At 39.0% G+C, this 111,526-nt stretch overlaps 1 protein-coding gene across 1 annotated transcript; it reads left to right on the top strand.

Moving 5' to 3' along the window:
• Positions 1 to 5,285: 5,285 nt before the first annotated feature.
• Positions 5,286 to 99,809, top strand: LOC149300974 (rab effector Noc2-like). Its single transcript, XM_089484500.1, has 10 exons — positions 5,286 to 5,362; positions 7,023 to 7,166; positions 8,656 to 8,785; positions 19,044 to 19,130; positions 34,935 to 35,106; positions 60,594 to 60,707; positions 62,132 to 62,323; positions 63,279 to 63,332; positions 98,329 to 98,499; positions 99,679 to 99,809. Exons 1-10 carry the CDS (start codon positions 5,286 to 5,288, stop codon positions 99,807 to 99,809), a joined length of 1,272 nt encoding a protein of 423 aa, XP_089340626.1.
• The last annotated feature ends 11,717 nt before the right edge of the window (positions 99,810 to 111,526 follow it).

Raw genomic sequence — 111,526 nt, 5'->3', positions numbered from 1 at the left:
TTGCCCTCTCATTCGCCTTTCCAATTTTTCAATGCTGCTGGTGGTGGTGGTGGTGGTGGTGGTGCCAGCATCTCTTCTCTGCCAGTTCGCTTCCTGGCTAGAGTCATGCCCAAAATGTCCCTAATTGTAAGGGCAGTTTCTCCCCCCTGGCTGCCTCTGTCTGCGGTGTGGCAACGCCTGCTACCTCCGCCGGAGTGGCCAGCTTACGCTAGGGCCTTGTGTCTGAGCTCTGGAAGTCTGCTGCCAAACGTCTAAGACTGACAGTGTTTGGGTGCTTTGCCCTGGGGTGAAACAGGTGAGTGGGTCGCCAATTGCCCACTCATTCGCCTTTTCAATGCTGCTGCTGGTGGTGGTGCCAGCATCTCTTCTCTGCCAGTTCGCTTCCTGGCTAGAGTCATGCCCAAAATGTCCCTAATGGTAAGGGCAGTTTCTCCCCCCTGGCTGCCTCTGTTTGCGGTGTGGCAACGCCTGCTACCTCCGCCGGAGTGGCCAGCTTACGCTAGGGCCTTGTGTCTGAGCTCTGGAAGTCTGCTGCCAAACGTCTAAGACTGACAGTGTTTGGGTGCTTTGCCCTGGGGTGAAACAGGTGAGCGGGTCGCCAATTGCCCACTCATTTGCCTTTCCCATTTCCTTTTCCATTTCATTATTTTCCTTCTGATACACAACCAACCAAACATAACACACACAATAACACATATAACACATATAACACACAGTGACATCACACATAACACACATACACACACACTTACAATGCACAAAACACAAGGACCTTTTCCTTGTTATTTGCCCTGGCCTTCACTCACTAATAGCATTACATTAACACTATAACTCACACTTCACCCTATAACATTTTTCCATCCACATACCTGCCAACAGACCCAACTTTTTCAGGGACAGTCCTGCTTTTTTCCAGTCCTGTCCCATCTAATTTAGCTAAACTAGGTATGCAAAATGCAAATACACATAGGTAGTTATAGCTCGGTAGGTAACGCTACTATAAACATTTAATAAATATAATCAAGTACTAAATAATAAATCTAACTTTAAAATACATTTAAATAAACCCCTATTTTTTTTTAAAAAAAAACATTAAAATTTAATTATTATTATTTAGACATAATCCATCTTTAACCAAACCAGTGCACTGCTACTAATCTTAAACATAACCGTACATTAACCCTAAGCTATTTTTTAGTTCTTGTCCAACATTTTTCCATCAGCATACCTGCCAACACACCCAAGATTTTGGTGGACAGTCCTGCTATTTTCCAGTCCTGTCCAATAAGTAAGTTGGGTTGTTGCAAAGTATGCCATTGTAAATAGGTAGCAAATGTTAGGCATGTAAAGTGGTCCAAAATCAATTTAAAAATGTAAAATATTCCCTATTCTTTTATTAAACATCTATGGACAGTACACCTCGGTATGTGTGTGCAACTCTATTGGTCGTTTCGGCAGGGGGCTCGCCTGCCATCAACGAATGAAGTGCATTCTGCAGTTCTGCAATTCACTCGTTGATGCCAGACCAGCCCCCTGCCGAAACGACCAATAGAGCTGCACACACGTACCTTCACGGCAGCTGCTGCTGCTGTGATGTGTTATTAACCCCGTATTAACCCCTGCTAGGCAACCAGGAGGAAAACGAAGATTAAACGAGCACGAAGAATGTCCGCGAATATTCGCCCGAAGAGAAGACAGGAACGGGCGAATATTCGCGGAATACGAAGATTTTTTTTTCCCCGAAGACGAGCACGAAGACGAACACGAAGAGCCCCCTGGTGCCCAAGTCTAGTATTTATGTGATATCTCTGTAGGAATGCATGTGGTTGTGCAAATTGTTATTATTTGTACTGTTTATAAATTTGACAAGACTGTGGAATATTATGTCCCTATATAAAACAATAATAATCTGTCTGTATGTTCATTCATGTTTGTGCATTATGCCTTTTGTATTTCTATATATCGGTGTAAGACAGAAGCAGACATGTATGTAAAGATTTATTTGTATACTGCCTTGCCTGATGACTGCTTGGTTATGTGTTGTTAGCTGTCATGTAGTTGCGTGGGGAAAAGAATACTTACTTTACATGATGCCCCTTGCTGTCTTCTTGAATAGGATTCCTGGTGATGATACTGTTTGGAGCTTTCTAGTCCCAGGTTGAGTTTTGGTTTGAGTTTCTATGAGTGAATAAAACATTAAGAGAACTGCAGAAAGGCAGTAATTGTGCTACATTGAGCAGCCAATGGCTTCCTAATGCACAATGTGTCAATATACACCCCTCACAGTCTTGTAAATATTTTATTATATCTTTTCATGTCACAACACTGAAGAAATGACACTCTGCTACAACGTAAAGTAGTGAGTGTAAAGCCTGTATAACAGTGTAAATTTGCTGTCCCCTTAAAATTACTCAACACACATTAATGTCTAAAAACTTGGCAACAAAAGTGAGTACACTCCTAAGTAGGAATGTCGAAATTGAGCCCAATTAGCCATTTCCCCTCCCTGGTGTCATGTGATATGTTAGTGTTACAAGGTCTCAGGTGTGAATGGGGAGCAGGTGTGTTAAAATTGGTGTTATCGCTCTCATACTGGTCACTGGAAGTTCAACATGGAACCTCATGGCAAAGAAACCTCTGAGGATCTGAAAAAAAGAATTGGTGCTCTACATAAAGATGGCCTACGCTATAAGAAGATTGCCAAGACCCTGAAACTGAGCTGCAGCATGGTGGGCAAGACCATACAGTGGTTTTACAGGACAGGTTCGACCAAAGAAGTTGAGTATCCAGAGGTTGTCTTTGGGAAAGAGACATATGAGTGTTGCCAGCATTGCTGCAGAGGTTGAAGGGTTGGGGGGTCAGCCTGTTAGTTCTCAGACCATAAGCCGCACACTGCGTCAAATTGGTCTGCCGGCACTGGGGAGCTACAGTTCATTGAGGGAACCCTGAATGCCAATGTGTACTGTGACATATTGAAGCAGAGCATGATCCCCTCCCTTTGGAGACTGGGCCACAGGGCAGTATTCCAACATGATAACGACCCCACACACACCTCCAAGACGACCACTGCCTTGCTAAAGAAACTGAGGGTAAAGTTGATGGACTGGCCAAGCATGTCTACAGACCAAAAACCTATTGAGCATCTGTGGGGCATCCTCAAATGCAAGGTGTGGGAGTGCAAGGTCTCTAACATCCACCAGGAGTGGAAGAGGACTCCAGTGGCAACATGTGAAGCTCTGATGAACTCCATGCCCAAGATGGTTAAGGCAGTGCTGGAAAATAATGGTGGCCACACAAAATATTGACACTTTGGGCCCAATTTGGGCATTTCCACTTAGGGGTGTACTGTCAGGCTCCATTCAGGCTGTGGAGCTGCATATCTCTGTCCTATATCCCTGCCTTGCCTCAGTTCCCATGTTTAGTTGCAATCCATTCCTGGATTTCCATATGTTCTGTCCTGAACCTCTGATTCCTTGATTCCAGTCTTGCTCTTTGTTTCAGCTCTGTTTCCTTTATAAGGTGTGCCCCACCCATTTGTTATGTTTGTCTCAGTCTGCAGTCTAAAGGTATGTCCTTGGTTTTGTGTTTAGATTCAATGTTTGGTTTCAGCTTATTAGTGATTCAGTAAGCAGGGTTTAGCATTAGGACCCACCGAATATTGGAGTACTTTGGCGTAGTGGTGGGCTAAGCATACTTTGGCCATATGATGTGACGGAATCTCCAATTGTTATCACATAGTCCTAGGCTAGTTCCTGTGTTCATGTTTGTCTGTCTCTTATGTACCTTTGCCCTCCTTCCCTGAATCATCTGAGGATTTCAGTTCCTCTCTCCTCTCCCCATGTCCCAGTTAAGATGTCCTATCCTTGCTTAAAGTAGAAGCGCCCGAGGATTCCGGCTCCTCACTCCTTCCCCTGTGTTCCTTGCCTTGTTCCCTGTCCTTTGTTGTGCCCTGTATCATATATGTCTTGTCTGGTTATGGTCCTTGCTCGGTCTCCCTGTTACTTGCTCTGTCCTCCTTGCTTGCTACGTTTCTGTTGATACTCTGCTTAGCTTCCATTCTCCCAGCCTGCAGCATCCTGCACATGATTCTAGCGCTATGTCTCATGTCTGCTCCAGGGTGCCTGCAGGATATCTCCACGTTCTGCTCTGTTCTGGACAACATCAGCTGCTCTGTCAGGTTGCTGGTATGTGGCTGCACAACTCTAGATGCCCACTCGGGTGAGTGCAGTCGCCCTGCACCAGGCCCTGTCCTGTGACTCCGCTACTGCACAGTAACTCCTGAACATGATCTTTGGGTCATTACAGTCGTCTGTATGGACGCGGTTCCTGATATATAGTCGTCTGTATGGACCCGGTCCCTGACATGTACTCACTTTTGTTGCCAAGGTGTTAGACATTAATGGCTGTGTGTTGAGTTATTTTGAGGGGACAGCAAATTTACACTGTTATACAGGCTGTACACTCACTACTTTACATTGTAGCAGAGTGTCATTTCTTCAGTGTTGTCACGTGAAAAGATATAATAAAATATTTACAAAAATGTGAGGGGTGTACTCACTTTTGGGAGATACGGTATGTATAATTATTCTGAAGGGGACCCTTGTAACAGTTGCCTCAGGGCTTCAAAGAGTTGAAGTAGGGGCTACTACATAGTGCTGTGTCCAGGGAGAAAATACTGTTTTGAGTGTGGTGCTGGATAGTGTTGTGGGCTGGAGGTAGGTTGCCAGAGAGTGCTGTGGGGTGGGGGAGAGGGCTAGAGAGTAAGAGATGATAGAAAGGAAGGGGGGCTGGGGGCAGACAGAAGAAATAGAAAATGTGTGTCATTTTAATTACATGCTTATACTCTAATTATAAATAAGTCATTTCTTCACTGGTGCAGTCCAACAATGTTATTACATTCACAATAGTTTTGCATACCCTGACTTCACCATTATTCTTGTAGGCCCTCTATTAAAGTAAAAGTACATTAGTCCTAAATCTAACAAGAAAATCATTATTCATATGTTGTTTATTCTATTATCCATGGAAAATCCTATGTAGTATGAATTATCTCTTAAACCTTTTGCAATTCTGGCATTTTTGTGCTTTATTCTGACCCTCTTGATATTATTTCTATCAATTTAGCAATTTGCATTTCGTATATTTTTGAAAGTGTTTTATATATATATATATAACATTTTGTGCAATAATGTATTTTTCTAGGTTTATTTTAATAAATTGGAAATGGTAAAAACATCTTTCTTGATTTTTTTTTTTTTTGATTTTTTATTTTTTTACAGGTCATCATGACTGATACAATTTTTGGCACTGGAACTGATAAGTGGGTATGTCCAAATGATCGTCAGCTAGCCCTCAGAGCTAAGTATGTTTACATTGTTTACTTATTTACTTTTTACTTATTATTATTGTTTTGTTCCCATATCTAGTACATTCATTTTCTATGTGTACTTCGTCATATCAATGTTTTACTTATAAACTGTAAAGTTTAAAACATTTCCTGCTAATAGTGTTTAGATATCTGCATAACTAATTAGTCCTAAAAAGCTGCATGTTGATCACATTCAATTTTTCCGAATACCAATATGTCTTATGTCCCTGAAAAGTCCTGTAAAAATAAAAGGTGCGAAATATGTTTAAAATATGGATACTTCTCCTGGCATTTAGATTACAGCAGATTCTCCCCCAGCTGATCCATCCTGACCAGACAGGGTTTGTCCCCAGATAGAAGGCTCCCAATAGCACTGTCGGGGCTTTGAACACCATTTATGTTGATACAAATAATACACAATGTCACACACCTTATTTGTGTTGTTTCCCTGTCCACAAATAATAAAACAATGCACAGCAAACTTCCAAAAAAGTGCGCTCTGTGTTAAATGTAATAAAAATCAAACAGAACCTGGTGTATACAAATGGTTCAGTCAATCTTGAGGCAAATGTCTTAAAGAAAAAAACATAAACACAACCAATAATGCAATACAGTCCAAATCAGTATTCCCTCTCCAGGTGTTGAATACACTCACAAAAGAGAAGGTAGTGAAAAGCTCTTCAGAAATTATGCCCCGAATCTACAGGTGCCTCCAGACTTATGACGGCGGATGCTCAGTGGAAGAAAGAGAACAATATCCTCCATATAGAAATCTTTTATTTTGGCATCAGTGTTAAAATGAATGTATAAAAACTATAAATAGTTACTTAGGCCTAGTGTCTGCATTCTGCTTATCTCATTTGAGTCATAAGTGTTTGCTAGTTGGCTTACCCATCTGCTAGCTCCATCTACAAACCTTAAAGATGGATCACCCTGGAACAATCCAGGGCTTCATTGACCCCATGCTCTGGGATTTGGCTTTGGCAAAAGTTCCTAGGGAGACTGTTTAGGTGGCACCTAGTGGTTGAGGCCACAATGTGGGTCTGGCTGTCCAGAGGTGTGGGATATGTAATGTCTTCCTTGCTGTCTCCACTGTTATCCCTGTCTGACTTTCTCAAGGACTGGTGCTGGGGTTCCTTAGGGTTCCCTTGTTAGGATCTCCTCCCTGATGGAGGAGGGCTGTGAAATCACTGTATCGTGTGTTTAAATAGTTCTATATTTATATACATTTACACTATGTTTAAGTACAGTGTTTAAATAGTTTGATGGGGAGTCTATATATATGTCCATTCACAATATTCTGGATATACCCTTTGGTCGCTCATGTACTCTTTGTAATACAGTATAATGGGGTACAGTATGTATTAAAATGTGCACCTATACACAAACTCACAAAGTAGTGCTTTTTATTAATGTATTTAAAATCAATTGTTCCATGCCATTGTATATAAATAATTACTATAACCCATCAGATTTGTTTAAAGTTTAGCATCTGTATATGCATGAAAAAATTATCTATTTTCTATACTCAGATTCCTAGATGTGACTGTTGACCTATATGAACACTTATGATGTTGAATACTTATTGAATAAATATAATGGAGGCAAAATGTGATATGAAATATTCTTAAACAGACTTTTTCTTCTCTTATAGGTTACAGACAGGATGGTCAGTACATACTTTTCAAACAGACAAGCAAAGGAAAAATCAGTCTCTTGACAAAAATGAAGTGGATACAATTCTACAGGTTATTAGAAGGGCTGAAAAAGTGGACTGTCTGGAGCAGCAGAGAATTGGGTACTTGAGTTTAAGCTTTCAGTAACTGGGAAAGTTACTATGTCCACTATCTGTATTGTAACTGTGGGTAAGCTGACTTTAAGAGTCAGAACAGGGGTCCTTAACAATCTTGTGTCTAAACCCCCCTTTAGAAAAGTGTTGAATCCTAAGGACCACTTTCCTTTAAATTTTTCGTACTATGTAAATCATATAGTTAGTATTGCTTGCATATTCCTATGGAGCTCTCAAATTTTGTGGAATTTATGGATTTATGTCAGAACTGAAACCAGGCAAATATTAGCCCATAAAATTCCTATGCTTCTTCTAAACATATGCAGCTTCAGTGTTATCAGTAAAACCTTTCCAAGACAACTACTAGCATTGTGTCTGATACTGAATTGAATATTGACTTCAATATGTTTCTTTATGAGCCTATTGTCATGTTTGAAATTGGCTACAATTATATTACGTTCGCAAAGATTGTTGTAGATAAAAAAGCTGTATAAAAATATATTTAAAATATTTAAAAGTTAATGAGTCCAGACTTCAAAGAGCCTAACTGATCTTGAACAGAGATGCATATATACTGGACCCATTAACAATTAACCATTTCTAGGTAAGCCCCAAGTTTGGGGTGATGAAAAATATTTTTTTTCTGTTTTGTTATTTGTGTACACTATATGACCAAAAGCAAATGGACGCCTCTCCTAGTTATGGAATGGAGTTGTTTTAGCTGCACCCATTGCTAATAGGTGTATACAATCAAGCACATGGACATGCCATTTCCAAAGACACCCATCGGCAGTAGAATAGGTCATACTAATGAGTAAAGTGATTTTGGGAAATATCTGCCTTGCTAGAGCTCCCACACAAAATTTTGTGGAAGGACTTTCCAGAATAGTGGAGACTCGTATAGCCACAGGGGCATCTCCATATTAATGGAGTTTTATTTTTTTTTTACCAAGCTCATATTTTGCAATAAAAACGGTTAAGTCTGTGTCCCATATTCTTGTGAGGTGGCTGTTAATTATGCTGCTTTATCTGTTGAAAATCACCCTCTCTCCTTGAAAGAAAAGAACAGAATAAATTACATTGTAGCTCTTCTGTTGTTATTAAGATGTATTTTGTGCCATCTCCTGGTATAAAAGTATATTATTACTGGTTGCTGGGGTACTGAAAGCATACTACATAATTTAATGTCTTTCCACCTAGTTGTTTTATGAATAGTAATAATAAGAATAAAAGACAAATTATATTTTAATTAACCAAAGCCAAAGTCTACTGTTATGAAATAAATTAAAATATTCTTAGAATAAAATTGAAATGATCATGAAATGATCATTTGCCTAAATATAAAATGATACTAGGTTTTTTTAAAAATATTTCAAAAGTGTGTCAGTGTGTGACATGTACAGATGTATAGACCATGAGCAGAAATAAGGTACTTGTCTAGTGGTTAATTTATAGTTTGGAGATTCACAACCTGAACATTGATTTTCATTTGACTCAGGCGTCTCGTGGAAAGATTGGAAAACATGAAGAAGAATGTCATGGGGAATGGGATGTCACAGTGTCTCTTGTGCGGGGAGATGCTTGGACTGTTGGGCTCTACCTCTGTGTTCTGCCAGGACTGTAAAAAGGTAAACTCTTCCCTAGGATTATTTCTGCTGTTTCTTCTACTAACCAGTAAGAAATATTGGATGTTTACAAATGTTATATGGTGAAATCTTTATAAAGTGTGTCTTACTCATGAGAATACATAAAATGCAAAAATAATTTTTTACTTGGGACACTGTTTATTCTTACCTGTGTAAGTACATGTTAGGGAGTAGGAAAAAAAGGGAGGATGAGTGGCTGCAAAAAGAATAATGGGTAAAATAGAGGAGGTAAAAAAGGGGCTGTGAAAACATGCACATGAACAATTTTCCTAGTGGAAAAAGTATGTACCACATTAACAATATATATAATATGATGTAACAAGCTGAATATTTTAGCTGCAGAATTTCAAGCTCCATCATAATAGCCAAGGTTTTAACTGGAAAATTGCTAATCAGATATTCACCCTACCTGATGAGCTTGAAGGAGTCAAGTGGTCATGTAGACATTTAAATCCACATGGCAGTTACATTTCTTGACTTTCGAATTCTGGACACATATAAGTGTAAATATGTTTATGATATTAACATATATTATGCTTCTTTTACCTCTAACTTGCTTGAACGGATTGTGTACAATCGCCTTACTAACCTCTTCTCCTCTAATTCCCTCCTTGACCCTCTACAGTCTGCTTTCAAACCCTTTCACTCTACTGAAACGGCTTCAGCAAAAGTCTCCAGTGACTTGCTCTCTGCCAAAGCAAAAGGTCACTTCTCCATTCTAATACTCTTGGATCTCTCTGCTGCTTCTACAGGCATTCGAGATACAGCTCTCCCCTGGATCTCCTCATACCTGTCTAATCATTCCTTCTCTGTCAGCTTCTCTGGCAAGACATCATCACCCCTTCAATCCTTGGCCCTCTGCTGTTCTCGCTTTATACTTCATCTCTTGGCAAATTAATCAAATTATTTGACCTCCAGTATCATCTATATGCGGATCTACCTGTCTTCTCTTGATCTCTCTCCATCTCTCATGTCCCGTATTACCAACCGCGTGTCTGCTATTTCTTCATGGATGTCACAACGCTACCTGAAACTTAATCTGTCTAAAACTGAACTCATTATCTTCCCCCCTTCCATCTCCACTCCACTACATGAATTCTCTATCACCATTAACAACACGACTATCTCTCCTACTAACCAGGCCCGATGCCTTGGGGTCATCTTTGACTCAAACCTCTCCTTAATCCCTCACATTCAGTCCCTCACCAGATAAAAACATCTCTTGCATCCGCCCATTCCTCCCCCAAGAATCCACAAAAACTCTGGTTCATTTACTTATCTAGTGGTTTAGGTTGCAGTGGCGTAACTACATGGGTTGTACCGTTCACAACTTTGACAGGGCCGTGACTCTAGGCGGCCCAGGGTGAGCCCTCCTTCCACTTGTTTCTGTCATACCGGTTCAAAATAGTCTAGAAAGGGCCCTTCCAACCTGGAACGCACTGGTCCAGGTCGGAAGGGCCCTTTCTAAACTATTTTGAACCGGCACGGAGAGAAGGAACTTATCAGGGTCACGTGACCCCACAGTGAAACCAAGTGAAACCACACTGTGCCAGCAGCCAGAGAGAAAACAGCTGGGGAGGTGAGAGGTAAACATGTTGCATAGGAGGCGGGGTATGTATGTTTGTATATATGTATAAGTGTGTGAGCATGGATGTGTAAGTGGGTAGACATGGAGTGTATGAGCATGAGTAAGTGTGTGTAATTTGTTTAAATATGTGTGCCAGAGTGTATGTTGGGAGGTGGAGCCAAGGGGCAAAGAAGACAAGTTGTTTGGGGGCAATGATGGCACAGACAAGCTGTTCAAGATGTTAATTTATGGATTGACAGATTTGGTTTGGATCTAGGAGCGGGTCATATCTCCCCTCTCCCTTCTGATGCTCCACTTTGAATTTGTTCTCTTCTAAATATAATAAAGATTTATATAAATATATGTAATAAATAATAAAAAAAATTAATAAATTGAACAATACATTAAATATTTAGCAAATATATAATCAATTTAATAAAGGATTGATAAATCAGTGAAAACATTAATCCATTTAATAAACTGATAAATTAATAAATTTAATTGTTGGTAAATCAAAAAAATTATTGTTAAATTTTACATTGTCAAATAAATTGATAAATAACTGTAAAAAAGTCAATTCAGTGTTTACTAAATGAAGATGATACATATGTTAAGACATTATTAAACATAAACTTGTCAATTAACTTGTCACCTGTTTTGTGCTGTGTCCTTCCCGCTTGCACATTTCACGTGACCCAGCGTCAAGGAGTCTTCTGCTCCTTCTATCCGTGGAGTCTGAGGTTTGACACACAAACTCACACACACTCATGATAATACCATACAGTAACAAACACACACACGCTAACATTGTATGCTCACAAATGCCTTATAGTAACACTCTAGCACCATACTCTCATGCACACACATGCTAACACCATACAGTAATACACACACGCTAATGATCTATGCTGACATATACACACAAATGCAATACAGTAACACACACACACCACCAAATGCTCATACGTGTTAACACGACACTGCACACACTATCCAACAACATACACTAACACACTCTTTCTCTCATATATATATATATATATATATATAACACTAACTTTAGTACCACACACACATGCTGTGACTCTAGCGCTCTTAAATATATACACACTGACTGGCACTATAAATATATTCACACATGTAGACATACTCCCCCTTTCTTACTCTTCTTACCTTGAGCCTACTATTTTACAGCGCTGTGGAATATGATGGTGCTACAAAAAAAAAAAAAAATAATAATAACCTGTATCCACCTCAGCTTGCACTTCATTGTGTTATGTGACCGCACTGGCCGTCTAGCGGGACCTGCTTCAGCATGCCCCTGCAGCCAAGCCTTAGGGCACAGAATCCCTGATGGCAGCCCTGGCCGATGCTCCCACTTTGTCCTGCAAAACCATAAATACCAGGAAGTGATTTCTCATTGCCATGGTTACCTGGCGCTTGGGATTTGTCAAACCCTGCGTTAATGGATGAAATGGTATTTCAGCTAGGAAATCATTCAGAAAATTGTACTTGTGTATTTTAATGTGGTATTTGATGTCACGAAAGATCAGCTTCTAGGACTTGTTCATCGTTAAAGGGATAATACAAATCTACATTGTCCTGTGTTGCTGGTTGTATATTTACTGAAAGCATAATTGTGTTAGTGTTTAGACTACTAAGGCATACCAAGGCCTTAATGCTCTTTTTAATATGAAATGATATCATGATCATGATATCATTTGATTTTAAGTATGGTTGAGCTGTAGCATAGGTTTTTGTTTTCTATTACAGCTGGAGCATTTCATCAAGAGTCGGATGCAGTTATTAAAACGGCATGCATGATTATGGTTATAGCTGTAAAATATTGTACACAATAGTAGCTGGATTCTTTGAAACATCAACCCCATACATTTTATTGTAACCTTTTTATTGCCACTGGGGGGAGTAGTAAGATAAAATATAAAGGCATGTATTTAATGTTAAAACCTGTACAGCTGACATCTTTATCATTCACATGTTGCTGTCGATACATTCCCCTGATTATTTCAGGAAATAAAAGTGCTGTTCCACTTACTCTTCTAACTTTGTAACTAAATGTAGCATCAGATACATCATTCCTAGTTCTACCACGCATAATGTTTATTTACTTACATATTCAAGAGTACAATTAATATCTTGTCTAAATGAAACAACAGTTTATATTTTTGTTTGATCACAGATTGTGACAGGGAATAGAATCCACACCGTTGGCAGAGAGGCACTATTATCAAGGACCTACATGTAGTTGTGCTGCACTCCTTTCAACCCATGTTGTTAGTGGATAACAGCAGGGGCTTCTTAAGGTTTTTAGGGGCCCTAATTGAAGGAAAAAATAAAGAGGGCTCATCACCAGCATTAGTGACTAATTTGACTATTCACAAACCAAAGCACTTAAAACATCTGCTCAACTGTGTATAAACTGTATATAAATATACATAAATGATATATGTACATAAAATATTTGCATATACATTTAAAACCCCTATACATCATTAATCATATTTATGTTACAAAATACCCATGTGAGTAGTGAGTTAAAAAAGGTATCACCACATACTCTGCAATACTCTGTTTTTTTGACATCGTGTCTACTGGACTAATACGGCTTAACCCATTTACAGATATACCGTAAATGTAATTTGCTCGATTATAAGACGCTATAAATGCTCTGAAAAATACCCCTGTCTTATAATCGGGTTCGTCTCATAATCAGACCTCAAATAGGTCTGACTATGAGACGACTAAGATCCAGATCCCCCGCAGCTGCAGGGGACCTGGATCCTCCTGTCCCCCCCCTCCGCCCCACTTACCGGTACTTCTGAGTCCCCGGTGTGTAGCTGGGGCAGCGTGTAGATGTCTACGCGATTTGCGTAGACAACTTCCGCTGCAGCAGGAAGGAGGTGTGGCTAGCAGCAGGGGTTGTCTGCGTCCATCGCGCAGACCTTCCCTGGCTGTCAGAGATCAGAGTTCCCCGCACCGGTGCCGGTGCCGCGAACTCTGATCTCTGACAGTCGGGGAAGGTCTACGCAATGGACGCAGACAACCCCCGCTGCTAGCCACGCCTCCTTCCGGCTGCAGTGTAAGTGTGTGGGATCTACACGCTGCCCCGGCTACATGACAGGGAAGTCAGAAGCACCGGTAAGTTGGGGGGGGCCGGGGAGTGTTAAATGGGGGGCATAAGGCATTTCTGGAGGCAGAGTGCTCTGTGAAATGCCTTTTAACCCCCTTAATGCCACTCTGCCTCCAGAAATGCCTTTTTAACCCTCTATACGCCACTCTGCCTCCTGAATGCCTTAAACCTCCCTATATGCCACTCTTCCCCATAATATGCCTTTTAACCCTCTAAATGCCAGAGTGGCATATAGGGGTATAAGGCATTTCTGGAGGCAGAGTGGCACATAGGGGGTCAAAAGGCATATCATGGGGCACAGTGGCATATAGGGTTAAAAGGCATATCATGGGGCACAGTGGCATTTAGAGGGTTAAAAGGCATATCATGGGGCACAGTGGCATATAGGGGGTATAAGGCATTTCTGGGGCAGATGTGCATAACTGGGGGGCAGGTTGGAAAATAGAAGGAAATAAAACCAAAAATTTTTCTCAATCATAGCTTTTATTAAAAAAAAATAGTTTTAGATGAATTAACGTTTACTGGTAAAACTTTTTTCCTAGAGGGTCGTCTTATATTCAGGCTTTTTCTTTTTTTCCTAAATTAATATTCAGATTTGGGGGGTCGTCTTATAATCAGGGTCGTCTTATAATCGAGCAAATACGGTATATATATATATACACACACGCACACACTATATGGACAAAAGTATTAGAACACCTGAACGTTACATCAACAAGGACTTTTATGACATTGCATTCTAAATACATAGACATTAATATGAGGTTGGTCTTTGCATATTATTGCCCATTCATTTAGTAGAGCATTTGTGAGGTTAGGCGCTGATGTTGGACGAGAAGGCCTGGCTCGCAATCTCCGTTTCAGTTCATCTCAAAGGGGTTCAATGCATGGATTTTAATTGGAAAATATTTTCTTTAAATATGATTGCAACTTTTAAAAAAAAAATATTTTGATATCCTTGAGGGTGGAATGCAATGGATATGGTGTAGGTGGCTTCCTGCATTAGTCCTCCGTACTTGTTTTGAGGAACACATTGTTAATTGAGCTTCATGTATTTCTTGCAATTTACTTGCAGATTGGCCTAATGATAGATCCGAGACCAAGCAGTGTGAATGACAGTGAAAAAGATAAATGTCAGTAATAAATCTTTATGACATTCTGTCCTGGTGCAATTCCCCCAGAGCTAAAACAAACACAATTTTTCTTAAATATGGCAAGTCCATTTAACTCTGTCAGTGCATTGGGGCAGACACCATAGTGGAGTACAATAAGGTTACAAGAATATACCACGGCAGTTGTAAAACTGCAAGTGCTCGTTACAATATAAATGTATTTGGTGACTGCAAGGAATTTCTTATCATGAAAATCCAGCTATATATTGTAACATAGTTTTGGAGGAAACTGGAGCAATCATCACAGCAAACAATGGAATATTACTGCTAATATGTATAGCACCACTTGCGCATATGACCTCTAGCTGAAAGAGCACCACACACTCACCCGATCTGCTTCTCTACATCAGTGTAGCCCAACAAGAAAACTACACAAGCTGCTCAGCATGCATCAAACCTTAGTGTGCATGATATTTTAGTGAGTGGTAAAATCCAACTGCTCAATATTAAATACAAATGATGTTAAAAATATCCAAATATGTGTTCCTAAAGACAAAGGCTACTATAGTGTAGAGTATGAAATAATTCCTGTAAGACTCTTATTGTTTACCCCTAGCCGTGGGTTGTAATGAACAAAGTGCAATATCTATGATTAAAGAGAAATCCCATGAGGGTTATAGAGACATATATTGTATCATCACAGGATAGTGACTTTTGCTTCATATTGTTGCAGTGATAACTGAGGGGTTTAGGGGAAACTGCCAAATCTTAATTTCATGGGCTGTATACATGATTGTCCACTGAAGGGATCAAGAAGGGGCACTTATTCTCCTCTGAAAGTCCCTAAGAGGGCAACCCTTGGCAGGGGCAAGCATAGAGGACAGCATTATAGGATCTGCCCACAATCTGTGCAAGTTATTCTGGGTTCTCTGGGTGGTATGCAAATGTCATGGATATAGTTATGCCCCATTTTGTAGCAGCCAAGGGTCATTAGATTATGTCTAATATTCTTTTTTGAAGTTTATTGAGGTACCATCATGTCAAGAAAACTCACACTGGTTTACAAATACTTTTGGATAACAGGTGTAGCATATTATCATGCCGAGTACAAACGGTATTGACATTACAACTTTTTCCTAGGTTGGATATTGGTATATTTATAGCTATGAAGAAGAACAAAGAGGAAAGAGAAGGAAAATAAGAGAAAGAGAGAACTAGTCTCCAAGAGCATGAGTGTGCCAGGGCATGTGATGGGTCAGCAGGAATAATCCAGGGAGAGTTAGCCCCTAGTGATGGTTGTAAAAGACATTCCATGTGTCCCAAACACAATTGAAGACTTGAAGTGTGACTTATACAGTATATTTGTAAGTCCTTGTAGTAGTGAGGAAGAATAGAACATCATGTATAGTTGGGGGTAGATTATCTCAATTTTTTACTGTAGGTAATGCTTCACCTTAACTTGGATCAGTGTTTAAGTTGTGGGCAAATTTGTACTCAATTTTTATTTTAAGTCAACAAACCTTTAGTAAAGCTGTGTGGTAGTAAAGGACCATTTTTGTATGTCCTGACTGATGACACAAATGCTACATGATCAATGCAAAGTGTTCTAAATGCGTCCTGCATTTTGCCAGGAATAATATGAAAATAATGAACCTTCATGCAAGAAAATTAATGATCTAGGTCAAATAATATTATAGTAAAGATTATCCTATTTAGAATTAATGTCCTGTTCGAAATCTTGAAAAATAAATTTTAAGACGAGCATCTTAAGAAATCATGCAGAATTGCGTGGCCCTTTGCCATCAGTCATCTGGCACCAGTTGAGAAGGCTTGTGTGCCCATGGAGTCGACAGGTCACAAAGCTAGGGCATGGTGAATGTGTACAGAAGACCCAGTGATGCTACCTTGCCAAAGATAAGAAGAGGCGGGTGGAAAAATCAAGTGGACATTCTGCAAGTAAGACAGACAGGGCAGAGATTGGCGAAGCCAACTCTTTGCTTCATTCAATCTGATGTATTACTCTTTCCTTAGGATCACAGCAGACTGGATTTTGGGAATTTTATATATATATTTTTTAATCAAAACCTAAACCAAAACACAATAATTAAATATTATGCCTTGCTGAATAATATAACTTATCAATAAAGAATATTTCTTAACACGTGATATGTGTTCAATTTGAAATGTGAACAACAAATAAAAATATATATAGTACTCCCCCAATGTTGTACTGCAGCACCCAGCTTAAGTATTCCTCCAAATACTCCAAGAACAAATATAATCTGAAGAAGGGGCACATGTACATAGGGAGAGAAAACAAAATTCCACAATAGTGTAGTATGATTAGGAAAAGCAGACTATTATTATTTTTTATTATTATTATTATCTTTTATATAGCGCCAACAGTTTACGCAGCGCTTAATACAATACATAAATTCAAGGGATATGACAAGACAAGAATTGACAGACTAAGACAAACCGATACATTCAGTGGAGAGAGCCCTGCTCGCAAGCTTACAATCTAGAGACTAGAGATACTACTGATTGCCCTCACAAAAGTAGATGGATATCAGGCTCTTCAAATATTGTAAAACGTTTTCTTTAATGATTTCTTGAAATCTATAAAAGTAAAAGCAGCAATGGTGCAGTATATTCCAACTTCATACACTTAAAATACTAAATCCACTTACAAGACATGGTGGCATAACTAGAGAGTCATGCAAACAAGCCCAGTACAAGTAAGGAAGAATAAAAGATGATGTAACGTCCTCTGGAAAGTAGTCTTTTCAAATAAAAAGTCTCTCAACACGTTTCGCCGGTTTGTCCAGCTTCTTCAGGAGAGTGTGATGAATAAAAGCGGATCCAGTTCCAACAAAATATAAAAAAAAGTTTATCTTTATGAGCAAGTGCTACAATTAGCTCTGTATCTTCCCAAAAGTCCTGGCATGGAAAGAGTTAAATATCATTTGAAAAACCCATGGGGTGTCAAGTTTAAAAATGTATAGATTGATAGGATAAATTGAATTGGCACTGGCTGCCAGAGAGGAGGATGTACTGCAGGGGACCTGGATCCTCGTCTCTGGCATCTGGTGAGTAATATATATATATACATATAATATATATTATACTCGCTTATCTGAGATAACCCTGCAGTAGATATATTAAAATACTTTTTTTTCCCCCTCAAAAGTATCTGGATCATACCTGGTACACAGGGGTTTAATATAGTCCTTTATAACTCCATAATTGCTCATTCACATTAACTTGTCTATACCCAATCCACAAAAGCACAAATGCAATTTTATGGGTGCGCGTAACTTAGCAGCTCAATGGATATTATGAGGAGGGGACATGGTCTCATTCTAGTAAATTACCATACCTTAAACAGTGTAACAGAACGGTGCGTAAAGTAAGTAAGCATGCTGTATCCTTGGCCAACCACTGCGTCTACCATCCTCAACATTGCCAATTTCTTTGTTCTTCTCCAAAACAGCTTGGGCAGAACATCTGAAAACCCTTGTCTGCATTGAAATTTTTGCTCGGGAGAGACCTTGCTGATTCATTATAACTACTTTGCATCTTGTTGCTGTGCTCAGTCTTGTCATGGTGCATGACTTTGACATTAAACTGTTTTCAGCAACCTCACCTTGTTAGTGAGTTTGGGTCTTCCTCACCCAGTTTAATTCCTCGTACACACCTGTTTATGATACTGATTGTTTTTCAACCTACATATTAAATTAAAGATCATTAACACCTGATTGGTATGATTGTTTAATCATTCGCCTAACTAACTTCTGACTTTGTGCAAGTGTACCTATAAATAATTCTATATTGAAGACAAATGGTGTTTACTCACTTTTTATTTTCTTTAGTGATAATAATAAACTATTAGCATGTTTTTTTTAAAAAGAATTCTCACACCTGCATAAATCTTTTCCACAGTACTGTATATCTATCTGTTTATCCTAAGTCATTATGCATGGTTCTTGTTAGCTATGGTCAACATGCCTTCCATATATCTATATATATATATCTATATATATAAATATCCATATCTAGATATAGATATATAGATATCTGTATATACATACATAGATATGTATGATTCTAATCATGGGCTTTGAAAGAAAAGTAAAATGTAACCTCAATTACCAAAAAAACTCAAATCCTAAAAGGCATAGCTTTAAACATATTTGTGAGTGAAACAGTTAATGCACTTTTAGCCATTATCTTAGAGCAATAGTCAAACCTTTACATTGCAATTACAGTACATCCTGCAGATTCCTTAAAATGAAGGTACAAAATGTGCCAATCATCCATTCCTATTTGAAAAGTGCTAAAAGCCGTGTTTAAAAATAGATGCTGGAGCCAAAAGTGCACTAATACGCATCTTTCTTTTTTTGTTCTCAGAAAGTCTGCACCAAATGTGGAATTGAAACCAACACGAACCAGAAGCGCCCTACATGGCTATGTAAAATCTGCAGTGAACAAAGAGAGGTAAAAGAAAATCCAGTGCTATGTATGTACATATACAATTGCAGTTAGTAAGCTGTTGTACCTTAAATGGAATTATTTGTAGTCAACTGCTTTCTTATTGTGTTTCCCTTTTGCTGTTTTATGAAAGCTATTTATCTAGCAAAGTCTTACATGCAATATATTATCACTATATTTTATTTTAAGAATTTGGGCATCCTAAAAGATACTATATATATATATATATATATATATATATATATATATATATATATATATATATATATATATATATAATTTCATTTTGTAAACACATTTCTTAGAGAGTCTTAGCGTGTGAAACAATTGCTTTGTAGACAGAGCTTTGTATTTGCTAAAACTGTTACGTTAAGACCACCTGACTCTTGAACAGTTAATTTTTTTTTTTTATACTATGCGTAGCTACACCCCATTGCTGATCAAGGAGCAATGTGTCCATTATATCTTCCAGTATGTTGAATAGCAGGATTCTAGTGGAGAAAGAAGCATTCATGAACAATCTAGCTTGTTAACTATATACAGTAATTTTAGCAATATCTCATTGCCCCCATAAAAGCCAAACACCTTTCCTTTTGTCATGTAATAAATGAGGAACTCCTAATCTCACACCATCAGGTGTTCAGTAATAATTTTTGAAAAATGTGTTCATCCCTGTCAGTGTATTGTTATCAGTGGAACCTCCAGGACTTTGGGGCAGAGAATCTCCTTCAGAATTCCAAATGTAACCAGTCAATGGAATTTAAAGAAACTATTTATTTTTATTTTAAATGAATAAAATGTGTTTTGGCATTTATATCCTGATTTGTATTTGAAAAATATAGTGGGAATGCATTGTGCCAGCTGGCACATACTTTACCATTGAACAGCACAGTCTGATCAGACTTCAGGCTTGGCGGTTTGATGGAGACTCCATGATGATGTAATCCATAACCTGCCATTTGCCAGAATTGTAATCCTAAGGGAGAAATGCAATAGGAAGGATCCATGTAAACTCACATTTGTTGAGTAGTTGCTGTTTAGAAAATATTAAAATATAAAATGAACTATGAACTTAATTGCAGTTTCAGTCTACAATAACTTTTTAATAATAATTTTTTATTTAAATTATGATAATAATATTAAGCAAATTTATATTTTCTTTTAAACTACCGTATTTGCTCGATTATAAGACGAGGTTGTTTTCAGAGCAAATGCTCTGAAAAATACCCCTCGTCTTATAATCGGGGTCGTCTTATAATCAGACCTCAAATCTGTCTGACTATGAGACGACTAAGTTCCAGATCCCCCGCAGCTGCAGGGGACCTGGATCCTCCTGCCCCCCCCCCCCCCGCCCCACTTACCGGTGCTTCTGAGTCCCCGGTGTGTAGCCGGGGCAGCGTGTAGATGTCTACGCGATTCGCGTAGACAACTTACGCTGCAGCCGGAAGGAGGTGTGGCTAGCAGCGGGGGTTGTCTGCGTCCATCGCACAGACCTTCCCCGGCTGTCAGAGAGGGAACTCTGATCTCTGACAGCCGGGGAAGGTCTGCGCGATGGACGCAGACAACCCCCGCTGCTAGCCACACCTCCTTCCGGCTGCAGCGAATCGCGTAGACATCTACACACTGCACTGCCCCGGCTGCATGACAGGGGAGTCAGAAGCACCGGTAAGGTGGGGGGGGGGGTGGAGTGTTAAATGGGGGGCATAAGGCATTTCTGGAGGCAGAGTGTGCTATGAAATGCCTTTTAACCCCCTTAATGCCACTCTGCCTCCAGAAATGCCTTTTTAACTCTCTATATGCCACTCTGCTTCCTGAAATGCCTTAAACCTCCCTATATGCCACTCTGCCCCATAATATGCCTTTAACCCCCTTAATGCCAGAGTGACATATAGGGGTATAAGGCATTTCTGGAGGCAGAGTGGCACATAGGGGGTCAAAAGGCATATCATGGGGCACAGTGGCATATAGGGTTAAAAGGCATATCATGGGGCACAGTGGCATATAGGGGGTATAAGGCATTTCTGGGGCAGATGTGCATAACTGGGGGAGCAGGTTTGAAAATAGAAGGAAATAAAACCAAAATATTTTTCTCAATCATAGCTTTTATTAAAACAATAGTTTACATGAATTAACATTTACTGGTAAAACTTTTTTCCTATAGGGTCGTCTTATATTCAGGCTTTTTCTTTTTTTCCTAAATTAATATTCAGATTTGGGGGGTCGTCTTATAATCAGGGTCGTCTTATAATCGCGCAAATACGGTATATCCCACCTTGGAAATTGAGGTTGTTTTTATACAGCTGATTTAAGCTTTCTGACTGAAATTAGATTATACATGTTTTACTATATCAATTGTTTATATATTTTTCCCATATGTCTTATGCTTTATCTTGTACAATGTTTCATGGCATGGAAGCTGTGTAATTTTAGTTATAATATACGGCCAAAGCAAGCAGAGAAAGTGTATATTTAGTTTAATTGCAGATGTGGAGCGTGGCTCCGTTCACAACAACATGTAATTTTGATGCCCGCGGAGTTAATATACAAGGTTATCAAGCCACATGCTATTTCTCATCAATGCCTTCAGCATTGTATACTATTGCTAACAGAGAACATTCATTGCATCTCTTCTTTTAGCAGTGCCACATTTATACCCTTCCATATCAGGATGTATAGGTTAAGATACAATACAGTATGTCATCTTTCATCTTTTTTGGAAGTAGTTACTAAATATTGTTCCAATTTCTAGTTTTTAATCGTGCTGGGTCATCCCGCCAGTTAAACTGTGATTATGCAGGAGGTTTAACTAGTAGTACCCATGACTGCCTTAACTTTGTATAGCTGGCACTAGTAGTATGGGTAAAAACAGGCAAAGTTGAGTTAAAAGGGGCACATGAGTCACCACCTCTGGTGTCTCAGGTAAAAGTTTATTCTTGTTTAGAGGAACATCTATTCTGTAAAAACATGTAATACGTTGTGGGGGGGGAAAACTTTCTTACAATGTGTTACTTTAAGATTGACACAGGCGTATATCAACAATATATTCACATATGTGTCCTTTTTTATTGGTCTGTAGAAATTAAGATGATTCATTGCAAACATTATTCAATATACTGTAGCTAAATCAGGCTTTTTATGTTATAAGCAGTCCTAGGAAGAGCTACCATAAGACAAGGGACATAGCCTACTTAGTTATTGTGTGCATATTGATCAGATCATGTAGAGTTGTCTAGCTACAGTGAAGGGAAAAAAATTGATCTCCTGCTGATTTTGTACGTTTGCCCACTGACAAAAACATGATCAGTCTATAATTTTAATGGTAGGTTTATTTGAACAGTGAGAGACAGAATAACAACAAAAAATCCAGAATAACACATTTCAAATAAATTATAAATTGAGATCAGAAGCACCAAGACCAAAGAGCTGTCCAAGGATGTCAGGGACAAGATTGTAGACCTACACAAGGCTGGAATGGGCTACAGAACCATCGCCAAGCAGCTTGGTGAGAAGGTGACAACAGTTTGTGCGATTATTCACAAATGGAAGATCTCAATCTCACTCGGTCTGGGGCTCCATGCAAGATTTCACCTCGTGGAGTTTCAATGATCATGAGAGAGGTGAAGAATCAGCCCAGAACTACACGGGAGGATCCTGTCAATGATCTCAAGGCAGCTGCGACCTTAGTCACCAAGAAAACAATTGGAAACACACTATGCCGTGAAGGACTGAAATTCTGCAGCGCCTGCAAGGTCCCCATGCTCAAGAAAGCACATGTACAGGCCTGTCTGAAGTTTGCTAATGGACATCTGAATGATTCAGAGGAGAACTGGGTGAAAGTGTTGTGGTCAGATAAGACCAAAATTGAGCTATTTGGCATCAACTCAACTCGCCGAGTTTGGAGGAGGATGAATGCTGCCTATGACCCCAAGAACACCATCCCCACCGTCAAACGTGGAGGTGGAAACATTATGCTTTGGTGGTGTTTTACTGCTAAAGGGACAGGACAAACTTCATTGCATCAAAGGGATGGATGGTGCCATGTATTGTCAAATCTTGGGTGAGAACCTCCTTCCCTTAGCCAGGCCATTACAAATGGGTCATGGATGGGTATTCCAGCATGACAATGACACAATGCAGATCTATCAAAAGTTCTATTTGGAAATAGAATTTAAGGTGTGATTAAAAAACCTTCAACACTTTGGTGATGTAAATGTATGACATTTTATACACCGATCAGCCATAACATTATGACCACCTGCCTAATATTGTGTAGGTCCTCTTTTTGCAGCCAAAACAGCCCTCTCTTGTAGAGGCATGTATTCCACTAGACCTCTGAAGGTGTGCTGTGGTATCTGGCACAAAGACACTAGTAGCAGATCCTTTCAGTACTATAAATTGCGAGGTGTGGCCTCCATGGATTGGACAATTGGATTAAGATTTGGAGGCCAAGTAAACACCACAAACTCATTATTGTGTTCCTCAAACTATTCCTGAACCAATTTTTTGTGGCAAGGCACATTATCCTGCTGAAAGAGGCCAATGCTATCAGGGAATACCATGTCCATGAAAGGGTGTACATAGTCTGCAACAATGCTTAGGTAGGTGGTACATGAATGGCAGGACCCAAAGCTTCCCAGCAGAACATTGCCCAAAGCAACACACATGCACACACATGCACCCGGGCACCCTGACAGGTCTGCAGTTATCCAGCCCCATGCGCAACAAACTGTAATGCATTGTGTGTTCTGACACCTTTCTGTCAGAACCAACATTGACTTTTTCAGCAATTTGAGCTACAGTAGCCCGTCTGTTGTCTTCGTCCCCCATGTGCATCAATGAGCCTTGGCTGCCCATGACCCTGTCTCCAGTTCATCGCTTTTCCTTCCTTGGACCACTTTTGGTGAGTACTGATCGCTGCACACCGGGAACACCCCACAAGAGCTGCGGTTTTGGAGATGCTTTGACCCAGTTGTCTAGCCATCACAATTTAGTCAAAATCGCTCAGATCCTTATGCTTGCCCATTTTTCCTGCTTCTAACACATCAACTTTGAGGATGAAATGTTCACTTGCTGCCTAATATATCCCACCCACTGACAGGTACCATAATAACAAGATGTTATTATTCACTTCACCTGTCAGTGATCATAATGTTATGGCTGATTTGTGTATATGCCATTGGTTATTTCATTTAGTTAAAGATAAGCCCTATCATATGTATTTGAAAACAGTATTGTCAGGGCTCGGGTAAGAGCCCAGATGCAGAGCATACCAGGGTATCTGTTTGTACCCCACGTTGCACAGTGACGGGTAGGAAGGTACAGACAGGCAAAAAGAAACACACTGAAGGCTGGATATTATTATGATATGGTCTGTTTTGGAGAAAGCTGGCAAGACAGGTAAGTAGGAAACAGGATTGTTCTTGACAGGCCACACGGCTGGATGCTTCTTGGACAAGGTGCTGGATACACGGCTGGAAAGCCCCTGGACACGGCACCCGGCTGGAAAGCCCTCAGATAGGGCACATGGTTGGAAAGCCCTTGGACAGGGCGCATGCTTTCCTCCATTAATATCAGTTGTCCAAGCCTTTGGTGCTACCTCAAGTCTACTTGTTTTTTTACCTGCCCCTCATGCCTTGTTACCTATTGTATCACTTTGTATGCTTTGTAATGGTTGTTAGTCACTGTTGTTGCTATATAAATAAATTATAATTATGCAAACCACAACCACATTTGAAAATGTTTACTTTTCACTCAGCAGTTGATGCGTACCTTTTTTCTGCTACGTATCTGAAATATATGGATATCTTAACCATGTAGGTTGGTGTGGCAGAGGATTTTGCTGGAAGTACAGTTCCAGTAAACAGCTTTGATATTGGGCTATTACCATGGGCTGTGTTTGCTGATCGTTTTTATGTTCATGCACTGACAGATTCCTTGATGTTGACTTTTTTGTTGATACTGGTTGGGCAGACTTTCATAACAAAACACTGCTTTACGTATAGAATTGTGTTTTATGAGAAAAAGGATACGTTCCTTTTTTTAAACTTGTGAGAATGCATATTAAATAATAAAAATACATGACTAACTTTCTAATGACAAATATACCAAAAAGAGGAAACAAAGGCTTTGTTTTGTTTTAAATTACTTCCAAGTATCAAATAACATTTGTGGAAAATCTTGAGGAGCTCAAGACAGGACCGCGTTCTTTTTTTAAGACTGATAAACATCAGGATCAGTTGTTCAGGAATACATTTTACAGTAATTTGTTTGCTCAGATGGCGTTTACATATTAGTACATCTCACGCAATGATCTGACTTTAATCATTGTGAAAAATATGCACCAATGCGCAAAATGAGACTGGGAGTATACGTTTTGTGTTTACCTATTTAGCTCTCCTATTATTTATAAGAATATCTGATCTAATAGTAAGGGATGCTCATGAATGCCAGGGCCAACATAGTAAGGGATGCTCATGAATGCCAGGGTTAAATAAATATGTTGTGTAACTGGATGGGCCAGGGTGTGTACGTTTGGCTTTTGAGAAGAGTAAAGGGGGCCTTGGTTGGCCCTGTGCGATCTTCTACTGCCTCAATATCTTATGTCCGTTCTTTATCCAGTGAAATAAAGGTGTGCTACATCTCCCAATTGCCCCTTTTGTACAGTAAATGTCTGGACATAAAATGTTTCATAGATATTAAACAGTACTATTAGAATGTACTTTGTTAATCCAATTTTGACAAGAACAGAATAAATGCAGTGCTATGCAAAATCAAAGTGAAATAATTACATTCACATGGCCTTTGGTATCTCCTCTATTCAACACTGAATGAGTATAGAATTAGATGTTTAGAAAATACATTTAAATATAGATGAACGCTAGGAATTCATTTGTATGGTGATGTACAGCTAATGGTGTGACCATAATGTATTACGACTGAACAGTGCTGCACATGTTAGTGCAGGTTATTAATGTGCCTACAGATGGATATAATAGATGTCAATTTAACAGGGTAAACTGTGCACTGACATCTGCTAAAATGCTATGGAAAATACACAACAGGCGGTATTAGCATGAAGGTGACCATGCTGAAACCGTGAGAGAGGATTAATGACAGTGTTCGTAATTGGCAAACACTAAAAGAGTTTGCATAGAGAAACATCATCCTTTCTTTCTGTGGCAGGACATATAGTATTAGGTTATTTGAACATCTTGAAACATTGCAATTTATAGTATTAATTCCTCAAAACTATTGATGTCATATTAGTGGTCATATTGTTTCACCTTATGAATCATTTAGTATTATAATGGATATGTATTAGCTGGCAGTAACCAATATACACGTTTCCATTTATAATCATCAAAGCAACCATTAGACAACTGATATCTTCCTTTTGCTTCTAGTACCACCTAGACACTGACAACACTCGAATCTACATTTTATCTCTCAACCCTTCTCCCTGTTCTCTACTTCGCCTCCTGGAATTGTATCATGAATGACATCTCATTACCTGAAGTTTCACAACTATACGACTGAGCTTATTGTTATACTGCCAACACCTCTGTCCACAATTCCTGACATATCTATCATTGTTGACAAATTCACTATCCACTCAACAAACCAAATTTGCTGCCTTGGTGTCACAATTCATTCTGATCTCTCCTTCATCCCTCACATCCAGTCACTCACCAAATTTTGTAACCTTTACCTAAGAAACATCTCTTGAATCTGTCCTTTCTTCACACAAGAAACAACCAAAACACTACTCTATTCCCTTGTGTTATCCCGTCTAAATTTTGCAACCCTCTACTGACTGGTCTCCCCCTCTCCTGCCTTTCACACTCCAATCCATCCTGAATACTGCGGCTAGTCATTTTTTTTCCTCATCTGCTGCCCTACTGTGCCAATCATGCCATTGGCTCTCTATACCCTCCCAGAATCAAAGTCAAACTCCTGACCCTATTTGGATATAAGGGTGGTGCAGAGCCTTTTACAACTCTGCACCAACCTTATATCCAAATACACCTCTAACCGCCCTCTTACCATGACTTGCATCTCTCTTTTAACATTATTATTACCTCTTCCCACTTACGTATTTAGGATTTCACAAATGCTGTACCACTTCTCTGGAATTCCCTACACCATTCTGTCAGGCATTTTTAGTTGTACTCTAATTTCAAATGTTGTCTAAAACCCCACCTTTTCTGAGAAGCGTAAACCTTTACACGTAACATTTCTCAACCAGCATCCTAATCACCTGCAGGGTCAGCAGACTTCTACGTGTAGGTAGTGTGTACCGTGCTCTAACACCCAACCATCACTATAACCCCATCAAATAAAAACCAGGAGACTGAACTGTATTAAAACAGGCCACACCTCGCTTTATTGAAAAACACTATTACAGAAGATTAATATAAATACATAGATATACAACAAAAACAACCAAATACATAAATAACAAATAACCGATAAACAAATATACATACAAAATCATGAAACCCTTCAAACATGTCCAACACAGAACTTAACCCCGTCCTTGCCGGCTACTCACCACCGAATAGTCCAAAGCACCGGTACTCGCCTGATCCAAACAACCACAACAGCTAACTTCCGTTGTCCCAAACCAATGCTAACCACCAGCCGACCATAAGCTCGGTGGGCACGTCCATAAAGACATCAGAGGTCTGGGCCCAACTTGCTTTCCTTGACACCAGTATCCAAACTCTGTAGCTTACAAAACCATACTGTCAAGGGCACACTACCCGCCTGCTGTGACAAAAGAGGCACTGACCGTGGTCACCCAAAGGGCACCCTATATCCCCTAAGGATTCCCACCCCTCACATTTACATACCCCAATCACAGAGCACTCACCCACACTCATACATGCTCCCTGTCCATTCAGCTATTTATTTCTTCAATCTTAATCCAAACAGTCCTCTTCTACTATTTCTACTAGTTTTTGTTAATGTGTGTCATATCATTTTAAAGTGTAATTTATTTTCACCACATCTTATTTTAACAGCAATACAGAATCTGCTGGCGTGATATATATATATATAAAAAAAATGTAATGTAAGTGGTATCAGAAAGGACTGTCAGCTAGAAGCTGGCCCCATTGGTCACTAACAAATGAATCCTATATTTGCATGCCTGTCCAAGTATGACTACCTATCACACATCCTACCTATACAAATATCATCCTAAACTTGTTTACTATCACAATCCTAACAATATAGGTAGTACCCTTAGTGCAAGCCAATAAGATTCCCCCTGTGCGTATGCTCAGAAGTCAGAGAGAGAACACTCCTGCCACTGAGTGGCTGCTTCAAGTGGTTCGAGATGTCGAATCTTCTTTCTTGGGGGGGGGAAGGTAAAAATGAAACTTTATCATCCACTTTGAAAGGCCCATTTTTGTAGAAAACCTTCCTGCTGAGTGATAAATAACTAAACTAGGGCTTGTGATTATAATGGAGTTACACAGTTTCAGAAAAGAACTTGAAATGTTCAAGTTATACAAGCGTTTTGTTTATCTTAAGTAATTTCCTAACAACTAGCAACTGTGAAGAGACAAAAAACCATGCTGATATCTCAATAGTCCTACTTTCTGCACCTGCAAATGTTATTCAGGAAGAATAGTAAACGTAATTCTATAAATACATATTATTATAAACATTATTTAAAATACAGAAAAGTAAATCCAAAGTTTATGTAAAAAACCAAAACATTAAACGTACAGCTGTCTATAATGGAATCACTTACTGTAAAAGAGTGATAAGTCCAACATTATGGATTGAGTTGGCAGTGTCTTTCATTTTATAGGGTCTACTATACTTTATGTGAGCATAAAGGCACATTATTTCACTCTTGCAATTAAAAAACAATTGTTAACAAATGCAATATAGTAATCCACTTTCCAGTTTTCCAAATATGAAATATTTTTTCTTGATTACTTATTTGTCTGAGTAATTGCACAACTCACAGAACATTGGTATGATTGGGATACAGAATATGCCTTTGAAACAGAAGTAACCTCTAGGCAGACAGGATATTGCTCTGACACCTCATTGTGAAAAATTGTATTATTTCTTATTTTGTGTTACTATATAGCAGCAGTGATGGATGACCTGCTTAACACAAGTATTATTAAGTATGTGGAATCATAATGTCAAGCCAGATTTGTATCATTTCTGTATAACAAGCATATCGTCCAATATTGCTATTTGCTTTGAAAAAAACTGACCTCTGGTCAATCACCAGTGGTTTATACCCTGCTTGAATATGGATTAATTGTGCATCTAAATGGCTACTCAATTGCCAGTCATAGGAGGTGACATTTAAACCGTTGCTCATTGCACAGAAAATATTGCATGAATTATATGATTTTTTTCATAGCCTGGGGAAACCCTACCCAGGAATCATTCTGTTGTATAAAATAATTTAGTTTTCACATGAACGGATCAGTATGATTGCCCAGGAAAGATACACAACCCTCATGGGTGTCAAGTGTGATAAATAGGAATGCTTTGCAAAGGATGTATAGGGCAATGTTTGGTATTTAAAAAAATGAAGTTTTTTTTTTTTTTAATACAGTATACATTATTCTGTTAATGGATGTTTGGAATTTAATTCCAATTTATATGTAAATGCTATTCAATCTAGATGGCAGAAATTATGTATGGGTTTGTGGGGTGATGTCCATGGTAGCAACTCATTGATTAATGTATAGTGCTATAAAATGCAGGGCATAAACCCAGAGACCTAGCCTTATTTATTAGTAACTATATTTGTTAATTAGCCCTCACTGAGATTATAAAACACAAGTACATTGGACATGTATACAGTTTTTTTTTTTGTTTACCTTTGCATTTGAACAGCATGCACAGATATACTAGTTTATCTTCTTCTTGGAAATAATCAGCTGGACCATATAGCACAAATACACAGATTACCATCACATAAATAGTTTGGTATACTCTTGCAAAAGCCAAACCAATCTTGATTAAAACACATAATTTACTGCAGCAACCGATTTAAGAAAGATTACAATGCACATCACTAAATCTTATTAACAGTATCTCAAACCACAACATTAAATTCTCTTGGGCTGGTCACAAGTGTTATCTAACTGTATATATTTTTTGGGTTTATACCGTTAAAACTAGCTTTTTTTTTAACCTTTTTTTATACCCTCAAGTATTACACATTGCCAGTTTCTTTTCTCAATGGAAATTTGTGTAGGATCTTAAACTGTGTTTATGATACCAAGAAAGGTTAACAGTCTCTTATTTTACGAACATCCCACTCGGTATATATTTAACTCCACATTTGTATGGATTATGCAGCGTATAATGTCATTGTGCAGACTGTTTACATGCACTCAGTCATTCTTAACCCCTTAATGACAAAGCCCGTACATGTACGGGGTCAAAATGCATTGTTTTCAATGGGTTTAGGGATCGCCCATTGTCCTTAAGGGGTTAAAGGATTTTTTAATGCAGTTGCAACACAAAATGTAACACTTTTAGAACTAAATGCAGCACTGAAAAATACATATATCACAGTCAATGTTATTTTGGGTGTTGCTCTAATCTGAATGTTTTGTCCATTTGCTATTTATGACAATAGGTACTATTCATTTTTTATGACAGTGTGACCATCCAAAGAAAGACCTAGCTAGGCTGTGGCTGATGCATAGCTGTTGAAGCTTGTGTTTTGGAAGAACAAGCAAGTGCGCACTAATCTCGTGCTATTGTCCATGTGTTATGTATACACTAGCATTTCAAGGCCTTTTGGTTGGGTTTGTCCCCACCGGATTGAAAGTGTCCAGTCTGCTTCTGCTTTTATTTAAAACAGAACAATATTCGAAATAAGTAAGCCCATCCTGCTTTTTGAGGATCTAATTGTTGAGTTTGTTTTCCTTTTCTTTATTTTTCCTGATCGAATCCTCAACATCTGGCCCTTAAAATGTATCATGTTATTAAGTCAGTTCAGTTGTTAAGCATACTGGAGTGTCTTACCAAATGAGCCAACTGTATAGTTCTCCTTAGCGAAAACTAAACTCTAGGACAATTTCATTAAGCAACTTCTGCCATTGCATTTGTATAAACTATTCACTACTCTACTACTACTCGCACAGCAGCTGTTACACTACATATGCTGATTATTAACCCCTTCGTGACAAAGGCTGATTTTACTTTTTGTACCCTTCGTGACAATGGCCGTTTTAACATTTCTGCGCTGCTCGTGTTTAGTTGTAATTTTCTTCTTTCCCGTTAACTGAACCCACACACATTAGATATTGTTTTTTTCAGGACAAGAAGGGCTTTCTTTAGATGACATTGTTTTGATTGTATCATATTATTTACTATTAAAAAAAGTATAAAATATGGTGAAAAATTTAGAAAAAAATGACTGTTTATAACTTTTAGTTGAAAAATCTTTTACTCATCTATAAAAGGTAATAAAAAAACCTGCTAAATAGATTCTACTATTTGTCCTGAGTTTAGAAATACCCAATGTTTTTATGATTTTTTGCTTTTTTCTACACATTATGGGGCAAAAAGTACAGGTAGCGTTTTGCTATTTCAAAGCCTTTTTTTCCAAATCTGGTAATTCTTCCCCCCATGTGCCATTTCGGGTATCTTTGAAGCCGGCCAATGCAATTTACCCCATCAAGTCATATATTTTTGAAAACTAGACAGCCCATGGTATTCCAAGTGCTAGTATTTTAACCCTTTCCAAGCACTAATTCTACCATCAGCCTTTGTCAAACTTTATGGTAGTCATTTTTTTTGCATTTGTTTTTTCACACACATTTTACTTTAGGTATGAATAAACAGGTTCTGGTATATGTCACTATCATAAAACAACCCAATATGTGTTTAGCAACATCTCCTGAGTACAGCGATACCTCACATGAATGATTTTGCCTAGCTGTTTGGGGGCAAAAGGGCCACATTTGGGGCATGCACATTTTTCAATGTTGAACTTTGGCATTTCGGGATCCACTGCCCATGCCCTATTTGGTACATCTTTGAGCCGGGCCATTTCAGTGTGCCCAACAAAACCATATATTTTTGAAAACTAGACACCCCAGGGTATTTTAAATGCTGGTATTTTAACTCTTTGCATGCACACATTTTACCACCAGCATTTTTTCAAAGTTTGCAGTAGTATTTTTGTGTGTGTATTTTTCCCACACACACCTACTTTATGTATGAATTTACAGCTCCTGGTATATGCCGCTGTCACACGACACCCCAATATGTGTTCAGCAACATCTCCTGAGTACAGTGATAACCCACATGCATGGGTTTGTCATTTTTGGGGGGAACTAAAAGGCCACATTTGGTACGTGTGCATTTTTCTAATTGGAAATTAGATGTGTGGCCATCCTTCCCCCCCGTGTTAATTGGGACATTGTTGAATCCGGCCAATTCAATTTACCCCATCAAATCATACATTTTTTGTGTAGACACCCCATGGGCATTTAATATGCCAGTATTTTAACTCTTTCCATGCAAGAATTGTTTTAAGCTAATGTGCTAATTTTAGGACTTGCTCACAAAAATATATTTTTTATATATATATTTTAATTTTTTTTTGCCTTTTTTAAAACATTTTTAACATTTTTTTTCAACTTGAAGGTTCCCCTGATAGTGACATCAGAGGGAAATTATTTTTACATTTTGCTGTTTTTTTACTATTTTTTTTCTAATGATTATTAATTTAATTTATTTTTTTCTAATCACACTGTGATTAGAAAGCTGGGCTCCATTGACTTGCATGGTTGAATGCAGTACCTGTATTCAACCTGCAAGTGGAGCCAGAGTTCTCTAGAGGGTCAGGAGACCGTCTAGCGAACTTTTTCGTCTTTATTATTTTTTTTCCCGGGCCGCCGCCATCTTGCTGATGGCGAAGATCACCGGCAGCTGCGGCTGTGACCGCTCTCCGCAGCGGTCACAGTCCATCAAGAGGTAAGTGCTTGGTGTCGCTGGATGCCTCCTGATCGAGGCATTCTAGCGACACCATTTAAGTTTAGGAGGTGATCGTTGATCGCCTCCTAAACGCTTTTAAAACGGGCGTCCGCCGCCATACATTGACATGGCCCCTGATTCCGATCATGGTGTTGCTGAATGCTTCGAGGTCGAGGCATTACAGCAACGCCGTTTGGGTAAAAAAAATCGATCACGGATCGATTTTTTTTTTTTACCCGTTATAACAAATGACAGTCCTGGCACGTCATTTGTCGTTAACGACATGTTTTTCCGTGACGTGCCCGGACCGGCAATTGTCATCAAGGGGTTAAGGAGAAAACATTTGTGTGTGGATGCTTGGTAACAATGTTCTCTAGCATAAGACCTTTGATACAATTGTCTTTTATCAAAAATGTGACGTTTGATCTAGTAAAATGATTGCTTAGTTTCTGTTTCACTGCTTTCTATGAAATGTCATTTTTCTTTGTTATAACGGTGTATAATTTAATTGTCACTAGCAGTGTTCCCTCTAAGCTGTGCGCTCGTAGCATTTTTAAAGAGCGCACACATCCAAAAATTGTGCGCACAACAGTTTTTCCCAATAAAAAAAAATAAATATTTTTTTTTTTATACTTTATGCGGCGTGGATATTGTGCGCACATAATTTTGGCTCTGGGAAAATTTTTGCACAAGAGAAATTTTCTGCGCACGCCACCTAAGAAAAATTAGATGGAACATTGGTCACTAGAATCTATTGGGAAAAGGGGGGGGGCTACGGCCACTCAAAACACCACTGTGTTCGATACAGAGCAGTCTTTTACACCATAGGACAAATTAAAATGAAAGTGTGTGTAAATAGTACAGAATTTGCAAAAACAGCCTAAGTGAAGCAATCCTGTTTTCTCTTGGCTGGCTTCCTGGATGGTTCAAGATTTGATTGTATCGGTCCCAGTGCAGGCTAAAAACCTGCACAAACAGTTCTAGTTATGTTTGTCGCTGCTGACAGCTTGTCTGAAATTCGTAATTATAGGTAACGTTGTTTTGCAATCAGGTGTGTGTTTTTGTACCTTGTCTGTGTTTCATTATGACTAGGGGCTGTGTTACTGAGCTCACCATATGACCACTTATAAACTGTATGTATTATCTCTATTACAAATACACAAAGATATATTTTTAGGAGTGAAACGTTTTTTGTTTTAGTAGCTTATCTTCGACTTTTCTAAATGGTCCTGTTTTGCTGTTATGTTGTTTAACCATCCATCAAATGGAAGCTTTGCTTTTTATGTTCAGCCATTGTATTCACATATTAAACAATTTTCTTTAAATAAAATAACACCTAACAAAACTCCAAGCCTCCCTTTTTTTTCATTAAATTAAACTGTTTGGTTTAATTTTGGTTGGTTAAGTTGGCTAAGTCTCTAATGAAGGCCTTGGGCAATTTTGAAGGCCTTGGGCAATTTTGAAGTCCACTGTTACCTTTCGAAGAAGTACCTGTGTATCAGCTTATCGCTACGTTCTGTTAAAAGATGAAAACACATAATAAACACTTGGCATAGATACTGAAGTTATACTAAGTAAATTACCCCTTAAGGACAATGGGCGGTACCTAAACCCATTGAAAACAATGCATTTTGAGCCCATACATGTACGGGCTTTGTCATTAAGGGGTTAAGACGTTTTATGGGAACCTCCATATTATGGTGTCCAGAATCTGAAAGTGTGGATGTCCTTTCTTCTTTAAATGTGACACAAGAAAGTTATTTTTTATAAAAGTATTGTGTAATAACACACATTTTGGGAGGTTTTGCTATTTATGTCATTCATTTTTTACAGGTTTGGAAGAGATCGGGAGCCTGGTTTTACAAAGGCCTGCCCAAATACATCTTACCATTGAAAGTATCAAGTAAACCAAAAGATTTCCATGTGAAAACTTCTTCCGAGCCATCAGCACAAGATGGAAGGAACAGTGCAAGTAGCAGAACTTACACCTGGGCTAAAGGGAGAGGTTAGTAAAATCAGACCATCCAAATGACTTAAATCATTGGTAAGTTGCAGTAAGTCACATGATTTAAATAAGCAGTAAAAGTAAATTATAAAAATAATAATGGGTAATATGTATGATTACAAACTGGAACTTAAGCCTGCATCATAGTATTTTACATTTTCCCAGAATCACACACATAACAAAATCTTGAGATTTATAATGAATACAATACATACGTTGCAATATAATTATAGCTAAATTTGCGACTGCCTTTTGGTGTTACATGATAAAAGCCCACATATACAGACATTGATATGTAAACTTGTTTATATGACCTTATAACAGACAGGCTCATTTTTGTACAATGTTCTTGTAGGCAGCATGCAAACTGAAAGGGTGTTTTATTGTAGATCAATTTTTTGGGTAGCAATTAAAGAGGAACTATTGCATTCTAGGTTTTGTTGAATCAATGTACTTATGCCTATATACAACATAGTAATTTCTGTTCACTAAATTGCTGATAAAGAAAAACTATCTGTTTGTTGCATGTAGGGGTTGCCATCTTGCTGCTGCATCGCATTATAATACTGCTGTAATATATCTGTGATATTTGAGCTATACAGAGTAATTATAAAGGTGTTTGTTAAAACAATACAGAAAATGGATTTTGCCATAGTATCCCAAGAGAAAATGGTGTTCAAAGGTGATATGTTTGATTGGACCAACATAGAAAAGAATGTGAAGTGGCATAAGCTTTTGAGCTCCCAAAAGCCTATGTCGTTTTTATATTTTTATTTGTTATCTTAATAAAAGAAGCATGTTAGAACGTTCTACCTTGCTTGATGGTAAGATTTCAATGAATCTTCATGGTTAATAGAGGAAAAAAAACCTAGGAAAGGTTTTGAACTATTGTGAAAGCAGGAAAGTATAAATCTGAATAGTTTTAAAAGTGAAACAATATATAAACAAAATAATAGTACAATTGATGAATTTCAGTATATTAATTGAGGGTTTTATCTCCAACGTGACAGTTTTTACTTAAACTATCTGTAATTAAAACAAAGCCACTATTCATATCTGTACTTAGAATTTCTAAGCATAGTTTTTTGTACATATGAGATATGAAAGGCATAATGGAAAGGATTTATGTCTATTTTTGAAAAAGGAAAATACCCAAAGCTACCCTAGTGATATTTAATGAAAAGTGCTACATTTCATCAACTCAAAACATTCTTTTAGAGTTTTTTTGGTAAGGACAACTCTATGATTGTGGAAGGGGACTACTGATTCAGTTATATTTATCATGGATTACATTGATATGTTACATGAATTCAAAATTATTTTATAGTTTCAAAATTGTAATGGTTTGGAACTTTTGGATTTGGTGCTTCACGCTCCTTATAGTTTCAGGGTTCTGCAATTATGGGCTCAGTGAGATACAGAATAGAGAAAAACGTCTTTGAAGGAAAACAAAGATTCAGCCTGATGAGAATTAGGCGTTTTTGTTAGCCAGCATTATTATTATTTTTTGTAATTATTATTTCCCACTGACCGCTATGCTGACAGCTGTTTTATGTCAGAAATTAATTGAGATACCTCTGGTCTAGCACGGTAAATATCTCTTTCGTTTAATGTGAATCATCTGCCAGTAGGAAACTAGACATATGAGAAATTGCTGAAAATCTAATACTAAAAATAATAATTCATTGATCTTTTTGGTTGGTGGGAGCAAATAATTTTAGATCAAATCTTTTTTTTTTCCTTTTCTATTTTATGTGCCCTTATTGGGCTGTTAATGCATTGTGCATTTAACAACATTTGCGGCTGTTTTATAGTGGCTCTTACTCAAATGTACATTGTTTCCTTGGGCTTTTGATGAATGAGGATACATTTGGTGGGATCTATAGGGCTGTAGGCCATCGACAATACTAAATATCTTTCCCAACCAGCTTATGATAGGAATAAATACTGAAGGGTTATTTTTCTTTTGCAAGGTGTTAGTCAACACAACAACCAAAAACTGTTCAGTATTTATAATAATTAGTGTCAGGTACTGACATGTCCCCATGGAGAACTGAAAGTGGTTGTTAATCTGGAATAGATCTCCCTGGGGTAATAGAAAGAACAGAAGGAAAGATCTAGATATTTCCTAATTTTAAAAAACATACTTTTAATGCCGATGACACTTTTCCCAAATCCTACATTTTTACAGTTACAGCAACCTGCAAGAGGAGATCAGAGATGGGTAATGTGTTTTTGTTGAAATATCTTAAGATAACTACTTAACACTGGTAAAAAAAAAAACCTACTCTTCTCTTTAACTTGCCACCAACACATGCTTTTTGAGCATAGGTTTTCCAGCATATGGCAGTAGCAAATTAATTTTCATGAACAATGTTTGTTGCACTGTATTGTCTTCCAATAAAGTTAATGTTTCCAATACATATAATGTACTTTGGCACTTTCATGCATATAATAGCAATGTTTTTATGGCAACCTATTCTGCAGAATCTCCCATATACATTTGGCAATTCCCCACTTCCTCCTCAACTGTCCATTAACTTATTTTCCTGTTTTAATTATTGAACCATGTAGCAAACACGAGATTTTCTTGACAAATGTGTTTGATTACATTTGTAAGAGCCTTTTCAGCTTACCACTTGCCATACCTTTGTACTAATCCCCCCCAAATTTTTATCCTTCCTCAATCAGTGCTCTCTCCCTATCCAACAGGTAGGCACGTGTGTGTTCCTGTTAAGACAGTGCTTGTCAACAGGACAGTCTGGGGCCAAAAGTAGGCCCAGGCATTGAAAACAGACCGACCTACGTGTTGGCAACACCTGAAACTCTGATGAGTGCATTTCTTTCACTTATTCAGGACTTTGAGGCATATTTTTTCCCCTTCGTCATTTACTTTTGCTCACGGTTGGAAAGTTAATTTTGGTCATAGAAACATTATATTTGTTGGCATATAAGAGCCATTTGGCCCATCCAGTCATGCATATAAGCAAATTTCTATAGAATAAACAGCCTAAGAAATATGTCTATTTAGCTTCCATTGCTTTACACAATTCATCTTAGCATACACGAAACTCTGTTTTACATTAATTATCATTACAATGCTCATGCTACCATATCTTAATATAGAAGTTTTTTTCATGGTTCACTGCTTTTAAAAGCATTTTATCTTTTATTTAAAATGTGTATTGTTTAGGGGGGAATATAAAAACCTGTTTCTAGATACTATTTCATTCTGTGGTATAGTTATTGATGATGCACCATGTGCAAAGTATTGAGGCCTAGCTATTCCTGTAAATGAATACAAAATGTTGTCTCCGCAGAATTTCCTCCGTATGCATTACGTCCTACACCTAGCTAAATGTCATACAGGAGATGTTTTTGAGCCAAACACGTCTTATTGCACTTGACATTCTTACCTCTGTGCCGGCTTGTAATGTTGAGCGCCGGAAGATGACGTCATTTCCGGTCAGGGGAGGGCTGGCAGCCTAAGGCCTGGGGGGCAAGTCTAGTCAAGTGGGCCATTGCGCCACCAAAGCGGCTGCGAGCGACATTGATAGCAGTCACTCCACTGGCGCCTAATGAAATTAAAGCAGCCGGCGTGCACGCACCGCACCGCCCAATAGCCGTGCCTCAGCTCTTTATCCCACCCCTTTTAAGACGTGGGACGAAGAGCTGAGGAATGGCCATTGGGTCTGACTGCTGCATGATACAGGGCCGTACCTAGAGTATTTGGCACCTGTGGCAGATCTTGTATGTGGCACCCCCCCACACACACACTTTAAAACTGCATATTTTCTATGGTTAGGCAAACATTGACAGGGATACAGCAAAATTGTTATCATTATAAAATGAGGCACACATTGACGGTGGTACAGCATAACTGTTATCATTATATACTTAGGGATTATGCTGTACCACCGTCAATGTGTGCCTATACTTTGAGCCAGACACTGGCAATACTGCAGTACAACCCCTATCACTATATACTAAGCCAAACATTGATGTGGTGTAGGCCTAACACTTCAGTGACTGGCTTAGTATATAGTAGGGATGCACCGAAATGAAAATTCTGGACCGAAACTGAAAATTCAGCATTCATTTGCCCAAAACCAAAAAAAAAAACATTTAAAATACTTTATTAAAAGTAGCACACCAAAATTAGACAAAAAAAAAAATCAACAATATTAATATATATATAAACATATATATACATATAATTAACAGCAATCACAATCCTATCATGCCCAGGTTCTAGCATGTACTGGCTGACTTAGCATGATAGGCTTGTGATTGCTGTTTGCAACCATATATATCTATTAATACTGTTATTGAATTATTGGATAAAAAAATAACAGCAATCACACTCCTATCATGCCTAGACAGCCTCCCTATGCCATGCTATCCCCCCACACTTCCATGCAATCTGAAACCCTCATTCACAAACATTCATCATAAACTAAAGCATAACACCCATCACTCTCACACACTTACTAATATTTTCCTACCTTTCCTCTGGCACTGTCACTTTTCCTCCTCCTCTGCATTCTTTCTCTTCTTCTTCCTCCTCCTCTGTGTCCTGTCCTTCCGGTGCGCGGAAGACGGTGGACGTGGCTTCAGTGTTGTGCGCCGGGATTTTACATCAAGTCCCGACGCACAGCCACAGTTGCCGCGCGCATCATTTTTGGAGGCACGGTGGCCAGTCCCGGTGGCAGCCGCTTAGTTTTTAACTTTGCGGCTGCCATGAATGTTCGCGATTGCCCCCTGCCCCGCCCCTGTTTCCAGCGCTCAGCATTACAAGCCGGCACCGAGACCGAGCAGAGAGACTCACCGCAGGACTGCTGAAAGGTAAGTACGGGGGGGGGAGGGTAGATAATGGGGTGGGGGGCGGCAGGGAGAGGAAGGGTAGATAAGGGGGGCGGCATTTTAAGCAAGAAATCAAGCAGAAAACCCAGGTAAACTTTAGAAATGTTAATGGTTATCAGTCTTTGTTAATTAGCAATCGCTGGCTTTTCCTGAACGTCAAACTCTGACAGACCAATGTCTGACATTTTGCTTTTAATTACCAATGCTAATTACAATTGATTAGATGCATTTGTTACCTCAAGTGGCATTACATTAGGAATGACTTGATTATCTAGAATAATTAAAGGAATTAAATATTTAAGGTGAAGTGCTTTACCTGCCTTCTAGCCAATGTTTACTAACATCTGTTGTCTTTATTACCCAGGAGTCTTGAATGGTCCTTTTTCATTGCAAAGGCTCAAAGCTTAATTTGTGTTTAGTATAACATGTCTTTATTATACACAAGATGGCCTTACCTTATGCTGCTGCATTGGGCCCTGGGGGGCCAGCAACATAACTTGTACCTGTTCTAGTTGTTAAAACATGCTAAGTAGTAGTCTTAGTTAACCCTGTTACATCCAAGGGTTTCAAAAAAAATAAAAAATTCCATCCACAAAAATTGTCAAATAATTTTGAAGTGTTTGTTCACTGCTAAATCCCAATTTTGATGTTTACTGCAACCACCAAATACATTATAGGCTGTTTTCTAGAAAGAAATAGCTTTCTTTAGACACCATATGTTGGCCAATCATTTAATATGAAAAAATAAAGCATTAATGTACGTTGTTTTCCCCATTCCCCATTTTTCTTTAATAAATTGTGCACACCTAGTGCAGCAAACAAAAATACTCCTAAAATGTATTCACTTTTACCTGCCAGAAAATTACTGAATGAGTGGCAATCTTTGACTATGCTCATGGGAAAAAGTTTAATTTTTCAAACTTTTGTCGATAAGCAATGGTGGACTGGTATATATTGTCCCCAGGGTCCATTGACAATGCCAGGAAAACAAAAACATGCATATTCACACTAAACACTCTGGCTGTGCCTGGTATGCATAGTGACAGCTGTCTTCTTAGTTTTCCCCATTAACCAATACAAAGCCACACTACCAGAAAGCTAAAGCTGTGCAGAGTTGTGAGTTTTTTTATACACTTAGAATAATATATTTAACACCAAATGTGCACATTGTCAGAATCTGAATTAATGGACAATGCCTCATGCAATTTACAATAAAGCAAGATATTCAAGGGTCAGGTTCTTTAGTGCATGGAAATACTGTGTCAAGTGGTTCTTGCCGGCTGTCAAAATTCTGTGTTTCTATGTTGCTAGGGCCGCCTCTGATCTCCACAACTAAGCCCTTTTGTATATTACAATGAGATTTTATATTATTGTGAAAATAGATATAGGCTTTTGAGCAAGGTCAAGTGATTTCCCCATAAGCAAATGTTCTTAAAAATAAATTAAATACACTGTAACTACATTATGCCAACATGTCAGAATTAGATGTGTGTATACATAATACATAAAATAAACAGAATTGTGGTTATTTGAAAGGACATTCTAGCCATCATACTTTAATGCATCTAGTAGCTGAGGTCCTTCTACATTTTAATGTGCCCTTTTTGCAAATATGTGGGGAGATTATGCAGAATCTTCCCATATTTGTCCTTCTCACTGGTATTTTCAGTACAAGAAATGTGGTCGAATGAACACATCTCCTTACGTATGATATTCTTCCCGCCAGTGAGCTCCAGCATTGGCTTAGTGATTCAGTCTATTCAGATCCGCATGGGCATGGGCAGAAAGCAGTCTCATACATTTTAATGTGAGCATTTTCTTGCCACTAATTTGCTGCTTTAAGCTGCCAGTTAGTGGCAGAGAACAACTTTAGCAGCAAAGCTGCAGCTTCTATCTCAGAGAAGAGCCCTAAATAAGACAACTATACATCACCGGCTTTTACTAGCAGAATATGTTTAAGTAAGTCATATGTTTAAACTGTTCATTATATACCGTAATACCAATTTGAATTGGTATGTTGTATAAAAGAATAGGGGTCAGCATGCAGTGCAAGGGATAGCAGGCAATATTAACTAAAGTTGGCCGATAGGTGCTAAGCGGTGCTAACAGAAGCAAGAAATCATAAACTGCTCTTTACAGAGTTAGCTGTCACTTTGAGTGCTTTGTTCTTAGGTTGTAATGATCTATTATTCCCATTTGTAATGAAATTTCATTTTGTGGTAACAAATAGATAACACTCCTCTTAGAGCTAGATTTGTTAAGAAGGATTAGAAATGTGATTTCTGGCGCTTGCAGGTAGATTTTGAAATTGCAATACCCAGGCTTGATGACCCAAATGAATCATGAAAGCAATAAAACACAAGGCTCCCAAAAATGAGCTGATGTGAGGGAGAAAATTGTTTGACATTCTTTGCATTATGATGAAAGCTGTCACTACAAGTTAGTATCTGCCTGCTGATGAGGTCAATTCCAGTAGCCCACAGGCTAAAAGATCATTGAGACAACATAAGAAAAAAATCGATCTACATGATAGAGAGGCTCCACAGCTTGTTGATATGTTTTTTCTAAATAACGTGATGTGAAAAATCTATAGCAATGTAAGGATGTCCATTAATTTGCTGCTAATAAGAATACTAGCAAAAAAAAACATTAAAAAGTTATGCTTGCAGCCTTTTACATCATCCCATTGTTATGATCACAGCCATTACTCATATATTAATATGTAGGATTGTGTTCTTATTTTAAATAAATAAATAAATAAATATAAAATCAAAAGCATTCTAGAGCTATCATACTAACTCATCTTAAGCTGACATTATGACCAGATTTATCTAGACAATATGTTATGATAGATACCCATATATCTAGAAATGTATACACTACATTTATATTTGTCCACATACCCAGTGGCAACTAGGCAAAGGCCAAGGTCATGGGCGTAGGAACCCCTAAGCAGAGCCGGCCTTAGGTGTTCTGGCGCCCTGTGCGGACTACTCCTCTGGCGCCCCCCCATCCCCCAAAAAATCTCCCCCCTCTGCCCTTCTCACTGCCCCTCCCCCTGCCCCTTATCACTATATCTACCCCCTATCCTTACTTACCTTGTTGCCGGAGTCCTGCGGTGGGAGCGGGAGGCATCCGTCTTCCCGCTCTGCCGCGGTGCACGCTTCACAGCTGGGCGCCAGTATAATTCTGGCGCTCAGCACGAAACGCTGGCACTGCGACAAAGTCAAGGAGAGTGAGGGGCTGAAAACTTCACGAGCAACCCTGCTCGGTGCCCCTGCCCGGGACATAAATGAAAAAAACTTTTTTTTGTGTTTAACTTTATTTAACATCCTCCATGTTAAATAAAGTTAAAAAAAAACTTTATTTAACATGGAGGATGTTAAATAAAGTTACAAAAAAAACAAATGTTATAATTTAAGTCCCGGACGGCTCCCCTGTTGCCATGGCGCCCTGTCGCACACCCCTAAGGCCGGCCCTGCCCCTAAGAATCCGCTCAGGATTGAAGGTATAGATAAAAAAAACAGAATCAGACATACAAATCCACAGGTATGCAATAACAATGTATGGAAACAATGTTTGCAGAGTCCCCTGTCGTCCGCTAGGGGCAGCCTTTCCCAGTTTCTGCAGCGAGGATCCACTTCCTGACCACCCTAAAAGCTACAGTTATCACAGGCCATCCCCATATGGATCCCGCAGAATTGGCAAGGATGTTCGCCAGACAGGACAGACAAGATCAAGTCCTAGCCGTCCATGCATTCCAACTTCTTTTTTTATTTCCAAGGAAGATGGATTACAGATGATTAAACAAAGATAACCATTAAGAACAGGTATCCACTTCCCCTCATAACCGAACTTTATGATCAACTTAAAGGTGCTACCGTATTCACTAAACTTGACCTACGAGGGGCATATAATTTGATTCGTATCCAAGGAGGGGACAAATGGAAGACCACTTTCAATACAAGGTACTGGCATTATGAATACCTTGTAATGCCTTTTGTTCCAGAATTTCTTGAATGATATTTTTCGAGACATGCTGTTATCACATGTTATGGTCTATCTCGACCATTTATTCTTTATTCTAAGAATCTGGTAGAGCATCGGCAACACGTTAGTCAAGTATTACAAAGGTTAAGAGAACATTTACTTTTTGCCAAAGTTGAAAAGTGTGAATTTGAAAGTGACAAAGTGAAGTTTTTGGGTATATCATATCAGTGTCACACACTGTGTAAGCAGGTTAGCGAGGGGCCTCAGTGCAGGGATAGTGTTGTCTGTTTGTATGCTGCGATTCATGGTACAAGGTAGACAGGCACACAGCAGACAGAAGAGCAGGACTGGAACTGGCAAGGCTGATGCTGAAATAGAAGCCCACCGGCAGGGCACACAACTGGAAGCTCACTGGCAGAGCACATGACTGGACACGCTGCTGGAAGCCCTCAGGCAGAGCACACGACAGTAAGCCCACTGGCAGGGCTTAAGGCAGGAGCAATACAGGATCAGGTACAAAAGGAAGCCAGGAACAGGGCCAGGGCCAGGGCAAAACGGTCCTATTATTATAATGACAAGGCCCAGTTTGCAGGAAGCTACAGCCCTTTATACTGCAGGGCAGCAGGTAACGAGGCCAGGTGGCAACAGTGGGAGGAGAGCAGAAACATAGGAAGAGCGGCCACTAGAGGCTGAACTAGGAACAGTTCAAAAACCTGAATGCAAAATACAGGAGCCAGGAAACCAGGGCAGAATGTCACAATCAGCTGGTCAATTAGAGATGGACCCTGACAAATTAGCAGCTATCAAGGACTGGGAGGAACCTTCTGATATCAAGGGTATACAACGTTTCTTAGGTTTCGACAATTATTATCGCCGCTTCATTCGGAACTTCTCCCAGATCATGTCCCCGATAATTGCACTCACTCGGAAGGGGCTAACCCAAAGTCTTGGACCCCTGAAGTTAAAATTGGCTTTTACCACTGCACCCATTTTACATCGACCATATTCTAGAAAGAAACAAGGAAAACTGCAACATTTTATTAGATGAAAATGATATGGTCCTGAGGAGAGTTCTTGGGTTCTGGCTTCCGATGTCCCTGCTCCAGCCAAAATTCGCTCCTTCCATATAAAATTTCCGCAGATCTCCCCTTCTCCTTTTCTCTCCCTTCCCGCCTTTCCACCCCTTCCCACCCCTTCCCATCTTCCCTCTGCTTCATAAAAAACATTCCCAAATACCGTATCGCGACCACACTTTTGCATCTCCGACTTCGGTCGACTCATTCTACAACTCACCCTCTGTGTCTCCTTTATTGGGACAAAGCATACTGACAATTTATATTCATATTATTGTACCTTTGTTATGACATTTGTGCTCTGAGTACGATGCCCTACAGTGTTGTATTTGCCACAAAATAAAAAGATTTAAACAAAAAAAAATTTCCGCAGAAACCAGCTCCTGATTGCCAAGATGGCTCTCATAAAAAGGGAGGTACTGTTACCGTTTGCGGAGCTCCAGTGCTCCCTTGGGCAGGGGAGCCGATACGCAGTCCACTGCCAAGAGTCTCCGTTTCCCATGGGTTGCAGAGTCTCCATTTCCCATGGGTTGCAGAGTCCCCTGTCGTCTGCTAGGGGCAGCCTTTCCCAGTTTCTGCACCAGGGATCCACTTCCTGACCAGCCTGAAAGCTACAGCGAGCCTCCCGTTTCGCGGCTCTGCCGCGGTGCACGCAGCTTCACGTCATATATGACGTCATATTCCGGTGCTCAGCATGAAGGGCCGGCACCGAGACAGACGCCTCGCTCTCCCACCACTGCAGTCAGTGCAGCGCTGAGGTGGCTGCAGCAGAGGAGATAGAGGGGCGCTGAGCGGTTCCTGAAAACTTTTTCATGAGCGACTGCTCGGCCCCCCTCTCTTTCTCCTCCGCCTTGGGATTTCTTAATTATCAATCCCCCCCTCATGATTTCCTGGGGGGAACTGTCCCCCGGTTCCTATGCCCATGGCCAAGGTGCAAGGTCCAAGGGGACAGTAGCCACTCTGGCACACAGCAGGCTTCCTGTAAGACAGTGCCGAGATATGACACTTTATGAAGTGATACTTCAGTTAATTAGAAATTAATGCCATTAAGTATTTTCCGTGTTCTGTCACTATCCCAAGCAGGATAAACATTATCATCACTGACAATTTCAACTCAGGTATGAAGCACATTTATCATGAATATACTGCTATTGTTCATTTACCCTTGATTGTATACACAAGCAGCACGCAAAGCAGGCATTTCCTCTTGTGCCTATGAGACACATAGAAATCATTGCTGACTCCAATTAGCTTTTGTTGAAGTGATTAGCCTAGGGGTTTTTTTTTTGTTTTTTTTTTAAACATATAGAGACTTTGTCTCCTCACAACAGCTGTGCCCAGGTACACTTGATGGCGGTCCTGCAGACAGTAATACAATAATGTATTACTTAGAACAGATTGTGTTCATTATTGTAATTTGAATAAAGATCATATCATATTTTAAGACACATGTATACATAGATGCATAAATTCCAAAGGGTTCACGTACTTTACCTTGCCACATTATTACATACAGGGGTGAGCCTAGAGTTAGTGGTGCCTGGTTGCAGTATTTCTTTTGCACCCCTCGCCCATAAGGAAAGCACATGCACATACTAGCATGCAAACTTGCTTTAACATCCAGTCCGTCTAACTCCATACACTTACACATACATACACATACTATCTCAATCCTTCTCTTTCTTGCACCACAAACCCTGGGTTCATCCCTGACCCTTTAACACCATACACTGAGACACACACTTATGTCAATACCATACACTAACACACTCACATGCACACATGCTGACACCAAATACTAACACTCATACTCATGCTAACACTTAACACATACCCTTTGCTCACACATGCCTCATGGTAAACACTCACCTACTCACACATGCTACCACCAAACACTAACAAACTCATTTTAACAGTATACACTAACGTACACACCCCCCCACCATATGCTGACACACGGTCATTCTAACACCATACAGTGACACACGTACACACATGCTAAAACTATATGCTCACACACACACATGCATACTGTACTACCATATGGTAACACGCCTATCCATCATCAGGGCTTGGCCATTTGAGCTGCAGCCCTACTACCTCAGGGCATTATGTGACCCAGCTGTGCATCTCAGTTACCAGACACTTGTATATAATTAAAGTAAGTAAACAAACTAGTACTGTAAGTGCAATATTTAGAATGCAATATTAAAATGTAAACACAAGGCTTCAGATTGTGCTTACTCTTTTTTATTGATACAGTTTCTTGCAGCCATGACATCTAATACAGATATTTTTTTAAATGAGTGATATATATCACCTTTTGTAAGTCATAAATGCATATACGCATGTAATTTAAACAGTATGCATGCTTTATTAGAACAAAAAATAATTAAAACTGAACAAAGAGCTAACTTCATGAGGCTTACTGCAAACCAGTTGGGTGACATGTCTTAAAATAGTTAATTTCATCTTGTCTGTGTCACAAAAGAAAAGTTAACAATACTATAGAAGTAGCTGTTAGCAATGAATTCTATGAGGTCAGTTCTTTCTTTTGTTCATTCACTTCTTGATAAAATAAACTATTAACATGTCTTTTTTTAAAAAGTATTCTTACTTTACAGCAGTAGTGTACCTGGGGGTACACTGGTGGGCCGGGGCCTTCCAAGCAGATATATATGCAGCCCGACGGCCGCCTAGCTTGGGCACGCAGTTTATCATTGTGGAGCTTACATACACACTGTGCGCGGAAACTGTTGTTTCCCGCCCAGGTTCCTTCTTCCCATGGGCAGGAAAGAGTTTCCTCACACAGTGTGCGGGTGCCACAGCGGTAAGCTGCTACCCGCATTAGGCGGTCGTCGGGCCACAAAGACATCTGCTCAGCCCCAGAGAGAGAATGAATTTATGAGTGAATGTTTAGGGGCAGAAATGGGACAAGAAGGCTGTTTAGGGGCAGAGATGGCACAGGCAGGCTGTTTAGGGGGGCAGAGGTGACACAGGCAGGCTGCTAAAAAAAAGGCTGTAAAAGAACCAGAAAGCCAGGGTAGATTAGTAATAATTAGTTGCACTATAGAGAATTGCTTACTCCACCAATATATACCAACATAACAAATAAGCCTTCATATTAGCTTGGGAGGTATTAGCTATATTGGCATCACTTAAATTAATAAGATGACCCCCCAACATTTGAATATTAATTAAGGAGAAAAGGCCTGAATATAAGACTACCCTCTGCCCCCAGATATGCCTTATATACCCCTATATGCCCTCTAACCCCCTATATTCCACTCTGCCTCCTTGATATTCCTTTTAACCCCCTATATGCCACTCTGCCTCCCTGATATACCTTTTAACCACCTATATTCCACTCTGCCTCTCTGATATGCTTTTTAACCCCTATATGCCACTCTGCCTCCTTGATATTCCTTTTAACCCCCTATATGCCACTCTGCCTCCTGATATTATTTTTAACCCCTATATGCCTCTCTACCTCCAGAAAGCCCTTATACCCCCCCCCCCCACAACTTACCAGTGTTTCTCTAGACCAGTGCTTCAGATTGCTTGGTGTGTAGTGGGGCAGCCGGTGAAGGTCTGCCCAATGCGCACAGAGATCCTCCGTTGCTGCTGCCGGCATTTCCGCCGGGCTTCTATGAATGAGCACCGGATGGTCATGTGATGCCGGCGCTCCGTCACAGAACCCCCGGCAGAAGTGCTGGCAGCCGGAGAAGAGGATCTTCAAGCTCAGCTTGACAAAGGCCCTGTTTGGCCAAAACATTGCTTTTTTTTTGCTTTCTCTTTATAAAGTATCCTAAAGATTGAAAGCTGTTTGGAGTGCTGGGATTCCTTTGTTTGTGTGCTTCAAGAGGGTTTATGCTGTCCCTTTTTTCCTGCTAGCACCCAGCTTCCTGGGAGTTGAGTGCAGAACCATTTTTCTTTTTTCTTCACAATTTATTGATTCAAGCCTTCTGTCTTTTACTCAAAAATCACTGTAACCTTATATTAGACTTTGGCATGTATATTACCTCACCTGACTTCATCTTAGGCTGCTTTCATCTCATAATTGGAACCCCAAGAGATTGTATGCTCTTATTAACGTTAAAAGGTATTGTAATTTATTGGTTAAACCCAGAATCACACTTATGAAGAATACGCTACAACAGAATTAGCAATTTATTTGTCCAATAAAGAACATGGTGCTGAAGAATTGTACTGCACATGGGATCCATTTATTAAACTACTCAATAAAAAAAGTAAGTAAGAATATTTTTGAGCTTTAGATTTACATGACAACGTTTGATCCAAATTAGTGAGCCAGAGCGGTTGGCTGAGCTTGAGGTATAATGGTCTCTTAGATACTCCTTATGGAGAGGCATTTATATGACTGTGGCTGGCACCCGAAAGATTTACAACTTCCTGTAACAGGAAATATAATTTTTTTTTGTTTCGGTTATGGTTTATGTTGATGTTATTACAATTAGGAATTGTTAAATTAATAACAGTGAAAGCTGTGAGTTTGCATTGGAGAAAAAGGTCTTCCTGGCTCAATCAAAGTCCAGATTTAAGGCCTGTAGTACATATTCACTTTGGTAGAGGTTGGTGGTAAAAAAGCTGCAGAAAAGACTGAAAAGTGTTAGAATGCTATGCTGAAAGACCATCAAGTGGAAGTGAAAGTTAAGTATGGAGCACACCGGGTATTTGCCAGATGGCTAGTCTGAGCTTGGCCTTTTCTCATAAGGGCCTTAATATATTTGCATATTAAATAATTATGCAGCAAGCCAAGGATCGAAAGTGTGAATTCGGGTAAAGGAAAATTATAGCGAAAAGCTTTGACCATCATTTGACTGGTGTGTCAGAAGGATCAAGTAAAATTTTTGTATTCATATTTTTTGCTGGAAACACTTAAATGTTGTGTACACAAAAGCAGGTGCTGATGAATTGTTGGCAAGGAAACTGAAAAAAGTTTTCTTTATTTAACCTATAGAGAAAATGGTAAAATGATAGATCTGCTAACATTTATTTGACAAATGTTAATGTTTTTTCAGTCAAATAGCACTTTTTCTTAATGAGGTGGACCTATGGGGTAAACACTAAACTTTTAAGAGGCACATCTGGCCTGTAGGCTTCCCTTAGGACATTAATACTCTCTTACAACTTGATTCTCTAACATTATTCTGTCTTATTTTTATTCCACACATCTGTCTTCTTGACTATTCTCTTTTTAGCCTCGCTCTATATACTAATCTTAAATCTGCCTTCTTGTTTATTGTGTCTCCAGTCACTCCTGGCATTCAGTTTCTTATTTTTATTATTCTGTTTTACAGTAACCTCTATATTTGCTTCCCTGGCTGTCACACATGATTGTTGGCTTGTGAAGAGCCTTAAAACTCTTAGCCAAGTTCTATGTTAAATGTTATAGAAGACCACATATCAGATTCTGCTTTGAACATTTCACTCCCATTTGGGATACAGTCTGGATGTATTGGTTAAACTCTGAGCATCCTCTAAGTAATCCGTATGTAATGATGTTTGGCTCTCTGAATACACTTTTATGGTAGAGGCAGGCTTCATTGTACATCACATTATGACATTGCTATATTTGCTATAAGTACATTTTGTAAATGTTTGCAAGAATAAGCAGCAGTAGTGTTATCTTGGGTTATTGTGCTCTAATGCTTCAGTGGTTAGTTTTGCATTTATTACCTAATGTCCCATTAAAGAAGAACTGTGAATGCTTAAATATACATTCTTAAAAAGCAGCCAATCAGTGGCAGTAACGCACTATGGAAATCAGTGGGAACACTTGCCGTTCAGGCACTGGTGGTAAGTTTTATCACATCTGAATACATCTAATTTACATGAAATAGTTGGGGAGGGGCAAATGCATATGAGGGGACTCTGCAGAAGTGAACACCACATTGTGACATTCATCTATCATATGCATTAACTTCTTGACGATGATTGAAATGCCTGGCATGTCATGGGGTTAAACGAGTGTAGAAAGCAATCAACAATTGCTTTCTTCACTCATCTGGCATCATTGGCAACACCAAAAAAAATTCAAGGGCCGTGTTAGACCACTCCTAGGAGAGATCATATTCACCATATTGAATGTCTTTATGCCTTTCCAATATGGCTGCACCCAGCAGTTAAAAAAAGCGGCTAGAGCTCAGCCAGTGTCCCATGAGGTCCCAGAGTCCTCCCTCACTCGGGGCATCAAGATGGAAGGGTACCTCGACGTCCAGCAGTGGTCTCCTGTAGAACAACAGCTGCCAGAGCAAGAAGGTGAGTCTCCTTCATCTAAGCAGCTCAGCCGTCACTATGCATTCAAGGGGCCACATCGTATTTTTTGGTGGGAGATTTTTATGATTTTTGAGACACTATTTAAGGCTCTATCTCACACCCACTCCTTGCTCAGTTGTCTACTGTGTCACTGCAACTGAGCGTTCTTGTTTGTCTGCTACCAGCCTGTCCCTGACTCCTGCACCAGTACCCATCCCTATTGCCTTTCCTGGCTAATTTCATTACCAGTTCTGACCTTGGAATGCTGTGTCGACTTAGTGTATTAACCCTTGGTACCCTGATTGGATTGGGGACAGAATGACCTGTTTTGTACTAATTGCCCTATAGCTTGCAAAAAGAGAAACAACAAAAAAACATTGGGTATTTCTAAACTCAGAACAAATATTGGAATCTAGTAACATAGTAACATAGTTCATAAGGTTGAAAAAAGACCAAAGTCCATCAAGTTCAACCTATATACATATTGTGTCCCTACTGTGTTGATCCAGAGGAAGGCAAAAAAACCCTTATGAAGCAGATGCCAATTGCCCCATACCAGGGGGAAAATTCCTTCCCGACTCAAAATATGGCAATCAGAATAAATCCCTGGATCAACGTTCTGTCCCTATTAATCTAATATCCATAACTTGTAATATTATTGCTTTCAAGAAACACGTCAAGGCTCCTTTTGAACTCTTTTATTGAGTTTACCATTACCACTTCCTCTGGCAGAGAGTTCCATAATCTCACCGCTCTTACTGTAAAGAACCCCCGTCTGTGCTGGTGTAGAAACCTTCTATCCTCCAGCCGTAGAGGATGTCCCCTTGTTATAGATACAGTCCTGGGTATAAATAGGTCCTGGGAGTGATCTCTGTACTGCCCCCTTATATATTTATACATAGTTATTATGTCCCCCCTAAGCCGTTTTTTTACCAAACTAAATAACCCTAATTCTGATAATCTTTCTGGGTACTGTAGTCCTCCCATTCCCCTTATTACTCTGGTTGCCCGTCTTTGAACCCTCTCCAGCTCCACTATATCTTTCTTGTACACTGGTGCCCAGTACTGTACACAGTATTCCATGTGTGGTCTCACTAGTGACTTGTACAGTGGTAGAATTATTTCCTTGTCGTGGGCATCTATGCCCCTTTTGATGCACCCCATGATTTTATTTGCCTTAGCAGCAGCTGCCTGACACTGGTCGCTACAGGTAAATTTACTGTTAACTAAAACTCCTAAGTCCTTTTCCATGTCAGTTGTCCCCAGTGTTTTCCCATTAAATACATATTCCCAGCCTGGATTTTTCTTCCCCATGTGCATAACCTTACATTTATCTGTATTGAACCTCATCTGCCACATCCCAGCCCAAGCCTCCAACCTATGCAGATCCATTTGTAATCCTGCTCTGTCCTCTATTGTGTTAACCACGTTACAGAGCTTAGTATCGTCTGCAAAGATTGATACTTTACTATACAATCCCTCTACAAGGTCATTAATAAATATATTAAAAAGGATAGGACCCAAAACTGACCCCTGTGGTACCCCACTAGCAACAGTCACCCACTCAGTATGTACCATTAATAACCACCCTCTGTTTCCTATCACTGAGCCAGTTACTTACCCACATACACACATTCTCCCCCAGCCCAAGCATTCTCATTTTATGTAACAGCCTTTTATGTGGCACCGTATCAAATGCTTTGGAAAAATCAAGATATACGACATCCAGCGATTCACCCCGATCCAGTCTTGAGCTCACCTGCTCATAAAAGCTGATCAGGTTAGTTTGACAGGACCGATCCCTTGTAAACCCATGCTGATATGGAGTCATACACTTATTTTCATTGAGATACTCAAAAATAGCATCTCCTAGGAAACCCTCAAACAGTTTACACACAACAGAAGTTAAACTAACAGGCCTATAATTCCCCGGGTCACTTTTTGTCCCCTTTTTGAATATTGGCTATGCGCCAGTCCTGGGGAACAGACCCTGTCACTATAGAGTCCATGAATATTAGAAATAGGGGTCTGTCTATTACATTACTTAACTCCCTTAGAACGCGGGGATGAATGCCATCTGGATCTGGTGATTTGTCTATTTTGATTTTTTTTAGGCGGCACTGCACTTCTTCCTGGGTTAGACAGGCGACATATACTGGGGCATTTATCTCATCCTGCTGTATATTACCTGGCATTTCATTTTCCTCTGTGAATACAGCAGAGAAGAATATATTTAATAGATTAGCTTTTTCCTGATCCCCGTCTATAACTTCTCCCTCAACGCTTTCATTTTTAACCTTTTTACTGTTTATATAGTTAAAGAACATTTTGGGGTTTGTTTTACTCTCTTTGGCAATGAGTCTCCACTTTTGCTGCTTTTATCTGATTTTTACATATTTTATTTTTTTCCCGATAGCTTTTTAGTGCTTCCTCACTGCCTTCCTGTTTTAGTAGCTTAAATGCCTTTTTTGCCATTTATTGCCCCCTTTACATTTTTATTTATCCACATTGGTTTTCTCTTGTTCCTGACTCTTTTATTCCCATACGGTATGTACCTTTCACAGTGAGAATTTAAGATATTCTTAAAAATCTCCCATTGAGTGTCTGTACTCTTGTTTTTGAGGACATTTTCCCAATTTACAGTGTTAAGGGCTTCTCTTAGTTGATGAAACTTTTCCTTCCTAAAGTTCATAGTTCTTGTGGCTCCTCTAAGAGTTCCCTTATTGAAGGACAATACTTATAGTCAGAAACCGGTTTCCTTTATGAGATTCACAGGCCTCTGTTTCCCAGTTTATGTCGGGATAGTTAAAGTCCCCCATAATAACCACCTCATTGTGATTTGCTGCCTTGTTTATTTGCTTTAATAATTGATCTTCTGCTGCTTCCATTATATTTGGTGGCTTATAGCAAACCCCGATCAGTATTTTATTATTTTTCTTTCCATATATTTCTACCCATAATGACTCCACATTATCATTTCCCTCACATATATTCTCCCGCAGTGTGGCCTTTAGGCTGGACTTTACATAAAGGCAAACTCCTCCCCCTTTTAGTTTTTTTCGATCCTTCCTGAATAGACTATAACCCTGTATGTTAACCGCCCAGTCAAAGCTATCATCCAACCATGTCTCTGTTATACCCACTATGTCATAATTTTCTTCAGATATTATTAACTCCAGTTCGTCAGTTTTATTGGTCAGACTTCTGGCATTAGTAAGCATACAATTTAGAGGTGTATGTTTTTTTTCCCTATGAAGCCTATCCCTATTGACTATTCTAACCCCTCCCTCCGCTCCACCCCAGGTACATTTATAAGCCCCAGCTCTCTATCTACACTATCTTCCCCTTCTATATTGTAGTCCCCCCCCCTTTACCTAGTTTAAACACTCCTCCACCCTTCTGGCCATCTTCTCCCCGAGCACAGCTGCACCCTCCCCATTGAGGTGCAGCCCGTCCCTACCGTAGAGCCTGTATCTGACAGAGAAGTCGGCCCAGTTCTCCATGAACCCAAACCCCTCCTTCCTACACCAGCTTCTAAGCCACTTGTTTAGCTCCCTAATCTCCCGCTGCCTCTCTGGTGTGGCACGTGGTACAGGTAATATTTCAGAAAATACTACCTTGGAGGTCCTTGCCTTAAGCTTGCTACCTAAGTCCCTGAAATCATTTTTAAGGACACTCCGCCTACCTCTCACTTTGTCATTGGTGCCAATGTGCACCATGACTGCTGGGTCTTCTCCAGCCCCTCCCAGTAATCTGTCAACCCGATCCGCGATGTGCCGAACTCGAGCGCCAGGCAGACAACACACTGTTCGGCGATCCCGGTCTTTGTGACAGATCGCCCTGTCTGTCCCCCTAATAATTGAGTCTCCCACTACCAGCACCTGTCTGGCCTGCCTTGCGCTCCTCCTTCCCTCCTTACTGGAGCAGACACCCCTCGGGTGGTCAGAGGCAGTGACTTGCTGCAGTACTGCTAACTCTGAACTAACATCCCCCTCATCTGCCAACCGGGCAAACTTGTTGGGGTGTGCTAGATCAGGACTAGCCTCCCTGGCGCTTTTCCCCCTACCCCGCCTTCTAACTGTAACCCAGCTAGCTGCCTGACTGTCCTGTACCTCCATCCCGCTATCCTCCCCCACCTCTACCCCCGAGAGAGCTTGCTCAGTGAGCAGCAGACTCCTCTCCAAGTTGTCAATAGATCTCAGTGTTGCCAGTTGCTCCTCTAGACTCAGGATTTGTGCTTCCAAATGAGCAACCCGCACACATCTCGCACAGCAATATGCACCCTCGAAGCGCTGATCAAGGATTGCATACATTGAGCAAGATGTACACCTGACCGCATTGTCAAACATGGAGGACATCTTGGCAATGGGGATAGCTCAAATAACTGGCAAAAACAGACAGTAAGGTGAAATATATATAAATATATGGAATCACAAGGATTTATACTTTACCCTCCTTCTTGCTTTTTAACTCCTTCTTTGCTTGTAACTCCTCACTTAGAGATGTCACTTAGGAGATTCACCCCAGCTCAGGATTCGCTTGTGTGTCCAAGCTATATGTAACTGCAAAAGCCAAGCAGTCTGTTGCATTTAACAATTTCACACTAATAGACACGGTGTAACACCATACACTAACACACTCACTCACCTTATTCATAGCTCCAGAACAGCTCACACGCACGCTGATGCCATGCTCCCACCTCAGGGTTGCATGACGTCACTTTACATGCTAAGTGCCTGGGTCCACCATACTCGCCTTAGTGCTCCACTGTCAAAACTTTTTTACAGAAATACTTATTTGAGTACATGAAATAGGCATTCTTCAAAAATGAATTAAAGTCCGAAGTAGAAGCTGCCCTAAACCCCCATGGTCCGATACTTGTTTCAACCAGCCAATCAGTGGTGGGAAAGCACTCCCATTGGAAGCGCTTACCACACATGCGCATGAGGGTCAAAACCTGCCCCCGATAGCAGTTGTGCTGTACCATATCTGTTCAGTAAATGTTATTTGCTTAAACTTATTTAATTTATTTATAGATTAACTTATTTTTTTAGATTGCTAGTTTTTTTCCAGTTGACATACGGTTTACAAATTTGTGAAATAAATAATAAATAATAAATAAATAGCTCTTCTTCCTGAAGCACACTACATTTAAACCAACAGTTGAAATAGCATCCTCTATCTAAGGTACAAAACTAAAGCAGTTGAACAGAAAGAAAATGAAGGACTCAACATGGAATGCAATGAAATATTTATTAGTGTCCTGGGACATATAACCACACATGGCATTAATCACCTGTCCATCAAGAGTACTGAATAAACTTACAACACAGCAGAATGCATATTTTTTTATTTAGTATCTTTTTATAGATATATATTTTTTATATATATTTTTTTTACAGAGCAGACAGCAAAAATGGAGAAAGCATAATAAAATATTCTCATTCCTGACATTTGGGATATGTTACATTACATATTACATTACATTTTAGTACATCTGTATACCTCTTTCTGGCCTTTATCCGTATGCACTTGGTGTATGTATTATGAAGACTCAGGATGGCATTATGTTTTAGGTTATTAATAACATATTTCAATGAGAATTTCTTCAGCTGTGCTACATAAAGTGGCATGCAAATATTCCTGAGTTCTCCTACTAAAAAAGCTATATGCAGCCTGTGTGGCAAGAAACCTCTCATTAATTCTCCATAATTCCTGCCTCATTGATGAATATGATGAATACTTTTCAGAATGCATGCAGATGTCCGCCTCGACATGTCTAATTGTCAGAAGTGTCACTGCAAATTAGGGATTGTTGGCATCTATGACTGAATGGATATGTGGTTAAATCTAGATCAAACACTTTGCCGTAACACATTTTTGGCAGCAATGGTATTTCGTTTTTAAGTTAATTTACTTCTGTAATATTAATTTATTATTTTAGTATATTTACTGAGGACTGATACAATTGTTTTAGTATTTTTCCATATGTTGATTCCACTTGAGGTATAGGTGGTGTTTCAGTTTCTTTTCGTGTAGCTTAGTAATAATGTTGCATCCACTTCAAAAGTAAAATGAGTATAAGTTATATGCCAATATATAAAATTATTGTACCATATAAAATTTATTTCCATATGCTATATAAATTGTAGGACAGTAAGAATTGGCAAACGAAAAAAAAAAAGCTGTGTTAATGTTCTGTTAACTTGTTTTCACACCATTGTACAAAGAAATTCAACATATGTTAAACTAAAATTTGCTGGGCAGTAGTCGTCGTAAAAGGTTGAATTTTATCCTGCTAAGGTAAGGTGACTGAGTAAGGAAAGAAAAAAAAAATCAACTAATAATGTTTTCTCTGGAAACAAAACAAAACAGATATTCAATGGGGAAAATGAACATCCAAACAGTTCTAGGTTTATCAAAGAGATACTAATGCCCTAGTTTAAAAGTCCATTATCACATCCGCGATAAAGCAATATCTGAATATTAGCCTGGCATCTACCTATCAGTTTTATTGTATTTATTGAATATTCCATGGTTGAATTCTATTCACATCTTTTCCAACGAAGGCACATCTTACATATTTCATGGTAATTTCCCCTTTCCTTTGATCCTCCAGTGAAGACTGCATTTCAATAATACTATGGGTCAAAAGCATACCATCCAGGTCTCCATCCTTAACCCCTTCGTGACAAAGGCTGATTCTATTTTTTGTACCCTTCGTGACAATGGCTGTTTTATCGTTTCTGCGGTGTTTGTGTTTAGCTGTAATTTTCTCTTAACCCATTTACTAAACCCACACAAGTTATATATTGTTTTTTTCAGGACAAGAAGGGCTTTCTTCAGACACCATAATTTTTTATATATGATGTAATTTTCTATAATAAAAATAATAAAATATGACGAAAAATTGAAAAAAAAAAAAATTTCTCACTTTTATTTGAAAAATCTTTTATTCATCATAAAAAACTACTGAAAAAACCTGCTAAATAGATTCTACTATTTGTCCCGAGTTTAGAAATACCCAATGTTTTTATGTTTTTTTGCTTTCTTCTACACGTTATGGGGCAATAAGTACAAGTTTGCTATTTCAAAACCATTTTTCTCTGAATCTGGTAATTCTGTCTCCATGTGGTATTTGGGGCATCTTTGAAGCCAGCAAATTAAATTTACCCCACCAAACCATATATTTTTGAAAACTAGACACCCCAGGGTATTTTAGATGCTGATAGTTTAACCCTTTCCATGCACTAATCCTACCACCAACCCTTGTCAAAGTTTGTGATAGTAATTGTTTTTGCTGTTTTTTAAACATACTTTGTACTTCAGGTGTAAAATTACAGCTCCTGGTATGCTGTTGCTGTCACACAACACCCCGATATGTGTTCAGCAACATCTCCTGAGTACATTGATACCCCACATGCATAGGTTTGTCAGATTGTTTGGGGGCAAAAGGGCCAAATTTGGAACATGCCTCCTCAGCCGTATACCGCTGCATGGCAACAATTGCAGCAAAAATAGTGGGGAAGGAAAGGGTTAATGGCTCTAATAAAAAAAATAAAAAAAACCCTAAAAAAAAAGTACAAAAAAAAAAAAAGTAAAAAAAAATGTAAAAAAAAAGAACCCCAAAAACAATTGCCACTATGCAAGATCACTGTTTATGCAGTGATCAATGGCAATGAAGGGGTTAATATTAAATGGGTGGCTCTTATAAGAGCCTTTGGATCAATATATATATATATTATTGAGAATACCTGAAAGCACACTGATCTGTCTCTCTCCCTCACTAGAAGCAAGTGAAGGAGGGAGGCAGATCCAATACTGATCAAAGGCAATGTTTAGAAAACATTGCCTTTGATTTAGCAAATCATGATCACTCTTATGAGTGATCTGACCACTAGGGGTGTTATTCACTGGATGTCCATGACATCCAGCAACACCCCCCCCCGATGATGACAGCAGGCTCCGCCCCCGGCTTGATGGGCGCCGCCATCTTGAAACACCGCGTGTGTTTTGAAGACGCCGGTACCGGGAAGGTAAGTTAAGCATTTAGGAAGCAATCGCGGGTCGCTTCCTTTGCTAAACAGGTGTTGAAAAGATGCCTCGATACTGAGGCATCTTAGCAACACCAGCTAAGCAAAGGAAGCGACTCGCGATCGCTTCCTAAACCCGTTTTTCGGCGGCGGGCGCCGCCATGTTTGAAAGACGTGCAGTCTTTCAAACATGTTTTTTTATTTGCTCCTAGGATCGATCGGGGGGGGCCAGGAATGTTTTTTTTGGTGTTGCTCAATGCCTCGATGTCGAGGCATTAGAGCAACACCGTTTGAGTGAAAAAATCGATCACGGATCGATTTTTTCACCCGTTTAAAGACGTGCCGGTCCTGGCACGTCAATTGTCATAATCGTCACGATTTTCGGTGACGTGCCCGGACCGGCAATTGTCATCAAGGGGTTAAAGGGAGAGTCCCTCTTTGTGCACACCCCCCCCCCAGTCATTCTTTCTTTTTCTGAATGTTTGCTGGGTATGAGGGTATCACGTTGTTCTATAAGTAACAAAAACACATACAGCAGGAAATGACCCTATAAACTAAATTTTGTAAATAAAATACATTATTATTCTAAAACACAGCTTTCTAACCACACGCCAAAAAATAGTGTCCTTCTATGGTCATTTGAAATGTTGGGAAGTAATCAAAAATAGGAAGTATACCTTCCTATTTTCCTGCATTGTTTAAGCAGACTATGCATGAGCCACTAGAGATTGTTTTATAGTTGTTACAAATATCTTATGGTTAGTCTGTCTATTTCCAACATTATACAGCAGCAAGATAGCAGTGCTCACCTACAATGAAGTATAAAAAAGATGATTTTTATATTTTAAATACTGCTGCTTACATGAAAGGAAAAACGCTATTAGTGTGTCCTGTATAAGCATACGAATTAGCATCCAGAAACATTTAGAACACAGCAGTATCCCTTTAAATTGTTTATGAAAGCTATTATTCAATATATAGTGGTGTTATGACTAGCTGAAGCAAATACATTGGCTTTCATTTCAAATATGTTATATATATTTTTATTGTTAATTTGATTGTATAAATATAGTATCTTTATGTTGTACATCTGGTGATAATATTGGTGTTTTAGAACATGCTGGCACTGTTTCCAGAAATATGTTTTTTTAACTCCAGGCTAATTGGCTGCCAAAAATGGGATATTGCAGCCTACTATATGTATTTTGCATTATGAACTGGGGACTTATACTTTTGTTTTTCTTTTTAGTGGCCTCTAGTGATAGTGAAAGTGACTCTGAATTCAGTTCATCTAGTCTGGATGACAAGTCCTCCACTAAAGGATCAAAAGGTGATATGCCTCAAAAACAAAGACTAGATTCTGGTAAGTTTTGTATGCATTAAAAACTGTATTAGAAATTACTTGAGTCCTTTTTCTGTCTCGATGTAACTGTGCTTTTTGACGGCTCAACGAGGACATGTTGACAGGACATAACTAATGTTTTTTTTTCCCCCCTTTTTCTTTTACTTTGCACTTTGGTTTAGTGATGGGAAGTTCAGATCAGTAAAGTGAATCGGTTAATTTCGAGTCGTTCATTGAAATGAACCGATTCATGATCTGATTGTTCGGTTCACTCAATGTCACTCACAGCAGTTACTACTTCCCAGTCCCTCCCTGCAGTTACACTGATGATTGGCCCCACCCCTTTCTGTTTCCCAGTCCCTCCCTGCAGTCCCACTGACTATTGGCCCTGCCCCTTTCCATATAGCGTTCACACTGCTCAGCAACTCATCTAACAGTAAGTATAAAATTAATATTTGGGGTGCTGAAAGTTAGGGGAGGTGTTAATTTAGGGGCAGTTATGGTTAATGTGGTCTTTAGGGTTAATTTAGGGGCAGTTGTGATTGATGGGGTCTTTAGGGTTAATTTAGGGGCAGTAATGGTTGATGGGGTCTTTAGGGTTAATTTTGGGGCAGTTATGGTTAATGGGGTCTTTAGGGTTAATTTAGGACAGGGGAGGGCTGGCTGCATAAGGCCTGGAGGGCGAGTCTAGTCAAGTGACCCATTGCGCCACCAAATCAGCCCACCATCCATTCCCATCTTTTCCTGATTTTCTAACACATGTTGATGTAATGTGATGGGATTGGAAGTACGTCAGTACACTAAAAAAAAGTCATCATACACGGGACGCCTGAAGCCACAATTTAACACAACTAATCCTTTTTAATAAAATATGCAGGTTGAAATAGATTAAATAACACAAAACCTTCACTTTTCTGCTCACTGATTTCTGGGCCTTCAAAATTTTGTTCCTTAAAATGACTATAGCATACGATATACGAAGCATAAAATAAATTCTACACTGCTTTGTCATTAACCCCCCTTTTTTTTTGGCCCCTTGTGTATTAATGCCCCAGCCAGGTCCCTATTTAGTATTGATTAATGTGTTCCGCCCCACAACCTTGTGTATTGCCCCCCTTTGTGCATTTATGCCACCACACCCATGTGTATTGATTTATGTGTTATTATTATTATTGTTATTTTTATTATTATTTTTTATTTATATAGCGCAAACAATCTACGCAGCGTGTAATACGATACATATATTCAAGGGGTATGACAAGACGAGAATTGATAGACTAAGACAAACCGATACATTAGGTGGAGAGAGCCCTGCTCGCAAGCTTACAGAAAGAGCTCCCATTGATTTCAGTGGCTGTTTCAAATCTATAATTCATTTTAGTCTTGCAATAAACTGGTCCTCTAGTATTAAGTATCTAAACGTTTTTTCTCTTAATCTGGCTTAGTTTCAAGCACAGAACCCTATATGACTTCAGTCGGTAGCAACAAGAAAAACTTGCTCTGTGGTGGCTTGTCAGGTAGCCTGAGCAGTCTTGGCAGTGAACGTGGTGGTGACCATGGCTCAATAAGTGCCACAGAGAGCTGCCAGGGAGACCGTTTTGAAGGCAACGATAGTGACAACAGCCGGTGTCCACCAGGTGAGTGCTTAGTAATTGTGCATTGTACACAGAAAATAATACAATTTGTGTTATTAGACTTTAATATAGTATGTAATAATCATGCCATCCCCTCCTATTTATATTTGTTTTACCATGCTGTTCTGTTTACTTACCCACTTAACAATTTATCAATGGATTAGGGAACATTAGTGTCTCAGTTTAGTAAATAGCATAAAAAGCTTCAGTTTTAAGGGTCACACCTGTTTCCATCATATGTGCATTTATGCTTTGGTAAATTGAACCTAAAATATCCGAATGGTTACTCCTTTTACAGTTAATGCAAATTAAGCATATCGGCCATTATTTGTAAGAGTACCAGTGAAATATAAATTACAAGAGGAAGTAATACAAAAAGATTAGCCAGGTCCAGTCTGTATCCTCATAACCTGCACGATTCTTTGCTTGATGAGTGTAGGTAAGTAAAATAAATAATACATTAAAGAGTTGAAAGTTTAGCGTAGGAGTTTGAGAGTATGTAAAATTTGCATAATTTCACCGCTTATGATCCCATAAAAAACTAACTAATTTGTTTAAGCAGCAAGAAAAATACAGACTAGCAAAAATTATTATCAAAGTGATTTTTCTGTAGTGTGCTATTATTACCTTTTTCGTCCTAATAAGAATATAGGGTATAGTACATAGGTAGATATCATTGACCCCAATTAAATCTAATAACTTCTTTGCAACTTGCAAACAAAATGGCAGGCATGAGCAAACATTAAGACAATAAATAAAGAGAGTATTTATCAGAACCAAACTAATGGACATCATTAAACGTAAATGAAATTACTAAAAATGCTAGTATTATGAAAGTCATTCCTACTAAGATGTTTTCTTACAAATAGATGGCATTTGGAGAGGACAAAAGTTTGAATGTTCTTTTTTTGCATTGCTCTTGAGGTTGTTATAAAATGTAGTTTTGTATTTCCATCAGAAGAGAAGACCATAAAGTATATGAGAAGAAGAAATGCAGCTCGATACGTGATGGGTAGTAAAAACTTTGACAATTTATTGCAGGCGTTTATAACAACAAACCCCTCTAACTCTTATCTAAGGCACTGCTTGTTAACATCTCCCTATAGACTTTTAGTCTTATAATGCATGTGTCTGTTAGACTAACCAAGTTACTTATAGCAGTTCATAAACTCATTAACAAAACCAGCTATAATATCTAACAAATACAACTTTGAGTGCATACTGATGCATGAATACATGTAACTTAACTTATTGCAAATGCAGACCATTAAAATCTTTGGAGAAATATAACCCCCCCCCAAAAAAAAAATAAATCATTGCTTTTGGTTGTTATTTTGCAAATCCAAACTGAACTGTTGATAACTGGTGATATGATGTCACTGATAGGGGGGAAAACCAGTAGTACTCACCATGGAAACTAAATGAATTGTTTCAGCTGATTACTTAGTGCTTATACTAGATTCCTTATGCATAACCCACAGTTTATTTTGTTTTAAACTTCTTTTGCATCATTTATTCATACTTTTTGTTGTTTGGCATTCTTTTAAAACACTTTAAAAACCTTTCTTTTTCAGTCACTATAATGTTTTCTGTTCAGTTTGTTTTATTTAATCATCTCTAAAGTATAATTGTATATGCTTATTCAACAAAGTGCCTGTATTCTTTCCTGAGCAAGGTCTGCAGACATTATTTTAAAAAAGGTGACTCAAAAGTAAATCAGTTACTAAAATTTGGATCCATGCAGTACTTTCCAACACCCATTGGTATCTTCATCAGTTCTGTCATCCTTTTTGACTGTTTTTTTCTTTTCTATGAGCCAGCAAGAAGTTGTTTTTACTATATTTTTATCGCCTTGGTCCTAACTAGACTTGTGCATTCGTCTTCGGGCGAACATGAAAACGAACACGAAGAGTGCGTTTTCGTGTTCGTTCCGAAGACACGCCGAAGAGAAGACAGCGGCTGTAAAACGTAGGCGAAGACGAAGACACACACCACGAAGATGTTCGTGATCGTCTTCGTCTACCATTCTCCCCCCTCCCTTCTAACTTACCTTGTCTTCGTGGCATCGCGGCAGTTCCCGGAAGTGGAAATCCGCAGGTTCGCCGTCACGGGTTACAGGGCAGTGCGAATGAGCCTATTGGTCGCCTACAGGGACCTCCTCTGGCATCAACCAATTGGTTGATGCCAGAGGAAGACCCTGCAGGTGACCAATAGGCTCACTCGCACGGCCTTTGTAAGTTAACCCCTGACAGCGAACCTATGGATTTCCTGATTTATATAGAGTTCTGGGTCAAACTTAGCTCCATAGAAATTTAGCTGATTTTGTAAAATTCAAAGTCGAAAGACTTTGATTTTAAGTGATTCCAGATGTTTTTGAGCTGTTCAGTGCAACTCAATGGATTGGGAGTCAAATAGAGGTCAGTTAATTTGAAATCACTGTCAGACAACAGAATTTGCAAGTTACACTACTTACATTCACTGTCAATGCCCTTCTTTTTTCTCTTTAGATTAATATAAGGTTTCTGTTTCATGCTTTTCTTTTTTTGAGATTTTATGTTTTTTAATGTAATCTCAAATTTTTATTTATTTTGCTTTCAAGGAAAACGTGGGAACCCGAGTTTGTGGCACTGAATACATGAATGGACTACATTCAAGACTATTTTCCTCGAAGATAGTTAAACAATTTGCAGACTTTTCTGATTGCTGCTGCTTACAGATGAGCAGATATGCATGTGATCTTGCCTGTTAATCTGATGTTTTGTGGTCTGTTTCTGCTGTTAACATTAATAGACACTCCTGTCTTCTTGTATATTGTATACCTGTGATTGATGTATTTTTTTCTTTGAGTATTATGATGTAAGTATAGAAACTCTACAGCATGCTACTATAAAGTATTTTCATTGCACACAAACACAGGGTCCTTATAAAATTGCGAAACTTGTGCTGAGTGCCTATGGATTTTACAATAAAGGTGCTATGCATGTTATAGCGGGCAGCTGCAATTTTGTATAATGTTTGGATTGTAGCATTTCAATCTCTATTTGTTACAAAATAGGTACATTTCTTACCATCACCTTAGAATATTTAATCATTAATATATGTATGTTTCCAAAGTACATGTTTAAGCCTTAAATACTCCATATCAGTGAAGAACTGCTACAATAGTGAAAGGGGGCCATGATATATATATATATTTGTAAAGTATGCTTGGCAGTTATGCTACATTTTGTTTGTCGCTATTTTGGCAGTTACTATTTATATTAAAATAAATGAATTGACATTCTTCATAAAATCATGGAACCAATGTGATACTTTAGGGTAACAAATGTTACATTCTGGTGTGTATAAACGGATGCAAAGATATGTGGTGTTATTGCCAGAGTAGGAAATGTGTTAATATCCCTATATTCAATTAATATCAGACTTCTGCTCTTTTTTTAATATCAACTTTAAAGGAGGTTAACATTCCAAACATTTTCATTGCAGTTTGTTTAACTTTTTGGTTTATTATTTAATTTGTGGAGGAAAAGTTTGCTGTTAATTTATGCTAATACTTCACCAAGGGACACATTTCTTAAATATTTTGTTTTCTGTTTTGTATCAAATAAATTGATTGTAGATATTCAATTTCATTAAACTATATAATTTAATTCTAGAACAGTGGTCTTCTCTCTACTAATTGTTAATTCAGTATACTGTGATAACAGTTATATTTTGTAAGCGTGAGACATACAGCATTGGTGTAATTGCATTGGTTAAAATGAAGGCTCTATACGCAAAGGAAAAGAAGCTATTTGTTTAGAGCAGGCCCCTAGGTAGTGAAAGTTGATAGTGGCAAGACTAGGCAGCTATTTTGTAATGGGAAATAGGCAGTGCACTGAACTGCACTCTCATTTGACTTGCTCAATCAGCTAATTAAATGTTCAATAGTTGCAATAGTCAATTCCCAGTATCAGTTGAAAATATCTGAATTATAGTTCCACTCATATTGAATAATACACTATATAACTCCTGAAGTTTATCTTCCAACTCCAACTATCTCTAACACCCACTAACTCTAACACTGTACACTCACACCTACACAAACTATCTCTCTCCTCTTTTCACAAACCGTAAACTTTTACTTTGATGCACACAGTCACGCCAACATAATACGCTAATACACAGACACATGCTGACACCAAATACTAACACTTACACTCATGACACCATACACACCTTAATAAAATATATGGTTGCACTCACAAGCTAACACCAAATACTAGAACACACTCACGCTGACACCATACAATAACACATATACTCAAACACTATACAATAACATGCACATACATGCTAACAACATATACTACCACATACAATAACATATACAGACTGTTCAACCACCCAGTAACAAACACACATGCTGATAACACTATGTGCTGATGCACACACATGCGTACACACACACTAACACCATAAAAGCACAAAAAAGCTCCTCCCATCATTCCTTTCCTCCCTCTTACCACATGTTGAGCCCTGTTTTCTCTGTTCAAGCTGCTGCGTTGCTGCTGCCCTAATACCACAGGGTCATGTAAAGTGGGCTATGTGACCATGCTGGGTTCCTTGGTTATTGGGTGCTTCTGCATTTATTTTACAATTTGATTATAAACTCTTAATATTAATAATGCTGCAGATTATTGTAGGATTAGTGGGCAGGTTGGCCATGTTTTCTCCCAATGAAATTTACGTGGCCCCCATACACATTGAAATGGCCAAATGCAGAAATAATTTGGACACAGTCCACGCACTCATCGCAAAGTTTACAGAAACAATTCCTGAATCACTTATAGACTGGAATATGAGTAAAATAACTTTTTCAGGAACCATATAAAAAACAATACATTAGAGGGTTAGTGTTATAATGTCCCTAGATGGTCACACAGTCCAATCTACTAATCCAATACACCTTTCTCTTAATTGTTGGGAAAGTTGGTCAATAGCTGCAAATGTTGACAGCTAATACCTGGAATGAGGAAAATGTTTAGCAACCAATTTATCTATTTGCTAATAAGAAACTTTTTATTTGCATGGCACCAACATTTTTTGAAACTATAAATCTAAGATCATTTTAAAATTCAGTGTTTGAGCATTCTTAAAGCATATCCTGTTTTAATTCAGTTTTATTTCTTACATTCTCTGAAACTTGCTGGGGAGAGCATAACTTAGGAAATTAATTGTTTTTTTCTCCTCATTGCCCTGAAGCCTGTCATTTGTATAAGTAAAAGGCCTGAATTTCTAAAGACGATTGCCTGTGCTTCACACAAATATAAATCCTCTTATTTCTCTTGCTCATTCAAAATATAATACAATCTCTATAAAAAAGCAGGAGTTGTAGCGTTTGTCTCCTTGTCATAATGTATAATTTTATTTAGGTTTGCCACCTTTTTACCAAGCCATTTCCTATAACTCTTTGAAGGGTTGCTTCTGGGGCTATGGCCAGGAATATGTTTTTATAATTTAGTGACACTGAAAAAGAAAAAAAAAATGAAAGATGTGTGAGGAGAGAGGGAGACAATAGAAAATAAGAAAGACAAAGGAAAGAAGAGAGGTACAAGAGCAAAAAAAAGAGGAAAGAAGAAATGAGAATGGAGAGAAAAGAGAAGAGGAGGCAGAAAGGAGAGAAGGGGAAAAGTGCAAAAGGAGAGAGGAGTTTGATGAGTGAAAAGATAAGAAAGAAAAAAAAAGGGAAAGGCAGAATAGAATAAATTAGGAGGAGAGACAGGTGAGACACTAACACACAAACACTCTTGTTTTTATAAATATTATTCACATAGTCACTAGCACACACCCTGACACTTAACGCACTCATACTAACACATCCAATCACTCACACTGACAGACAGACACTCACACAGACACTGACAGTCACGCACATGCACTGGCAGTCACTCACACTTCATCAGATATTGGCACTTGCACACAAACACTGGCACTCACACATACACTCACACACACACACAACCAGACACTGACACTTACACACAGAGACATTAACACATGGGTATCAACATACTCTAACACTATGACACACACTGTAACACAACCAGTAACACACACTCTAAGACACTCACTGACACCCAGACACTCACAAACAAACACCAATACATATATACCCAGATAAACACTAAGACACACATGGGTCAAAGTGGGATAGGTAGCAACTTTGGTTGTGTTTGTGTTTGTGGGAATGTTTGTGGGAATGTTTGTGTGTATATGTGTGTATATATATGTGTATCTCTGCTCATTTTGCTCCCTAAGGTTAAACCCACTTGCCTATGGCACATCTGATTTTGCTACACCATTTTAATGAATGTGGGTGGTATAAATGTAATAAAATCCTATAGAAAGATTAGGCAGAAATGTAAAATAAACTTAAACCAGGGTTTGGGTTCTTGAAGTCTTTTGGCACCATTACTCAACAAGTATGCTTTGCCTACTTGAGCATCTGCTTGAGTTTCAGAATACAATAACCTGTTTTTGTCTATCATTTTGAATCATTAAACTGAAAAAAAAATGACAAATTTAAATGACCCATATTATACAGAAAACCAGCTACATGCAAATATTCATGTATTTATTTCTGTCTTTTCAAAACATCAGCCAAATTTTATTTTTTGCTGCAAATTATATTCCATTACATGTCAATCCATTTAAAAGGGAAAAATGTTTTTTCGTGTATAAAACATGTGTAATAGAGTATTCAAAAAGAAAATAGTCTGAAGGTTATGAGTCATAAGCAAACTATTACTGTTTATAAGATATTCTTCTGGTGTGAAAGTTCTAATTTTGATAGATACTGCATACTGATTCCTATTATAATTACCAGCAGCAGATGAAAAAGATCTGGAATGTCATAAGTGCACTAAAGTAGAAATTATATTTGAAAAATGATACAAAAAATTATTTTTGTTTTGATATTTTCAATGTCAGACAAAGAGTGCTGGACCATGGCCAAATCCAGCCAAACTATAAAAGTGAATGCTGACATGCATATTATTATACAAATCACCTTCTTGTGAATGTAATTATATATTAACGCCTATAGTTCCACACACACTGAATAAAATGCAAAGAAAGTGTAAGTGATTAGCTATTTGTTAGCAAAGGTCAGTTTGTTTTTGTTACACATACATTGGAGTTTATTTACTAAATCAAGAGTTGGAAGGAGAGTTGCAGTTTCAGATCACTGTTTTTTAAAATTTCAAAGTGTTTCCCATGAAAATGCATGAGGGATGTTGAAAGCTTTTTAGAATCCATGAAACCAAGTTGTAAAGATTATAACAGGGTAATTGGTATTTACATTCACAAATAGTAAAGTGCAATGAGACCACCTACATGTTTTTTAAGCACATTAACTGACCACTAAACATTTATACATATACCAAATGAGTGAAATAGCAAAGAAAAATATTTTCAGGCACAATTTCACATTATACCCTTCTTATAACACCACCCTAAAACATGACTTTTATTAATATGTTTATTAAAAGGTATAACCAAAAAAAAAAAAAAAAGATTTTTAAAAACACCAGTGTCACCAGTCCTACTGTAAAAGGTAAACGTATACCTTTTACAGTAGGACTGGTGACACTGGTGTTTTTCGAATGTTTTGTTATACCTTTTAATAAACACATTAATAAAAGTCATGTTTTAGGGTGGGGTTATAATAAGGGTATTTTTTGATCCCGGGAACGGGATTGGTTTATTTGTAGTTGTAACTTACCCTTGTCCCCGCTGGGGCATTATTTTGGAATTGAATTTCACATTAAATGGCAAGGGTGGTGGCCAACTAATTTAGCAATGGCGCTATGTACAGTATGTACCAGTGTGATTACTAATTTAGAATACTGGTGTGTATAATAGAACATTGCACATCAGTATGCTGTCTCATAAGTGTTCTTACTTCTCAGCACCATTAAGGTCATTGTACATGTGAGACAAGCTACAAATATTAATTTATAGACCATTAACAGGTTGCCTAGCACTACAATGGGGGGGGGGGGTTAACCATTAAAATTGCCTATATATATATATATATATATATATATATATATATTGATGATAACACCTCTTTATAGACATAGTGAATCAATTATTAAAATATATTACACAATTTCAAACCACAGCACCCAGATATTGACATAAATCTATTTTCGCTTTCTGCACCGAAACAGCGTTGCTGTAATGCCTCGACCTCGAGGCATTCAGCAACGCCATTATCGGCACAAAGGGGCCATATCTGGCCCCTCCCCGGGGCGTCAACATCCGCCATACTTTGTATGGCGGCGGACGCCCGTTTTAAAAGCGTTTAGGAGGCGATCAACGCCAAGGTTGTTAAAATCCTAAATATAGGATTATAGGGGTTGAGAACAATTTTACAGTAGATTATTAAATTTGTGCATAGGAAGTACATATACATTCGGCAAATAAGGGAATGTATTTTTAACAACTGCACCAGCCTGAATTGCTGCGGATCAGAAATTTTTTTCTAGTAAAACGGTGGTAGTCCCTAAATGAGTTATGGGCAGATGAACAAATGTTTAATGCAGCATAATATAACATGCCTCTGATTTAAGGAAATGGAGCCAATGGATTTGGATTTCATTTCCTTGTTGCTTAGCAAGAACATGAAGAGCTTATGATAGCTGAAGCAGAAATAAATGTTATCCTTATTTTTAGTATCACTATTTTGTATACATTGCAGGAAAGGATACATATGGTAAGTATTTGGTTTTATTCTGATTTGACAGAGGGCAAAATGATCTATGGGGGATTATGCAGCATTCCACCTTTTGAGTTTTTGTATAATGTCACCTGTCTGGATACCTCTAAAACATGATAAGGAAGGAAGTACACACAGAGTAAGAGGCATCCCTTCTTGAGTGACTGACCACTATAATGCTAAGGTGGAAATCTCTCTCCCTGTTTCACAGGACACCACTTGCATTCAGCACACTGAATACACGTTTACTCCTTTGGATAAAGTCCTATGAGCCCCCACTAAGTGTACCAACATACTCCTGCTGCTAGAGTGAAGACTGAGGGAGGTGGTGGGTTGTTTTGAGAGGAACTTGGGATCCTGGGTAGTCAAAAAGTCTTGTAGCATTCTTAAATTTTGTTTAGGATTTTGATATATATTACTACTTACTGGTACTGCTGTGTATTGTACTTATTTAGATCTGGGTCCACTTCCTGTAACCAGTATGTAATCGAGGGGGAGGGGTTGCATCCGATAACAAGAAATGGCTGCCTTCACCATAGTCAAAAGGAAGAAGGCAAGCAACTTTTTGTACCTCCCTAGAGAAAGAAATGTGTGGTTTAACAGAATCTGAGCCAGGGAGAGAGAGAAGTCTTCACCAAGGATAATGAGCTTAATGTTGCTTAACAAGAGAGACCTTTTTCTTCAGCACCGGCATCATTTTAAGTAACTATTTTAAAGTTATTTTTTCTTAGTTACTTTGATGAAAGAGGCCCATTCATACATTTACTGGAATAATGGTGTCAATTAATGAGTTTACCCCTAGTTTTCTTCCTAGGAGTAAATGGAAAAGCAAATGAGGCATGTTTGTTAGGAGAGTCGAGAGGGAGAAAATGAAAATTATAAAATAAAATACCAGGTTTTATATATGCACAAATGTTTGATTAAGGTTATTGCTGGGGGACCTCACAGTGCTTAACAGCTTAACGGACCTGTTTTGATCAACACAGCAAGTCTTTCCTTTGGGAGTCATGACATATCATCTGTGCCACCCTGCTGCTAAGATAAAGGCTGACATGTTGCAGGCAGTCAAAGATTTGCAAAACAGCATGAGTTTTAACTCTTACTTATAAATAGTTATGCAATTTAAAACGATTATATCATAAATTAGCTGAAGTTTTCCAGCAAGAGGAACAGATATTGTTATCTGCAAAGTACTCCGCAGTGTGATGAAGGGTTTATTTTCATTTTAGCCTTCCTATCAAGATCAATTTTCATAATAAGCCTCACAGTGTTTTTCATGGTGTCACATGGAAAGAGTAACACATCTGTTATCTTTCACAAACATATTGAAGTTAAAATCCAAGAAATTGCTTGACACATATACAAAGCTAAGACACGGATTAATATCTTTAGCATTTGAAGAAATATCACAGTGTTTGACCTGAATGACCATAGCAGAAAGTTATGCTGAAAACAAAAATTCTGTGTTTGGGGAGTAGGTGATAAAATGTGTGGATAGTAAAGTAACAATAGTGAAATCTACTATTGACAAACTATAACTAATAAGAGAGCATCTTCTTCCAAATACCCTTGGAGCTTATCAGGTTCACTCCCAGAGTTGTCAAACTGAGAGAACAGCAAAAACAAGTTTACAGGATGATATCTAACATGCTGACACAGGGCCGGCCCAAGGCAAAATGCCGCCTGAGGTGAATTTAAAAATGCCGCCCCCCCCTTATCTACCCTTCCTCTCCCTCCGTCCCTGCCGCGTTCCCCCCCCCCCGTACTTACCTTTCAGCAGTCCTGCGGCGAGTTTCCCTGTTCGGTCTCGGTGCCGGCTTGTAATGCTGAGCGCCGGAAATGAGGTAATCTTCCGGCACTCAGCATTACAAGCCGGCACCGAGACCGAACAGGGAGACTCGCCACAGAGGAGAGAGAGAGGGGCGCCGAGCGGGTACTGACAGCTTGGTAAGCAAAAACCACTCGGTTCCCCTTTCTCTCTCTTTTGCTTAAAAAAAAAAAAAAAAAAAAAGGGCTTGGGGGGGCAAAGTGCCGCCCCTTCAAAAGTGCCGTCTGGAGCGGTTGCCCCACTCGGCTCCATTGTCGGGCCGGCCCTGTGCTGACAGTACAATATGAAACCATTTGGAATTAAAATAGCCAAATTCCAAAACTTAGACAGGATTGGGAAATTCTAGGCCTTCAATATACACTGCTCAAACTAATAAAGGGAACACTTAAACAACACAATGTAACTCAAAGTCAATCACACTTCTGTGAAATCACACTGTCCACTCAGGAAGCAACACTGATGGACAATCAACTTTACATGCTGTTGTGTAAATGAGGGTGGTATGAGGGCCCGACGTCCACAGGTGGGGGTTGTGCTTACAGCCCAACACCGTACAGGACATTTGGCATTTGCCAGAGAACACCAGGATTGGCATATTCGCCACTGGCGCCCTGTGCTCTTCACAGATGAAAGCAGGTTCACACTGAGGACATGTGACAGACATGACAGAGTCTGGAGACGCCGTGGAGAACGTTCTGCTGCCTGCAACATCCTCCAGCATGACCGGTTTGGCGATGAGTCAGTAATGGTGTGGGGTGGCATTTCTTTGGGGGGCCGCACAGCCCTCCATGTGCTTGCCAAAGGTAGCCTGACTGCCATTAGGTACTGAGATGAGATCCTCAGACACCTTGTGAGACCATATGCTGGTGCGGTTGGCCCTAGGTTCCTCCTAATGCAAGACAATGCTAGACCTCATGTGGCTGGAGTGTGTCAGCAGTACCTGCAAGAGGAAGGCATTGATGCTATAGACTGGCCCGCCCGTTCCCCAGACCTGAATCCGATTGAGCACATCTGGGACATCATGTCTCGCTCCATCCACCAACGCCACGTTGCACCACAGACTGTCCAGGAGTTGGCAGATGCTTTAGTCCAGGTCTGGGAGGACATCCCTCAGGAGACCATCCACAACCTCATCAGGAGCATGCCCAGGCGTTGTAGGGAGGTCATACGGGCAGATGGAGGCCACACACACTACTGAGCCTCATTGTGACTTGTTTTAAGGACATTACATCAAAGTTGGATCAGCCTGTAGTGTGGTTTTCCATTTTGATTTTGAGTGTGACTCCATATCCAGACCTCCATGGGTTGATAAATTAGATTTCCATTGAGAATTTTGTGTGATTTTGTTGTCAGCACATTCAACTATGTAAAGACGAAAGTATGTCATACAATTAGTTCATTCATTCAGATCTAGGAAAGTGTTCCCTTTAATTTTTGGAGCAGTGTACTTTGAAACACTTGGTCAATGGAAGATCTCTTAACATTTGGTTTCGGCAAGCACAAAGGGCAACCCACGCACTCTGTTAAGTTAAAAAAAAAAGGACTTTGTTGATAACCCATACAGAGCCTCCCCTTAAATGGGACTGAGGCAGCGCTTTGATAGGGATGGCAATTTGCCCTTCCCAAGATGTGTTCTTTCAGGTATATGGGCAGATAGAGGGGGATAATAGGATCATTGCTCCCGGCGTAGGCATTAAAAGGAAAGTCCAAAGTTAGTTGTGACTTAGCTCTTTATTCACTTAATTTCAAGGAGGTAGTTGGGCTGAGAAGGATGACCCATACAATGAGAACAAAAGAGATCCTATAATGCCCATGTGTTTTATTTTCCAGTGGTGCACAACTCCAGTCCAAAAGAGTTATAAACATTTGATATATCAGCTTAAGCACAGAATCTCAATTAAAAAATTAATGAAGTGACCTTCAGGCAAAGATAGGCTGTTTGTAGCCTTCGAGAACTGGAGTTGTGAAACTCTGCTCAAGACGCACTGGTGTCTGTATGTGTACTGCTAAAACACACAAAAGGCTCAGGTAGTTGTTATTATCAGAACAGGACAGGTGGGTTTCTCAACTCAATCTGACTTGTGTCTAGATAATATCTTTACTGTTATGCGATATAGCTTCTGTAGAAACTATAGTAATCATAAAGACTACATTTTTGACACCTTTTGGCATTATGTATTTTTTTCCTGAATTAGACTTTGAAATAAATGCATTAGATTTAAAAAAACTTTATTGCTTCACATTAAAACTACACAATTTGGTGTACTTAATTTGTCACGTGGTTTGTTTTTGCCTCTTTTATGTATTAATACTTTTCAGTAGCAAAATGAATGCTTTAAGCAATAATTTGTAACTGAATTACCCTATTTGCTCGATTATAAGACGACCCTGATTATAAGACGACCCCCCAAAATCAAAATATTAATTTAGGAAAAAAACAAAAAGCCTGAATATAAGACTACCCTATAGGAAAAGTTTTACTAGTAAATATTACCGTATTTGCTCGATTATAAGACATCTTCTAATCGGGGTCGTCTTATAATCAGACCTCAAATAGAGGTCTGACTATGAGACTAAGATCCAGATCCCCCGCACCGCTGCAGGGGACCTGGATCCTTCTGTCTCCCCCACCCCATTTAACACTCCTCACCCACACTTACCGGTGCTTCCAATTTCCTGCTGTATTGCCGGGGCAGCGGGTTGACGTCTACGCGATCCATGTAGACAACTTACGCTGCAGCCGGAAGGAGGTGTGGCTAGCAGCGGGGGTTGTCTGCGTCCATCGAGCAGACCTTCCCCGACTGTCAGAGATCAGAGTTCCCGGTGCCGGTGCCGCACTGGTGCGGGGAACTCTGATCTCAGCCGGGGAAGGTCTGCGCGATGGACGCAGACAAACCCCCGCTGCCAACTCCACCTCCTTCCGGCTGCAGCGAATCGCGTAGACGCCAACCCGCTGCCCCGGCAATACAACAGGAAATTGGAAGTACCGGTAAGTGTGTGTGTGTGTGGGGGGGGTTAAATGGGGGCATAGGGCATTTCTGGAGGCAGAGTGCTCTGTGAAATGCCTTTTAACCCCCTTAACGCCACTCTGCCTCCTGAAACGCCTTATACCTCCCTATATGCCACTCTGCCCCATAATATGCCTTTTAACCCCCTAAATGCCAGTGGCATATAGGGGTATAAGGCATTTCTGGAGGCAGAGTGCTCTATACAATGCCTTTTAATCCCCTAAATGCCACTCTGCCTCCAGAAATGCCTTTTAACCCTCTATACGCCACTCTGCCTCCTGAAATGCCTTATACCTCCCTATATGCCACTCTGCCCCATAATATGCCTTTTAACCCCCTAAATGCCAGGATGGGATATAGGGGTATAAGGCATTTCTGGAGGCAGAGTGGCACATAGGGGGTTAAAAGGCATATCATGGGGCACAGTGGCATATAGAGGGTTAAAAGGCATATCATGGGCCACAGTGCCATATTGGACTGGCAAGCCTGGGGGCAGATGTGCGTAACTGGGGGGCAGGTTGGAAAATACAAGGAAATAAAAACAAAAAAATATTTTTCTCAATCATAGCTTTTATTAAAAAATGTAATAGTTTACATGAATTAACATTTACTGGTAAAACTTTTTTCCTATAGGGTCGTCTTATATTCAGGCTTTTTCTTTTTTTTCCTAAATTAATATTCAGATTTTGGGGGGTCGTCTTATAATTGAGCAAATACGGTAATTCATGTAAACTATTTTTTCATATTTAATAAAAGCTATGATTGAGAAAAATATATATTTTTTTATTTCCTTTTATTTGCCAACCTGCCCCCCCCAGTTATGCACATCTGCCCCCAGGCTTGCCACTCTGCCCCCAGAAATGCCTTATACCCCCCTATTTGCCACTCTGTCCCATAATGTGCCTTTTAACCCTCTATATGCCACTCTGCCTCCAGAAATGTATTATACCCTCCTATATGCCACTGTTCCCCATGAAATGCCTTTTAACCCCCTATATGCCCCTCTGTCCCATGATATGCCTTATACCCCTATATGCCACTCTGGCATATAGGGGGTTAAAAGGCATATCATGGGGCTGAGTGGCATATAGGGGGTTAAAATACATTTCTGGAGGTATATATATACATATATATATATATATATATGTATATATTACTGCTAAAAGCAATCACACTCCTATCAAGCCAAGGCAGCCAGTACATGCTGGAACCTGGGGATGATAGTAGTGGGATTACAGCCTCCCTATGCCATGCTACCCCCCCCCCCCTACACATCCATGCTATCACACACACACTCACAAACATTTAAATACTCATTCATTCCATTAATCACACATACTTCACACATTAATCACAAAGACCCTCCCCCACCTCCTTACCTGAACTGCAGATCTCTCACTCGAAGACTTCTGCAGGGGCCCGGCTGTGCGAGCAACTTCTCTGGCCCCGCCCCCAGAGGAAGGAGGGGGAAGTAGAGTTATGTGAAGACGCTGCTAGCTTCCTGTTCTCCTGCTGCTAGAAGCAGAGACGCTGCTTGCGACCAAAGCCCGGTAAGCAGCATGGCCCCAGCAGAAAGAGGTCTGATTAGAAGACGACCTCGATTATAAGACGAGTGGTATTTTTCAGAGCATTTGCACTGATTTCAGTGTATTTGTATATGTGTGTTTATGGGCAGGTGTGTGTAAAGGCAATGTGTAAGGGTCCTGGGAGGAAGGCTAATATTAGCCTTTTTTTAATTTAAAAAAAATGTCTGCTGCTGTGGACTCTTCCAATGATACTCAGCCAGCATTATGGTGGACACCTGACTGGCTGAGAACCATGGAAATTGTAGTTCAGAGCTAGCATCTGCAGTTTTACTGTTAACAGCACTACCCATGATGCTCAAGTGGCGATGCAAGCTCAATATTGTGAAGTGAAATTGCTTGTATTGGTGAGTTCCGCCAGTGTAAATATATATACCGTATTGGCCCGAATATAGGCCGCACTTTTTCACCCCACTTTAAGTCTTTAAAGTGGGGGTGCGGCCTATATTCGGGGCCTGGCGCCCGATGCCCAAGACATGTAGTCCCGGGCGCCGGGCAGGCAGCGGGGTTAGGATACAGATCCCCCGCAGCGGTGCAGGGGACCTGTATCCTACTCTCCGATACGTTAAGACAGCCTCCCCTGCCAGCACTTCACACGGGGGGAGTGCCGGCACGGGAGATTGTCTAAGCGCATCGCGCAGACGTTCACCGGCAGCGGCGATGAGCGTGAACGACCTCCGCTGCCGGCACGTCTGCTCGATGTGCTTTAACAATCTCCCTTGCTGGGAATTCCCACATGTTGCAGACGTGCTGGCAGCAGAGATTATTTATGCTCACATCGCCGCTGCCGATGAACGTCTGCGCGAACAATCTTCCGTATGCAACAAACTGCAATGCACTGTGTCCTGTCACCTTTCTATCAGAACCAGCATTAACATTTTCTCTCCCCCCCCAAGAGCAAAAAAAAAAATGCAAAAGCCATTGCATAAAAGGTTTAATTCACACAGATTTAACATCAACAACAAGAGAGCAGAGACACCAGTGGGAGAACATTTTTGCCAAAATGGACATAGCATCAGTGACATCAGACTGGCTGTATTAATGGGACTGTTCAAAACTCAGAGGGAGAGAAAAATATGGGAGGTTAAATTAATACTTAAATTTAACTCTTTAAACACTGGCCTCAACCGGGATAGGGAATTTGTATCCCATTATCACTTTGTAGATAACAAACCAGACATGCACACAACCTGACCCCATTAGAGTTGTGAATACCCCCTGACACCTCCTTTTATGACTCCAATCCACCTCTGATTTTAACACTATTGACTGATCAAAGAACCTTGTCCTGGACATTTTGATGTTATCTGCTTCCCAATTGTAACCATACTGTTTGACTGATACTTAAAGAGAGGTTTTTCACATTATTGTATAACATGCCTGATGAAGGGACCTGAGAGGTCTTGAAAGCTTGCAATCTATATCTACTCAGTTAGCCAATAAAGGTATCATTCAAACTCCACTTGTCTCCTGTAACTAATAATGTAATTGATGAAAAAAGTAAAGCTAAAACACAAAATTATGATATGGCCTTTGGCTGAATATGAGAACTGTATTATTCAGTAACCTTTAGCAAAGCTCTGTATATAAAGTATGATAATAACTGTCTCTGCACTGAAATCGGTGCAGCGAAGGAGATGACAAGTAAAAACAAAAATGTCAGCGTGTCTTATTTTTTTTTTTATTATCTTTCACTTTTTCACTTAAGCACCTATATTCCAGAGAAAAAATTATATTCTCATGCAATTTAAATAATAAAGCCACAAAATAGGAAAGTCCTGGTAAAGATTTTTACACGTACATTAACCCCTTAATTTAACCCTTTACTGGTAATTATATTTTATTTTGCTTTCAGTGTTGTGCAAATTTATGATATCAATCATATTCTTACGACAAATAACTTACATAAGAGTAATTCAATTAACAAACATATAATTTAGATTATATTGAATGATAGCCTTTAAAGACAGAGATCACACAATTCTAATTTTTTTATCAAAATATATTATAATGATAATCTTGAAACACTTCATCGTTCCACGCTAAATCTATATTATTTCTTCATTTATGGAACACCAGCACACACAATAAAAGCAAGTGAAAGGATTGTACAAATGATCAAACATATAAAAATGTAATATAATGTTATTTAAAAAATTAAGTAAAAAAAAAAGGATTAGTAGTGGTGGTACTTAAACAGTTGTATATATTTGCTGGATTTTCCTGCCATAGCACATAATCTGTGCAAAAAATCCTAAACAACACAGAAGTGTTGGCAAAACAATCCTCTGGGATGCCTGATTTACACAAATATATATCCTTGTGGGTATTTAATGGTTTCTTTTTTTTAAAGTTAGAGTTAAAAACCCAGCATACCAAATGTGAAAATAAAACTTTAATATATGCCTTATAATATGTGCCTATAACTACTGGAAATGTATGCACATTCTATTTACAACTAAGGTTCTATGTACCTGAGGTATTTCCAAAATCAGAAATCTGAATTGTTTCATGTTGAAGGTATTTTCTGTCAATTTAATTAATGTTTTGATGATTCTGAGAATAAAATAGAAAAGAAGGTTTTACTAAATGACTCCTACTACATTTTCAGCTAATTATGTAACTATGGTATATAAGAATGTATGTCTTCTTGATAAAACAATGTATAGTTCACATGGGTACATTATTCAGAGGAAAGGGGAAGAATGGTTGAACTGAAATATGCCAAAAAAATGGCAAAATAGCTCCGGTACTTAAGATGTTAATGAAAAAAGTAGACCATGATATTTTGAGATATTTGGTTAGCATAAGAAAAGCCTGCCATTCTGGTACTTAATTGTAAGAAGGTTGAGAACTCTGGTTATTAGGGCAGTGTATTGGTAAGATACATTTAAATAAATGTAGATATTCAATAGTCATTAAAATTATATTGTTCTATATGTTTTCATGTTTTTTTTTTTGTTTAAAGTCTTTGCAGTTCATTTTGTTCAATAGGTAAACATTCTGTTGTGATATGATGATGTATATTTTGCATTGTTATCAAAATAATTATAGCTTATATATGGTGTACATCATGCTACCATGACATTGAGGTCCATTCAGTTACAATGGTGCATCTTAACAGCATTGACAACATTTCTTGTTGTTATGACATTACACTAATGGCACAAGTACCGATATTGCCTAGTGTTAATTATGTTACCCTGACAATGAACTATTAGTTCTGCATATAAGCAAAATAGGGACATACCGGTATATATATATATATAGGATCCCTAATTTTTCTGATTGCTAAATACTGGGCTTTTTTATATAAATCCTGTTGGAAGCAGTTACAGCCATTTTTGGACTGCAAAGGTATGCTTTGCCACTACCTTTATACTTTTGTTTTTCTACTAATGATGGCTGTCAAACATCTGTTGTCTTCAATACATACTATAAAGACATAGTGCTTACTGCCTACCCCAAGGGATCCATACCATATTGAATGTTTGAGGACATCTCTCTACAGATATTTTAACATCAGCACGATGTTTTGAAGTATTCAGTGCTGAAACACTGTTGATACAAATTCATGTTGCAGGACAATTGCTACAAAGTTTTTTTAGTTGGATACAATTTTTTATAGGTCTTTCTTATATGGGACTTTATACTCATTAAGCCTGAACCGTGTACCAATATTGATCAGGAGTGTTATATTATTATATGTTTTACTATATATTTTTTGGTATTTCTTTTATTTATTTTTTTCTCTGTTTTTTTGTGGTAATTAACCAACTAGCCACAAGTTGACTGACAGTTGTGATTTTATTAAAAAGTGGTTTTAATACTGTTACATATATTTCTAGATTTTTCTTATTTCCCTAAACTGCCATTTCCAAATGTCATTGTGGTTTACTGAGGGCTGATACAATTGTTTTAGTTATATAACATCTGCCATGCTATGCATACCGTGGTATGACATAGATGTGGTGATATCATACGTCCAAAATGTTAATTTTTTTATGTGGGGCTGTCCTCGTGTCTTGTTCTTGGTGATCAATATGGTGATTTAAAACACAATTATCACACAGAATTCCCAAGCAATTCGATGACACCATGATCAGATCAAAGCATGCACTTACTAAGTGCACAGGAATGTTATAGTGAGACCGAAGAAAAAGTTCAGTTAAGAAATCTGTCTACAGATGATTAAGGGCATGCCCTGTGGCAAAATGTGGAATTTCATGTAAAAAAGCACTGTTTTACCCTTGTTAGTTCTCTAAATAAGAATACTCCATGGGTCAATTGTCTCCTCTGCCAGTGCTAACCTATTACTTGGTGCGTATAATATATATATATATATATATATATATTAATTTGTTTCTGCCTTCTATTAAAGCACGGTGACTTCACCACAACTTTAAAGGTGCATCAGGAATTTCAGGTACTGTATTCATTACAGTTAATTATCCATGATATTAATTCAAAGTGTTTAGACTGTAATAGCTTTCTTCATACCGTCAGCTGTTTAAAATGCTTCAATGGGAGGATAATGAGATCAATTTAAAGAAATGGAAAGTGATTTTTTTTTTATTCTCAGGAATATTTTGACCTGCTGGATCATAATAACACTGCAGGTGCCAGTACTACATCAAACATGCATAAAATTGTCAGATATTATTGACAATTATTTTAGTAAGTTATTTTAGTAAGAAGGAAAATTACTTGTTATGTGTAATAAGGCAGCCTAGATGCAATGGTCTGCTCTCCCCTAGACCGACTAGGCCTAGGGCTACAATTCTGGAGGGGGCACAGCACATCGGCATATGATGTCATACACTGGTCCTCAGCATTGTAGATTGCAGTGACGGAGTTACAGAGGGCGTCCAGCCAAGATAAGTTTATGCCTAGACAGCAAATTTGCTTTCTAGGTTTAGAAATAATTGGAGCTTAGTGTTGTACATTTCTAGTCAATAAGTGACCAAATTGCAACAGAGTATATAGTAAAAAACACCTCCCCCAGGTTAGCTCCCCCCTATTTTTACAAAAGATCGTTCCATTTGTTAGATCAGGTTAGATCAACGTATTTTTTATTGAATCTACTCTAAAATATGCAATATTAACAATGTTTTTCATGGGGGGGCTAACCCGGGAACCAGCCCCCCCAACAAAAATTTCAACAAACTGTTATTGATTATGATAGCTCTGCATTAGATCAGGTTCGATCAGACAACATTTTTGTAAGTTTTAGTCTAATTACATTAATATTCCAAAACTCATTTGAGGGGAGGCCAACCCGAATGTATTCTTAACACCCGCGCACAAAATAGGATTGTGAATATTGCCTCCTGCGTGATAGATCTAATGAAAAAATCAGTGGATCTAACGAATATCTACCCAAATCAATAATAAAAGTTCCAAATTTCAGTTGGGAATGGGTCAACTTGTATTTTTGTGGGGGAGTGGCTATGGTTTAGCCCCCCCTGAAAAAGATTGTTAATATTGCATATTTTAGAGTAGATCTAATGAAATAGCTAACAAATGGAATGATCTTTTGTTAAAATTCGGGGGGGGCTAACCTGGGGGAGGTGTAAAAAACAGTTCTCATGACACAGGGATCATATCCCAGCCATTTATGGTAAACCATATGGAAAACTTGCTACAGAGGAACCATTTCCAGAAAGATATCTGATTTTCCCAACATGCCCAATGAGAGCTGAAGAGTAGAGGTTAATTGCTGGTGCCCCCATTTCCATCATCTTTGGCCCAGGCAGCCTATCTGGATCTTTTAATGCAGGGTAAGTAATTTTTCCCTATCATTTTAAGAGATGAAACCGCATGCAATGATTTAGAAATTTAGAATTTAATTGGATAACAAATGAAAAAAATCAAATTAAGCGCCAGCTCAAACCATATTTTTGATAACCAAATGACGAGTAGCAGTCTCTCCAACGTTGCTCAAGTTTGAAATGTGAAGCATCCACACCAATTGCAAAGTGAAATAATAACCAAGCACTGGCACTCCTTCAAAGAAGAGATGGTCAAATGCAATATCTTTAAAATCATGCAATATTTCTTTTATCTTGGTCCGTAGTCCTGTAGTAAAATGTATTTTTTGTCAGCTCTTAAGCAAAAAAGGAGTAATGAACATCCCAGCCGATGGAACAGAGAACATGCTTAACGCATGTCGCACCAAAAGGCGCTTTTTTATGAAAAGGCCCATTCCAAGAACGTATCCTGTTCCAATCTTGAATTAATCTCAGCGCTATGATTTTTTAGGCCAACTGAATATCCTGAATCTTTTTTTTAAGCACCCATACAAAATGTATTGACATATATAGTATAAAATAAAACTAATGTTAATAGTAGGGGAAAAAATATTTGGCATTTTGTCATTAAATGTATGTGTTTAATTTATTGTTTTAGGGAATTGCACCATAACCTCAATTGTGTGTGTAAATATATATATATATATATATATATATATATATATATTTATATATACAGTATCTCACAAAAGTGAGTACACCCCTCACATTTTTGTAAATATTTTATTATATCTTTTCACGTGACAACATTGAAGAAATGACACTCTGCTACAATGTAACTTTATGGAACTTTCTACTTTGCATTCTTGTGCATCTCTCTCAGTTCTGTGTTGCCACGGGTGGATCAAATAGTTCTCATTTTTATTCTTATTAACTTTAATGCTTGTATTGGTGGGCGACAGATCATAAAATAGTAAAAGCAGACGTTACATTTTTTTGTTTCTAGAAGTGCTAATGATAACTTATGTCAATTATACTGTGTGGGCAGTAATAATTATATAATGCAATATGATAACTTTGTAATTAGTACAGTCTTTTTTATTTTATCTGTTATAATCCTATCTCTTCTTCTACCATAATACAAAAATGGATATTTTACTGTGTCAGACATATGTATTCAGTTAATTTATCGGTCCCTATGAATGAGTAGAATGCTAGTCCTGAGTTAGACTCTATATGCTTTTTTTAACTAAACCAGTGGAATTCTGTGCAGTCGTGATATAAATCTTTTCATGGTCTTTGCATGCATCGAACATATTATAAGAATACCTTTTCCTTGTACTTTTATCATATCAGTCTCTCCAGTCACGGCTGTCAGTTGTGTTCCACTGCTTAATGCGAATGCCTACCAGGCCTAGATTTGCTGGCTTATCTTCCTCCAACATGAGTGCCTCTGTGACTTACAAGGACATTTGCACTCCAGAGCATCAAAGCCAGAGATCTCACAATAGCTGTGCATTATAGCATTGTAAAATTAGATATTCTACAGTTTGTGCCACCCAATTGTCCCACAGCAGATGCATTTGCTATTTTCCTCCCTTTTATTCATTTATTTGTTCCTCCTTTCATCTTCTAATACTTTATTCCAAAAGGCCAAAGGCATTTGGAGAAAATACTTCACACAACAAAGTCAAAGGCACAAATCTTTTAGAATGCTTACTGTGACATTGATGCTGTTAGATATGCTGATCAAAAAAGGTAACAAATCAAGATAACTATTTCAAAACACATATTTTGTAATTCAAAAAGGTTAAATGTAAGATATAGCCATATATTGTGATTTGCTAAAACCTATATGTTTACTGACTAATTTATTTACTTTCAGATTTTAGGTTTACTGTGCTGGAATGTTTGATCCAACATTCAAAATATTTAAACATACAAAAATTAGCTTTTGGGGTATTAGTATTTTGAGTAACTTAGTTTTCTAGTAATTATATCCAGAAAGATAACTAACCTTTCCCAGATTATACACGGAAGCTCATGAAAAGTGTAATTTTACATATTTTAGCTTCTATGAAACATTTAATGCTAGGTTGTTTAATGTTTTTTTTAATCATTCTGTGCTATTAAGATGAGTTATATAGTACATAAGGTTGAAAAAAGACCTAAGTCCATCAAGTTCAACCCTTCTACCTTACCTTCCTACTCTTGATCCAAAAGAAGGCAAAAAAAAAAACCTAATTAAGCTGCTTCGAATTCTGCCATCAGGGGAAAAAATTCCTTCTTGAATCGGATTTCTCCTTGGATCAAGAAGCTCTAAAATATTAATTATTTTTATAGCCCTGTATGTCATGTATTCTAAAAAAAATATCCAGACCCTTTTTAAAGGCATCAAATGTATTTGATAGCACTACCTTCCTTTGCAGTGAATTCCATACCTTTATTGTCCTTACTGTAAAGAATCCCTTCCTTTGTCGTCTATGAAATCTCCGCTCTTCCAGTCTCATAGGGTGACCTCTTGTTCTTTGAACATTTTTGTTAATGAACAGGTCCCTGAAAAACTCTTTATATTGGCCCTGCATATATTTATATAATGTTATCATATCTCCTCTAAGACACTGTTTTTCCAGTGTATACAATTTTAACTTTTTTAGTCTCAAAAAATTTACAAAAATGTACAAAATTACACTTCTCAGAAAATGTTTTCTGTATTATAGAAATGCTGAAATAAAAGACCTCCCTTCATACTGAGGCTTGTGCTACTGATGAACAATTGTAATTGATTAATTCCCTAGTTTTATTAAGTAGCAACCAGTAACGTTTGCAGATTCTGTGATTAATATTGCCATTTTTCTTTCGTAAGCTAAAACCAGATCATTGCACAACTTTTCAATATGAATACCATAGATGAATAGTGCTATCGTAAACCTGTATATCTAGGATCATATATAGTTTTTTTATATACCGGTAATTTAAAGGCTTACAGATCCCTAACCTATTACAATCACACAGCAGTTTAACAATGATGTACAAAGTATTATCACTATCTTTTATTTAAATGGTGCTGATCATTTACACAGAGCTTCTTCACAGAATTGTCAGAGGTGTAGAAAAACATAATTTACAAAGACCTAGGGAGCGATAGTGCCATAAATAAATATGAGAGTTGTTTTAGTGGCAGATAAGATTCTAGCTGAAAAGTTTGTACAAAGTACATTTTTTCTGGAGAGGGAGGGTGAAAACTTGAGGTTAGGTGGAAGTAAATTCCAGAGGTTTTGGGCAATGTGAGTGAAGTGTTGCAAGGGTGAAAAGGAAGAAGTAATAGGGGAGGACTGTACCATGGGCATATTTTGTTATGAGGTTCAGAAATGCATGGTGGGAGTAGTACTATGGAGCAATTTAAAATTTAAGAAGCAGAAGAAGTGCACTGTGTAAGAAAGATAAGCCTAGAAGCAGTATTTTGGATAGACTGCTAAGGAAAGGGTCAAGACACAAGGTTGTTACAATAGTCACAATGGGATATAATAAGGGAATTAACCAAGGGTTTTGGTTTCTTGAAGGGAGAACGGACAAATGCAAGAAATTCTTTTGAGGCTATAATGACAGGACCTTGCAAGGGATTGAATGCGAGAGATGAAGGAGTGGGCTGAGTCAAAGATGACCCCAAGGCATTAGGCCTGGTTAGTAGGGGAGATAGTCATGTTATTAATAGAGATTGAGAATTCAGGTACTAGTGAGGTGATGAAAGGAAGATAAGTAAATTTTTGAACAGATTATGTTTCTGGAACATCTAAGAAGAAAAAGCAGACAAGCAGTTAGTTATTTGGGACATGAGGGAAGGAGAGAGCTCAAGTAGATTTGAGTATCAATAATAGAGGAAAATACTTGCCCAGTAGGGGGCACTAGGTGTTAATCGATTTTAGATGAAAATGGAAAAAAACTGAAATGTGCCCCCCTGTAAAACATAACTTTTAATGATAAAGAAAAAACCAATTTCTGGCTTAGGAACATCAAAAATGAAATGAAAACTGAAATATAGTAAGTACTGTATTTGCTCGATTATAAGACGAGGTTTTTTTCAGAGCAAATGCTCTGAAAAATACCCCTCGTCTTCTAATCAGGGTCGTCTTCTAATCAGACCTCAAATAGAGGTCTGATTATGAGACTAAGATCCAGATCCCCCGCACCGCTGCAGGGGACCTGGATCCTCCAGTCCCCCCCCCCATTTAACACCCCCTCACACACACTTACCGGTGCTTCCTGCTGTATTGCCGGGGTAGCGGGTTGACGTCTACGCGATCCGCGTAGACAACGTCCGCTGCAGCCGGAAGGAGGTGTGGCTAGCAGCGGGGGTTGTCTGCGTCCGTCGCGCATACCTTCCCCGACTGTCAGAGATCAGAGTTCCCCACACCAGTGCGGGGAACTCTGATCTCTGACAGCTGGGGAAGGTATGCGCGACGGACGCAGACAAACCCCCGCTGCCAACTCCACCTCCTTCTGGCTGCAGCGGAAGGAGACGTCAACCCGCTGCCCCGACAATACAGCAGGAAATTGGAAGCACCGGTAAGTGTGTGTGTGTGTGTGTGCGTGTGTGCGTGTGTGTGTGTTAAATGGGGGCATAGGGCATTTCTGGAATGCCTTATACCCCTATATGCCACTCTGGTACTTAGGGGGTTAAAAGGCATATTATGGGGCAGAGTGGCATATAGGGAGGTATAAGGCATTTCAGGAGGCAGAGTGGCGTTAAGGGGGCATTTAATAGAGCACTCTGCCTCCTGAAATGCCTTATACCTCCCTATATGCCACTCTGCCCCATAATATGCCTTTTAACCCCCTAAATGCCAGAGTGGCATATAGGGGTATAAGGCATTTCTGGAGGCACAGTGCTCTATACAATGCATTTTAACTCCCTTAATGCCACTCTGCTTCCTGGAATGCCTTATACCTCCCTATATGCCACTCTGCCCCATAATATGCATTTTAACCCCCTAAATGCCAGAATGGGATATAGGGGTATAAGGCATTTCTGGAGGCAAAGTGGCACATAGGGGGTCAAAAGGCATACCATGGGGCACAGTGCCATATTGGTGTGGCAAGCCTGGGGGCAGATGTGCGTAACCGGGGGACAGGTTGGAAAATACAAGGAAATAAAAACAAAAAAATATTTTTCTCAATCATAGCTTTTATTTAAAAAAATAGTTTACATGAATTAACATTTACTGGTAAAACTTTTTCCTTTAGGGTCGTTTTATATTCAGGCTTTTTCTTTTTTTCCTAAGTTAATATTCAGATTTTGGGGGGTCGTCTTATAATCAGGGTCGTCTTATAATCAAGCAAATACGGTAATAGAAAGGAGAGAGACATACTTGAAAAAATATATTATCTGCATTTAGGTGATTCTGGAAGCCAAATGAGTTGAGATTACGTACATATGATATACGTATGTATTTTATTATTAAGTGTCCCAATTTTCAAAAGAACGTACACAGTGCAAAACTTTTCCTTGGGCAGTGAATGATTTTCACTAATAAATTAGTTACCTTGGAAAGTCATAAATATGTTGTGTTGCGTTATGTATGCACATGGACAAATACATACAAACAGTGACATTTGCAAATACATGCATATGCATATAAACTGATAAACTCACACTAGCTGATATAAACATACTGTACACACACTACTATTGTCGGTACCTATGGCAAAGGCAGTGCTCTGTGGGGTCATGTAATGCAATGTTATATGACCTCGTGGTAGTATGACAACAGCTTGCAACAAGTATGAGCTGCTCTGAAGACAGGAACAAGGTGAGTGTGAATGTTCGTTAGAGTAAGTGTGTATTAGTCTGTGTGTGTGTTAGTGTTTGTATACTCTTTATAGCGAGGGGAAAAAAGACGGGGGCCACTTGGGTTTACATGCCTCCTGGGCCATAAGGTGCCAGCCCTCCCCTGGTAAGAACCACTCAACACTTCTCTCCACATTATGCCATGCGTTAGAGGACTGCATTGGGAGGCGGGTCCCATGGGTCCCACGGGACCCGCCAAAAAACTTGCGGGCGGTCTTGCTGGTGCTGCGGGCGGGACCGGGCAGTCAGGCACTGTACCTGCGGGTCCCGGTAATCCCGCGCAGTCCCACAAGGCTGCCTTCTCGCTGCTCCTTACAGTGTCTCCTCTCTTGCTCCCCCCCAGGAACAAAACGGAGTCACGTGAAGTGACGTCACTTGCCATGACTCTGCCTTGTTCCTGGGCGGAGCAAGAGAAGAGACACTGTGAGGGACCAGCGAGAAGGCAGCCTTGCGGGACTGCGCGGGAACTCTGCAGTTCAGGTAAGGAGGTGGGCGTGATTGGCCACAAATGTGGCGGGAGCGGCCAGGATTGGCCACAAATGTGGCGGGAGCGGGCGGGAGCGGGATTAAAAGAGCCGTCCCGCGCAGGGCTCTACCATGAGTGACTACACAGGTCACATGCCCTTAAGGCTGACCATGATTACTGCCCTACATCATTTAATGGCCTTACAGGTACATTACTAGGGGTGAGCAGTACTCCATCTTGTCCATCTTTCAATACTTAGGGATATGGTTATAATCAATAAAGAGTTATAGGGGAGGGCTAGTCTCCATATCTAAAAAAAATTCCAAACTAACATAGAATTAAGGCTTACTAATTTAGAGAAAATGCAATATGATAAATAAAACACTACATTAGTTTCAATAGGCTAATTTTTATCTCTAACTCTAATTTTTTTTCTGAAGCTATTTTTCCCATTTTCATATATTGCTGATGTTCAAACAAAGTTCCTTTGCTGACATGCTTAATAATTTTTATAGTGTGCCTACAACCATAATTTACCGTATTTTTCGCTCTATAAGACGCACCTGCTGATAAGACGCACCTAGATTTTAGAGGAGAAAAAAAAGGAAAAAATATTTTGAGCTAAAAAATGGGCTAAAATATTTATTACAATAACTGAATAAGCTATGAACACAGTAAGACACACACAGTAAGACACACACAGACACAGTAAGACACACACACACACAGACACAGTGAGACACACACACACACACACACACACAGTAAGACACACACACACAGTAAGACACACACACACACAGTAAGACACACACACAGTAAGACACACACACACAAACACAGTAAGACACACACAGTAAGACCTCCCTCCCTAACCCCCCTTCTCAGTATCTCCCCTCTAACTCCCTAACCCCCCCTTCTCAGGATCTCCCCTCTAACTCCCTAACCCCCCCTTCTCAGGATCTCCCCCCCCCCCGCCCCGGTCACTTACCTTAAACTCCTGTGTTGGAAGCGTGAGGCGTTTGTCTCGGGTGCCGGCGCTTCACTGCTGAGCGCCGGCGTCTGACGTCATATGCCGGCGCCCAGCGTAAAGCGCCGGCACCCGAGACAAACGCTTCCAACACAGGAGTTGAAGCGCTGAGGCAGGCGGCGGTGGCGGCGGTGGCGGTGGCGGCGGCTGCCGCCAGCAAAGGATTCCTGTATATCTGTCAGGCAGAGGGGCCCGAGAGTTGCCGAGCGGTTGTCTTCAGCAACCGCTCGGCACCCCTTGGGCCCCCCTGACTGGCAGAAATCCAGGACTCCTCTGCTGGCGGCCGCCGCCGCCTGCCTCAGTTGCGACCCCGGATTTATCGGCGTATAACACGCAGGTAGGGTTTAAGCTCCGGATTTTAGTTAAAAAAGTGCGTGTTATACGCCGATAAATACGGTATATCGTTGCCCCCCCTCCCTGCCTGCCTGCCTGCCTGCCTGCATGCATCTTCGCTCCATAAGACGCGGCTGATTTTTCATCCTACTTTGGGAGGAAAAAAACTGCGTCTTATGGAGCGAAAAATACGGTAGTTAAAAAAAAAAGGTGTCTGAAATACATGACAGCATACTTGAATATTGAAGTTTCCTTTACAAGCTAAGAAGTATTCAGCTTCAAAATTGTAAGATAATATCATTCTGTGATACTTAGCTTTGTCGTAATATGTATCTATTTATTAGAACCAATAAATTAATAACTGAGCAAGGACCCTAAGTGGATGCAATTACCATTGGATAACAACAGCACAGATCACTAGTTCACCCACCTCCATCTATTTCTTACTAAATCAAAGATATTTTTATTTGGACAATATGGAGTAAATAAAGCCTATCCTGTAATGTGAGGTAAAACTGTATACTTAGAGTTCTACTCTCCCACATTCCTCTTGTATGTATGGGAAGGATACATACAAGGGTGCAAGTGGAATTCTAAGTAGACCGTGTCTAGCGGATCTTGCTGCAGTGCAGTTGTAATGGTGTTTTGGATGAATGACAGTGTAGAATCTGCTAAGATATAGGGATCAGGTATAATAAGGCTTTTTATCTTTCCTTATGAACTAGGGAGTTTTACTCATCGGGAGCACAGTGGTTCTCTGCTTGGATTCAGGAAGTCCATGGGACAAGTCCTTATGTTTGCAGCTTTACTTGGCAACCTAGGGATTTCTTAGATATCTCAGATATGTAAGTTTTAACTCACATTATAGGTTATTCTTTATTTACTGACTAATAACAATTATTGTTTTTTTTTCTCTAGGTTTATCAAACTCTTGCATATTCTATATATAGATTCTATTTGGACACCTGAAATATTGGTCAGGGTGCCCTTGATTTGACTTAATATGAAGAAATGTCATCATGATGATAAATCTGTCCTTATATTCGCCAAATCTGTTGATGCAATTTAGCATTATTAATCAAATATAGTCTACATAATTAAGAAACAAGAAAACAAAAAAAAGTAGATACTATAAGGGTTATACTGACTAATTGGTACTTAATGTTGAAGGAGAGTTGTTTATTAAATTATGTTTTAGTATGTTTGGCAGCCAAATAGAAGTTGAAACTTCAGTTAATTGTAACATGTTTGCAATATTTAAATAATAGCACCTAAAATACCAGACTTGATACATTAAGAGACTGTTCATCATCCGTTTTCATCTTTTATGCTACAGTCTACTCATAGGTAACTGGGTCTCTCTATGCCGAATTACTGGATTATTAATCAATATACCATTAATATTTTATAAAAAGCATCAATTTAACTTTTGTTATTAAATTGTCAGAAGCGCTTTTACTGAGGTATCCCTTCTCCAGAAGACGAGTCCTATGGTTCCTTTTAAATAATTACTTCTCTTTTGAAGCCTTTTATGTCAAATATTCCAAAGTTGGATTTCTAAAACATATTGGCCTCCAGCGCCTCGCTACAGACATTGATATATACTTTGCACTTTACAGGCTTGCCTATTAGAGTCTTTAGTGTATAATTAATAGTAGTGCATTAAATCATAAATGATGAATAGCCCTTATCATGATTAAATAACTATAAAGGAATATTATATAGAAATGTCACCTTGCTATGTAAAGCCCAGTAAGGGTTTAAACCGGCAATTATAAATATTTATAATATTTATGCTTTAGCTTTTTTGGTGTGAGGCTTGTCCAACCACAACATGTGGAAAATATGGGTGTAGTAATAGTAATGTGATTATCACTCCATAAAAATCCTATAGGACACGATAAAGCACATTATTAGCTCTCAAGCTGTTGTTTTAAAAGGAGCTACCACCTCTGAAACAAAATCATGGTTGACTTCATCACTTTAATGTTTTGCTACTGGTTTCCATTTTCCAGCTGCATAAAGCAGCATTAAGCCAGTTGTTTATTCTAAATGTTCCATCAGTTCCCATTACCCCTCAATAATGTTTGCATTGGAATCTTACTGATTGCTAATATAGGACGCATTAAGAGATTGAATCACTAGAAATTGTTTGCAGTTCCTCTGTAATAATAATAATTAGAGTAAGGCAGCAATGACGTGTGCAATAAGATGGCAGGTCTCATGTAGAGTACAACAGGAAATAAGAAGTACTTTTTTATTAATAAATAAAAAGGTAAAAAAATAATAATGATAGATTAACTATTAATATAAATCTTGGATTTAGGAATAATATGGAATGTAAAAGTCCTCTTTTAATTACAATGTATCAGATACTGCCTGTGACTTTTTCTGCAAAATATGTTTCAGGTAATGAACCAAAGTAATATGTCACGAGTGGTTGAATTCTTTCCAGAAATCTAAATATATAAAGAGCATCCTGCTGGTGTATAAATGTATTTATATGGTTTATCTACATACGCAATTCAAGTGCCAAGTCTGTAGTCTCACACATTACGAAGACATTTTAACAGCATAGAGATTAATCATGTGGCTATATAATTATATTGAAAAGCATGTCCACCTTAAAACAGAAATTGAAATTGACCATAACTGTAATCCCTATTCGGAGTGTTTCAAATGTATCAAGCATGCAATATTATTATTATTATAATGATAATAGGACTTTTTCAAATATAACCCCTAAACAAGTAAAGAAAGGCATGCTTGCCTTGTTTAATAATCTTCAAAATAAAATAAAACAAATTTCTTAATGTTCTTTTTCTAAATAATTAAAACTTTTCTTGTTAATATGTAGCTTAAAATGTGTCTGTGACAGTGCCACTAAGGAAGAATACATAATACATACTGTAATAAGCATTATTGCAAATTAAAAACAGCAAAACCAACACTTACTTGAAATAGAAGCTGCAGCCCAAAAATATAAAGGGCCATGAAAATTTAAATGGACACCCCAGCAATCATATTCAGTATACTATTATACTGAATATGAAGGCTGGAGCGTTCTTTTAACCACAAACACGGCACATGATCCTCAGTCACTTCTGCAACTTATATAGTAATGCTTTAAAACTAATAACCTATGTTAGAAAGGAGCATGCTCCTTGGATTGAAACACCTGGCGCAAAGGTAAAGAAAATAACATCAAAACTGACTCTGGCCTATGGTCCACATCACGGCAGCCTTCTTAATCTTGAACCAAAATGTTCTTTTGGTTTATACAAGCAGATAAACAGCCCGGTCCCAAAAACAGCTGAATAAAACCTGGGCTCTGGCTATCTTAAAATGTTTTCCATAAACCTAAGCATAAATCTTGCTCTAATGATCTTGAACATTATACTATATAAATCAAAATTTTAATGGTAACAGTTTATAGTACTGTTGAGATTTAGCTCTCATATGTCATCAGGTTATATGCCAGCAAAACAAACTCTGTGTATTCATTGTCCCTGGGCATTCATTCTTGTTTCATATTCAGTTTTACTGAGAAACTTGTTGTATTTAAATGACAGCAAGATGTATATCACAGTAATTAAATGTAATAGTCTTACAGCTACCTGTATTAAATCAAACAGTAACTGAACGCCGCACAGACAGTTTAATAAGAGAATATGCACAAACTAGATGTTAGAATCGGATCAGTTTATTCAGTGTTGCAGAAACACTGGCAAGGCATTAAACTGTGGTACAGTCGTGTAACAATTGTCACACATGGATATCACACTGATAAGTATACTTGTGCATTCAAATTCATACAAATGTAAATTGTAACAAAATTTGCCAATTTTGGTAATTCACACGAATGTCTGAAAACAAGGAAACAAATAAAAACAAATCAGCTTAAAATTTTCGTTAGCATTTTGTGGTTTTTTTTTCACTCTCGCTGTACTAAACCAAAAAGGGCTTCATGGACAAAGGCCAAGGAGAACACTATTGTTTAAAGCAAAACATAAAAAGGTATGACTGATATTTGTCAAAACCTATCTAGTGAAACAATAATAATTCTGGAAAAATGTTCTATGGATGGATTAAGCAAAAATAGAGCTCTTTGACAATGCAGATCAGTGATATGTTTATTGGCGATGAAGTAACACTTATAAGGAAACTAATACTCTAAACATGGTGGGAGACCTGCTTCTGGTATTGAAGGCTTTAAAGCTATTAAAGGAAACATGAAATCAGATGGGGTAAGAAGGCATTTTACAGTGAAATGTGCAACCTAGTGTCAGAAAGTTAGGTATGGGTCTTCCAGCAGGACAGGGATGCAAAGCTGAAAATGAAAAAATGGATTGTTATAGACTGGCCATTAATGAGTCCTGATCGTAATCCAATTGAAAACCATTGGAAATACCTACAACCTGCCGGAATCCTGCAAACATACAAGAGCTTGAACAAATTGCAACTGAAGAAAGTAAGAAACTTCTAGAAGGCAGGTGCAAAAAGCTCATATATGGCTATGTTTGGAAGTTGTCATTGTTGCCAGGGGTCGTGCAGCCAAATATTAGGGAAGGGGGCTTTTATGCTGTCCAGGTCATATTTTGTGTTTTTTTCTGTGAGATCACAGTTGAAAGGGCAACTATTAAAATACATTTCCAATTATTTTTGAAGATATTGTACATAATATGCACAATATTTAAGGGTGCCAATAATGTTGACCATAACTGTACATACATACACATACACTCACTGCACATAAACCTACACCTACATATATACATGCACTCATTGTCTCTCATTATCCATGCAGCTTACACACTATATTACATGACCCTGCTGGGCACCTTGGTTAATGACTTTTAGGATGCCATGCAGCCATGTCGCCTGCCTTAGAGCAACCCCGTTTGTAATGGATTTCAAAGCTGCACTTAATGTGAGGTGGCAGACTCATCACATCCAGCACAAATCTCACGACATTGAAAATGCATTGAAAGATTTTTCTGTTTTCAACAGCAGTCATGTTCACATTTGCCACAATTATTGAAGGTTCTTGTACATTCACAATTCATTTGTCTTCAATTACCTGCACATGTCATGAAATCCTTCTTCATATTGTCCTTAAAATGGGATGACCAAATAGTGTGATTTCATTATAAGGGATCGCAGGTGGCTCAAGCTCAGTCATTCTATTTGTACTGCATCTCATAGCTTAGATAATCAATATGTCACAAGGTGATGGTGCTCTTTCATTCAGTCATAACAGAGGCAATGTTCCAAAATACATTGGCAAACCAGAAAAATTATTACAAACTGTATGTTCCATTACTGGTATTTTTTTTCAACATCTATTTTTCTGCACAATACATTCAGAAATGTTTAATTTAAAGCAACATTTTTTTAGAAAGGAAATCCAGTTTGTAGAGAGGTACACAGTACTAAGCATCTGGTTCAGTGCCAAAGAGAACTATTAGCTATACCTGCAGTGTTCAGGTCTGGTGAAATAGATCCAGGTGACAAGCAAGCATGGAAAACAGGATGAGACTACAATGATACAGACAAGCACATGCCAAAACAAGGATACAAATGAAACACACGGGCTAGGTCCTGGCACTAATGCAAAAAAATGATGATTTAAAAAAATATGGCCATAACACGAACCCTAAACTAAAAATCAAAAACCTAAAAACTAAAATAGGGAAAAAAAAACATAGTGCTTACCTGTAGCAAACAAAGAGAGGAATAGGGTAGGGCAGGTTAAATGCAGATAACAAAGAAACACAAAATATGGCAAAAACATCCAGGTAACTGGATACACACCCCAGGGACACACTAAGTCTGACAGCCACTAGTTGTTTACCAGTCGTCAAGCTCTCCTTTTTTAGAGCAGCCACTGTACCTCCACTGTGAACGTTACTCCCCTTACCAGCCTTATTCCAAAACAAAACAAACAGTACTACGAGCTGCTGGTCAGGTCATGTGGAATATCTAGTATGCAAGCCTACCAGGCAACTTTGTTTATATATATATATATATATATATATATATATATTTACTCACAGAGTCCATTGCACACCATTCCAAATATTCCAAGCCCGGTGCTAGTAACCAGCAGTTTCCATGTAAAACACTTTCAAAAAGAAGGTCAGCACTCCAGGTCTTTAAATAGACAATTTCATTTTATTCAAAGTCAAGTCGACGTTTCAGTCATTACTGACTTTCATCAGGACATATATATATTGTGTCATTTCACCAAAATTGGCACCCTTGGTAAATACGAGCAAAGAAGGCTGTGAAAAGTATTCTTTATTGTTATTGATATTATTTGATAATTTCTTCAAAAAGTGGTACAAAAGTACAGTGACCTCAAGATTTAAAAAAATAGATATATGTGTGGCACAATTATTGGCACCCTTTTAGTCAATACTTTGTGTTACCTCCCTTTGCCCAGATAACAGCTCTGGGTATTTTTTTATAATGCCCGATGAGGTTGTAGCAAGGAATCTGAGACATTCATCCATATAGGACCTCTCCTGATCCTTCAGATTTCAAGTTCGACACCGGTGGACTCTCCTTTTCAGTTGGCCCCACAGGTTTCAAGTCATGGGACTGGGATGGCCATGGTAGGACCTTGCTGTTGTGGTCAGTAAAAAATTTTTGTGTTGCTTTTGATGTATGTTTTTTAGGCATTTAGATGTTCCAGTAGGGGTCCTTGGGCAATACTCCTTAATGCATAATGCCTACCTTAATAATATGAGAGCACAAAATAAGAGAGTTATGCTGGGTCAGACGTCATTTGGATTAACAAGGTGTTGTTAGATGTTGAGGAACCAGGACAATCTGATTCATAAGTGGGCTACTGGAAAAGAATGAGATTGGAAGCCAACATGAAAGCATGTATTATTATTATTACCAGCCTGACCTGTGGTATTTGACTATTTCTAAAACATTAAATAATAAGGAGATCACGCTGTACAAACTCTAACTCTAAAAGACAACAAAAGAAAGGTGGAAAGAAATATCATTGGGTAGGGGGATTGGTGACATGACGGTATTTCTGAAACTTAGATTTATAATAAAAGCACATTGGGGAAAGTCTCATACTAAAAAAAACATAAGAATGCCTGCTACTGCCTGACTAACTGCCACTCAAGCCACAGAGATTGCTGATCTAGTAGCCTAGACCATCTCCGATACCTGCTTACAACTGAGCACATTGCAGTATGCAAAAGATATCCACTGAGGCAGGCATAACTATTTTGTTTACTCATACTTGGACGCAATAATAGTTTGGGAGTAGAGATAAAAATGTTTTTTCTTTTTTAAGACTGCATCCATTTTTCCAGACATGGTTGTGTTTCTCCTCATACTCAACTTCATTATTCTTCACATCCTCTGTGACAGCATCTTCATCATCACCACCATATGAAGGTGCCAAGTGTGCCTGTATCTGCTGTAAAAAAAATCTTATTCAGTTCCTGGCCTTCTATTATGTTAAAGATAACATTTGCTTATCTGTTGTATTCGTCTCTACTAGTTTGCTGGAAGGCTATTATACTTCACCTCTAAAACAAAGTACGCTCTTGTTGATTTCTGTTAGGTATGAAATGTTTCTCTTCTGCCCTATAAGCTGATATCCTTTAATCTTTCCTGATAAATTATTTTCTGGTAATAAAGTCACCATTTTAATACCCCTTCTCTGAATGACCGCTAACATATCTATATCCTTCTGAAGCTGGGTGTCTTCAGTACTGTACACAATTCTCGAGGTAAGGTCTAATCAGAGACATGTAAATTGGTATTACTGCCTCCATCTTTGCGCTACAAATGCCTGTACATATACAGTCCATCATCATGTCTGCATTCCTTGCAGCTTTGTTACATTGTAAGCTCTCCAAAATATTTGCTTCCAAATCCCTCACCAGCAGCACCATACCCCCTAATACTATCTTTAGCTGGTGCATTATTTTACATTTATCAACACTGAGCTGCAAATTCCATATTTAACTCTGTCCTGTGTTCACTATTTAAACTTTTTTTATATTATTGTATTTTTGTAACTTAAAAAGTGTATTAAATTTTTATGTGCAACCAAAAATACATCTACATAAAAAAACAAAGAAACAGAGAAATAATCTATTAATTGACAAGAGAATCATATTTTTATAACCCTTACCCATCATTCCATATGGATCTTTGATGTGGAAATAGACAACACTCACAGGTCTAATTTATAATTGAATGAAATCATTTCAATCATATTCACACCTACCGACAATGTTTTATTTCCCTTGTGTCAGCCCCCTTCTCTGCTTCTGTATCCTAAGCAAAATATTTCAGCATAATTGATTTTAAAAATGCCACAGGAAAAAAATGTGATCCCGTATGTATTTGTTAGCGGCATTGAGTGCATTTTTTGAGTGCTCAGTTAGAAGGTACACAAGAAAAAGTTTCTTGTACTAATGTTTAGTTTAAAAAAAAAAATCCACTGTAACAAATGAAGTGTTCTCATGAATAATTCCCTGAATAACTTTTAGCCCAGAATAGTTAGTATTACAGGTAAGCAAATAGATACCTGTAATTGTGTGTTTAATATAAAATAGCCGCTTTAACAATTTTTAAAGTGGTTTAAAAATGTATTAATTTTTGCATCCAAAAAGAGATTTATATCTACAGTCAGGGTGCAATACACTAGAAATATTTATAAAAAAATTGAAGTAGAATTATGGGATTTTGAGGTTCCTTTCTTTGTAGCTTTGGGCGTACCGGAGGAATTAGTGCTGCTGGAAGTACTTAAATGTATTGACACATTTATGTTAACCTTAGGAGGTGACCGGGCTGCACCTCCAGCATCCACCATCCTTGCTGCTTTGCTTGAGATATGACATCACTAATATCTTCACAGACGGCTAAGTAAAGCAACGTTTCTTTAACAGCGGGCGCAATTTACACAGCAACCATCTACAAAAGGCATTCCTAGCCAAATAACATAGAGTAAGCAGCAAACATAGAATCATAAATGGGAAAATTTAATTCAGTAACTCTGGATTACTGATTAAATTGCTGCCTTGGCTTAATTTACAAAGAGATACTTGTAATAGCATAAATTATAATTATAATCATATTTAATGATGCACTAAAGACCTAGGGAGTAATCAGCAAATACAGAAATGTCAAAGCATAGATCAGAGTGTATAGTGAAATCACCATCAGAGTGTTATGCTTATTTACACAATCAATGTTTTATTGTTTTTAAGAGTTGGTTTTCAATGCATGATTATTTTAGATTTTTTTTTTTATAGTAATATATAATATTATAGTAACCTCTTAGCACCCTTAGGATCTAGTATTACATCCTAAGTGAAGGGGAATGACCCTTAGGTTGTTATAGCATGTCTTAAGTATTTTGCAACAGTGGGGACATTTCTCTGTTGGTACATGGGAGATCTGCAGATGAAGTATGCACAGTTGGCAACTCTCTTGGGAAATCAGCAGGTAGGGGGTGTTGGGCAAAAAAACCCAAAAAATTACTGCACCCTTGATTCTCTTCCTACCCTCCCTTGCAATTGCTTCCACAGACCTGCAGCTCAATTTCTTCTTTCTTTGTCCACTTCACTCAGCTCCACAAGACTTCCTGGGGCACTTCCGCAAATGGGCGGAGGCTCTGGACACACCCTCTCCTCTGACTGGAGAAATAGGGAGAGGCTGTGCCTCCACACTTTTGCAGAAGTATTCTGAGAGGCCAGAATAATGATAACTGACTTGTGGAGAAAGAAAAGTGTTTCTGTACCGCTCTTTCTCAGCTAATCTTCCTTCATTATTCTAGCCTCTCTGAGAACTTTCACAAGTAATCTCCCCTGTTTCTCCAATCGGGGAAGAGGGTGTGCCTAAAAACTCTGCCTTAGGGACACCTGGTTCATGGAGTTGTGGAGAAGTGGATGAAGAGAAAAAAAAAAGAAGAGAGTAGAACAAGAAGAGGCAAGAGAAGAAGCAGAGCAGGGGGAAAGGAGAAGATTACACTGAAGTCGTCAGAAGAGAAGGTAGGGAGACTTTCAGAGAGTCTAAGAGAGTGTGATTGAGAGTGTTAGAAAGAGTGAGAGCAGGGGCATAACTAGAAACCACAGCTCTCCCAAATAGCTTATCAGTGCCACCTTTGAACCCAAACAGCTTGCCTGTACCATCTTTGTCCCAAACAGCTTGCCTGTGCCCTCTTTGCCCCCAAACAACTTGTCAGTGCTCTCAGACAGCTTGTCTGTGCCATCTTTTCCAACAAACAGCTTGTCAGTACCCCCAAATGCTTTTTGCTACCCCCAAAAAGCCTACCTGTGCCACATTTTAGACAATTGTAAGCTTCCAATTTTGCGGCACCAGTCTGGGGAAGATCCTTTCCTGTTGCAGCATAATTGGACTACTGTGCAGAAAATTAGATGCATAGAGAGTTTGTTGTGGAGGAACTGGAGGGGCTTGCACAGACCCCCTTACCTTAACCCCACTGAACACCTTTGGGATGAATTGGAACACTAATTGCGAGACAGACCTTCTCATCTAACAGTGACATTGATCATGTCATTTCTATGTCATCAATATGTCATTGATCATATCATTAGCAAAATCACACCAACTGCTGCCTCCAGCCCCATCTGCCCTGTGACCCTCCCATTTACCCCTCACCCCTAACTGCTCTTTTTCTACAATACTTGGTATACAGAGGAGTTTATGGTCGACTCAATGACTGCAAGGTTCCCAGGTCTTGTGGCTGCAAAACAAGCCCACTTCATCACACCTCCATCACCATGTTTGACAGTTGGGTTTCTGATGATATGCTGAGTTTGGTCTCGTCTTTCCAAAGGATTTTGCTCCAAAAGACTTTAGATGCAACTTTGCAAACCTAAGCCGTACTGCCATGTTCTTTTTAGAGAGAAGTGGCTTTCCCCTACTATCCCTTCCCAACAAACCATACTTGTTCAGTGTATTTCTAATTGTCATAAACTATTTAACATGCTAACTGAGGCCTGTAGAGTCTTAGATGTAACTCTTGGGGTTTTTGCAATTTTTCTGAGCATTGCATGGTCTGACCTTGGGATGAATTTTCTGGGACCCAAAAGCACATAATTTTTTCTAATATGTGGTTCTGAATTTTCCGGCGATAACATGTATATATACGATTTGATGAGCAGAACAGAGGTTTGTGTGGGTTTTTTTGGGTGAGATTTGCATCATTTAAGTTGTGGAAAGCACCACATTCAATCAACAAACATATCGTGTTGCATATTTTATTACAAGCCAGTTTAGAAATAATGAGGAACACAATTGTGACCCCTCCATCCAAAGGGATATTCTTTATTTACTTTTTTGCCAGAAAATTCATGACCTTTTTATATTGTACATCTGTGGGAACAATGTTTACATTTTTGAACTTTGTGCCTAGCAATTCTAAGTAAAAGCAAATAATGTGTGATTTTAGCTAATTTGCTTCCTCGTGTCAGAGACCTCTCCCTAAGCAAACTGAGATTTTCCACTATTTATTCTCATACACATAAAAAAGTTTTTGTCAATAAAATGTTTGTTTAAACATCTGCCCACTTGTGGATAGTAACATTTTAACACCCATGCATTGCAAAGTTTGCATTTTGGGGAAGACAAAAAACTGTTGGATCTTAGTTACTACCGGTACTTATAAGCATATACAATTATCTTTATGTTGCATCAACACTTAATATAAAAGTATGTTTCTAACCAGAATTGATTTGGATAAATTGTTTGTTTTGTTTTTGCCTCATTTGTTTATGGAAAAGTTTTCTTTCTCTCCTTTTCAGTTAAGACAATATTTTTACCTCTTTTCTGTATCTCTCTCAATACGCAGTGACCCTACAGTTTCACTATACCCTAGACTCATGCAAAGTACACCTATATTCTTTTAATTATTTGTTTTGGCTGCTTTCTTGTTGGGATCCCCATCCGAGACCCCAGCTGAGTTACTCATCTGAGTACCCGCTAACCGCGGGTACCAGGTCCAGCTTCTCCTGCTCCTTCCAGCATGGCTGCTTCTGGGCGGGTGCACATGCTCCCCCACTGCACTTTATCTGTCCCTAAATGGAGACGGCGGAGAACACACGCCGTTGACGTCATGCACAGGGCAAGGCGTCCAGTAGCGGTAAGTTTAAAAACCGGCACGGAGCATTACTCAGTGCTCAGTTATTGTGCCTATTTGAGCTCTTCTTTACCTTGTGCTATCCTGACCTTGCCTAAGGTTTACTGGACCGCACTGTTTCCCGTGACCCTGGCTAACGTTTATTGAACTTCGCTTTATTTGGTGAGCCTGAACTAGGGGTATCCTGCATACCGGACTCCTCCAACTCCCAAACCTTACACTTTGCTGTCCTTATCTAAACCACTTGGAACCTGGCCCAGATTTTATGGGAACTGATCTACCAGTTAATTTTAGAATTCCAATAAAAAGTGGTAATTAACTGTTCCACAACTTCCCAGAAAATCGAGGCAAGGTTCCAAGAATTTGAGAGCAAAAGGGACGTGAGACCAATGAATAACAAATTGATAACAAATATTCAAAGGTTTCTGATTCTATTTCATTTGCTCCATTTGGGGTCCCATACATAAATTAGGTAAAATTTGTTGAAATAAAAAATGGCATCCTCTTAATTTCTTCAGAATTTTGTACTTTTTTTTATAAAAAAAAAAAGTACTAGGCTTTCCATTGGTGTTGTGGAGCCCACTCTTCCGATCTGCCGCAGGGGACGTTCTTGATCCACTGTCCCACGCAGTGTAAGAAATCATCCATTAGCTGCAGGTGCGAGCAACTGACATGAGGTCCATCAGTTTCCTGTAGGAGAACCATGCCTACACCATACAGCAAGAGCAACAAACAGGAAACAAATCTACAAAGTCCTAAAGGTCAATTGAATGCTTGCAAGCAGTGTTCCCTCTAAAATGTGCGCTTGTGCGCGCGCACATAGCTTTAAGAGGGAGCGCACACAAACAAAAATTGTGCGCACAACCAGTAGCGTACCGAACGGGGGGGGCGGTCTGCTACTGGTTGTGTGGACGGCACCCCTCCAGAGACGGACAGTAATGTCCACCGCTAGAGGTGCAGGCTCGGTTAGAGGGAGATCAAGGATCTCCCTCTAACCGTCTTAAAAAAAATCAAGGGAACTGATAATGTGCGTCGGGATTTGATGTCATATCCCGGCGCACAGCACTGAAGCCACGCCCACCGCCTCCACTACACTAGAAGGAGAGGACACAGAAGAGGAATAACGAAGAGGAGGAAAAGTGACAGTGACAGAGAAAAGGTAGGAAAACATTCTGTGAGAGTGATGGGTGTTATGCTGTAGTTTAAACTTAATGTTTGTGAATGAGTGTGTGTGTGTGATAGCATGGATGTGTAAGTGTGTGGGGGGGATAGCATGGCATAGGGAGGCTGTAATCATATTCCTATCATGCTCAGGTTCCAGCATGTTCTGGCTGCCTGAGCATGATAGGAGTGAGATTGCTGTTAGCAATTATATTTTTTGTTCAATTTTGGTGTGTTAGCCACACCTTTATTAAAAGTAAGTAATACACCAAAATTGGACACAAAAATTTCATAACAATATTAATATATATATATGATTGCTAACAGCAATCCCACTCCTATCATGCCCAAGCAACCAGTACATGCTAGAGCCTGGACATGATAGGAGTGTGATTGCTGTTTATCATATATATATATATATATATATATATATATATATATATATATATATATTGTTATTGATTTTTTTGTCTAATTTTGGTGTTACTTTTAATAAAAGTGTTCAATTTTCATTTCGGTGCATATATATATATATATATATATATAGATAGATACTAGGCCAGACACTAAAGTGGTAGGCCTACACCACATCAATGTTTGGCTTAGTATATAGTGATTGGGGTTATGCTGCATTATTGTCAATGTCTGGCTCAATGTATAGTTATAGGTGTTGTGTTGTACCACGGTCAATGTGTGCCTCTGTATATAGTGATAGGTGTTATGCTGTACCACCGTCAGTGCGTGCCTCAGTATATAGTGATAGATGTTCTGCTGTACCACTGTCAGTGTTTGCCTCAGTATATAATGATAGCAGTTATGCTGTACCACCCTCAATGTTTGCCTCAGTATATAGTGATAGCAGTTATGCTGTACCACTGTCAATGTTTGCCTCACTATATAATGTTAGCAGTTATGCTGTACCACTGTCAATGTTTGCCTTAGTATATAATGATAGCAGTTATGCTGTAACACGGTCAATGTCTGCTTCAGTATATAGTGATAGGTGTACCACCGTCAATGTCTGCCTTAGTAAATATTGATAAGTTATGCTGTACCCCTGTCAATGTTTGCCTAACGATAGAAGCTATGCAGTTTTAAAGAGTGTGTGTGGGGGGGTCCCACGAACAGGATCCGCCCCAGGTGCCAAATACTCTAGGTATGCCCCTGCGCACAACAGTTTTTCCCAAATTTTTTTTTTCATGATTCGCTCATAATTTACTTATGCAGTGAGAATTTCACCTTTAAAAAAACATTACAGTAAGTAATACTGTTGTGTAACTAATACTACATTATCACACTATAATGTAGTGTTATTAACCATGAGCGAGCTGTACCAAAAATATAGAATAACAATTTAAATGTAACATTTGCAGAGGCATATTGTGCGCACAAAATTTTGGCTCTGGGAAAATTTTTGCACAAGAGAAATTTTCTGCGCACACCACCTAAGAAAAATTAGAGGGAACATTGCTTGCAAGCATTTTAATTGTGTTCACATGAGGAAAAACATCCCAGTAGAACAAAAAAAAAACGCTCCTCAACTTCATCTCCAGTTCCTGCATACTATAGTGGCCGGCTGCAACCTCATATGCAGCCGCCCCATACACAAGATGGCCATGAGCGGTTCTCCTGTACATAATGATGTAATTCCTTTAGAATTTTGGCAACAAAACAGTATTTGGTGTCTTTTCTCATTCCTGGGCCTCTGCTTACCCCAGTAACTCACTACACAATTCACTCTGATGATCGTTACTGTGCCTGTCATAGTGTTTCCTGTCCTAGTGCATTATCGATTATTATTCCTGGTATTTGATGTAGCTTGACCCTGACTATCTGTTTTCTGGCTTCCTGACCTTGGCTCTGATTACCCTGAACTCTGGCTTCCTAACTATCATTTGTCTTGAATATGCCGCATGTGCAACCTTACAGTATGTCCCTGGTCTGGGAGGATCATCAGAAAGTCCCACAATCACACAAACCCAAAAGACTCAACCTGCAGAGGCATCGGATGGAAGGCATTTCACAATTAATCCAGCTGCTTCTGTCTTCTGTCACATGATCAATAAACACTAATGACCCAGCACCATTAGAAGCCATGCATGCCCATGCCATCGCACTGCCTCCACCGTGTTTTATAGATGATGTGGTATGCTTGGATTCATGAGTCGTTTCAAACCTTCCCATCATTATGGTGCTGTTTCAGAATTTGGGTGGCTTTTTTAGATCTGGCTTTTTTTTCTTGAGGCTTATGAATGGTTTGCACCTTGGGCAAGGACCTTGGGTAGACATTGCTTGTGAGGTGATTTTTTTTTAACAATACCTAATTTGTAGCTTGCAGCAATGAGCGGCAGAAGGCATTGTTCAAGTGCTTTGCACTGATCGGGATAATCAATTCAAGTTGAATAATACATTCCTAAGAATTTTATGGCATACACCAACAAGGCCAATGGCAGTATGGATGAGCTCTTGTGAATTATGCTCTTGAATAATGAACTTGGATAATGACTTGAATAATTATAGAGCGTTCTTCAGTTGGCTAGATGTTGTAAAGGGGTTTTCTTTACCATGGAAAGGATCCTACAATCATCCACCACTGTTGTCTTTTGTGGACTTCCAGGACTTTTTATGTTACAGAGCTCGCCGGTGCTTCTTTTTTTACTCATAATGTACCAAACTGGAGATTTGACCAAATGTTCCTGATATCTCTCTGATGGATTTGCACATTTGCAACTACACAGAGTAGTCAGCTTGCACATCTTAAGAAGAAAGCAAACACTGGATGGTGTTTACCATTGATGGAAAGGACACAAATAGTTCCCAGTAGGTCCTCGGCCTATTGTTTCACCATATTACCATATTTGCCCGATTATAAGACAAGGATTTTTTTCAGAGCGAATATAGAGGTCTGATTACAAGACTAAGATCCAGATCCCCCACAGCGTGGCATTTTTGTAGGCAGAGTGGCATATAGGGGTTAAAAGGCATATCAGGGAGGCAGAGTGGCATATAGGGGGTATAAGGAATTTCTGGGGCAGAGTGACATATCAGGGAGGCAGAGTGGCATATAGACAGGTATAGGGCATATCTGGGGGGGGTTAGTCTTATATTCAGGGTTTTTCCTTTTTTTCCCAAAATTAATATTAAAATTTTGGGGGGTTGCCTTATAATCAGGGTAATCTTATAATCGAGCAAATACGGTACTTGCTTCCATCAGATCCAAATCACTAAAAGGATTTAAGGGGTGGAACATTTTAATGTTAAGAACCATACCTGCTCTGCTCTTCCTGTTCTCCGGGTCAAGACCCGAATCCTCCGGGTCTTGACATGCCCTGCTCACCACCCATTTTTCCTTTAAAAATGCCCCCGACGTCAGTGGAACTAACTCGTGTTCAGTCCTGGCCAGGTCACGCAAGGATAGGCTCCAGGTAGCCGGAGCCCAGAAGTTCCCAGGTATGCTAAGAACATAACATGAAATATATTGTTTTAGGGTTTAAAGTTGAAAGTAAACTTCAGCCATTATATGCACTTTAATACATACAGTGCTGTGGAAAATTATTGCCTCTTCCTTCCTAGATTTCTTCTACTTTTACTTATTTGTCATAGTTAAATGCTTTAGCTTATCCAACTAATTTTAATATAAGAGAAAGTAAACAGGAAATGCAGCTTTAAGTGATTATTTCATTTATTGAAGGCAAAGAGTTAATCCCTACCTCCCAACATTTCAAAATGTGAAAGAGGGACACTTTTTTTTTTAATCTCTCTTGCGCAACTCACCAATACAAGCAATTGCATTTTACAATGTCAAGCTTGCATCGCCACTTAAAACACGCTTCATTTTTATCAGCACAGTCATTCATATTAAAAATATCCAGCACATTTGTGGATAATGGCTCTCACCATGGTTCGCTGAAGTCCCAGATCCTTAGAAATGACTTTGTAACCCTTTCTAGACTGATAGGTATCATCGACTTTGTTTCACGGCATCATGTACCGCTGATGATTAGAGTCAACAGGATTCCTTGGGTATGTCTAGTAAAATTTGACCCAATTATCAGCTACATTTGGTTAATTTGTTGATTTAGTAATTAAGGGGGCAATTACTTTTTCACATAGTGAAAACTCTGGGTAGAGTTTGTTCCTTCTATAGATGAAATAATCATTTAAAAACTGCCTTTTGTATTTACTCTGATAATTTGTACTAATCTTAAAACATGTGTGACAAATATGCAAAAATAGAAGAAATCAGAAGAAATACTTTTTCCCAATTTTTGGGATTGGAATTCATATAGAAATTCACCCTACCTTGCAAAAAAATGCATTTTGCCCATCTCATCTCCTGCCCAGTAATCTCCATGCATCTGTACTCATCTTCAGCCAGCTCAAGCACTAGCTTGTTCTAAAGGAGCTTATTCCTGCCAGGAGGGTTTCTAGGAGCTAAAACAAGTATTAATCACAGAGAATGAAATGACAGATGTAGCTTCGACTCACGGGCCAGGCTCAGCTCAGTTGCTCAATTAAATAAAACACCAACACACAAGATGGGTTTGAAAAGGCCATAGCTGTTTTATTTAACAGTCATTGTCCTGTAAAACCTGAAATAATAAACATAGATGCGTTAACAGAGACAATGACGTAACCAAAACCAACCTAGCTTGCCAAGTTATCCAGGTACCATACCACACACCAATTTTGGGAGGGGACATACCAGGATGCCCCAACCCGGACCTGAGGTTCCGAGCACCACTCCTTGCAAGGAACCTCCCACCGGTTATGACCACCAATGATCATACCACCACATTAACCCCTTGGATACCTGGCGAGCTACCGCCCATGACTGTGACTAATGCAGCAACACCACTCCAAAAGCTCAACCACATAAGGGTAGGGAGGGTGGGACAAACAACACCAGATAAGGTTAAACAAAATGGATCCTTACCCCTGTGATCACCAAACTTAAATATCCTCCTACCAAAACTCCTCCCCTAAAATCCACAATTCCTGCCTTAGCCTAGCCCTGCTCAGCACTCTGTCAGGGCCCACTCTAGTCCATTCTGGCCCCCTTGGGCTTCAGGAACAGTGTACTGTGGCTCGGGAGCTGCAGGTCATTTTTTTAATAATGGTAAAGAATGCCTGCAATTAATTACAAATGCGCCTTTAATGATAACAAAATATGTATTTTTCCTCCTAGTACTTTATGACAACATTGCACTTTTTTTCTAAACATTGAATAAACAGCACATTTTAAAAAAAAAACTTGAAGTTAAGCTATAGTTAAAAGAGACCTGACTCCCGCGATCATCTTCACATTTCTAAACCAACGGACTGAACTGTATGGAAAAAACATAAACTCAACAAAAGATCAGATCTCAATTGAGGCAGGCTCAAAGCTATTAAAAGCAGGCATCTAACAAAGTTCAATGGAAATTCTACACAAAGAAAAGGTACAGGTCAGAACAACACTTTGGGGTTTTTTTTATTCACTTTTTTACAGTAAAAGAATATGCATTGCATACATCTTTCCAGTCATAACTTTTCTCATTATTTAGGGTTTAGAAATGTATTTAGAAATATACATTGACATTTTTCTACTTCTGATACATGCAATGTTATTTTATTTTTTATTTTACTAAATCAAACTTAATTTTCTAGATATACAAACAAATTAACAATGGCAAACAAGAGCATGCACATTCATGACACCAGTTAGTAAACTGCCCATTCAATACCCCGTTAACTACAAGAAATGTGGCCGGATAAGCTAGCTGGATCTTTCATGCAGCAGAGCTTTAATCTTGTCAAAGGACCCAACTTTTATCTACCTACACCAGGTATATGACCTGACACAGGGCCGGCCCAAGGCAAAATGCCGCCTGGGGCGAATTTTAAAATGCCCCCCCCATTATCTACCCTTCCTCTCCCCCCCCCCTTGTACTTACCTTTCAGCAGTCCTGCGGCGAGTCTCCCTGTTCGGTCTCGGTGCCGGCTTGTAATGCTGAGTGCCGGAAATCTTCCGGCACTCAGCATTACAAGCCGGCACTGAGACCGAACAGGGAGACTCGCGGCAGAGGAGAGAGAGAGGGGCACCGAGCGGGTACTGACAGCTTGGTAAGCGAAAACCACTCGGCGCCCCTTTCTCTCTCTTTCGCTTTTAAAAAAAAAAAAAAAAAAAAAAAGGGCTTGGGGCAGCAAAGTGCCGCCCCTTCAAAAGTGCCGCCTGGAGCGGTTGCCCCACTCGGCTCCATTGTCGGGCCGGCCCTGACCTGACACTGACTTAGATTTATAATAGAGAAGCAGCAAACACTAGGCGTCTCTCAATAGATGTATAGACAGAAATTGCCTTGGGAGTGGGGTGGAGGAACATTGCATCTGGGGTGAAAGCTGGCTAGTTTTTTTTTTAGTAGAGCACATTTTCTAATATACCACATATTCACATATGATACTGGCATTGCCAAAAAACAGGACTGACATCCAGATAAATATTTGCTACAGAAACAGAAGCTCTATACACTTTGTATGCTTTCTCCTAAAACTTAGCGACCAATAAGCACTACTGGGTCAGTATGAATATTCTTTCCCATATTTGGAGAGCCACATTCTCAAGGTAACCCCTGCCAATAAATGCCTATCAAACATTCTTCTGCCCTGAACGAGATGCAACCATGGACTATTACCCAATAAGGATTGATAATGGACACGTGCCCTTAAACCCAGGTGTTAACAAGGTGTCTGCCTGGCTGGAGGTCACCCTGCCAGCTCTCTCCAGAGGCAGACTAGAATGCCTGCCTCTGGAGTAGCAGGGCTGGATCATTGATCTCTCTCTAACTGGCCCAAAATAAAAGGAGTGCAAGGTCTGTTCATACAGATATCACTGGGGTCCCTGGAGAGGCCTGACTGCCAGCCTCCTCTATTGACTGTGGGCCCTGATTTTATAAAGACTTTTGTAGCTACCCCCAGCAGTATATAATCTCATCACTTGCTGAGGGGATTATCTCTGGCAGACAGCCAGGATCTGCAACCAGGGAGTGACCAGCATTGTTTTACTTTAATATCAGACCCCCCACCCCATGGTGCACTACTATGTTGTGCACCCACCACCACCACTACAGACATTTACTCCGTCCAAACCCCGGAACTGATTTTGGCTAGAAATAAATAGTGGAGGTTGGGACCCCATTGTATTGTTAATCCCGTTACTGACCCCTGTTGTCTCTGAGGGGCAGATTAAGGGGGCCGTTTGTATCCCAATATCTTGGTTTATGTTAATGTTTGTTTTGCTGGATATATCCAGCC

This window comes from Sceloporus occidentalis, unplaced genomic scaffold, assembly GCF_023333645.1.
Source record: "Sceloporus occidentalis isolate IW3139 unplaced genomic scaffold, rSceOcc1.0.p SCAF_22, whole genome shotgun sequence".
NCBI lineage: Eukaryota > Metazoa > Chordata > Lepidosauria > Squamata > Phrynosomatidae > Sceloporus > Sceloporus occidentalis.
Note: the sequence above shows the minus strand (reverse complement) of the source record. Positions and strands in the feature narration are given on the sequence as shown.

Bases quoted from the DNA above. Each gene is read 5' to 3' on its own strand.
- LOC149300974 (XM_089484500.1), top strand. From the start codon at position 5,286: ATGACTGATACAATTTTTGGCACTGGAACTGATAAGTGGGTATGTCCA. The intron at 5,363-7,022 runs GTATGTTTACAT...CTTCTCTTATAG, and splicing joins CAGCTAGCCCTCAGAGCTAA to GTTACAGACAGGATGGTCAG. The intron at 35,107-60,593 runs GTTAGTAAAATC...TTTTCTTTTTAG, and splicing joins CACCTGGGCTAAAGGGAGAG to TGGCCTCTAGTGATAGTGAA.